Source organism: Camelina sativa, chromosome 20 (assembly GCF_030686135.1).
Source record: "Camelina sativa cultivar CO46 ecotype springtype chromosome 20, ASM3068613v1".
Taxonomy (NCBI): domain Eukaryota; kingdom Viridiplantae; phylum Streptophyta; class Magnoliopsida; order Brassicales; family Brassicaceae; genus Camelina; species Camelina sativa.
The window spans coordinates 27,102,190-27,219,490 of record NC_141899.1 but is presented as its reverse complement, the minus strand read 5'-3'; the positions used below and the strand labels follow the sequence as shown (position 1 = coordinate 27,219,490).

Below are 117,301 nucleotides of genomic sequence, written 5' to 3'. Positions count from 1 at the left end.
CAAAAAAAAAAAGCATGAAACTTACTTATGGTGAATGAATTGTTTTACTTTTATTGATTTTTATTTTTATTTTGTTAACTTATAAAATATGAAATTTGTTAACGAAAATTAAACCACTAAACTGAATTTCTCAATAATCACATATTTTTGTTTTACTATTGAACAAAATTTGTAAGAAAATAATCAAATTGTTAAATTTTTGCGTCAAAGCATTTAAATTCGTATTTTATTTGACAGAATCAATTAATTTCATGATTTTTTTGAGAAAATCATTAAAATTTTATGATTAATTAAGAAAATTAATAAAAATTATATTTTAATCGGCCACAAATAAAATTCATGTATTTTCATCACTTTGGTAAGTTGATGTTTTTTTTTTTCAACAACAACACCAAACACTTGGCATTAAAAATCGCACTACTTTTACCATCAGACCAAGAGAACTTTACCGGCTACTTTTACCATCAGACCAAGAGAACTTTACAGGTAAGTTGATGTTTTTACATTTTTTCTTTAGATTTTTGGTATGTTCATGCTTTTATTTCACTTTCACTTTTAGTATTAATATTTGTATTTGTTGGAGGTAATTCTAGTTTATTAGATGAGATCGAAGCAGAAGCAAATAATATCATTGGCAGGACGCCCTAATTTCTCTCCCAAAGCCCAGCCGCCGCGAAAAAAAAAAATTTCTTCAATCTGCCCTCTCCGGCTGCCGGGCTCCATGCCGGAGCTGTGGGAGGGTGTAGTTCTTCGTCTTGCTGCCTAGTCTTTGTTCTCTATGGTTTAGTTCTGTTGTTTTAGGTGTTGTAGTTGTTGTCAAAATCACCTTTGAAGAGAAGATTGATTGAAGAAGGGGAAGCCATCAGCGGCGAGATCTGGTTGTGGTAGAGACGGATCCGTGTTTTAACGGTTCAGTCTTGGTTGTGGCTTGGTTCTGGTGGTTCTCTTGCGGCTGGTGGTTTGAAGGAGACGAACGCTCGTTTCCTGCTCTGGTATGGTATCTCTTTCGATTCTCTCTTCTTTGGACTGCGGGTTTTGCAATTAGGCTGTGTTGTTGGTGTTAGTATGGCTTCAACCGATGGTTTCAAGTTGCAAAGAGAAGTTTGTTGGTTTGTGTCCTCTCTCAAACTTGCCTTCTCTGTTGGTTGGAACTCAATCCTTAGTTCTTCTGCTCTATTAGGTCTCCTGCTAGTCAGTGTTTGCGCTATAGGCTAGGTTTCGTTCTTTATGCTTGTCAACCGGATGGTATTTTGTTGCTAGCCATCTACTAGCTCATTTCAGCGGCTCTGTTGAGTTGTGGTTTTGGGTTTTAGGCATAGTAGTGGAATCGTCTTTCAGTTGTTCTCTTGCGAGGAGGTCACCAGTTTTGATTCTGTAGATGGTTAAAGCTGGGTCGACGAGGGTCCGCGGGTAAGAGCTGTTAGTCCTCTTTGGCTTGTCTCAGGTCGAATCTCAAGGTTTCTTCTTTGTCCCTAGTTTGGCTCGCCTTCTCTTGATTGGATTTGTGCGACTGAATGGTTGTGGCTTCTGTTTCTCTGATGTCGTTCGAGCTTGCTTTCGTTCCTGCCGGTGCTGATGATGGTTTGTCGACGGTGTGCTATCATGGTTTATGGCACTTCCGGTCTTATCGGTACTCTCTGGCGTTTACAGGTTCTATGGGAAAGCTTGTGAGTTTCTTTCTGATTCAGCTGGGCAGTTTTAGTACTTCGGTTTTTGTTTATTCCTTAGTGACCTGTTTTTCTAGGTTGTTTAGTCTTTGTATCTTGGTTTCCGGAAGTTTGTATCTTGTCGGCTTATGTCTCTGGAAGTGTGTTACTTGCCAGCTTAGCTTCCCTTGTTTGGGCTTAGTGTCTAAGTGATTTCTTTGTTTTCACTTTTTTGTATTCAACAGATGTAATCTGTTCAGTTATAATATAAAACCAGATGACAAAAAAAAAAAAGATGAGATTAGTATTTCTGAATGACAAAGTGGCCCCTATACATTTTTTGATGGGACGAGTCATACACTAGTCTTCTAAACGAATATAGAGCACACTAACTTTAGTAACCTAGCTTAGAAAGTTAGTAGCGCAAAACATAAATCAGGAAAATCGGTATTTTCATACCCCAACTAAGGGGCTATGTTGAATTCCTACTCCAGCTTTAACAATGAGCAAATTCATACATTAACTTAAATAAAACTCAAATTCACTACTCCGACTTGTAAAACGGTGTTGAATCATACACAAGCCGTAACGGTGTTAAGAGAACGTTAACGGTTGCGTACGTGGAAGCCACGTAAGAAACGACATAATTTTGAGAAACAAAAGAGACAACTTATGTTTCTCAAAACGACATTGTTTAATTCTTCCTCTTCCCCTTTCTTCTTTCCCGAATCGAGTTACTTTGCTCAATCTCCACAGACCCGTAATATAATACCACAAGAGCAATCGAATCTAAACACTTTGACGGAGAAAAGAGCGACCGTGAAGCTGCGATGCCGTCAACCTCTCACTCGATTCTGGCAACAATCTGCAAAACTCCTAAACTCGTCGGAACATCCTTCCGGCACACGCGGCGGTTCTCCGAAGCACACGGCGCACATCAACTTCGCTCAGTCAGATCTTTGTCCCCGAGGAAGTAACGGAAACTGTCTGACGATTGGTTTCTCGAAGATCCCGTGGCACCATACGATGTAAGGAGAATCAGTGCGGCGGAGGATCTCCATCTTGCGGGTTAGCTGTCTCGTGAAAGTCAGATTCATGTCGTCGTTGACTGTTTTCAGAGCGTAAAGCTCCGCCGTGGTTTTGTGTCAGACTTTGTATATGATTCCGCCGTTTCTGCTTCCGAGGACGTGGAATTTCTTGATATCTGAAGCAGAGATCCCGTTGGTGATAGCGGTGGATGCGACGGCGGCGGCGGTGGAGGAGGGAAAGGAGAAACAGAGGAGGCGATCTGGGAGAGGTGGAAGCGGTAAACGGAGGTTGATCTGACGGCGTTCACAAACAAGAACCATTGAATTAATTAAAAGTGATAATGATGATTTGAGAATTTTGAAGAAGAAGAGTGATGGAAACTGCAGATTCGGGAAAGAAGAAAAGGGGAAGAAGAAGCATTAAACGACGTCGTTTTGAGAAACATAAGTTGTTTCTTTTGTTTCTCAAAACGACGTTGTTTCTTAAGTGGCTTCCACGTACGCAATCGTTAACGTTCTCTTAACACCGTTATGGCTTGTGTATGATTTAACACCGTTTTATAAGTTGGAATAGTGAATTTGAATTTTATTTAAGTTAATGTATGAATTTACTCATTGTTAAGCTGGAGTAGGAATTCAACATAGGCCCTTAGTTGGAGTATGAAAATACCAATTTCATAAATCACATGTGATTCAAGTAGAAGATTGACAAATCGACAGTTAGTTGGTAAAAATAATTCCTATAATACTAACAACTATTTATCAAGATATTGAAATCTCAAAGACCCCAAATGCTAAAATATAACATTAAAATGACGTTAACCAGTGGAGGCTTATATATGATGTATTTTTACAGTAACGTTATATATGATATTTGTTAAAATGATGTTAACCAGTGGAGGCTTATATCTTCTAGACTTCTAGTGGTCATCTCCGAGAGATGTCATGGGGCAAGTGCAGAAAGACGCAACCCAATTTTTGGATGAACGCTTTGCTACCATAGAAAGGATAACTATTGTACAACGGATATTATCCAAACAAGGATCCTACAATTATTGGAACCTTTTACCACCAATAGAAGCTTCAAAGCAGGTAGCAACAGATCGACTGCCCCGGAGAGCAACTGAGCAAGGGAAGATCACGCGGAAGACAATGTGAAGGATTGAAGAAGCAAATTGGCAACCCTGTCTGATATGAACATCATCAGTTCCAGGGCGTGACAAGACCAACCAGAGTGATGAATTGCCAAGAAAACACTTACCAGAACCCAAGGAAGAAAGGATAATCTTGCACAACATCCAAATTCATTGAGTTATTGAGTATAAGGCCTATGATTGACTATTCCTCAAGAAATTGAACCTTTTGCAGTTAAATTACTCCAAAACTTCTCAATTCTGCTGAGCCAATTCAGCATTTTACCGATGAACGCTACCCTAAATAGAAAAAAAATAAAGGAATCAAGGAAGATACAGGACAAGGAAGGAATCCCTCCGTTCCATCAGAGACTTATCTTATCTTTACTGGTAAGCAGGTCCAGGAGTAGGACGAAAGGAGAAGGACTCTTGCTTATTACAACATTCACATGGAGTGACTCTTCACTGGTTTTTTTTTTGCCTTCGTGGTCGAAACTTCTCATGAGCTTTGTGTTCTTGTCACAAGTGGTGTGTTAAATAGATTCTCAATCTCATGCATGCACTTGGGAGTTGATCTTCTTTACTGCATCGATATGTCTATGTTAGCTTTTGTTTTCTTTTTTATGAACCTTTTGGTTGGGTTCGTAACGAGCTTTTGTGCATGTTGCTTCCAAAACACATGAGCGTGTATGTTATTCTATAAAGCAAAATCTTATTTTGTTTTGGACAAGCAAACCTACTTGTTTAATCCCACGTAAGGATTCGAACCTTATCCTTAATTACAAACACATTACATATACAATACAAATTATACAACCAAGGCTGGCGTGTCGGCGTGTCTAGTCATTGTATGCACAACTCTGGTTACTTTTTTAGGCAAACACATGTATGAGAAATCCTAACTACTGTATCTTTAAGCAACACGATATGTACTATACCATCCGATCCGACTAATTTAGTGTCTAACAGGGGAAGAAAAGATATGTATCTGAATACGTTCATAATCATAAAAACTCAATGTAGAAATAGCAAGTTGTTCTTCAAACAAGATACCTAGCTGACCTATAACAAACTCAAACTAGGGAATTGAAATTATTTAACTTACACCAACTATAGTGGATGCCTGCTTTGGCTACTTTAGGTAGCCTCTGGAAAGATACATATGTAATGATGGCTAAATCACATTTGTCTGAAATACAAGATGAGTATCAAAACTGTTTGGGTCTAACAAATTAACTTATCACATAAAGGCATTATCCGAATTTCTCCTTCCTTTGTTTTCAAGATCATATTTGATCATATTGTTGAAGATGATCGAGGAAGCGTTTTGGATCGAAGCTCAAGCGTGTTGGGAACCATTTGTGCCTTTTTGGCTATCTTTATTTTTTGCTGCTCTTTTCTCTTTCTCGTCTCTTCCACCATGCGTAGGTGTATTGCCCGCTTCTTCTGCTTCTTAGTGGGTTTAGTTTGAGGGATTTGGTTTTCCTTCTTCCCCCGAGGGTTTTTACTTTTCTTCATCTTCAGAGGGATTACACTCAGAGGGTTTTTCTTCTTCAAATCTTCTAGCCTCTTAGAGCTTCTCTTTTTCTTCCAAGTGTTTTGACTCTGAGGGCTTTTCATCTTCTTTGGAGTGATTTGACTCTGAGGGCTTACCCATTGGATCTTATTTTCTTGAAAGGCTGGGATTTTTTCTGACGCTCTTTGGTTCTGGAAAACAGTGTTTGGACACAATGCTGGTTCCGTATTAATGTGCGCATTATCAGGCTGGGCATTTATTGTTTGCAACACAAGTCTGTGTGCTGCCTTCCCAAGCCTATCCCCGGAAATAGATCCTTCTGGATTATACCTGCAGGATAAATAGAGAGAAAACAAGAATTGAGACATTTAAAACCAATCCGTATATAAAGAGGCCTTCCAAAACATTGCATATGACAGCAATTCATAATCTTCACCTTTTGGTTTTCATAATCCTTGCAGGAGCTCGTCTTTTGTCACCATCTTCATGCCATAGAAGACTTTCACCTTTCAAATCCACTAGATTTATAGTCTGTGAAGGCCAATAATTGAAGAACACTGTCTAATTAGTTCACTAAAAACAAGTGGACTATAACTTTGGTTGTAGTAAACCCCAACAAAGCAGTTTCTTTATTCTTGAGCACAACTTGAAACCAAAATCGGAAGCCTAGTAGAGCAAATGGTTAACTCAACAATACCTTTTTAGGGATTACCAAACTTGGAATTTGATGAGTGATCTCGCTGCCTCTGATATCTTCTGGAAGTTTATATATGGCACAACTGAGGAAAAACAAAAAAGAATGTTATTAATCTGATGAAGATCAGGTTCCAACAGGCATCTTCATCAAGCTCAAGCCTCAAGGGGATCGCAAATAAGTGATTACAACCAATCTTGCATTGAGGGCTTACATGACTTGATTGGCTAAAACATCTTCCATGCCCTCGACAGGGGAGCTGAAACATGGAGGCTGACTATCTCCACCACATGAAGCTACGTAACCATTCATCCCATCACTGCATACATCAAGAAACATGTAACCATTCATGACATACTGCATACAAAATATTCGATTGAGCCTTCCTCACTAAATTTTTCCCAAAAGAAATAGAAATGTGGTCCTTACTAAATTATCCCTTTTCTTATATATTCAAGAAGGAACAAATATAAATATAACTTTTAAAACTAGACAAAAAAACCTTAGTGAAGGAACACATCACCGTGAAACGACAACCATAACTACCTATTGAATCAACTATCAGACACAAACCTTAGTGCAGGGTCAATTTTCTCCATGATAGTTGCTCGTTCTTCACTGCTCAAGTTGTTGGTATGGCTATTAAGAGAACGGATGAGTTCAGCAAGAGGATGAGACGCAACCACAAAGAGCATGTCAAATAGCACACTGTTTCTTCGAATTTCTTCGGTCTGGAGAAAGCATATAGACGAAAACAAAGTTACATGTGATTGAACAATTTTGTCTTATAAATAAAACCATTACAAAAAAAAAAACTCTATCTAAAACATAGATAGGATGTACCGTCAGTGATTTCTCCACTAGTGCAATTGTCTCCAGAAGACGCCTTTCATCAACAAAAGGCAGTTTCGCTATACCCTATACAAGGAAAGATAAGAAATATGAGACGTAAAATATTACATCTAACTGATGAAATTATGCAGGTCATCAAAACAGTCAAGTCTGCCTTTATCAGTTTGAAATGACAATCACACCTGCCAAGAATAGCGTTTTCCATTCATGTCAATCTCAAAATCTGCACACCAAAAAGGTTAAAATAAGAGGCATGGATTGCACAATACGCAACGAAAGGGACCAATCTGTAACAACTTCATACCGGCAGGATAAAAATCAGCTATAGCGGACTCTGGATCTGTCATCAATGTCCTATAGCACTCTGGGAGAGCATGTGCACTGAGAACAAGAATCCAATAAGCAAGTCAGTGACAGCAGATAGACATTACGAATGCTCAAATATACAGATAGAATACCTTGCAGATGGAAGAACAGACAAAAGCTGATTGAAAGGTTTAAACGGGGAACCTAGTTCAAACTTGATATCTAGCCTATCAAGGCCCTTGAGATCTGATGCGAAAGGTGCATAATGATATGGATAAAACCTGCAAAATAAATCTGCAGTTAACCACAGAAAAAGTAATGGGAGAAACAAAAGTGTGAATCAATTTGTCCGTTTCAACTAAAACTAGGCTCTTTTGAAATTAAACCACAACAGGCATAAAAATCATAGCTTGATTGCTATAGGGTCTGTTTTACGTAGAAGACTGATTCGAATAAAAAAGATGCATAGCTCAATTATAATTGGAGTCTTGCACCGAAATTTGATTTTTAAATAGCTTTAAAAGTAGCATGTTGTGTAAGTAAACTCAGCGAGATACTGCTTCACAATATTAGTTGAATTGAACCACAAGAAAATAATAAATGTGAATAGTGTAACATATGTATTAGGATGACCAGAAACTGACCATTTCCAGGAACAAACACCATGATAATAATAATGCATTATCCAACAAAGACCTTCTGTATACTTCAAAACCTAGCAAAAAAAAATAGAAGAAAGAAACAGTAAATTGATGAATACAGAGTGACATAAACGTAATTTAATTCATCAAATTAAACACAATGGGAAACTCACAACATCTCTGCGTATTTGTTCCATTTCCTCAACAGACTTAGCTGTGAATTTCTCTTCGTAGTATCTCTCCCTCCATCCTGATACACCTAGCCTAACCTGATAATAGAACAGCCATGTGAACTTGTTAGCGTGAATAAATGATTAATTAGACGGAAATCAAAAGACAAACTCATGAGATTAAGCACTCATGATACCATTGACGGAAACACAGCTGAAAAAAATTATATATATGTATATATATATATATATATATGACCTTATCTTGTTCTCCATTTCCTGAGCTGAACACATCAGCTTTATTCCGCAACAGTTTCTTAAGCTTAAACTTTAAGTCTTCTCTGTTATCTAGTTCCTGGAAACCACTGTGTACTTTAGTGCACTTTAAATGAGAAAGAAAAGCTCAAATCCCAAAAGAACACCACGCAAAAAAATTCAGTCTTGACAGTTTTACCAAAATTTGAAATGGAGTAGAACAACAGTTTACACTAAACCATGAAAGTAAACAAAAGAACTGCAGCTGAGCTAATAATAATTTGTTAAAATTTCTCCTCAGATACAAGATGACTTACTTCTGTTTTGATGCTATTTTCTGTTTCAACATTCGTCACACCAGTGTTATCATCCAAAGACAGACGCAAATATTTTTTTGGTGGTGAGGAATGCAATAAATCAGACACTTCATCTACAGCATCTAATTGCACCAACTTGCCAGAGAATTGTCTGCTTGCTTGAGCACTGTCACGAGCTTTGTCACGACAAAACCTTTCTGATTGCCTCTGTAACAGAAAACATAACACTTGCACCAATGAAAAAGAACTCATAAAAATGAAACAGAATTTGTAGATTTGTATGTTTTCCGTGGACAGCTGTATCAGAGGGGTTTAAATTCGTTAGCTAGTGAAGAAAAAAAATTAACCCATGAGGCATAAGGCCATCTTAAAAAAAAAAAAAACCGCCACGTATATTATATTCTTATTAAAAATTACAGGGTTGTTACTCCAAAACATTCACTTCATTTAAACATTCCTTAATTTTACAATTTATCTCAAGTATCTCCCACTCAACTTGAAGTTATAACATTCCCTGGCCTAAAAATCCACTATGAGTTACTCATCACCTAGAGGATATACAGTTGTAAAATCAAACAACATTTTCTACATGTCAGAGTCTCAGAGAGAAGTGATTAAAGTCTGGTCAGACATGTAACAGATGAGCACATCCATAGCCTGATGTTATTTATAATCATGTCACCTTCAATAATTTTGGAGGCTAATGTTATTTATAATCTAGTCGCTTCACTTCTATCATAATATCTTAAAATGTACGTGAAATGCAGATAACTAAAGAAAACAAAATTACTGAAGGTGGACATTTACCTGATGTACTAGTGCTCTTTTCAGAAATATTTTATTTTCATACATCCCAACGGCCTGGATGAAACGCTCCACATTACTTAAGTTCAGCTGAAATTTAGTGGAAAAAAAAAGTTTAATATAATCCAACAGTTTTACGAACTAAGATAAAGTTATTCAATTTATGTACCTTGCTTGCATCGGTTAAGTATTTTTTTGCTGAACTGAAGTGACTCCTATACACAGACATCAGCAATTCTATAGCACCCTGCAAGACAACAAGAAACAAGATTTTCCAAGTACGTTCATAGACTTTCAATGACAAAAAGATGAGTTAATGTTTTTTTTTTATAAGAACACAAACTATGAGTATATATGTACTAAGTTATTAAATACCAAAGTAATACCAACTAGAAATGAAGATTTCTATGAAGTGATTTATGACTGCCGTAGAAAAGTATGATATAGGAACATCTCCTATTTCTAAGAAATGCCATTTTCAACAAACTAAAAAGAATTTAAGATAATGCTACATGAACATACAAATGTAAGGGCACACTGTACAGCATAAAACTACAAACCTCTCGTATATCAAGCGTAGGCATATGTGGCAGGAAATCATTCCCAACGAAAAAACAGATGAAGATGAAGTCATCAATCAAGCGGTCCAAATTTTTTTTCGATCGCTTGCTAGGTTTCTGCATGTCGTGTTCCAAATACTCTCGAAGTATCCAGATATTGACAAACTGCCAAAAGATAAGAGTACTTCATGATTCTGGTAAAGATATTAATGAGAACTTGACATACCATGCAATTTAGAATATATAGTATTGAAGTGTGTAACCCTGTAAAGTACCTCATATGGCTTCTTCACCGCAACATCTGGCTCGGTGTTATCAAGCATTTCTCCTGCCTTCCTCTTCATCTTGCCCTCACAATCTGCTGCTCGGTGCCCCATCTGACCACACAAGAAGCATTTGTCTTGCTCTCCAGGAAAGAAAACAACCTAGATAAAGTCACCAAGGAGAAAATACAGTTGAATTAGAGGCAAGGTAGATTGGTCAGTGCTTGGCTAGGAATAAAACCCAAAGGAACAATTGTACAAACCTCACGAAGGATTGAAAAATGAATTTCGTGGGTGGCCAAAGACAGCATGATCAAATCAGCGTCCTGTTATTAAGAATAATAAGTAGAATGGCCAAGCTTGCTCGATTAAGATCAGAACAATCTTGTTGCAAAATCAAACAAAAAGGCATGTAAATAATAAAAATTAAAGGGAGCTTATATACCAAACCATATAGACAATGATGAGTGTTTGGGTTATAACCAGGATGGTTTTTGTTACAACGTATGTATGACATGATCTTGTGTTCCCCCTCACCAGGAACATTAGCATCCGAGAGTATAACCTTCAGAATAAGGAAATCATGAGGATAAACTGAAGTATGTTGTAAACAGCCACAAGAAAAATATCAGAGACCATAATTGATACCTTAATATTTTTCCATCCAGGATCAGAATTTAGTCTAATGTGAATGTAGTATCGCAACGCAAATGACAGAGTAGACATGAACTCTGTTCCAGGAGTTATAACATTAGAGTCAAAAACTTGAGAATCCACTCTAGGAGGCAACTTCTTCCCTTCTCTCTCAAACTCTTGCCGTAGCTGCTCTTCTTCAGCTGCCTAAAACAGCAGGTATAAGATTAAAAATATTTCAAGGGTAAAAATACTGTTCTCAACTTAGTGACACAGCAATTGATTCATCATTCACTAGTAGAATATTATGTTCAATACAAGACTGAACTACAATACACTAACAGAATCGGTGCAACTATCATCAGAGATAATTTAGATAATGATATAACATAGAACGATACGATCAAAGGGACAACGCTAAACTCAGCAGACAACTTCTCTTGTACGATCTAGAAGTTATGGCATTCCTCGATAATAACAACTGTTCCCAACATAGTGACATAATGATTGATTCATCTTCCCCTAGTAACATGTAAATCAAACCCAACAACAGGATCGGTGCAACTATAACCAACGATACTTAGAGTGGTATATACGCTATCAAGTGATCGGTTAAAGCACACGATTGATACAAATTAAGTGAAATAGTGTATAAAAAAAGGAGATGGTACATACTGCTTCAGCTGCATCTTTTGCTGCTCTAAACCGTCTAGCTCTCTGCTGATTCATTTTAGCCCTTGGAGCAACACCATCTGCAAATTACACAACACCAAACACAATGAAACAAATTTCACAAACACAAGTAAAACTAAAACCCAACTCATACAATGTAATGCCATAGATAGAGACAAACCAACAAAAAAAAAAAAAAAAAAGAGACTCACCGATAGCCATGAATAAGAGCTTCCGAGGCCGAACCATCACGAAAAGCCTATCAATGTAATCGAACATACATTGAAACACTTGGGTAAACGTAGTAGGAGAAGGCTTGTCTTCAGGATGGAAACATGGATGAATGATTCCGTTCATGTCGAGATATAGATTGTCATACTCGTAACCATTAGGATTAGGTTTGCTTGTATCGATTGGGATCGTGACGCCGCCATTAACCTCGAGTGGTTCTTCTTCAATGACTTCTTGTAGAATCAACGGATACCTTTCGATTAACCATTTGTAGAATGACGGTACTCCCATCGGAACTAGGTAGAGATTGTGACCTTAAACCCCAACGTTGTAGCCACAAGACTTAGTGCTGCTGCGGCTGGAGTGAACGGGAACGACGCTCCTTTAGGTCAGTCAGGGGAAGGAATTAAACAACTTGCTATTTTGCAAACCGAACCGGATTCATTATTGGGTCGTGGTTCAAATTGGTTTTCAATAATTTCTCAATTTTAAAAACTACTATTAAACATAGAAATTATATAGTTTTGTGAAATATTTTTCTTTTTAACTTTACCTTCTAAACAATTTTTTATTACATTTTTTAATATATAAGATAACTAATCACGTGAAGTGACCTTAGTGTCGTGACCAATGGTAAATTCCGTAAACGCATATTTGTGGCTAAGTGTGTATGATCGACTTCGAGTTTGTATGAGCACAAAGTAAATAATGCACAAGCTTCTTTAACAGACTTCGGTTTTTCCTACTTTCTCGGGACCTAGTTCAGAATAAATTCACTAAAACAAGATAACAATTACAACTGCATATGATACCAGCAATATTATGCCTATCATTATTTTCAAGATGAATAAATCATCAAAAGATCTTTCTATTTTGTTGATGGGGTGACATCACACCTCTTGTGTGCATCTTTTGAGAATACTTTGAAGCGTCCTCTTGGTATTTATAATAATTGCACAACCCCTTGGCAACTTTCCTGATATATAACAATTAGGAATTGAAAAATTAATAATTGCACAACCAGGATTAGACAATTTTCCTATTATACAACAAATAGGAATTTCCAATTATACAACAAACAGAAAAATCTCTCTCCATGATCCCATCTTGAATCTTCCATTCAAGATATTCATCCAGCTCAGTAGCCACCACTTGGCTTGTCCAAGTCGACCTTTAAGCTTTTGTACTTAAACTTTCCAATTCATCATCTTGTACTATTTCATGTATTAAGGTCGGAACTAGTACAAGAACTGCTTTAGGCGTTTGATACATCCTCCATAACTCGGCTTGTCCAAGTCGGCCTTAAGCTTTTGTTCTCAAACTTTTCATTTCAGCTTCCTGTACTACTTCCTTTATTTCCTGTACTACAAGAACTGTTTCAAACGTTTGATACATCCTCTAATATATCTAATTGCAGTGTTCTTGACTCACCATCTTATCTTCTCTACTTTGTGTCAATCACTGTGTCAATTCTGTTCGTTGTCTTTGTCTGAACTGTACACCATCACTGAGGCAAGATTTCACGATATGTTTCAAACCTTATAAATCTTCAGTCAACACAATATCTCCAAGTTCAATTGCAGAAAACATCATCACAACATGGAACGAGTCTTGCTCTCTACGAATATAGGGATTTGACTAACCGGTCTATTATGGTCTAATAATTGAAAAATATAAAAAGATAACCCACCGCTGATGGGGAAAAGGGCCATTTCATACCCGTACACACTCCAAAAGTGCGAATTGCTACCTGTACAAACAAGAAGTGCCAATTTAAACATGTACCATAAGACATTTCACATTTCATACATGTACTCGCAAAATCGAGCCAACTGCACAGACCACGTTAACAGATTTAAGTCAACCGTTATAGAAGCTGACTCAGAATCCACGTGTTTTTTGACGCGGCAACGAAAATGCAAAACGACGCCGTTTTGATACGTTTTTCTCGCAAAAAATTGTGGAAATTCCACACTCCAGAGATTCGAACTCATGACCTCAAATGTGTTTAGCATAGGACGTAAACAGTTGATCCAACAACAATTCTAGACAATATGATACAAATTAATCCTCATAAACCTAACGTAATATCCATCGAAATCGAAAAATTTTTGGGAAATTCACACTCTCGTGGGTCGAACCCGCGATCTCTTTTCCCCACCGCGGATGTGTCAATTCAAGGGGAAACTCATTAGGTTCATTGTATTGATTTCTTTTTTTACTTACTTATGCATTCAACTCATTGAGGAACGTAGAGCATAACCGAAGAAAAAAGCACACACACAAAAAACAAAAGTTGCATAAATTGGTCTATTAGATTAGGCATATCATTAAATATTCGCAGTTACTTTTTTATTTTATTTTTATTTTTTTTAAGGGTGTTAAAAATCCCAAAACAAGAGCCGCACTTATGCCAAGATCGTGGGAGGAAGATTTACTTCAGAGCCAAGTTATTGTTTCCTTCAATATGCAATCGATAACTTCTTTATCCAAGATTCCACTTTGATCGAACTGATCAAACTGCTTTAGGTGTTTGATACATCCTCCATAACTCGGCTTGTCCAAGTCGGCCTTAAGCTTTTGTTCTCAAACTTTTCAATTCAGCTTCCTGTACTACTTCCTTTATTTCCTATACTAAAAGAACTGTTTCAAACGTTTGATACATCCTCTAATATATCGAATTGCAGTGTTCTTGACTCACCATCTTATCTTCTCTGCTTTGTGTCAATCACTGTGTCAATTCTGTTTGTTGTCTTTGTCTGAACTGTACACCATCACTGAGGCAAGATTTCACGATATGTTTCAAACCTTATAAATCTTCAGTCAACACAATATCTCCAAGTTCAATTGCAGAAAACATCATTACAACATGGAACGAGTCTTGCTCTCTACGAATATAGGGATTTGACTAACCGGTCTATTATGGTCTAATAATTGAAAAAAATAAAAAGATAACCCACCGCTGATGGGGAAAAGGGCCATTTCATACCCGTACACACTCCAAAAGTGCGAATTGCTACCTGTACAAACAAGAAGTGCCAATTTAAACATGTACCATAAGACATTTCACATTTCATACATGTACTCACAAAATCGAGCCAACTGCACAGTCCACGTTAACGGATTTAAGTCAACCGTTATAGAAGCTGACTCAGAATCCACGTGTTTTTGGACGCGGCAACGAAAATGCAAAACGATGCCGTTTTGATACGTTTTTCTTGCAAAAAAATTGTGGAAATTCCACACTCCAGAGATTCAAACTCATGACCTCAAATGTGTTTAGCATAGGACGTAAACAGTTGATCCAACAACAATTCTCGACAATATGATACAAATTAATCCTCATAAACCTAACGTAATATCCATCGAAATCGAAAAAATTTTGGGAAATTCACACTCTCGTGGGTCGAACCCGCGATCTCTTTTCCCCACCGCGGATGTGTCAATTCAAGGGGAAACTCGTTAGGTTCATTGTATTGATTTCTTTTTTTACTTAATTATGCATTCAACTCATTGAGGAACGTAGAGCATAACCGAAGGAAAAAGCACACACACAAAAAACAAAAGTTGCATAAATTGGTCTATTAGATTAGGCATATCATTAAATATTCGCAATATTCGCAGTTACTTTTTTATTTTATTTTTTATTTTTTTTAAAGGTGTTAAAAATCCCAAAACAAGAGCCGCACTTATGCCAAGATCGTGGGAGGAAGATTTACTTCAGAGCCAAGTTATTGTTTCCTTCAATATGCAATCGATAACTTCTTTATCCAAGATTCCACTTTGATCGAACTGATCGAACTGCTTTAGGCGTTTGATACATCCTCCATAACTCGGCTTGTCCAAGTCGGCCTTAAGCTTTTGTTCTCAAACTTTTCAATTCAGCTTCCTGTACTACTTCCTTTATTTCCTGACAAGAACTGTTTCAAACGTTTGATACATCCTCTAATATATCTAATTGCAGTGTTCTTGACTCACCATCTTATCTTCTCTGCTTTGTGTCAATCACTGTGTCAATTCTGTTCGTTGTCTTTGTCTGAACTGTACACCATCACTAAGCAAGATTTCACGATATGTTTCAAACCTTATAAATTTTCAGTCAACACAATATCTCCAAGTTCAATTGCAGAAAACATCATCACAACATGGAACGAGTCTTGCTCTCTACGAATATAGGGATTTGACTAACCGGTCTATTATGGTCTAATAATTGAAAAAAATAAAAAGATAACCCACCGCTGATGGGGAAAAGGGCCATTTCATACCCGTACACACTCCAAAAGTGAGAATTACTACCTGTACAAACAAGAAGTGCCAATTTAAACATGTACCATAAGACATTTCACATTTCATACATGTACTCACAAAATCGAGCCAACTGCACAGTCCACGTTAACGGATTTAAGTCAACCGTTATAGAAGCTGACTCAGAATCCACGTGTTTTTGACGTGGCAACAAAAATGCAAAACGACGCCGTTTTGATACGTTTTTCTCGCAAAAAAATTGTGGAAATTCCACACTCCAGAGATTCGAACTCATGACCTCAAATGTGTTTAGCATAGGACGTAAACAGTTGATCCAAAAACAATTCTCGACAATATGATACAAACTAATCCTCATAAACCTAACGTAATATCCATCAAAATCGAAAATTTTTTGGGAAATTCACACTCTCGTGGGTCAAACCCGCGATCTCTTTTTCCCACCGCGGATGTGTCAATTTAAGGGGAAACTCGTTAGGTTCATTGTATTGATTTCTTTTTTTACTTACTTATGCATTCAACTCATTGAGGAACGTAGAGCATAACCGAAAAAAAAAGCACACACACAAAAAACAAAAGTTGCATAAATTGGTCTATTAGATTAGGCATATCATTAAATATTCGCAGTTACTTTTTTACTTTTATTTTTATATTTTTTAAGAGTGTTAAAAATCCCAAAACAAGAGCCGCACTTATGCCAAGATCGTGGGAGGAAGATTTACTTCGGAGCCAAGTTATTGTTTCCTTCAATATGCAATCGATAACTTCTTTATCCAAGATTCCACTTTGATCGAACTGATTAGATCCATTTGGTTCAATTTGATCACACGAGTGCTGGGTAAATAAAACAGCTCACATGTCCATCAATCATCCATGATTCAATTTCAATGAATACAGTTAATTAGAAAAAGTGTGTTTAATTTCTGTTTGAAGATGTGAATAAAAAATAAATAAATTACGTTTTGTGATGTTGCTAATGATTTTCAAATTATATAATACAACATAACATCGGCTCCACATACAATTCCTTTTCCTGTCGAGTTTATTTGAATTTAGTACACGTGACTTAAAATCAGATAATGTCATAAGAACAACCCACACCTAAATGCACATATCATTTAATTGTGATGTAGCGGTTTGTACCGTGCTTTGCCCAGTGATCCTTCAGATCGACCGGATTTGAAAGATCATGATGCCCTTCTGCAGCAAGCCGGCTTAGAAGCTTGTTGAATGCGCTTCCGCTCATTTTCCGTCCACCAACTCGAGCATGCCTTTTGTTGGGCAGTGCTGGCAAAGGATACATTGATAGTGTGGTTGTGCAACACGATGATTGCCAACCTCCATTTCCCCATTTGTAGCATTGTCTGAGAACTCCTGTACATGAACATACCGGTGGTGGCATCGTTGTCTCGTCATAAACCACTTGGTTCAGCCCCACCATTTCTTGACTTTTCCAATCAGATTTCGATCCTATTAAGATATGCTTACTTGAATCTTCTTCTGTGTAGTCATGGGTCGTCTTCACAAACATTATCTTGGTTAAGTCGTCCTCGCTCTCTTTCTTAACCTTCCTCTGATTCTTTGGCCCTCTCTTATTAGCAGCGGTTTGTGTTGTCGCCTTTGGATCTTTCACTCTTTTACCTCGTTTTGGTTTGGCAGATTCCAAGGCGGAACCAGCAGGTGGTGATGTCGGGAGACCATCATTTGGCTCCATCTCTCTGGTTTCATATGCATTATCAGTCAACTGGGGTATGTGATGTTGTTGATGATGATGATGCATGTGCGGATGGTGCATGTGTTTTACACCACGTGACATTTGACATCCAGGTGGACCTGCTGACATATTGGCACCAGCGGCAGTAACCATGGAGTTCTCACGGTATTGGAGAGCTGTAAGAGCACTGTCTCTCTCCATTATCGCATTGTTGCGCTCAGCAATGGCCGTGTCTCGCTGAAGAAACGCCATATCCCTTTCAGCTATTGCTGCTTTTTTCTCTGATATCGCCAGATTTCTCTCCTGAATCGCTGCATCTCGTTCTGCTATTATTGACATAACTTGTTTCATCGATGGCTGATGCTGCATCATCCACTGTTTCATACCATGAACAGTAATACATTTCCATCAAAAACTATCTCAATGCTGAGGTATTCAGCAGCATGAGAAACAGTGTTAAACTGATAAGATGTACGCAACAGAGAAAAGTACGCAAAAAATGATTTCTGGAAAAAATATTGTCAAGGTACCTGGCCCTGAGCTGCTTTATGCCGACCATTCTCACGATGCCCACCATCATCCATTTGAGATATATAAAGTCCTCACGATATAGCTTCAACAATAACTGCTAATAGAAAATCAAAATAAAAGACTGATCCATCTTTAAACCTGCACATAGCCCAATCACCAAACAGTGTCAAAATACCATTTCATTCACCACCAAAGCATTCCTAGTATTAGTAACCAATACATGCATAAACTGAATATGAAGCAAAAAAAATTTTACATTTGAGTTCCAAAGTATATGATTCAGCAGATAAAAAGTAGCCAATTTTCAAAAACAAAACCCAGACTCAGATGACCAAAAATAGCAACATAAATATCAAAATTGTAAAAGAAAAGTTTCCTATATATAAATTGTGTCTGTTTCAGGAATTACAGCCAACTCACACAATATCCTATAGAGTCTCTTATAGAATTTGCTCACAGATTATTCCAAACTCAGCCAAAAGAAACACAGTAACATCAGTTTCAGTCAATGGTAGCAATCAGAATCACTAGCTAATTTGATTAAAAAAAACACAACTCAAAACTTTCCTACTCAAGATGATCAGCAACAACTCTAAAACCACATATTTAGATTTACACAATCTCCAGAAAAATAATAAATCCAAATTCTCCTCATCTAATAGCTAAAGAAAAAGGCAAAAACTCAACAAAATTAGCTTGAGACTACAAATGAATCAAATCGAGTAACTTGATTCATCAATTAGGATTCAGCCAAACCCTAATTACTTCAAATACACAACTTAATTGAACACAAACGAGCTTCGATTACTAGGAAATGAACTTCGAAACTTGCTAAAAGCTTCGGGAAACAAGTGAAATGAAAAGGGGCGGAGAGATATAGAGAAAGAGAAGATAGTGGAAGAGTAAGCAAAGCTTTACCGGAGGGAAGTAAAGAGAGGAACCGCCGGGAGATACAAAGAGACGACGGTGGTTTTGGTGATAACGAGCACAGCAGAGCAGAGAGAATGAAACCCTAATGAAAACTGCGAGATAGTAAAGAAAAATATCTTTGTGAAAGAAACAGATCGAGGAAGAGGAAGATGGATTTTTTTTCTTTCTTAAGTGTTTTTACTTGGTTGTTAAAAAAAAAAAACAAAGAAGAGTTTTCTTCCCGTTTGGTAAAACTTTTTTCTAAATCATTCACTTTTTTTTTACCCCCCATACAGCCATACGTAACTCAAACCAAACCAATCCAAACCAAACCAAAAGCTTCCTTCTCTCTAAACCTTTTTCCCTTCTCTCTGATACGGTTGTTTCTGCGGTCAGCTCTTCCGGCACCAGAGAGGACTCTTTTTTACTTTTTTTTCTGTTTCTTTTGTTCTTTTCGGTGTCGACTTCGCCTCTATAAAGCCGTCCTTCGACTTTAGTTGAGTTTCTCTAGATGGTGGTTTCCTGGAGCTTCTCGGCGCGTGAAGCAGAGTCTCTTGTAGTGGTGGTCGTTGGTGAAGGCTTGGTGAAAAGACTTGAGGACAGCGTCGAATCTAGGGCTAGATCTGGCGGATCTGGATTTGACGACTTCGTATGTCGATTTGTCTCTATAGTGGGTTCGTTGGCTTGGAGGAGAAGTGGGGGGGGGGGGGGGGGGGGGTTATCCTTAGAGATCTCCGGTGGTGGTTTGATGCACTTGCATCAGATTTGTCTTCTCTCACTCCATCTGAGCTGGTGCTTTGTGGTTGGTTTGTTGTCATTTGTTAGGTAAGGCGGGCGGCGCTTCATGTAGGTCTTGGAGTATTCAAGGAGGCAGGGGTGAGCAAAGATCCTTCCCCGGTAGCGGTGCTAAGGGATTCCTCCATTCGATGTGGTGTGGATTCTTTTGGATGGTGAGGAGAACCGAGGTGAATGCTCTTGGTATAAGACGCTAGAAGCTTTCCGAAGGTCAGTTCTAGATCCTTTGGATCTTAGTAGGCGGTTGCGGGTTCCGATCTTTTAGTCTGTCTCGCTTGAGCATCCAGGGAGCTTGAGATCATCGTATTTTGGATTTACTCCGGATTGGTTGGTTGGGTCTTTCCAGAGCCGGCCGAAAGGCCAGGCTGATGAAGCATCAGATTGTGGCCCTCTAAAATATAAAGAAAATTCGGCCTTTTCTTGTCAAATATATCTTTGGTCTGGTGGTATAAGTAGTGTTGAGGAGTCATATGTCATGAGTTCGAACCGTTTGAGTGTTCATTTTTCTCTTTTTTCCGTTTTTTAACACACTTAATAAGAAATTAAGCCCATTTTTTTTCTTTGATTGTGGCCTCCTACAAGTTAGCGACGGCTCTGGGTCTTTCCTCTGAGATAGTGAAGGTCCCTAGATATGGAAACGAAAGTTAGCTATGAGTGTTGTGTGGCTAGGCAAGGGACCATCACCGTAGAGCCTGCTATCGGGATAACTATTCTGATCGGTTGCTTCAGGCCACGTTTCATTCAACATAAGAAGAGTTCGTTTTTGTTAATGGACCGATTTTCGTTTTTCTCATTTTGTAACTGCTTTAATCTGTATGCTTCCAAGGCCTTACCTAATCTTGGGAAGACCCATTAATACAATTTGGTTTTTTTTTATTAAAAAAAAAAATTATAATAATAATAATAAAAAAATTTATTGAGTTGATAATTTGAATTTTAATGAGTAATGTATCATACATACATACAGGACACTCCATGTAAACTGAGAAAGGGAAATGATAAAGTAAATTTTGAATTGATTGGTTTACTGTAGACATAATTGTTGTTCAAATTTACCTAACTACTAACCTTTTTACCAATTGGAAAGCAAACAAAAATAATTAAAAATTATTGATACAAAGAGTTTTAACTTTTAACCCTCATATGGAAAAGAAAAAGAAAAAAAACCGTTTAGCTTAATTTTTGTTTTTTTGCACCAAATTCCTTAAATCAAACTACAAAGATACATGAATGATGATCACAATTTGGATATACCCAAATTACAATCTTGAAGATTAAAGCAAATTGAAACAAAGATCGAGACACAAGCTCGAAAAAGCTTGATAGAGCCCATGAGGAATATCGAACCTAACTATCACAAGCAGGCCCGTGATAAAAAAAGAATTCAACAAAAAATCATCAACCGAAGAGGAGATAGTCACCATACATTGTGACGTTAAAACGAGAACCCTCTCATACAATTCTCCCATGAAGGGGGAAAGATTTAATGTCGTTCTCTCAAATTCTGCTTGCTCTTGGGGAAATACGAACCAACAGAGGAGATGCTGAAGACCGGCTCTGCCTCAAACACAAACAAGAGATCACCGGAGAAGTATCCAGTGAGCAAACTCGGCCGGAAATGGTCGGCTTAAAATCTTATTTAATTGTCATTTTTATTTAATTTTTAGTTTAAGTTTAGATTGGTTTAAACTACAAAAGCGAATAGTTTATATGGTTTTTATGGAAATTTAGAATAATTATTAGACGATCCAACTAAAGTTATTATAACGAATCTAATACCTTAGTCAGTCCATTTGCGGGTATCGTTCCTCTCGAAGATGGACTAAAGCTTTTCAACCCGTATCATTTTAGCGAGTTGTGTTAGTCCGTACAAGACTAATATCAAACAGAACACAAGGCTTTTTAAGAAAACTCATTTTATTAATCTTAAAATACATACGCGTTTAGTTAGCCAAGGCCTAATGCCCAAATCGAGTCATATGATATACATTTTAAATATATCTTTACAAAGGCAACGAACTCTACACTAGTGTCTAGTGCTCGTGTTTTTCCCAAAGGTCTCCCAACTACGGTTACCTGTAAGACAAAAGTAGAATCTTGAGTAATCTAAGATTACTCTGTCAGTCTAGTTTTCTAACAAACAACCCTCCCAATCCCTAACAGGCAACAATGCACACAACACACAACAATGCTTAAACAAGCAATCATACTTGTAACATCCGCGAACCAAAATTGTGGATTTTGGGATGGGTGTCGATCGACACAAGGGTAGTGTCGATCAACACCAGCAATTTATGGTTTGACCAGATTGTTTTAATTGTCGAATTGGAGCGGTTTTGTTTAAGTGGAATCTCCAAACCAATGTATTTAAAGGCAGAACTCGACCTAGGTCGTGGAAAGAAGTGTTTTTTGTCATTTCTAGAGAGAAAAGAGAGAAGAGAGAGTGTTCTTGGGAGATTTTGGAGATTCTAAGCTGTTGGTGAGATCTGTTCCTGTGGAGAGGAGATCTTGTGCTAAGAACAAAGGAGAAGGCTTCTAAGGGTTGGATTTGTCGTTGTTGAGTCAGAATCTTCCTGCAAAAGAGGTGAGTGCATGACCATGGCTGATCTAAGCCTGAGATCTCTTATGTTTTGCTTGTTCTATAATGTTTGTGGTGTTGTTCTTGCTTGTGGTGGTTGTGTTATGGTTCTGATAGGTTTCTAAAGCTTTTGGGTGAGTTTGGGACGGATTGGAGATGGTTGGAGACGGAGATTTGATGATCGGCTTCGAGCAGAACGTATCTGCGGGGTCGGTGTAGATCGACACCAGGTGGGTGTCGGTCGACACCAAGTAGGAGTCAGTGTCGATCGACACCACTTTGGTGGAGTTCAACCGCAAGTATTTTCCTAAGGAGGCATTAGACCGGTTAGAGGTGCAGTTCCTTCAGTTATCTCAGGGGGCTCGGTCAGTGCGGAAGTTGGACTTAGAGTTCAGTCGACTTCAATCACATGGGGGTCGGGCGATGGAGTCCGAGGAGGCTCAGGTCAGGAGGTTTATGAGGGATCTTCGTGAGAATCTGAGGGTTCATTGTAGAGGATGGAGTTATGTCACGCGTTCAGATTTGGTTTAGACTGCAGAAGAGATTGAGGAGGATATCCGGGCATAGACAGTGACGTACTGTTAGTTCAGCAGTTCAGTCGAGTGAGATCAACCGAAGCAGGGACAAAAGAGGAAATTAGAGGGTACTTCAGGGGTGAGCCAGGGCGGTCGAGGATGCTTTGGATGTGGGAGCAGGGACCACAAGCTAGCAACTTGTCCCAAGAGGGATGGGCCGTAGAGGGATCTTCAAGTGTGCTTTCACTGTGGGGAGTGGGGCATGTAAAGTGTCATTGTCCTAAGCTGCAGCCGTTGGCGGTGGCAGTAGCTCAACCAGAGGTACAGCCGGGAGCGCAGACAGGAGGAACACCATGAATTTGCACGACTAGGATGACGAGAGGACCGAGTAAGAGATCCGGAGCTTGTTTTTATTTTGTCAGTTGTTTTGTTTTTCATTATTTTGGATACCACGAACGATTGTTGCACTTTGAGGTTTTATTAAGATGAGTTTTTTTCTGGAATTTTTGACTCGTGTGTCATGTGGAAAGTAATTAGCTCGGGAATTCTATAAATGGAAAGTTTCCATAAATAGAAGGTTTCTATAAATAGTAAGTTTCCATAAATAGAAGGTTTTTAAAAATGTAAAGTTTTTATGGGAGTAAGAACTTTACTATTTTTGGAAAGTGTATAGAAAATACCTTGAGGATAGGGTATTCTAGTGTGACCAGGTGGTGGTCATGGTGGTATCTGGAAAGAAGTATATGGTTGTTAGTACGGCATCGTGTTGCCTTACGTGGACCACGAGAGTGTCGGGAGGTGCTTAGAGACGTCAAGACTTGTTTTCTCTAGAGACGGTGGGTCCTGAACAACTCATAAGGAGATGGTGGTTCTCCTGAGGGGATGGTGGTTCCCCCATATACCAATGGCTTGAGGGATGGTGGGCCCCGAGAGCGGCAGAGGAGATGGTGGTTCTCCTGGGAAATGGTGGTTCTCCTGAGGGGATGGTGGTTCCCTTGATACCGAGATCTCAAGGGTGACGACCCAAGAGTGAGGCAGCATGGCTCGAGGACGGTTGTCTGAGAGTGAGATTGGTATGGTTTAAAGGTGTTTACCTAAGAGTGGATGAGTTGGGAGCAAATGATGTCTATGGCATGTGATTAAGCATAATGATTGAATGTGGATGTCGGGGTTGATGGTGGTTTAATCTCGGGTTTAATGTTGACCAGTGGGGTCAAGACCTTTTTTGACCGGTGGGGTCAGGATTGTGTGGACCAGTGGGGTCCAGATTATGTAGACCAACGGGGTCGGGAAGGTGTTGACCAGTGGGATCGGGATGGTGTTGACAGGTGGGGTCGGAATACATGCATAAACTGATTATGAAGCAAAAAAAATTCTGGTAGCGGTAGACTGGATGGTTGGGTGGTGCGAACCGTTGCGAAGGTGGTTGGATGACTTTTGCGGTCGAGTAGCGGTGTTTTACAGATTCGAGGACGAATCTTTTGTTGGTGGGGGAGAGTCATAACATCCGCGAACCAAAATTGTGGATTTTTGGGGATGGGTGTCGATCGACACCAGGGTAGTGTCGATCGACACCATCAATTTCTGGTTTGACCAGATTGTTTTAATTGTCGAATTGGAGCGGTTTGGCGTAAGTGGAATCTCCAAACCAAGGTATTTAAAGGCATAACTCGACCTAGGTCGTGGAAAGAATTGTTTTGCCGTTTCTAGAGAGAAGAGAGAGTGTTCTTGGGAGATTTTGGAGATTGTATGCTGGGTTGGTGAGATCTGTTCTTGTAGAGAGGAGATCTTGTGCTAGGAACAAAGGAGATGGCTTCTAAGGGTTGGATTCGTTGTTGTTGAGTCAAAATCTTCCTGCAAAAGAGGTGAGTGCATGACCATGGCTGATCTAAGCTTGAGATCTCTTATGTTTTGCTTGTTCTATGTTGTTTGTGGTGTTGTTCTTGCTTGTGGTGGTTGTGTTATGGTTCTCATAGGTTTCTGAAGCTTTTGGGTGAGTTTGGGATGGATTGGAGATGGTTGGAGACGGAGATTCGATGATCGGCTTTGAGTAGAACGTGTCTGAGGGATCGGTGTAGATCGACACCAAGTAGGAGTCAGTGTCGATCGACACCACTTTGGTGTCGGTCGACACCAACTTGTTTGTCGCTTGTTTTCCTGGTTTGTTGTGTTGTTTGTGTTGCTTAACATTTGAATCTCAGTTTTTTTTGTGTGTATAGCCTAGTAGATGGGAGGATTGCCTCACTAAGTATTTGTGATATACTTACGCATCTCAATTGTTGTGTGTGGTGTGCAGGTATGTGACGTGGAATCATGGCGATGAAGAGGAGGATGATCTAGGGTCTCGTTTGTGTGTTGTTGGTTATATTATTTATGTTGGAACCTTGGATAGAATTATGCTAGGTTGTTGGATAGAATGGTTAGGAATGTGTATTGTATTTATGATATGTTTGTTTGTATTGTTGGTATGTTTCCGCTGTGCATATTGGTTGTTGTTGGTTTAATGACGAATTGTGGTTTGGATTGGTTTAATTAAGTAGTATGGGATGCTTAATAATATATTGTATTTATTATAAATAAAAAATGGGTCGGGTTGTTTCAATACTCAATACAGATTACTCACAACAAAAGCTAACTAACACAAACGACATGGCACCACATCCATCACACCACTCAGTACCAAACTTTAAGGCCTTTACTAATAATGTGAGTCTTATTTCTCACAAGGCAATGTCTTCCGACCCTTAGCCACAAAGGCTAGAAGGATCACATCCCTTCCCCCCAAACCGTGTACAAGGGACTCACTCCTTTACGGTAAAATTTACTACTTTGTCAAGTGGTGCCCGGTGGTAACGAACCGCTCCGAGCTGTTGGGACAATCACGATCTCGCTGCACACTAGCCATATAAATGACTAACACCATTCTACTATTACGAGCCTAATGTAATACATTACTACTTGTAATACAATCTCCTCACACACAAGTTAATCGAGCAACAACAAGATTAACTAATAACAATCAACCATCAATCAGACAATCAAGATGCTTGCATAATTAAAAAAAACTATGCGGCAACCAACAACCACAGACTCAATGCTAGCTTATGATGCTAATAATTACCTATTACTAACCATGAACAAACAAGCAGCATATCGGCTATACTAACATTAAGCCTAACCTTAACAATTACCGCATTAGCAATTACAATAATTACATTCTCACATAAGACAATAGATATCAGAACCATACTAAGTATAGTTCCTAAACCTCAGGGCATCTTTATTGGGGGAACACTTTTTGGTGTTATTAGAGTAAAAATATTATGAAAATAATGTAAGATCATTAGTTTAGATTTTTTGTTAAGAAGTTTGTTATTGGGAGAACATGTTTAAGATCATAAGATTTAATAATACAATAATCTTAAACATATTACATTTATAAAAACTTTAAAAATAACATTTAAATTGCAAACTTATAAAACTTTTAATAAAATTCAAAATATAATACCAAAGTTTTATGAAACAAAAAAACATTAAAGATAAAAAAAAAACATATTACTTAATTAAAGCACACAAACATTTTATTTAATTAATACATAGTTTAATATCCAAATTTATTCCATATATTCTCAATCAAATCCTCTTTTAATTTATGAAAAATTGTCTGAAAAAAATTGTATCCTTTCACAGCTTGCCACGTCAGCTTAGAACTGGACCAAGATCAGTTCTACATCAAGAACTGATCTTGGTGTTTTTCTGCCACTATTCTTTATATTTATAATTTTAATGGGCTAAGAACACCCCTCATGTTCTCCCTATAAAGATGGCCTCACACAAACATCACAATCTCAAAATAAATCAAGCAAGAATGCAAGATCTAAACCAAACAATCAACATGATCTCACGTAGAAACACATATTTAACTTTTATGCATAATATACTCTACGTATAAACATGCAACCTCAAGCCTAAACTCATACACCAGATAAAAACTCATTCATGTGCTACTACACATGCTTTGGTACTCACCTTAGCCTTAATGTTAAGAGAATGACATTCTACCCTTGCCCGTCTATTGATCTCAATCTGACTAGCTCTCTCCAATGCATACCAACGATGGATCTAAGCTTCAGACAGAACCAAAAACTTAGAAAAATATTCTTAAAATAAAAAAGACTAAGGGCAGAACTTATTTACCGGCTGCCCGACCACGACTCTCGACTCGAGCAAATTCTACCCGACTCGTTCCCATTAGCTTCTCGAACTAACTAATGGTCTAACTAGTCTAAGGTGGGATTTTGGTGTGGAAAGCTAATGAATTAAGCTAGATTTTGTGGCCTTATATAGGGGGAGGATACTTAGCACCCAAGCTAAGGCAAGCAAGAGGTGGAAGATAAGCTTTATCCAAAAGCTTATCTAGTTTCAAGCTTATCCTTATCCAAACTCAAACTTGTGCCAACTTGCGCTCAGCACACACGACATTCTCAATCAAACGTGTTGCATCATAAGGACGACACACTCCAATCTGGTGGCACACCTACTTACACCACAAACATCTCCACGACAAAGCAGCTTCTCGGCCAAATCTGAACCGAGGGTTCTTCGACCAATTTTTACGACTAAACTCATGTAATGTAGTGTGTCATTAACCACTTACTTAACCTTGTTGTCTCCGTATCCAAGCCCATTCGATCATCGCTCGCTTGTCTCGGTCAAAACAACTCTTATTTGGTAAAGGTAGTTTTCTCTATAGAAACTAGTCACTTCTCTTAACCATAAACTCTGAATATTCATTCCTTGGTGAACTTGATCTTTCCCTCGATCAAAATGTACCTCTTGACTAAACTTGATAGCTCGTTGATACCACTCAATAATTTTTTGATTTTGTCCTTGATCAAACTAACGTCGATGCTCTCGATAGCCTATCAACCAAGTGTTGACTCTTCTGATAATTGTTTCGATCATGTCCTTTGACCGAATGCATATTATCTTCACATAACCTTACTGCCTATTGCCACTAATAGCCGGTCCTTCCTTTCTCCAGACTTGACAGTAACTCTCTCATGGTTTGATATAAAAATCAATCCAACCATTTTTCCTCGAGCAATACTTCGGGCAATGCATGATCTACCCATGGCTCCATCAAATTTTTTCTTTCGGAAAATTTTCCAAGTCTCGGTCGCACATCTCGACTTTTTGTTTGCACACTAGGTCAAACTCTGGGGTATTACACTTCCCCTCCTCGATATATTTAAACTCTGTATATTAGATTTATCTTTCAGTACTTCTTGTATATTAAACCCATCTGAAACTCTCGTACATATATAGCTAGATATCAATATATAATGATTCATATAAATATGATGTAACGACCCATTAGATACATCTTTAGATGCTTGCCGCCTTGCTGGCCATCAAACTCATTAAAAATCTAAATATTCTTGCATCCATAACATAGAAGTCTCATAATCAATTTCAGATCTTTGAAAAATTCTTTGAACCACGAGACAAGCATTATATCTCGTAATTTCATTTTTCTCATTTTGTTTTCTAACAAAAACCCACTTATACAACTAGTCTCACATCTTCATTCATGTGTGAGTACAATCGATTATTATTTTTTTATTTTTTATGGAATTTATGTAGAATGTCACAATGCAGAATCTTGTTTTTATTCTTATCTATCTTTGACTAAAACAAAAAAATTCTTATCTGTCTTTTTTTATTGCGGGAACGTTCTTATTTGCTTGTATATACCTTATTCTTTACATATTTTTATAATATCAAGATTTGTACAAGTGGAAGTATCTAGTTGTTTATAAATCGAACAACCTAGTTTACTTCCTCGTCAACGGACATGTTGTTGTCACCAATCTGGAAACGACATATACACAAATGTTATATAAACCCATAGTTGCGTACTGATCTTGTTTTGTGTATAAATAAATCACATTCCCATATACAACAGCCTCAAGTATCATATGTTTTTACCTTTGTAGATACAAAAAACGAACATGGCTAAACGTTTTCTACTTCTTCTTTCTCCCTTCTTAACTATTTTTCTTCTTGCCGTAACCGTTACAGAATCCGAAGCGTACGCGACAACGACGCCATATCAAGGCTATAAGCCGGAGAAATTCACCCACCTCCACTTTTATTTCCATGACGTCATCTCCGGTGACAAACCTACCGCGATCAGAGTGGCTGAAGCTCCCGGAACAAACTCCTCTGCCATCAAATTTGGCGTGATTATGATCGCTGATGATCCCTTGACTGAGGGACCCGACCCGAGCTCGAAGGAAGTGGGGAGAGCTCAGGGGATGTACGCATCGACGGCCTTGAAAGACTTAATCTTCACAATGGTATTTAACTTGGCTTTCACGGAAGGACAGTTCAACGGAAGCACCCTCGCGATGTATGGACGGAATGCAATAATGACGAAGTTGAGAGAGATGCCGATCATCGGCGGAACCGGCGCTTTCAGGTTTGCTAGAGGCTATGCACAGGCCCAGACTTATAAGCTTGTTGATCAAGATGCCGTGGTCGAGTATAATGTCTTCATTTGGCATTAGTTATATATTTGGGATCGGATATTTGCTGTTTACTGTATTTCGAAAATAATTTGTTTCACTTTGGTTTTCTTATATATATCGTTTTGGGTCTTTTTGATAACTTGTTCTGTCTTTGTTGTGTTGTTCCAAGTTTAAAAGGTGTAGTAGTTTGAATATGTCGAGAATTGAGATGTGTGTTTGAGTGTCTGGTAGTAATTGGAAATTTCTGTTCTTACTAAGGGTCCGTACGGGACATATAAGATGTAGATATTGGTGAATGAGTAAACGATTGGAAATTTTCTAAGTGAGTAAACGATTAGAAATATGACATATAATATAAGTGGTTACAATGTTTTGTTAGATATCAATTAAAATTTTTGAGTCTTGATGTCTATCACTAATATTAGATGAACATACGTCAAAAACTTAGGTACATTGGATCAAAATATAATTTGTTTTACAGAAACTTAAAAAATAGTCATTTTTTGAAACCACTTTTCAAAAATATTTCTCTTTAAAATTTTATCAAAAATACATGTGCGAATAAAACTCATACCGCTAATTTAACCAGAAAAATAAGATCAACCATAATAGACTCATACACAAAATACATTTATATGTGTGTAAAACCATAAATTCCTGATAAATATCTAATAAATAAAAACCTTATAAATATCTTATACCTTGTAAATATCTTATAGATACCTTAAAAATTTTATATAAATTTTGTTTGATGCAATTTTGATTTTCTATCTGGTTCACTTTGTAAATATCTTATACCTTGTAAATATCTTATAGATACCTTAAAATTTTATATAAATTTCAAATCAAAGAAAACAAAGAGGAAACGTTCCAATCCAATTTGAAATTGGAAAAGCCCATTCCACATTAACCCGGGTAAGTCTAGCTAGGGTTACATGCGTGTATATATATACAGATATGATCTCATGGATTCAGATACATAGAGAAAATATAAATAGACGAGAACAGAGAGTTCTAAAAGATAAAACTCATACCAGAGCCGTAATATTGTGAGCTCTATATGTTTCTTGTGTGACAAGTAAACACTTAAAACCCTAAATCTCCTGAAAGAGAGGGACACTGTGTGACGAATTACTACTTGTGTGCGTTGTGGATACCGGTATAAGTACAAAAATTAAAGGGCTAACATAACCTCGAATCGTTTTTGAATCGTTTCGCTGCAAAATATATATTCAGGTATACATTCGAAATCTTATCATCTAAATTTAATTCAGTATCTACACAACAGTTGCATTCGTAATTTTTGTATCTATATATAATATATCGTTATATACCGGTACGGATTTTAACATGAACATTCTGTTAACGTGTTATATAACTTATAGAGGTAATAATAATCGCACTTAGGGTATGCTTGTGGAATAATGTCAAACTATAAGTAGAAGAACAATAGAGAGATAGAATAATGATGACACCAACGTTTTCAGTTGTGTGTTTGACAAGGCCATGTTATAAGAATTGTTTTCAGTATTTTGACTGGATACAATTTTGTCTAATCTGTATTTTGATCTTCGTGGCGATTAATTTGTGTTAAGAGCTACGACAGGTCATAGATTTGTACCGTTAGCGGAAGAGTAAAAGGGTACAATCTGTAGACATTCTTATTTTAGGTTTTAGAGAATATATAGATGTTTGTTTGAGGAAGAAGAATCCCCAATAAAAGCCTTTTCACCTATTTTGGGATTTTACCTGACTCGTTTTTCTTCTAGTTACAGATTTTACCTGACTCTTGTTTTTCTTAAATCAAATTTTCTTCTCAATCTAAACCTTTTGTCTCTCTCCCTCTCAAGGAAGGGGTTCCAATTGTTGTTGCATTTTCCGGTAGGAATGTATTGAAGAAAGAGAGGGACGTTATAAAATGGCTAGTAGCGGAAAGGGGGAGAAGATATTGGTTTCGGTAAGGGTAAGGCCGCAGAATGAGAAGGAGAAGGCGAGGAATGATATATGTGATTGGGAATGTGTAAACAACACAACAATAATATGCAACAATAATTTGCCTGAGAGATCTCTCTTCCCCTCCACATATACATTTGGTAGGATGTTCAGAAATATTCAAAGCTAAATTAAGCATTGTGGAATAAATATAATGATGCTAAGAAAACAAGTTTTGGATTTTTTTTACAGATAAAGTGTTTGGATTCAGTTCCCCCACGAAACAAGTCTATGAAGATGGAGCCAAGGAGGTTGCTCTTTGTGTTCTCGATGGAATCAATTGTAATGAAACACAACCTTGAATATTTCAATCTAACTTTTCTTTGTAACAATGAATTTGGTTTGACGACACATTTGGTTTTGCAGCAAGCATTTTCGCATATGGACAGACAAGTAGTGGGAAGACATACACAATGAGTGGCATCACTGAATTTGCAATGGATGACATTTTTTGTTACATTCAAAAGGTTTGAACAAAAACCCTGCGGCATTGATATGATCTATATTTCTCTCCGTCTCGTAGTTCTTCCTACATAAGTACCATAAAACAAACACTCTTTTTTTTTTTTTTTTTCATTTTCTTCAGCATACAGAACGTGAATTCACTCTCAAATTCTCTGCAATCGAGATCTACAATGAAGCTGTAAGGGATCTCCTAAGTGGGGATAATAATCCACTGAGGCTTCTCGATGATCCAGAGGTACACATCACTTGTGTTTTGACTTTTGATACTATGCTACTCAATCTATCATATTTTGTTAGACTCACTCATCTCCATCCGCTTGCTTTACCAGAGAGGAACCGTCGTTGAGAAACTTATTGAGGAGACCATCCAAGACAGAACACATCTAGAGGAACTTCTTACAGTCTGTGAGAGTAAGTAACACGCCAGGCTTACTAATATTTCAATTAAGTTGAACGTTAACTAATGTACCAGTGTTGTTGCAGCTCAGAGGAAGATTGGAGAAACTTCTTTGAATGAAACAAGCTCAAGATCACATCAAATACTCCGGCTGGTACTCTTAATCAATCCATCCCTTTTCCTTTGGTTCCAACTTTTCATTCTCGCTATGCTAAACGATGCATTTCCTGCAGACAATAGAAAGCACTGGTCGAGAATATTCTCCTGACAACTCCAGCACTCTTGCAGCGTCTGTGGTATTGTACAATTATTGTTTTAGATTGACTGATATTTTAACCTTTTTCTTTCTCTGATGACAATATTTTTTTATTCTTTGCTTCTCAAGTGCTTCGTTGATCTGGCTGGAAGTGAACGTGCCTCTCAGACTTTATCTGCTGGTACAAGATTGAAAGAAGGTTGTCATATAAACAGGAGTTTACTTACTCTTGGAACAGTCATCCGCAAACTAAGGTTCGGTTATATGTCATTAGCAAAATCCTCTTCTACAAAAATAGTGGTATTTTAACAGACAGTGTAATTATTTCGAAGTGCAGTAAAGGTAAAAACGGGCACATACCGTTTCGAGACTCAAAGCTTACTCGGATCCTTCAGAACTCTTTGGGAGGAAATGCGAGAACAGCTATCATATGCACAATGAGCCCTGCACGTAGTCATGTTGAACAGTCGAGAAACACCCTTCTCTTTGCAATCTGCGCTAAAGAGGTGACAACAAATGCTCAGGTCAATCTAGTTGTATCTGAGAAGGCTTTGGTGAGGCAATTGCAAAAAGAACTGGCTCGAATGGAGAATGAGTTGAAGAATCTAGGATCTGCTTCTGGAGACTCTGACTTCTATTCTTTGCTGAAACAGAAAGAGGAAGTGATTGCAAAAGTGATTCCACTCTCTTTGAATGCTTCTTTAATATAATACATTGCTCTCCTTTTCCCACTAAGAAATCTATTTAATTCTTGAAACTTCTGACCATAAACTGCAGATGGAGGAACAAATGAAAGAATTAAAATGGCAACGTGATGTAGCTCAATCCCAGGTGGAGAATTTACTTAAATCATCAGCAGAAGAGCGGTCTTCTAGGATGGATGAACAATCCATGTTTAGCTCCATGGATTTTGATGCTGATCTCCGAAGAAGAAGCTATGATTTAACAGATCTTGGAGAACCTAGTATCATCAATAACTTAACCAAGAGGAACTTTGAGTTTTTGGAAAATACTGAAGATGATTTCCTGCTTGATGATAATACGCCTCAATTTCCGAGACATAACATGTACGATGGCTGGGAGGAGATGGTTCAAATAACTGACGAGAAACTGGAAGATGTGTGCAAAGAAGTTAGATGCATTGAACCTGAAGCTGAGCTGAGTAGTGGACAACCATCAGCAGTCAAAAGCCATGTCTCATTAGACGACATAGTTGATAAGAAAGCTATCTCTGAAGTTCTCTCACCTAGGAAGGAAGAAACATTACCAACTCTAGATTACGGAGAAAGCTATAACTCTATGGGTAATGAGAAAGCCGAGAATGAAGACGTGGAAAGTAGCACACCTACAGAAAAGGAAGAACCCTTATCAGCTCTGGAACAAAGCTATAACTCTTCTACGGGTAATGAGAAAGCTGAGAATGAAGACATGGATATAAGCACACCTCCAGAGAAGGAAGAAACTATATCAGCTCTGGGATACGAACAAAGCTATAACTCTTCTATGGGTAATGAGAAAGAAAAGAATGAAGACGTGGAAATTAGCACACCTACAGAAATGGAAGAACCTTTATCAGCTCTGGAATACGAACGAAGCTATAACTCTTCTATGGGTAATGAGAAAGCAGAGGATGAAGACATGAAAATTAGCACATCTGCAGGAAAGGAAAATGTTGACTTATCCTTGATAACTATAGATGTAGAGTTGTGTCTAGACGCTAAGCCTGAGACATATGAGTTAAATATAAAGAACTCGGATTTGGAGATGGACTCATCAGTTGAAGCTCAAGAATCACAAGAATTGGTAAAAGAAGACGAACAAATGAAGAAAGCAGAAAGGGAAATGAGTCCTTCCACAACGCAAGCTGAGCAGTGCTCAAATAAAGAAGAAAATGCTCTGTCAGAACAACAATCAAAGGAAGACTGTGAATTGAATTCACTCCCTACGAAGAAGCAATCAGAAGAGACAGTCGAAGTGGAGTTAACACCCGATGATGCTAAGTTAGATGAGGATGTGACATCTGGAGATAAGTGGGAGAGAGAACTGCATCAAGACACCAACAGAGATTACAACGAATCATCTGTCTGCAAAAATATTGGGACAGATGATATTGACAACAACACGTCTTATATGGCTTTGAAAGAAAAAGTTAAGGAGATGCAGAAGAAGATTGAATACCTTATGAGCATGCACACAGCAGAACAACAACAGTCACCATCCTTTAGAAGAGAACTTAGGAGTCCAGAATATTTTACTACCAAAAGAAGCCGAAGTTGCAGAGAGAATCTCTTGAGTGTTAGGTCTCCTCATTGGTTTGAGAATTTGGAAGTTAATAATAACACATCACCTACCTGGAGGATGATGGAGCTAAAAGCGTCTCCTGGAAGACCAATAAGCAAGACTTCCAACACTTCGAGCGTTTCCTTTGATTCAGGGAGTTCAACCTCCATTGATGCGCGTAGCCTGAAAGACTATGATCCTGAGACAGGCAATAGCTTCCATGAATTTGTAGCAGGGCTTGAAGAAATGGCAAAGCAGCACCACTCAATTGACTCAACACCGGATCTAGATTTTGGGATTTCATATGCCCCCACAAGAACCCAAAATATGGAGATCAGACCGGAAAGCCCTACATATAGCATTAGAGGAAACAAGAATGCATTGCCACATCCTCAGGATATAAATGAGGGAACCACAGATGCCACCAATAATCAATCAGAGAGAGAGCAGGCTGATGATTTGGTAAGTCAAAAAATTCTTTTCTAAGGGAGACAAAATTTTGTGTCGTTTCTCAACAGTTCGGATGATCACCAAATGCAGGTTGAAGAAGAAAAACCTAAGGAAACAGATTTTACAGCGGCTTCCCTGGAGAAACTACAGATAGCATCTAATGGACAACATTCAACCAATTCTTCAGACTTCGAGAGACAACGAAGGCAAATAATTGAGCTTTGGGGAGTGTGCAATGTACCATTGGTTCATAGAACCTACTTCTTCTTGCTCTTCAAAGGCGATCCTTCTGACTATGTTTATATGGAAGTTGAACTTAGAAGGCTCTCTTTTCTGAAGCAGACGATGTCTAATGACATGGAAGCATCAAGGTTTTTCCTGGAACATTTTTTCAACAAGTCTCATCAATATCAATCATTTAGCCATATTATGCTAACCAGTTCCTTTGGTTTCTAATCAGGATACAAACAGTGAAGGCGCTCACACGCGAAAAGGAATGGCTTTCCAAACAAATACCAAAGAAGTTTCCATGGAGCCAAAGAATAGAACTTTACCAAAAATGGGGTGTGGAGGTGAACTCAAAGCAGAGAAGCCTGCAGGTGGCGAACAAATTGTGGACCAACACCCAAGACATGGAACACATAAAAGAGAGTGCTTCTCTTGTGGCTAAGCTGCTTGGATTTGTTGAGCCAAGTCGAATGCCAAAGGAAATGTTTGGCCTCAGCTTGTTACCTAGAACCGAGAACGTAAAAACATCTGGCTGGAGATTTACCAAATCCTTCTCTAGAGCACGTTTGACCTGATGATAAGTAGCACACGTTTATTCTACATAAACCAGACAGGAGTCTCCAAACTGATCCTTATATTGTGAAAGGCTTGCATGTAAGATAAGTCAAAGTTCCGGACATAATTTGTACCTGATTGCGAAAGAATTCATATTTTATCACTCATGTTATAGAATAGATCAAGGATGAGGATGTGCCAATAACGTTACTTTTTTTGTGTTCATTTATAAACACTAACTTAGAGAGAAAATTTACAAAACAAAGAGAATATTGCAAGCTTAAGTATGCTATATAGCATATTATGATGCAAGAACAGAGCCCTCAGTGATTTTCCACCCTGACTTGGACCAGAAGACTTCGTATCTTGTTGTGTAGGTTCTGACATCTGTGGCATTGTTTTCTGGATGAACCAAATCAGATAGACAAGCAGACTCCTCCAGAGTTGCTTCCACCAGAGCACGGGTTCCATCTGCTGAGACTGTCACACTGTCAACAGACAGTTTCAACAGTGTATAATCATAAACCAACCCAAGCTGCGCAGTTTCAGCTGCTCTGTCAGTCCATATCTTCATCATTCGCCCATCCAAAACCTATAAATAACCAGAATCATAAAAGGCACCAGGCAAGTTCCAAACACTACAACCAGGTCAACAGCTTTCGCATCATCGATTGAATTGCGGATCTATTCCCTTACCTCTGGCAACATTTCTATGCGGTGATCATGCCCAAAAGCCTGAGACTTTATCTTCTGCCACTTGGAGACTATACTCTCTGCAGTCCTAGCATCCATTCTGGGAAGTGCTTCTGAATCCTCAGTTCTCGCTGCCCCTAAATTAGAAAAAAATTGTACAAAGCCACAGTAAGATATGTGATCCTACGTTATCCTAAACAGATATATTGATAGTGAAATAGACATTTCTGTAAACAGATATATTGATAGTGAAATAGACATTTCTGTCTACAGTTTCATCAAAAAATTCAAGCAGTAACTTGTTAATCTCGGTACTACATTTGGGACGTGTGTAAGTAAATGAATAACTTTCTTTCTTGTCAAGAAATTGGAATAGTTTTGAAAAACTCCAGGGGCAACTCAATTATCTTGGGAACTATGTTCTAAGCTCACAAAACATTATTATTTTGAGTAATGAACTTAAATGAAAACTGCATCGTCTAACCATACCTATGGTAGCAATGTCAGATTCCATAGAAGAAGCCATATCCTTGCGTTGAAAAGATGAGCTGCTTCTTAGAGGCAAATACTTCTGGGTGAATAGTAAAATCATTCCAATAGCCACACCAGCAGCTAGGATCTTCACACTTGCCTCTTTTACCATATCGGCAATGGACTTATCAACAGTAACTGCATCAGTGCTACTCTTTGAGACCCCACCTTGAACTACATAATCGTATGTATCAACGTTCTCAGAGGGTCTTTCGTTTTCTGTAATAAAGACAGCAGGCTCACCATCATGGCCTACGTTGTTGCCAACAAGATCTACACTATACACCGTCTCCTGCGCATCCTTGGGTTCATCTGAGGTTCTATCTGCATAGCGAGAAGGAAAAACTTTCTGCAGTGCCTGCAAAGCACTAGCTTTCACATGCTCGGCTCCCATCCTTGCCATTGCTGCAGCAGCAGCTAAAGGAGAACCCTGAACTACCTCCACTCTTTCCAAGTAACTCAAAACCATGGGATCATCATAATAGTCCCCAAGTTTAAAATTTTTATCTTTGGTGTCTCTGAACTTAGGAAAGACAACCCCTGCCAACCAGGTTTCCAACAATTTGCAGAGTCCAGGGAGATCATCATTGTCATCACGATTTGAATTTTCGAATACAAACTCCACAATAGCTGGATTCCTATATTGTGAATCCTCACTGTCTAAGCCCAACCAAGTACGGCATTCATCAACTTTGCCTAAAAGCAGCGCACAGAGTCCCCTTTCCAGACCAAAGTCTATCTCCCAATTATTCCGTGTATCATACAACATCGCAGGAATCTCCATAGCCATTACTTTAGCCTGCTGAAGTTGCTCGAATTGTCTATCAGCATCCTGTAACAGGCGTGGCTTCTTACCTATAAAAGCTTGAGCCACAAGCGCAAGTGCAACTTCATAAACTTCAAATGACTCGGCTGGAATATTGCTCGGAGTAGCTACAAAAAGATCAACCTACAACCCAAGGACATATATTAGAATGGGGAACTTAGTTGAGTCGTTATAAAGAAAGAAGAAAAGGTATCGAATTGTACACCTGCTCAACAGCTGTCATTCGTAAAAAAGCCTCATTCATAAACTTTTCACGGGTTAAACCCCCAACAAGTGCTGATGCTCCACCTCCTCCAACAGACCACAAAATATTGCGTACACCTCTTAAACCATTTACTCTTTTTTCTGCGTACTCATCACCAAGCGGTAAGCCAAGAAGCTCCAATACATAACGTGGAGTGATCTCTTCCAAAGTCTCATCAATTTGTGCACGTAAATCTGGTGCAAGGCTACTTGCTCCTTCCTCCTACACAAAACTCAAGAACAAAGCATCAATCAAAGTGAGTTCTTATAACTCCCCCGAAAACTAACGCACCCAAATTCATCACACTATCCAAAAACAAGTAAAATTACCTGTAAAAGCTTCAGAGCTTCCTCAACGAACTCATAACCAGTAATAAAATCAGGTGGATCCAATGCCATGGCCTCCCTAGAGATATCTAGAAACGCAAGCGCCATAACTAAAACAACATCTTGCTTAAACGACTTAGGCAACCTCTCCTTAAGCAGAGCTTCTCCTACTCGAAGAACAACCTCAGTCTCACCAGCTTCTTGCAATACACAGAGAGCACCAGGAACCTTCAGTAGATATCCAAAGAGAACATGATAAAGTTGTTTCCTTTATCCACTTAAGGAATCAAAACAGAGAAAGATTAATTCCAAATTGAATAGAAATTACCTTTTCCCAAGGAACCTCGGTGATGACTGTAGCTTCCTCATCATCAACAAGACCTTCATTGTACTCTCTTCTAGACCGAGGATTCGACAGAGTTTCACAAGCAGCTTGAAGAATCTGTCTCCGGCTGATCAAAGCGTCGTCACTAAAACCAAATTGAGGCGGTTTCGAAACCCTAGCTTCGAATGCCCTTCTGATTCCATCAGTTAAGAAATGCGTTTGAGCTCCCAATACCTGGTAGAAATCGATGGGAATGGGAACGTGTCGTTCGGGACGATCAATAGATGGTGGCGGAGAGACGAGAGTGGCGGTGGCGACGGAGGAGGAAGAATCGGAGGAGAAATTGAAGTCGGAGAGAAGACGGTCGGCCCATTTGCTGGCGGAACAGATAGTAGTAGTAGTAGTGGAGGTGTTATGGCTACGCCGGAGCTTCGTCGTCGCCGGTGGTAGTCTACATAATTGGAATGGGAAGAGGCCAATGCCGACGTGACTCAGAGCTTCCATGGGAGAGTCTTTTTGGGTCCTCTCTCTAATTACGAAATTTCATTTTCTTTGTTTGTTTGTTTTCATATACCGAAGAAAGAGGGGTCGGTCGTTTAGGGTTTATGGTACTTTTGTTTATGATTATTAATTTTTTTATAGGAAATGGTGAAATTTTAATTGTGGAGTCCGTATTAGACCTATTTTGAAAAGTAATTATAAAAGTAGACACTTTTAGGATTAGGCTAATGGACTGGCCTGCTCTGGCTCAATAGTTGAAAAAAAAAAAAGTAGACACTTTTGTTAAAAAATTTGAATAATATGCACTTTTTAACTTTTGTTGTATAGTAATTGGAAATGGCCAACTATACAATTTTGAACCAAAAAGAAAAAAAAAAAGGGGGAATAAAAATCAGTACTACAGTATTGCATTGTATAAATTATTTTCAAATTTACGATTAAATTTAATTTGTAATGATTTCTCGTGAAATATTTTCATAGTATTTCATGGTTGAAGAATGTCAACATATTCAAATTTAAAAAATTGTGAGGTACTCGGATTTTAAATTGTGATTTATGAATAATAATTTGCAAGATATTATAAATATGAAATAATAATTGTATATGTAGCATAATTATCAAATTTATATTAACAATATATTGAATATGATGGTTTTTCGTTTGGTAATATTTTAAATTCAAATTACATATTATAGTATGTTTTACACATTATTTTATGTTTTCTATATTGTGTTGTAGCAGATGTTTTATATAAATAATCATTTATTTTATTTTCTCATAAATAATAATTTAATATATTATTAAGAAATATTCAGGAAAAAAATCTAATTCCAAAAAACTATATATAAACATACAGAAAATGATAAATCCCTACTATTAATTAAAAAGTCGTTTATAAAATAAAAATTACTTTTCTAAAAAATTACATCACAATGTTATTGGAAACATGGCAAATTAATTGATTCTCAAAAGGGGTAAAAATGTTTACCCATATGTTATTCGGATAAACGTGCAGGTTACTAGGTCTGATCTTATATTTTCTCTCTTTTTTACTTATCTCTCAAAGATTTAAAGATAATTTAGTTCCGCCATCTATTCTGAGAACTAGAAATGGTCTGGTAGTTAAATAAAATGAGACTTGTGTCAAAGGTACCAAGATTGATTTCACTTGATGCCAAATTACTAAAAAAAAATTTGTTTTATTTGGTTCTCTATTTGTTTAATTGAAAAGTCGTTTATAAAAGAAACATTACTTTTCTAAAAAACTAGGTGCTTCCCTACGCAACGCGTGGGTTGTGGTGTAGTTGGCACTTTATTGTTTTTTTTTTTGTCTTTTTTCGTTTTCTCTTTTGTATTATTTCGTTTTAATCCCCCTTTTAATAAAAGGGAAGTACACAACTTCTTTTTGGTAGACTTTATAAAAAATATAAATGGTTACAAATGCATAAAAATAGGTTATATATAGGATATACATTGACCCTATACTCTTCATAAGATAATAAATGATAAGATAATAAATGATAAACAAGTTAGTAAAGGAGATAAAATATACTCAGTTATTTCAAACGATAAACAACTTAGTAAGGGAATAAAATATACTCAGTATCATAAAATGGAATAAAATCTTGCTAAACAATCTCAAACCGAAAAATGACAATACTTTCTCAGTTTACCATGCTAAACAATCTCAAACCCTACAAGAATTCATGGTGTATTAGAGCTAAAATACTGCATACTTGGACACACTATTCCAAGGATGTTGGTATGTCATTTGAAATGGTTCTCTCGGATGAAGATGTAAGTATTGTGTTTCAGCATGATCCTAATTATTTATTAGTATAACGTGATTCTTTGAGAGTAGTATGCAATATTATGAAAAAAAAAGCTTATATATTTGATACTTCTTACTATAGGGTAACAAGATTCAAGCAGCAGTGAAGAAAGAGGGTGTTTCAAAATTTAGGAAACATCTCACAAAAGGGGATTGGAAAGTGATTGAGGAATTTTCAGTCAGTAAAGTCACTGGACAATATCGGTCAACAAAAAATCCTTACAAAATTAATTTTTTGTATACAACAGAGGTTTCCCCTTCAGATCCTATGTCCAATAATATATGGCTTGATTTGGTTAACTTTAACAAAATTAACCACAATACCTTAGATCTAAATTATTTGGTCGGTAAGTAAACCTTACTTATTGTTTACTTAGCTATTATTCTAATGTTTTTATTTGATTTGTTTAAAAAGTAATATTCGATTTTGTAAATGTAGATGTTATTGGACAGTTGGTGAACGTGAGAGACGTAGAGCTTCTCGATGTCAATGGAACCCCAAGGAAAAAGCTTGATTTCCAATTACGAGATGTTGAGTAAGTCAATTCATTATTTTCTACTATAGCCATATTAAAAAATTACGTAAAGCTCTACATCACATTACAATGCAAATCTGTTTGAAATTCGAATACAGGAATAACATCCTCAACTGTACTGTTTGGGGAAAATGGACCGACCAAGTGAAAGAGATATCTAAAGAATTTGTTGGTGGGATGGTCATTTGTTTAATTCGATGGGGCAAAGTAGTAGAGTATAAAGGTTAGTAATACTTACATCTTTAAAGGTTAGTAATACACACATTAAATGTCCCTTCAATTGATCATACTCTTTTATGTGGATTTTGAAATAGGTGTGAGGAGTGTGGCTACTTCTTTTGATGCATTTGATGTATGGTTTAACCCTGACATACCAGAGGCAGTGGATTTCAAAAATATGTAAGCAATTTGAGACCCTTAAAATATCAGTTCGTTTCATTAGATAAGCAGAAACAGTAATGGAATATATCTCAGGTTACCTGCGGATGGTATTGCCTTATTCATGTTGGGACCTAAACCGAAATTTCATTCCCGGAAAATAACGGATGAAATGGCAAATCTGCTTCTATGGAGAACAATATCAGAGCTTCGTGACTCTTATGAGGTGAAGGGTAAATTGCATTAATCGTGTATTATAATAAAACATGTCTTTATAGATTCTAATGCAATAATGTCCTGGACAACAGCCTGATGCATATAATTTGGGTTTCTAAACATATCACCACACATGTTATAAAAAAAAAGACAAACAACAAACATGATCATTTTTACAAAATAAAATTTGAAAATACAACACTTTAAACAAAATTAAATTATAAACGAAAAGATTTCAATCCGTGCTGTAGCACGGGTCCAATTCTAGTTAGGCATATACGGGCTTTGCCGTCACTTTTATTTATACACTATATGTTTATACCATTTCGTTCAGATGTGTATAATTGTGGCGTTTATTTTTTATGAATTATGAAGATGTTGTTTCTTGCTTTTGAGGATCCAATCTTATCATTGACTGATATTGTTTCCAATACATTTATTGTATTATAGATTTTCTAATTAACTGCTTATGTAAACCCTTCATACGTTGATGTTGCAATAATAAGTTATTTTTTTAAAAATATCTTCCGTGTAAGTGATTACGTTTGTATGCCCATGTTTTGGTCTAATATCAATAAGATCGTTTCTGTTTTTCTTTAGTTGGCTTTGAAACCAATATTGAGTTAAGCGAATAATGGGTTAAAATATGGTGTTAATAAGTAATATAAATTCTTATGTATATATATTGTATATATGTGACTATAAATTTAGCTAACTAAAAAATTATGTAATATTTAAATACAATCTTGAACATATATATATATATATATTTTTTTTTTTTGTGGGAGGAATGTATGAAATTATTGGATAGAAGTTATTTTTGAGTTAAATGACCTTTAATATCTTTAAAGTGAGTTAAATATTAATAAATTTTTATATGTGTCTTGACTTTTTTTAAAAGGAATACCAAGTGTTTCCTTCCAAATTTGAAGTGATATAGTATTTTAGTTTTTTTATATGATTTTATGAACTTCAATGTAAAGTTTTTCAAAGTAATAAGTACACTCACTGATTGAATTATAAAATTTGGAGAAATATTTATTTCGTTTAATCATCTGCTCTTTTAAATAAATTAAATAAGTATGTTGTTATTCTTACAAATAGGACAACATATATTATAGTTTAACCATGGAGTTAAGCAATGGAAATGGAACTTGTGATTGCAAGACAAAATGTTTATATGTTACACATTGATCGTTTAAAAATGAATAGGAACATCTAATTCTCAAATAAAGTTGATTGTTTTGTTAAAACCAACATATGTGAATTTAAATTTAACTATGCAAATTTAAAAAATAAATATGAATAGATTAGAAAGGCAAAAAATATAAAAGAAATATTTTTTTATAGAAATAAAATAAAAATTGAAAACAATGTTAAATATATATAATACTTTCTACATTAAAATATAGAATCAAACTCTTACAAGTTACAACACATATGAGATATAACAACATTTGATATTGGTAGGAGAGGAGGAGAGAATGTTTACTATAAAATGCTAATCCAAATTAGATAATGGAGATGAATCTTTAAAAAATAGAACAATGTAATATCTATATATATATATATATATATATATATATATAATACTTTCTAAATTAAAATATAGAATCAAACTCTTACAACACATATGAGATATAACAACATTTGATATTGGTGGGAGAGGAAGAGGGAATGATTACTTATAAGATAATAATCCAAATTAGATAAAGGAGATAAATCTTTTAAAATAAGAACAATGTAAAATATATATCATGTAGTCTCTAAAATTAAAATTTAGCATTAACAATTTACAATGATATTTCATTTTTTTTTTACAACCCATACAACAAAAATAAGAAATCAAAAATAACAAAAAAAAAATGAAAAATGATTTGAGGTATTGTAGAAGAGAATGAGAGAATGTGAAAATGAGATAGTAAAAGAATGTCAATATGAGAGAATGATAGATTGAGAGAATGCTTATTTATATGATAAGAAATGATGGAAGTTACATTTAGAACTATGGAGTTACAATAGTAATTTATTGTGTTTGAATAAAATTGAGTGGTAGAATATGATTAATGCATAATTTATTTTATTTTCAGTTATAATTTTATTTTAATGTGTGAGTTAAATGTATTGTGTTTATTTGATCTTAAATATTATATAAAGCAATTAGAAAGCAAATAAAAAAAATAAAAAAAAATTAGAAAACATTAAATGAAAATCAACCAATAAAGAGAGACCAAAACCTTACTTTTATATATATGATATATTGCTTTAAACTTTGAAATGAGAAATATATTATAAAAAATAATTTTACATGAGAAATATATTAATTTAGCTAACCAAAATATGAATATAAGTTTAGCCAACCAAAATAAATAAAAAATATTAAAATTTAACCAAAAATAATTTCTCTTGAAAGATAATAAGTTAGTAGGAGGAATGAATTAATGTACAATTATTGGATAGGAGTTACATTTGAGTTAAATGGAGTTACATGTCTTTAATTATAAATAAATATTTTAATTTTTTATAACCTAAAATAAAAGGAATACCAAGTGGCTGAATCAAAATTCACATGATTTGGTTGTTTGTTGATATAAACTCAACACTTACACATAATATTTCAAAATAAAAAATATTACTTTTTAAGTGACAAACTAAATTAGTTTTCTTATAAAATTATATGAATTCTTCAATCTCAAAATTTTTAAAATCCCAAGGATAACTTATATTTTTTTGGTTTTCACTCATCAATTTAATTTATAATGCTAGATTTCATACTAATGGTTTCATCTTTAGAGAATTTAGTGAAATGATATTTTTAAAATTATATTTTATTTTTATATTTAAGTTCCAGTTGAATATGTTTTGTTTTTTGGATCATTTTTTATATTGATTAAAGACACAAAAAACTAATTATTTAATTATGTTCTTTTTGTTTTCAAAAACCTCAAATCATAAAAAAAATATATATATATATATATTATATTGATCTCTGCAGATTTAACAATTGGATCACAAAACAAAATAGTCTTTATAAATGGATAAATGGATAATTATATTGATCTTTAAATATTATATTGATCTTTATAAATTATTAAAAATGATACATGAATATGTGAGATAACCAGAGACATAATAGATAATTACATATGGATCATTTCAACTTTATGATCTTATTATGTGGTGAATATTGTAAGGAAGTAAGAAAATAATGACTTATAAGATGTTAATATAAAATAGAAAATGGAGATAAACATTTTAAATGATTAAAATAAATATATAAGATATACATATTATACAAACTCTAAAACTAAGCTTTTACAATGATATTTGATTTGATTTTTATAACCCATACAACAACAATAACAAAAAAAATTCAAAACAAAACAAAACAAAACAAAAAAGAGATTTGAGAGTAGTGGAAGAAGATGAGAGAATGAAAGAGTGATAGACTAAGAAAATAAGATATTGAGTATTTATAGGAAGATAAATGATGAAAAATTACATTTAGAAAAATAAGAGTTACAATTCTAATTTATTGTTTTGTTTTAATACAATTGATTAATACAACTTAGTAGAGAAATAAAGTTAATGCATAATTTATAGGGAGAAGCTATAAAGATTTCAGTTTTATATTATGTGAATTAAATGTGAAATTTAATTGTTTTAAATTTGTGTTTTAATATATTTTTTTTTTGTTAAAATTGCATTGCCAAGTGGACCAATAAGGAGAGACTGAAACTCTACTTTTATATATATGATTACATCACAATACCATTGGAAATAGGACAAATTAATTGATTCTTGAAAAGGGTAAAAACGTCAATTACCCATATCTTATTCAGATAAATGCGCGGGTTACCGGATCAGATCTTACATTTTTCTATTCTTTTACTTATCTCGCATAGCTTTAAGATAATTTAGTTCCATCATTTGTGGCAAAAAATACAAATGATCTGGTGGTTAAATATATTGAGGAATTGTGTCAAAGGTACCAAGATCGATTACACTTAGTGTCAGCTTAGTAGTTTTTTTGTTTTATTCGGTTCCCCATTTGTTTACTCTTTCTAAATTAACAAGCTTAATAGAATTTATTTTATTTTATTTTGTTACCCCATTCGCTGGCCTATTTATTATTTGTTCTTTATTTGTCTCTGTTTATTTAAAAGTAAATAAATTAGTTAAATACATGATAAATCAAAATAACCACTATAATAGTTTCCATAAATCTCAATAAAAACATCAGTTGTGATAATACGATAAATTTTTAAAAACTTGGTGTCAAATTTTGTTAAAATTATGAATATTGAAGTTTACATAAATCTCAAATATATAATCTAATTGATTTAATCGTCTATATTAATGTTTGTCTTGATAACCAAATATTCGAGATATAGATCCCGCAATTATCTCAAGTTCAGGATTTTTTTAGATTTGATTTCATGAGTTTTGAATATATCCAATCACTAATTTTGGAAAACAAATAAACTATTCATAAATTTCTTATTATCTAACCTACAAACTTAAGAATTTTTCTAGCCGACTAATTTCTGCATATTAGTACTGAACATAATTGTGATAACAATATTTTCAATCACCTAAATTTTTATGAGAATAATACGATTTTGAAAGTAACCATATTTAAAATTAAAACGGGATATTTGTGGTGAAAGAAATTGTATAAGTAAGGAATATTTGCTACCTAAGTAGTTATAATTATTAGGGAAATTATTTGATGCAATAGTAAAAGTACATAATATATTGCCCTATTTTATAACATCTTTATATTTTTTTTTTTTGTAACATCTGATTGTATGAATTATTAAACGTGTGCATTACAATGATCCTCATGGAGGAACCTTATTAGATTGTTCGGAACATAATAATGAAACTTGAAGGAATTATTATTGATTAGAGGGTCTCTTGCTAGTTGATTTGCTGCTTTGTTGCCCTCTCTTCCAATCCATGTGAACTTGATTTCTTCAAACTTTTCCTTCCAGTGTAATACTTCTCTGATCCAGTTATGCATTCCAAAATTGAAAGATTGTCTGTGTAGTAACTTTGTAAGCTCGAGACAGTCTCCTTCAAATATGACTTTGCGCAGACCTTTTATCCAACAATGTTGCATTGCTTGAATTAAGCTTTGACATTCACTCTCTAGAGCATTCTGAACTTTCTTCCCTTTTGCCTGACTTGCACCCATGTAAGTTCCACTAGATTATTTGAAATATAAACATCTTTATATTTATAGAACAAAATCTCTACTTTGGAATAATTATTTGAAAATTATAGGAAACATTTTTTTTAATCCTACTATATTAATTGAGAAGTACAAATATGAAACTAACCTTAAAAATTGTAAAAAATTACATTCAATTGCCATTAGAAAAAATTAATTAAACTTAATTAACTAATTTAAATAAATATAATTAAATAAAAAATAAAAAACATTCACATATCAAATATTAAAAAATCTGAAAAAATCTAAAAAAATATTTTCTCTCTCTAATAAATTATGGACGAAATTACGTATTTTTTTAAAAAATATATATAAACCAATCATAATTTTAAAAATTAAGATTTTATATCTAAGTATACAATATAATTATTTTTAATAACTAAATTCGAAGATTTTGTTAAGATTTCAAATTATGATTCTCCTATCATCTTTATTTTATTTTATTTACAAATTGTTTAGAACTTTCATATAATACATTTAATTAATAAAATGCATATTTTCTGCATATGTTGTGATTTGAATTTTTTAAAACGAAGATATATTACTCAATGTATGAAAATGTGTGTTTTAATTTCCACATTGGCGGGTTGGTAAAACTAAATTTATATAGATGATAAATTAATAATTTTTATTTACTCACAATTATAATATTAAAATTACTATTTTATATTTCACAAAATATGATGCAAATACAACAAATAAACAATATAAAAATGTGATAATTCCTCAAAAATAAAATACTATAATATTCTAAAATAATTAGTATTCAAATAGATTAATAGATTTACATAATAATTAAAAATAAATACTATCTCAAATAAAATAATTAAAAAAAAAACAATAAATTTTGTTATTATATTCAAAAAAATTTTAAAAATGTTCACCCGTGCTTTAAGCACGGGATATATTCTAGTAACATGTAAATGATGTCATTTATAAAAAAGAAAATATGATTTTGTAAAAAAAGAATGTGTAACAAACGGGAACGGGTAATTCAAACAATAAAAGTAATTATCTAAAATATTTTCAATCAAAAAACAAGATAAGATCATAAAATTTGGATGATTAAATTTAATTCCAACTTTCAAATATAAATGGATACGATACAGGAACATTTTTGAAAACAATTAAATATTTTTTTTGGATACTTTCAACTAACTAAATAAAAGTAAGAATTTAACGGGAAATTTGGGTATCCCGTCTAAATTTTTTACCCAATCTCTATTAATAAATATTGTCTAACGAGTAATCATTTAAATGATAGAATGAAACGGTACATGGAACAAGACGGAATGGGACGTATTTCTCGTTCTAAAGTAGATACATCTTATGCACAATAATCCAAACAAAAACTAAACTGAAATCTGATAATTGGATTTAATACCAATATTGTATAAACACATAATTTTTGTATTTAAAATAATAAAATTCTAATCTACTTTTACAAATTTATATTTTATATAAAAAATATTTTGTTCGTACTGTAGCACGGGTTACTACCTAGTTACTAAATCCCCTCTTTAATAAAACGGAAGTACACAACTTCAAATTAGTAGACTATATAATATTAATATAAGTTATAACTAAGATTAATTATTTGATAGGTTATATGGATTAATTATTTGATAGGTTATATAGATTTAGGATTGGGATCTTCTTAAAAAGGATATTCCAAAGAATAAAATAAAATCTCCAAATAATATTTAATTTATCACATATAAACAAAAAAATCTTAGAAATTAATCACTTTTCCGCAGATTACTAGTGATTTTCGATTATACTAAAAAATAAAATCTAATCTAACTTTATCAGAAAATTTTGACCGAGTAACGGGTCAAAATTTGAATATTTCTTTTGTTGAATTGTATAGTTTTATATACTATAATAAACTTTTAAATAATTTAATTTAGAATCTTTAAAAATAGTTTAATTTGATATTTTTTAAGAATATCATAAATATATGATAGATAAATATATGATAGATCAAAAAGTTAAAAATTATAAATACTCTAATTTGATTTGTTATAGCACAGATCAATAATATGTCACTATAATATGAAAAAATTTCAAGAAATATAATTTTTTGCTATAGCACGGATTAAAATTTCAAAAATATGGTCTTTGATTAAATTTAAGTTTGGAATAATGTTGTTTGGTAAGCTTTTTCGGTCACGATAATTTTGATAAACATACGTTACATATTTGATCCTAAAATTAATATGCGCTATAATATATGTTAAGTCATATAATTAACAATCAAAATGCAATTTATAATTTTAAACACTAAACAAATCAAATAAAATTAACAAAAAAAATTAATTTTTTATCACACAACTTAATCCGCGTTATACCGCGGGCCAAAGTCTAGATATACTCGAATATATTTTACAAAATAGATGTTATTTTCATAAGTTATATTCAGTATATGATTTCATGACATAGTGTTCTATCCAAAAAACTTTTAAACCAAATAAAATAATCACGGATGTTTTAAATAAAAATTATTAAATAAACATGAAGAAGGAATTTCAACCCGTGCTAGAGCACGGGTTTATATTCTAGTAAATTTAAAAGACAGTTGTATATTTTTTAATTCAATATCTTTAATTATTAGTACTTTCCAATAGCATCTCATATAATTAAATATATATAATAATCTATTCAGAAAAGGGAAAAAAAAAACATATTTAGCAATTAGCATACTGGAGATTGTAACATCTGGGAAAAGATCGAGATAGTGAATCAAAATCTCGTCTTAAAAAGGAATGTAAGAACAAATGACTTGGTAGAGATTATGTAGCTCCGATAAGATGATCTCGTAGACACTTATCTGTGAGTCAAGTAATGAAACATTATGTTGTGTATCCTTCACTAGACATGTCAGGTCGATCCGTCATCGATATCTCAATTACCTTCTTAACCGGTAGTTCAACTATTACTTTCTCTTAATCGATGGAAAACCAAAGACTTAATTCTAGAAACTTCAAACTCTTCCGAACCACAAGCCCCTCTCGGTCCCTTATTTCTCTTTTCTAATATCCAACTGAAGTCTCTAAATTCAAAACTTTTATGAATGGAAAAAGGAAACAGAGCTAATCGAGAAACCGTTGAAATCAAGGAAAAAAGCTTTTAACTGTCATTCAGTATTTCCCTTGAAACAGAAATGTACTCCATTTGAGTTAACATAGCGGAAGTGTGACAAAGATATTTAAGACAAACTCACTTTAGCAACAAGTACTCTAATGTTGGAGCACCACTTCGTTACAATATTTTTTGAAGTTCACAGCCTCATCGGTCAAGAAATCGCTGCAAAAAGTAAGCTTTTGAATGTTAGGATGGAGAATTAGTTAACGAGACTATCTAAGAAAGAGTCCAAAGAGACTAACCACAGTCGCTCAGCCATTCGACCCACTTCCCATCTTGGACTCCACGGATACTCACTGAGGAGGTTTGATTTTACAGGTACACTCGATTGGTTTAAATGCTGCAAAGCAAAAGCTTGCAATTCTTAAAACCTAAAGAAATAAAGAGAAGCCCAAAGCCTTTTGTTTGATTCGTTTACAAATAGTTTGATACCTGACAACTCTGAAGCATTAGAGTTGGTTGCTGCTTTGGAAATTGAGTTGAAAAGAAGAAATGAACCTAAAACAAAGCCGAAACCCCAGATTATCCACTGCTACATATTTACTTTGAAACTTCGAGTTCTCAAGAAGACATGTTTGAAACATGAATAAATGCAAAAGTGAATTTTGGAAAGCTTGAGTTTAATTTGTTTTTGAAAAATTAAGGCCTGAATAGTGATTGAATTACCATGAAAGTAAACTGTCCAGAGGCAGTAAGGAATGTAGCCTGACGGCAAAAGGTCTAGCAAAAAAAAAAAACAAATAAGAAAGTTAAGCAGCTCGGAAATATCTCTAAACATATGCCAAGGCGCACCAAGAAATGCTTACAGGATTAGCTTCAAGAGGTCTTCCAAGAAAAATAGTCAATGCCTCAATAAAACTCCTCCTTAAATCAATTGCAGAAACAGCTTCCTGGATCTAGAAACTAAGCTTGATAAGGCCCTTTGAAATAGAAATTTAGTTCGTGTGGGAAGATTTAGTTCAACTTACTTGTCTCTCAAGGGTTTCTTCAAGATGGGGAAGATATTCAGCCAAGCACCTTTTGAAATAGAAATTTAAGAGGTGGTTAAACATAGCGATTAGAACAAGCACTGTTTGAAGGCATCGTAAATACGTGTAACTTACATCCCGTCCATCCATGGAGGAAGTTTAACATCCTCAACAGAGAATAGCGCTTTTAATTCAGAAGATGAGACTAATCTCAAACGAGGTGCTGAAGGTGTTGATTCAAATTTCCGAAGAATCGGGTACACTACCTGCATCCGTAACCAGTGTATCAAGAAGATGCTAGCAAATTTTAAAAGAGTGAAGAATAGATAAAAGCGACTTATATAGGAAGGAGGAGAAAACCTGAAGATAAATTTTCTGCTGATGCTTCCAAGGGCACCCAACCACCATTTTGTTTATGTTCATATCCATCACAAGAGGTACTGCAAACTTGACTTCCTCTGGCTACACTAAAGGTAATAGAAAGTCAAAATGCATACAATGCGTCTTACTTCACAAAGAATCTTGAGAGCAATATATACCTTGTCAACTCCTGAAGCCATTTGCATTTCAATTCCCTGAGAATGGGGGAACGAGATTACAATGGAAGTTCTAACTAAAAATGGTGGTTACAGTGACAAGCCTAAACATTAATCGGAAACAATATGCTTGGAGAAACCATAACCATTCAAACAATATAACACCAAACATTTGATATGAAGATGTAAATGCCTGCAGGATACCTTGCGAGTTAACACGGTACTAATTTCAAACTTGACGCGATCATCATCAACTTGGCCGACGCGCCTTCTTTGGTAGGCCACATATTGATCCCTAAACAATACATCGTTCAAAGAGAAACATTGATTACTCAAACGCAAAAAAAAAAAGGGTTAGATTTGAAGGAAACAACCTCAATCCTTGAATGAGAACAAGCAACCGCGTAGAATCCTCGTTATCCCACTCAGACAAAGCCTTCTTCAGCAAGGATATTTGATCATCATCATCAGGAGTAATAGTGCTACTACACGGCATAAAATCTTCATCGTCGGGTCCAAATACAAAATCAGGAGGGTCAAACGCATACTCTGAATTGTAAATAACATCCCCTGCCAACGATATGAACACGAATTTTTAAAAAGATCTGCAGCTTCGATTTAACCAAAAAAATCGCCCAAGAGAAACAACAACTTACATTTAATCGTTTCAAGACAGTAAGGTATCACCAAGGTAAAGCGATCGAGGATCTTGGGATTAATCTTGTTACCAGACCAGACATTTTCAATCTACATGTAAACAAAATCAGACTATTACGACTTATGAAACCCTAATTCACAAATTCAGGAGATGATTCGAAGCTTGAATCTGGTTTGAAATTTGGGCCATCTTATTATTACCTTGATGGAATCAGGCGAGTGATTGAGTAAGTGGTGGAGCTGGTCGGCGATTAGAGGTGGGAATCCTTCGAACGCCATGTGAGGGATCCGGCGGTGGTACTACACGCGCTACCGGGTGGTGGAAACTGGAAAGTTCTTGGAGGTACGGTTAGGGCGCGACGGACGGATCACCGTGGCCAGGTTGGGGTAGACGAGAGAGATTGAAAAGGGCTCACACGATTCATCCACCGAAATTTTTTACATGGGAAAAAGGTTACCAATGTGGTTTCAAAATCTTTTTAATAAACCATGTTTTTTACCTTTATTTTTTTTTATTTTTTATCTTAATTATAATTTTTGAAACAAGGCATCTGTACTTGATTTTTATAGGCACTGTCCAAAGGCTTTTGTACTACTTGAAACAGTGACTTTCAAACTCTTTTTCTGATGTATGGAACAAAAACATTTAAGTGTACTCTTGAGTAGTGTTAAGGTTGGGCAAACACGTCAATGGAGTTTCAAAATTGTTCCACTTTTCTCTTTCACCCTTTAAATTAATGAGACCCAACAAAAATCACATTTTGTTACGCGTTTTTCTTTTCTTAGCATTAGCAAAGAGATAGAGAGAGATAGGGAGATACACATTCTTGTTTAATTGTTTGTTTGAAGTAATTTCTATGCAATTCACTCTTATAAGAGAATCTATTAATATAACTTACACTAATAACAGAATTATTACGAGATCGGCATAGAAGCCCTCAAGGAGATTGTGTTACACATGTTAAGAGTTGCATTCGCAATTTTTAACCACATTCATCTTCCTCTAAGATGTTGTGTAATAAGTCTCAACATCCTATACACTTCACCCTTGAGTTCGTTCTTCTTGTCAGCATTCACAAAGACACGACCTTGGTCTCTAACTTCAATCCAACTACATCCTGTGACACGCTTTAAACCCATTTCCTTCATCTTCCTCCTTATCTCGGACACATTCTGCCACTTTCCCGCAGCAGAGTAAGCATTTGAAAGCATTACGTATGATGAAACATCTCTGGGATCCATCTCCAAGATCTTAGACGCTACTAACTTAGCCAGACGCTTGTTTGAGTGAATCTGGCATCCCCCAAGCAACGCCTTCCAAAACCCAATTCCTGGGTCAAGAGGCATACTTTTGATAAGCTCCTCTGCTTCTTTGAAATGACCTGACCTCGAGAGCATATCCACCATACAAGCATAATGTTCTGGTTGTAGCAGGTTTGGATCATCATATCCATTCACTGCTTTGTTAAAATACATGTACCCTTCTTGGATTAGGCCCGAGTGGTTACATGCAAATAACAGTCCAAGAAGTGTCACATTGTTTGGTTTCAGGTTTGTGTCGCTGACCATTTTCTCCAACATGGCTATAGCTTCTTCTCCTCTTCCATTATGCGCATAACCCCATATTATAGAGTTCCAAGATACAATGTTCCGTTCTTCTTCTTGGAGCTTGCTGAAAGCCAGAAGACTATCTTCCATGTTTCCACATTTTGAGTAAAAACTTATCAGAGAGTTGCCAATATAAACATTACTAAATTGCTGACCCAAGAACTTGATAACACAGGCGTGTATACTTTTACCAGCACCATGAGATGCTATATTGGACACGGCTGTTATAGCACAAGGGAAGGTTGATTCGTTAGGCATCACCACTCCTTCCCTTAACATATCCACAAATGTATTCACAGCTTCCTCGTTCTGCCCTGTCTGGCTAAACCCTCCTATAACGGCGTTCCAAGTAACAACACTTTTCTCCGGCATTGTTCTAAACAACAAAAGGGCTTCCTCAAACTCATGTTTCTTAAGATACCCACTTATCAAATTAGTAATAGAAACTACGTTTGGGTCTCTGGTATCATCAAAACTCTTACGAGCATCTACCAGCGTACTCAGCTTCACATAACAGTTTAAAACAGCACTACCCACAAACACATTCGACGAAAGCCCCACCTTTAATGCATAACAATGTAGCTGCTTACCCCATTTGACATCTCTGAAAGATGTAGAAGCCCCAATGACGGTGCCAAACGTGAACTCGTTTGGCCTTATGCCCAAACACAACAATCTTTTGAAGGCATGACTTGCCTCTACATGCCTGTTTTGCTTCACAAAGCGACCAATCACCGCTGTAGCAGAAATGACATTTAAGTCAGGAATTTCGTCGAACGCGTGGTGTGCGTTACAGAGCAGATCCGATTCAAGATGTTTAACCGGGTTGGGGATATAATTATGAGATTTGGTAACATGGGCACTTGCAAAAGAGTGAGATTTTCGTAAAAGGAACAGTGTTTGAGATAAAACCATAAGCAAAGAGCAATTAATACTCGTCGTGAACCCAGGAATTGGGAGAGAGCATTAACAAGCAAGAGAAGTTGCACTTGTTGTCGCACACGTTATAAGAGCATTATGTTTATGTTTAAACCATTCCAATTCAGTCTTGGTTTAGTTTGTGTTTTCTGATACCAATTTCTTGGTTAGTTCTTTGACTCAATTTGTTTGTTTTATATGCAATTTACGGGTTGGACATTTTGGTTAATTTATCTTTTTATTTTATTTTTTTTAACTGGGAATTCGGTTTCTTAAATTTAGTTTAGTAAACAAAATTCCAATCAAAATTAATACGATCTTTTTTTTTTGTGGGCAAGAAATATTAATTGGTTTGTGTTTTATTCAATTTAGTTTGGTTTGGTTTCAATTCCATTTCGTTTTAGTACTACACGTTTTTTGTTTATTTTGGATTAAGTAGAGTTTAGTCTTGTAAAAGAGTTCATGTGTTTTCCTCAAACTATTTTTCCTAAACCCAAATTATAAAATACCAATAAATAGTAAAAGAAAATATTTATGAGAAACTAGATTAGGACCCTATCGAGATCTGCTATGTTCAAAATTTCTACAATTGGTCGTGGTATTCAAATGCACCACTTCTGAAAGATCAGTGAAATTGGGGTTTGTTTAATTGTATAGTGTCTTTTTTGTCAAACTAGAAGTCTAGGGTTCAATCAGTTTGAGAGGTACCATAGCTTCGCTATAGTAGGTTTTGTTAGTTGTTTTATGGACTTGTTATGTCCTTTGTGGGTTGGCTTTGTTCTTCGTGGACTTAGATGATGGGAATGAGTTTTATCTTAAATTTTATGGATGATTAGATAAGACTCACTTTAGTATAAAAATATATTTAGAAATTTTGTTGATGATTTTTAAATTTTAAGTGGTATTTCACGCTTTTTCTAAAAAATATTTTGATACCTTTATTTTTCTTTTACTAAACCATATTTGAATCTTACACATTACATTTTAAAAATACAATTTAACTATCTATTCGATAATAATGTGGACTCCAATTCTACACAATTTATCTCTTTTTTAATAAAGAGAAATATACAACATAGTTTTTGTAGACTTTATATTTTTAATAAATGGTTATAAAAAGGTTGTAGATAGATTATAGATTAATTTATATATTAATATTAATGGTTACACCTAAATATTATAGATATTCCAAATTGATATATTAATAGTAACAAATAAAATCATGGATATTCCAAACTGTATTTTTGGAAGATTTTAGTTTTATATCACGTTGTTTCCAAAGATCTTTAAACACAATATTACAAATTTATTTTCCACAGATTTTATCGATAGACCACAACGTTAACCAAAGATAGATTACGAAATTGATAGATTGATTGGTTACAAGTTAAATAGTGGGTTACAATATAGATTACGAAATAAAATTTAACCAGTGTTATAGCACGAATACTTATCTAGAATTATTAACAATATAAAACTTACAAAATAGGTGTTTTTTAAGCTTTCATATTTAATATATGATTTTATTGCATAATATTTTTAAAAAAAAACTTTTAAAAACAATAACATAAATTATATTTTATATAAAAAATACAATATAAATAAAATAAATTTCAACACGTGCTCTAGCACGGATCTTAATCTAGTATTATAGTTATATTATAAACGATATGTGCATCAATATCAAATCAATATATTCATTATTATTGAAAGTGACTTAATAATTTAACAATACTAAATAAGCATAAAATGTTAAATTTTGGATATCAAAAATAATAATCTTCTTTAATTAATTTGTACATGTATATGTTAGAAATAGATTTGATTATTGGACTAAATTAACCAAACCGATCAAAAGGATAATGTTAAAATTAAGGAAACGAGCATGCATAGGCTTCCCTTTCATAAAAATCAAACAAGTCATGGATTTGCTGCAAAATAATGTAAGCTATCTTTATACTCAGAATCCGATTCAGAATAATTAAATGAAAAGAAAATTCGAGAAAGAAAAGTTCAAATTCACCAAATAACTAAAAAACACAAAACTGCCACAGATCATTCAAAAGAATATCTTATCAAGACTTTCAAAGAAGAAGAAGAGCTAATAAGAAAGACAACTTGTTTAAGCCTTGGTTGCTGCACGACCATAAAACCTGGCCTTTTCCTGGTAGGTCTGGAAGTGACCATGTCCCATCTTGGAGGAGGTATCAATAAACTTGAGATTAATCACCTCCATGGCAAGACGAGATGTCTGGGTAAGCAGCGACTGGCGCAAAGTCACAACTCTCTTCTTTGGACCCATGCAGCAACCCTTAATCATCAAGAAGTCTTCCTTCACCACACCGTAGTGTGCGAATCCTCCCATTGGAGTCACTTCCTTCTCAGTCCTATATCATAGGACCACAACATCACAATCAGTTGAGGTGGCAATACAAAACAAAACAGAAGTAAGAGAGAGATAAAGAGTAAATTCTACTGACCTGTCGTATTCAGTCATGGCTGAATGAGTCTCTGAACCAACTTTGCCCAACCTGTAAATCTTCTTGTTCAGCTCAGTTCGGTGATGGTAACCGTTCTGACCAGCCCTAGCTACGGTGTAGGACACTCTAGCTGGATGCCACGCACCGATACAAGCCACCTTACGTAGACCCCTGTGAGTCTTACGTGGAAGCCTTGTCACACCCCAACGGGTAACAACACCTTCATAACCCTTACCCTTGGTCACACCAATCACATCAATCATTTCATCCTTTTGGAAAACAGCATCAATTGGGATCTGCTTCTCAAAGAAACTGTAGGCAAAGTCAACTTTCTGGGCAATGGTACCACCATTGATCTGGATTTCCATCATGTGAGCTTTCTTCTGCTTCAGTCCCTTCATTTTCCTGATCTGTAACATAGAATTGTCAGCAAGCACGCAATGTAAAAGATGTTTAACATGAACGGTAAACATGCAGTAACCAATATTACCTGAGTGTGGGCCAAAACACGGATAACTGTTCCGTATTTCTTCATCTTCTCAAGCTGAGCCTGGATACCTTTCTTGCCATCCTCAGATTCATACTGCTTGGCGTAGCCAGTGAAAGCCTTCTTCTTAGACTTAGCCCAGTTCTTGTAGAACCTTCTCCTAACCTCCTCACTCAAATGCTGTGCCCAGACAGTGTTCAAAGACCTCAAACCTCTCGGGGTCTTCACATAAGCAACAACACCAACAACAACCATAGCAGGTGTCTCAATGATGGTAACAGCCTCACATGTCTCCTTCTTGTGAAGCTCTACACACAAATAAAAATACAGTTAAAGACTTTAAAACTCAAGAAGCTCTGTAAAAAAAAACAAATCAGAATGAAACACAAATTCACTTACTGGATCCAGGCTTCTCGACATCTCTGACAATGTGGGTCATACCAGCTTTGTAACCCATGAAAGCTGTGAACTTGCATGGCTTGGTTTGATCATCCTTGGGGAAAGCCTTCACTGATGATCCAACAATAACGTGTAAGCAAAGCAAACCAAAAAAAAATCCATAAAAGAGTAAACTTTTTGGTGTATAAGCAACTTTAATATAAAAAAAAAGACTCACCCTTTCCTCTGTGACGGTTAGCTCTCTTCCTTGGTAAGAAACCAAGAGAACCATGTCTTGGGTGCTCAAACTTCCTGTGAGACATTCTTCTCTCCTCCTAATGTATCAGAAATCAAAAATCCAATCAAATAACTCTATAACCAGTTCTCTAGACTAAATTCTAATCAAACGATTCATATGGATTATAATAAACGTTTCAAAGAGACGAATAGTAAGATTCTAACAAAGTATATGAATAATAGATATTCAAAAATGGAGTGGAAGAAGAGGGACGAACCTGAAAACTCCGATGAGTCCTGCGGCGAAAGAGAAGTGTAACTAACTATATATAAAAAAATAAAAACCTAATTTCGTTCCATTTATATAACCTTTAAACGTTTTTGGGCATTTTAAATTCTGAACCCATTTTCATATTGGGCCCGAAAGCCCAATAAAATCAAAATTAGGGTAAATACTTGGTGTCCTATATAATAAAGTCATCTTCTTCTCTCTGCCTCTTCTGTCTTCTACTTCAAATCTCATCGCATGTGTTCTGTTCTTATAATGAAATCTGCTTCTTTTTTATTTTCTTCAGAGGTTTGGTTTTTACGATTTGATATTAGTTATGGAGGAGAGTGATGAAATCAAATTATATTTCGATCGCTAGTGTCTTTGAAGACGCCATGAGCGTCGATTTTCCACACGAGATTTCTGACTCTTCATTTAAAATTATTTCTGACTTTTTAAATATTTTGAATTCGTTTTTTTTTTTTTTAAACAAAAGCTGTTTATTGAGGCTCTTATATTTAGATTTTTACGAATTTGGATAGGTCCAGTGCGCAAGCTTGATGAAACCATCCCAACGTTCGATGTGTAATATTTAATGGATGGGTTTGGTTCGGATTACATACTACCTACTCATAGTCAGTTTTGAGGATAACTTTGTGTCGGATATGATTCTCACTTGCTGGAATTTGTTAACTCAGTGGCAGGAAAAAAAATAGTTTTCAATATGGAACTGCAGATTTTTACGAACTTGCAAACTGGTGATTCCGATCAAATCGTTAATACTTGAAATTATTACGATTAAAAATAATTATTACGAAAAAAGGATTAAATGGTTAGAAAAAAGGATTAAAAATTGAAATATTTCATTGCGAAATAAAAGACGTTCAAAAAACATAAATTGTTTACACAAAAACATTGATATATTTAACGCTTCTAAAGTTCTAATATTAAGGAAAATTTGCAGAAAATTTAATTGGCTATTTGGTTTTCAAAAGTAACTGAATTTTTGGTTTGTTATTTGATCCATCCGTCCAAAATAAGTAGTTGCTATTTATTTATTCCTCCAAATTTTGATTATTTTCTAGTTATATTTGATTTTATTTGTCAATTAATATCAAAAATAAAATGGTGAGTTTTTAACATTTAGATTTTCAAATAAAAGTTTTAAAATTTAGAAATTATTTTTAAAAATTAACAACAACAAGTACTGGAAAAGAAAACCAACACACCTCGCCTTAGATTTAAAATTGTTTTAACATGAGCTAATGGTAATAAAGTCTTAAGCGGGCACCATAAGCGGGCAGTGCACCATGCAGTGATGTGTCGGTGATATATGATATCTCTTCTCAACATCAATCTTGAGATCTCCCTCATGAATCTAAATTGTTTATGATGTTTATGATGACTTTCATGAAATATTATCTGAAGAAAATAAATTGTAAACTAAAAAAAGGACATGACTTAAAACTATATATTATCAAATATCGAAAAAATAAAATATAATTAGATTTATAAAATTGTGAACATATGTTTGAGATGTTCGAGTGTGCACTAATGTTCTTTATTTGTTAACATTTTATGAATTTTGTTTCTTCTAATTCAGTTATCCAAAAAAGAATTTGTATGTACTAAAAGACTAAGGGGGTGTTATTCAACACCGTATTTTAAAGGAATCTGATGTATTTTGAAATCAAGCGTTACTCAATTAAGTATTTAAAAAAGTCCATTAAAATCTAGTGTTATTGAATTATGTATTTATTTGATGGATTTTATAATACACAAAAAACTCTGTTATTCAATGTCCATTTGATTTGGTGTCATTTTAGATTTTAATGGACTTCACTTAGAAAATATGAACATACACAATCCAACATATTTCTTAAGTATTTCAATGTCTTTCTCTCTCTCTTCAGAATTGATTCAGCAGATTAGTGAAAGAATTAAGATGTCCTTCCACATACGGCGGTTCCGTTCGTGATCAGTTATTGCTTCATAGTCAAAATCTCTCAGATGGCCTTCTCTCACGGCGTTTTTGCGATTCCGGTGAAGTTTCTCCCTTCAAATGATTCTTTTTCCTCCTTTGATTCTTAAGGTCTTATCTTCCACTCCCGACGTATTCGGTCACTTCCTTCGTCTTGAGGCCTCTTCCAGCACTGCCATCAGAACCTCCTTCTCCGTGGCTCCACCTGACTCTCCTCCTCAAATCCGCTCCCTCTCCAGTTTCTCTTATTCTCCGCTGTTGCCGTCCTCTTCCTCTCTTCCAGCAAGCGCTAGCTGTGACGGCTTCCCATTGGTAAATTTAGCAGATCCACCTAGCTTCTCCCTCATTATTGTTGCAAAACCAATGTAACATATTCATTATTGATAATATTAGTTTAATTTATTTTTGTCTTGATTTTTGCCTTGATTTTTGGTTAACAACTCAATTAAATTTATTTTATTTAAGTTAAATCATAAAGTCCAGTTAATAATGACTTTTAAATCCATTAATGTCTTTCAAATCCACTGTTAATGACAACAAATCCATGTTAAATGCATTAGAAAACTATTGAATTTTAAAATCCACAGATAACTGTAATCAATTAAAATGCTTCCTCCAATAACACCCCCTAAATTAAATTAAGATCTATAATGAGTAAACTAATTTTTTTTATTGGACAAAAACGTAAATAGTGTTTAATCGCAAAAAACCTGAATAAAGTAATTAAACTAAGGGGGTGTATTGGATATAACATTTTGGATGATTTTGTGGGATTTAGGAAATTTTAGATTTTGAGAGATTTGAATGAGTTTTTAGAATATTTGGTAGAATTTGAAAAAGTTTATATAAATAATTTGTGATTCGGTGAGATTTAAAAAAAAAATTGGGTGATTTTAGAAGATTGTTAGACAAAAAATTGAAAAATTGGGTTTGACTGTTCTAACACTTTCTCCGACGAAACAATAGAGAGTTCAACACACAGGTCTAACTCTCTTTTTTACCCAGAAGTGAAGATCAGCTAGTGGAGATGTCAAGAATGTTGTGAAGCTCAAGGCAACACTTGTCATCATCCTTTATTGATCTTTGACTTGATGAAATTTGAATAAATAAACGAGGACGAAAGAAAAAAAACACCTATGACTTAAACGATAATGATGTTGTTGTTGTTTTATTTTTATTTTGTTGGATTCCTTTGCCTTTGAAAAAACTATATGGCAACCAGCAAGTGTTCTCCTCTCACTCTCAGGTCTGAGCAATGTCATAATTCTATGGAATCTTAAAAGAAACATAAACGTCGAAGACAACTCCAACAAAACAACACAAACAGAATGGATAATCAACAGCAAGAGAGCTTATGCTACTCCAAACTTTTATTGTAAAAAGAAATCCTACGATGATAAGAAATTAAACGAACATGAATCTTAAGATCATGAATAAAATAAGCTCTACTTCCTAATTCTTTTTGTTTTGGTCTATCTCTCTCCTCTTCATATTTCTTCCCCTCGCCAAAAACCCGACTCGGTAGTTCGGAAGCTTCCTCCAATTCATTCCAGTGTTGCGCATGGCGTGAAATTTCCGAGCATCCGACCAAACATCAAAGACAACTCCAACAAAGAAACATGGAGACGAGCAGAAACGAAATGGATAAGAACAAAAGACGATAGAATCTTGTATCAGAACCGTTATCTTTCTCACAATCGAATATGTGTTCTAATCCAAAATCTGTTGAATGTTTTGTGTTTCGAGATTGATGAACAGGTGAAGACCGATGATGAAGGAGTATGCTCCAATGTTTTATCCTCTTTGTTTTTAATCCATCAAAATCACATCTATAATAGTGGGATTGTTTTATCGGTATTTTCAACTAGAAAATGAATTGAAAATCACCCAAAATCACCCAAAATCAGTATCAAGAGGATTTTTAAAAGAATTGTTAATTTTTGAATAACAGTGAATTTGATAAGACTTTTAAAAATTATCAATTGAATAACATGGAATTGTAAATGATTTTGAATAATTTTACCAAATATCAAATTCAATAACATAGGATTTGAGAAAACATTTAAAAATATCAAGTTGAATAACATGAGATTTTAATAAAAATCCAAATCCTCTAAAATCTCTCACTGAATACACCCCCTAAATATAAAAGTCAAAAGAGAATTATATATATATATATATATATATATTTGGTTTGTAGAATTAGCTTAATAAAGGGTTTTGTCAACCATGCAACTCATCCACGTTCTGAGGTACATATATCATATTGTAATTTCATTGTTTTTAATGTGATTTTTTTTGTTCTCGTTAATGTTAATTTAATATCATCTACCACTTGATGCCCACAATTCCACAAACGATGGTGAAGTGCATATATTTTACCATATTTAAGCATAGTTTATTCTTCTCTTTTACATAGTTTATTAGCTAGTTTTAGCATTTTTATGCAGTTTAGCCTTGTGTATGCATTAGAGTAGAAATTGCATGACATTTGCATGTTTGCTTGCACAAACATGTGATTTAAGTCTTTTGTAGCATGGAAGTAAGCTGTGAAGAAAGAGAGGATAACCAGTGAAGCGGATCAAGTCTAAAATGGAGGAAAGACAGAGTTTCAAAGTCACTCGACCATACAAACGACCGAGCATGGAGAGGAACTCGACCAAGGGCCAACAAGCTTCAGAAGGCACTTGACCGAGCATATGGTCGAGCATTTGGCTAGCCAATTTAGTTTTTTGTCTCCTAGCTAATCAGGGCTTCCCTCACTTACTATATATACCCCTTGTACCTGCAGCCGCTCACGAAGTCAGAAAATATCTGAGGAGTCATAAAAATCTAGTTTTTCTCCTTTTGGATACTTTTTACATTATTACAACATTATCCACTTTTTCTTATATTTACCCAAATTTTCAAAGTCTTGTAATCTACATACTTTTGATGTGTTTGGATTTTGATCTTGCTTCTTTGTATTAAGTTGTAGATCTCATCATTATCAATCTATTCATGTTTGTTTTACCATTTTCTGGGTTTATGTTCTTCATCATCATGTGTAGATCTGAGTAATGAACTAGGAGCTTAGAGATGGGTTAGGATGGTTAAGAGTTATGATTATCTAGACTGTTCAAGCTTATTTGTTTATAAATCCTTTCCAGATTAAGTGTTCTCTATGCTATCTTTGTTCTGAGAAGTTAAAGATAGATCTCAGGTTTCCTTTCATTCAAAAGATGTTTAGGATGCTAGAATAGACTAATACTAGAGATTACAGTGTCTAGCCTAAGAGATTAGTTGTCTAGGGTGGTTTTTGACAAAGAATGATCTGGATCTTTACTGTCTGTTTATTCATGTCTTAGCTAGTGCGAACTAGGTCTAGGAGTGTTTAAACCTGATTACTATTTTCATGAGAATGGATTAGTAAGTATTGGAGATCATTGTCTAAGGATATCTCTTATTGATTGAGTTTTGTTGATCAGTCTAGGTAGTTATAGCTTGATACCAGCCCATGAATCCCATCTCTAGGACCTGTTTTGTTTATTGATTGTCTGTTTTATTGCTCATATTTGTTTTCTGTCTTGTTTAATTGCATTATGGGTTGTTTAGTAGTTTATGTTCATTGTTTTAAGCCACTTGACCACACTCTTGCTGAGCTCGGTAGAGTGCTTGATCGAGCACCATCTCATTTGCTTTGTTTATGGTTTGCATCTATGTAGTTTCATTTCCTTGCACTTGTTTAGTTCTTGTTTCTATTTAAGTGTAGTCTTTGCATTGTTCATCTCAGTTCTTATTGCATTTAGTACTGTTTAAGTTGTTAGTTCATTGCATTTACATTTCTGTCATTAGGATTGTTAGTAACCAAACCATATTAATATATGGCTTAACTTGAGTAAGTGTTCATATCTTGAGTGTTTGCATATCACCCTTTATGGATTGACATCTCTTAGGGGGCCCCTTATATTACAACAACATAAGGGATGAAAGCAGCGATTGACATCTCTTTTCTTGTCTGCGCGCTAAAATCAGTAATAACATTGAATGTTTTAGTCTGAATCAATGAGTCGTTTCAATGAACAAAAAGGAATAAGCCATGGGATAACATACAAAAACATGGATCTGCGTCCACATCTAATGACTGTTTTGTTATTTCTGTGTGTCTTTCTTCCTAATAAGTAATAACATTGAGACAAATAGTGATCTTATTATATCCAAGATTGGAGTCGCAACAAGTGCAGATTTATCAATCGGAAATTCGGCTGTAAAGGCAAAGGTGACAAAACGTCGGGTAGCTGAGCCTGAAGATAGAATGAGCATCGAAGTGATTAAGACCTTCGACATCAACCTCCTTGCAACAATACCACTTGACCCAAGTGGAAATTTTGAGAGGAGCACATACTCCATAAAGGAGAAATCAACCAGATTCACCAATAAGATGGACAATAATAAGTTAGTTAATCCAATCTGCCACAAAGGAGTTAACACGGACTTCATAGTACCAAGATTCAAAGTGAAATTTTGAAAGAGCCTGCATACTGCAGTAAGGGGACGCCCAAAGGCGAAAGAGTTGCCTCTTAAGGACATACAAATAAAATCCACGGCAAAGGATAGTTCTATCGGGCTCAAATAATAGAATAAATGCATAACCTGGCAACAAGGAAGAGGAGGAGAGCTTGAGGTGATGAAAACCGAGAAAGCAGCTCCAAACTCTACAACACGGGCAGCAACTTGCAGAGCACACGACAGAGAGGCAAGCGGAGGACTGGGAAGATCCGGTTTCAGAGATTCTTGGGGAGGAGAACTGACAAAGGGAACATTCAAGTATCGCAAAGAGAGTTTTGGGAAGGTAGTCGTTGGTCAGCAGGAACTAACGCCGAAGAAGGATCGTCGGAGAGGGAACACCATCTTGAGGAAACAAAGATCATCGGCGGCTCCTCGGGGAGTGTGCCTGGGAGAATTAGGGCATTCTTCTCATCCTTACATGTGAGGTTGTTTCTATATCTAACCAAATCTCCGCTTGAAAGGTCAGAATTCATTATTCAAAATTTGCACTAACAATTCTTTCACATTCTTGTTAAATCATGCTGCTTTAAAAAATTATACAACATCGAATAACACTAAAATTTAACATAAATGAAAAATTAACAACTTAAATAACACTAGAATCTTAAGGAATTTAAAAGAATGATTAAAAGTATTAATCCAATAACACCTGAATTTAAAAGAATTTATAAAACTTGTAAACAAATAACACTGGAATTGAACATTCTAATAAATTCCTTCACATTCCACTGTCCAATACCCACTATCCAATTCCTTCACATTCTAATAAATTCCTTAGCCTAAGTCTGTTTGTTTGTTATCATCCATTCATTAACCTAGAAAAATACATGTATGATTATTCCAACAAAACAAACATATTCTTCTAGCTAAATTGCACATAACTTGCATTTACACAATTCCAAAGTATATTGTAAATTCACAGATAAAAAAATCTACTCTATAAACTTATTCCAACAAAACTGTTTAAAACCATATTTTCTCTTAATATTGTCTATGTATGAAATTCAGTCTGTTTGGAACTCAATATCTTAATCAAGAACATCTTAACTCTGTAATGAGACTCTATGGTGCTATTTTCCAGTTTTTTTTTTTTTTAATTCTTTTTCAATTTCTATATCTCTTGTTCAATAGAGTTTTTTTTCCATTGTCCTCATAGGAAGATGGCTTTTACAAGTGGCTTTTGTAGACTTATATTGAAAATATTATTAACTGTCATACAAAAAAATACTCTAACTAAAATAAATATTTATCAGAAACAGGCTAGAAATGTATTTTTTCAATACAATAACAATATTTATTTTAAAATGTAAATTTATAATATCTAATCTTTAAAAAAGAAGTTCATATTGTACCACGAATCGTAATATAGTATACATGATTTTTGTATCTTTGGAATACTTCAAACAAAATTATTATTCTTGAAAACTATCTATATTATTTACTACAAAAAATGTTTCATATATATATATATTAAAATTTATTAAACAAATTGAATATATATATATATATATATATTTAATTACGAACTATGTATATTTCGTTATGTTTATTTTAAAATTAAAGGAGATTCTTAAAAATAGCACCAATTTTAAGTTTTTGTTCCAAAACTAGCATACTTTCTTAATTGTTCCAAATTTAGCACAATTTTAATTTTTGGAAGAAATTATCTAAATAAAATAAAAATATTAAATAAAACAAAAAGGGAAAAATGCAGCGTAGTCACAAAACCTAAAAAATTTCAAATGAATTTGAGAGACTCAGGGGAGGAGAGATTGAGCAACGGAGTGTACGTACGGGGAAGAAGCGAGGATAGAGAGGGAAAGTGAGGATAAAGGAGGAAACAGTGATGAATTTTGAATGAAGCAGCGAATGAAGTCGGAGATTATGCCACCACTGACGCCATTAATCACAGATGGGAGTAAGAGTGAAAGAGAGAAGGGTATTCGATGGGGTTTTATGATGGGGTTTATCTCAATGTTTTAACTCATCACTCGCTGTAACGCTTCTTCAATTCGGAGTTTAAATTCACGGTAAGATCAATTTTTTGGATTTCTCGATGTGAAGATTAATTCTAGATTTGATTCTTAAGTCTCATTGATTTGTCCGATTGAAACCTATTTTGTGATTAACTTGCTTTTCTCATTTTCAAAAGTTTCAGCTTTTCAGTAGATAGGATGATTTGTGATTTGGGTCTCCCAATTTCCAAACTGGCGAGCCTACAACGTGTTTAATTATCTGGTAAGCTTCTCTTCTACCTTTTCTATGTTTATTAGATTTATTAATTTAATGAGTACTAGATTTTGGTTAGGTTTAGTTTAATTTTTGTAACTTGTACTTAGTGCAATCTGATTGATTTTATTACTTGCTCATGCTTCATTATGTGTCGATCTTAAAGTAGATAGATGGCTTAACATAATTTCATGGTACTTTTACAGGTTCTGATTTCTTAAAATTGACTGTGTTTGAACTCAAATGACTTTTTTTAGATTCTGATTTCAAGAAAAACATGTTTATTACCTTTGTTTGTTAGATTATATTAAATGTAGTTACCTTTGTTTGTTTATACAGGAGATAAGCTTATACATATCATAGTTATTAGACTTAATTTATACATTAAGCTTATGTTTCGTTTATACATTAAGATTGGTTTACTGATTTGGTTAAATGTTTATCATGACTCATATTGCATTTATTTCTCTACTTTTGTTCTTCTAGAATCATAACTAGAGTTGTTCTTAGGTTTATTCCATGTTAATTTATAGATACATGAGATGAATGGTTGTGTCATTCTTATTGACTTTACTAGTTTGAAAATTCAGGAAGAATTTCATAAAATTGTCTGAAGACAATAGTGTAATCTTCTAGCTTATTGTTTGTAGTATCTCTATTGTTCATAGCATTAAATTTGTTTGAAGTGCTTTTAACAAGGATCTTAAACACGAACTTCAAGAATTCAGGAAATTCAGGAAAGCATGTGAACTTCACGATGACCTTCATAAAAAGGTTTTTTTTTTCTTTTTTTCTTTTTGCTTCTCTTTGATGTTTAGGGTTTGATTCGTTGTTGTATAGTATTTGTTTTCTCATTACGATTTTATGATAAGTATATTTTGGATGGTGTGTTTTGTAAAATAATTTGAATTGATGTTAAATGAAGCAAATGGTAGTTTCTTTAGATTCATGAAGGTTCCTTGAAATTCAGGTAAGATACCTTCAGAGCTCATGATGACATTCCTAAAAAATATGTTTTAGGATTCTTGTAAATTCGGGAATGATTGAATAATGAGAAGGATTCTTTCAAATTTAGGTGAGCTTTTGAACTTCTAACATCCAGGACGAATTTCATTATAATTCATGAAGACTTTCCTGAACATATTTACTGATTTCAATTTTACCACAGGACATGGGAGATTCTTTCATACAACTGTCCCATTGCCTAAGCTCCAGTTCAAGATAGGGAAGAGCCTTAACCAGATATTCTTTGGCTTTTATTTAAGAAGACAGCTCCATCAAGAAGAATATTTTTTTTTCTTTTTTATATTAAGATGTAAAGATTTTATGTTAAAATTCTTTTTGGATGATGTATTTTGTAAAATAATTTGATTTTGATGTTCATAAAATCATATGGTATTTTTCCTCTCTATAGTGTCCCTCTTTGATATCCACATGCTTATGTTTTTCAAAACACATTTATTTTAGGAAAGATTCAATAATTTTCAGGAAGAATTCTTTGAAATTCAAGATGACCTTCCTCAACTAAAAAGTATCTCCACAAAACTTGTTTTACAACATTTTCATGAAGGTTTTGTATTAAAGATTTGGATATTTTGATAGGTCTGGTACAAATATAAGAAGGGTCTGAATCAAACATTTCAGGAAGAATTCCTAGATATCTAGAAAGGATTTCTAGAATTTCAAGAAAGTCTTCATAACAAAATACTACACCATTGTTAAAACAAGTTCAGCAAATCAAACTCATTCTCTGGCAGCTCTTTGATCTCTTCTTTCACTTTTCTCTCGACAATCATGTTGATTCTCCACAACACAGTCTTACTTTTCCATTTCATGACTTTGATTGCATAGAGTCTCAAAAGCAGACCCTTAAGGAATCTGTACGCTTGTACCGTACCATTCCAACTGTTTCTCCACAATGGTTTCAACATCTCTGAAAGCTCTCCTTACAAGCCCAACTTCCATTTCTCTTTCAACAAGCTTTCCTACAGAATATATCATCTTAAGTGCACTATCCTTAACGGCGTGATTGTAATCATCTATCAAGTGCATTGCTACACAAAAGGCACCGGAAAACGCAAAGACCCAGCAACTGTTATCTACCAACAACTCTCCTGGTGGCTCTAGCCTTTTGATTATATCAAAAGAAGTTTATTCATCACTTGAATCAAAAAATCTTCATCAGCAAGCAACATTGTTAAGCATTGGAAGATAGAAATCGCTCGCTGTAACCCTGTTTCACTCGATGCAATATACAATCTTCGCTCACTGTAATCCGCCGAAGAAGCCTTCGATGTAGAGATCTCCGTTGGGATTTGGGAAGCGGCTTCTCAACATCAACTAAGACGTGAGAGTCACACGCCTAGTCGTTTCTTGAGATCTCGATCTCACCATTGGAGTAGAAGACTAAGCTAACAACACCAAACCGTTTCGTCTCTTTACTTTGTCGTTGTTTAAAATCACCAACACCAAACAGAACTTGAATATGAATCTGATTGATAATGGACTTGATGAATCTCTGCTTAAATCACTTCACTGGAGCTTCTATCGATTGATTTAGCACTTAATTGAAAGATCTGACATCAAAAATAAAGATCTCAGATTGGAAGATTCATCACAAGCTTCACATGAGAAAGCTAAAAAGAATCGTGAGTTTGATTTTTTTTTTTTCTCTTTTTTAAAATGAATTTTATTTTCTAATATAAATACTAAAACCTTAAGTCCATCGAACTGATATGTGTTTTGTCCATCGCACAGGTCCGAAGACGTTTAGCCTAACATTGATGAACTTTCGGAGGACAACAATGATACACATAGAAGGTATGTCTGTGTTGGTGAACCATAATAGGCTTACTTTTGTCTTTCCAACCCATATTGTTATAATATGTTTGTTAACTATCGCGCATGCCTGAAACTGATGAATTCCCCGAGGAGAACCATGTTACTGACCTGGAGAACTCCACCAACTTCAGTCTCTTTTATTTTCAGATGTGTTTAGTTTTTAATTAAAGAAGAAACAGTCATATCATTACTATTTTCGTCAGTCTCAAAATACTTGCCTGAAAATTAATAATTTCTTTTAATTTACTTTCCTTCTTTAATTTAAAAGGTATTATAGTCTTTTGATCATATGACACAAAAACAATACATGGCATTATTAAAAAGGAAAAACGAAAGTGACATTTCTTACGACTTTAATTTTAAAAATGACATTTATGACAAAATTCCCATAAGTTAATCTCTTGATCACGAAATCACTAGATTTTTATTCTATGTCAGGAAAAGTTCATATTCGGTACGTAAAAAATGACTTTAGATTTGTTTTGTTAATCCACTTAACACGTTTTAAAATTATTCTAATTGTATTTTTTTTTATTTGAGCACCAAAGAATATTCAAAATCAAAACAGAAAAATTTCATGCATTTTACACTAATCGCATAACCGCCAATATCAACCGGACACGTGCTAACTGCGTAGACTTGTCCAGCAAAAACCGTTGACTCGCCTTATCTACGACTCAATCAAACCACCTTACTCTTCCTTCTCCGTCACTATCAATCAACGAAGGATCATCTCTGACGCTCTCTTTCTCTATCTCCCTCTCTCTCTCTCTCAATCTCACGCTAATCCAAAACAGTATCCATGGATTACAAAACCACAGCGATCCTAGTCGCAGCCTCAAGCTCTACCATCATGTTGATAATCTTGTTCATATTAGTCATTACGTTCGTATGTCGTCGCCGTCCTGCAACCAAAGACCAACCTCCCCGGAATCATAACTTTCCCGATCCGGTTCTTACCTCCTCCGACATGGTAACGGAAAGCGCAAGCTTCGATCCTTCAATCTGTGAAATATCTATGGCGGAACTTATTAAAGCAACCAAAAACTTCTCATCGGATCTTATCGTCGGCGACGGAAGTTTCGGTCTCGTTTACAGAGCTCAGCTCTTAAACGGCGTCGTAGTGGCGGTCAAAAAGCTCGATCACGACGCTTTACAAGGATTCCGAGAATTCGCCGCAGAAATGGAGACTCTTGGTCGTCTCAACCACCCGAACATCGTTAGGATTCTCGGTTATTGTATCTCGGGATCAGATCGGATTCTCATCTATGAGTTCTTAGAGAACGGTAGTCTGGATTATTGGCTGCACGAGACTCATGAAGAGAACAGTCCGCTGACTTGGTCAACGCGCGTGACTATCACTCGCGATGTGGCCAAGGGTTTAGCGTATTTACATGGACTACCGAAGCCGATTATACATAGAGATATTAAATCGAGTAACGTCTTGTTGGATTCGAATTTCGTGGCTCATATAGCCGATTTCGGATTGGCGCGTAGGATGGATGCGTCGAGGTCACATGTCTCGACGCAAGTGGCGGGAACGATGGGGTACATGCCACCGGAGTATTGGGAAGGGAATACCGCGGCCACGGTTAAAGCTGATGTTTATAGTTTCGGTGTTTTGATGTTGGAATTGGCTACGCGGAGACGGCCGAATTTGCCGGTTATTGTTGATCATGATAAGGAGGTTGGGTTGGCTCAATGGGCTGTCATCATGGTGGAGCAAAATAGGTTTTATGAAATGTTGGATTTTGGATGTGTTGTTGGTAGCAGCGACAAGGGAGTGGAAGAGTATTTTAGGATTGCTTGTCTTTGTATAAAAGAGTCGACTAGAGAAAGGCCTACTATGAATCAAGTTGTGGAGCTGTTGGAAGATTTGTGTCGGTTTATCTATGTATAGCCGTTACTTCATAGGTAGTTCGAACAAAAATTTAAGTTCGTTAGAAATTGTAATAACAGGGTAAATTATTCTCACTGTAAAAGTTACTACAAATTAAGGTCGCGTTTTCTATTTATTTATGTTTTAGAAACTAGAGCTTACTTAATAAAGGAGAAGCGTGGGACTCTCTGTTGTATCATGTTCCAATTTAGACGTGTTAAAAACTCTGCTCTATACTCAGATGAGGTCGTAACCCCATATCCTTATCAAGCTGCGGGGGTGGTAATGCTTGCAGCGTAGAAGAGAAGAGACTATGATTGCTAAAGCTGTACAAGTGAATATTTAATGTAAATTTTGTGGTTATTTTTAATAAATCATGATTTTGGCTACATAGTCGTTCTGATTGGTTTTACTATTTGACTAAACCAATAATTTTATAAATCAATAAATGTTTAATATATATATATATATATATATATATATATATATCTTATTATATAAAGTTTGATGTCAAAATTACTCATTAACAAGATCGTAACGTATGTCAATTGAATCATTCAGATGTTGACACATGTCAATTTTAAATTTATTAAAATTATAAAAAATAAAAATGTAAAAATTCAAAACTTACCGTAAAAAGGTTTTATATAAAAGTAAAATAGAGAAAAGAAAACCTAATTTTATTTAAAATATTTAAACAGTTTTAAAATTTAGAAAAAATCATTATAAGGAAATTATATATATATATATATATCATAAAATTCAAAATTATAATATTGTTTACTTATTTTAATTTTAAGTTGCTAATTTTATGAGAAAATATATTACTTTTTATATAAGAAAAAAATGATTGTGAAAATTATACAATTAATTACTGTTTCTAAAAAAATGTAAATACTCACCTTTACACAAAAAAAAATATTGTTGAAACAAAAAACATAAAAAAAATTAGATTGTCTCATATTTTTTTCACCAATCAAATAATTTATTCAAAAAGACTGCTATTGTAATATATAAGATAGGAGTATGTAAGATTAACATATCCGTTTTTGTAACTACACAAATGTTAAAGTAAAGAGACATATAATATATTCTTTAATGTGTTCATAAAGACAATTTGTTGGTAGTAGTAAAGACTCAAGAGTATATTTTAACAATAAAATATATTTGTGTGTACAAATACACTTTTAGTGGTGATGTAGATAGTAGATTTGTAAATAGATATACAATTGTGTATTATAGCAAAAAAAAAAAACAACTATTTTCTATAATTAAAAGTTTATCTCTTTACTTTTATATATTGTTTTTACTTACAAAAAGAACTAAATATATATTCTTTGTTAAATATAATTTTATTTTAATAACTTTGAACTCATCTACATCTATTTTCTTTAACTAAAAGTGTATCTATTTACTGTTTTTTTTCAATCAAACAATTAAAAGGAAATTTCTCGGTTAGCTGCCCAAACCAGAGGGAAATAATTTACAAAAGAAACTTCAGAGATAAAAGAACACAAAGCAAGGGCAAGAAAATCCGCCTTTGTATTTGAAGCACGCGGGATCCAAGAGATGGAGAATAGTGGGAAAGATTCCAGCGAGTTAAACTCATCGAGCAAGTTGGAGAAAGACGACCAATATTCAGAAGACTGCACCATAGTGAGTAACTCAGCACAATCAGTCTCAAAACATTGACAAGCGATCCCTTCAACACGTATCTACTCAATGGCCCACAACAACGTTTTTAATTCCGAATGCAGGGGGAGGGGCTCTGTTTTAGACACTTGGCCCCCAACAACAAGGTTCGCTCCTCACCAATGCAACACTACCAGCCCAATCATGAATACACATTGGTTGCTTTCCAAGAACCATCAATCTGACAACGAGGTGAAGAAACCTGGACATCTAAATACGAAGATGGAGCTGACATGACTACCGTAAAAAAGAGCGCCTATTCCCAGGCTAAATTATCGCCCAAAATCTGAGTAGTTATATAATTCGTCTCTATCTCTTAACCTTGATTTTTTATGGCCTTCCAGATTGCCCATAAAATTCATGGTAATTGAAGAAGTTGATCAGGATCACCCTCTTGAGAGGCATCCCTTCAGAAAACAAAATTCGAATTCGAGTACACCGACTCATATGATAAACCCTCTGACAAGACCAGAGTCAGAGATAAATCCCAAACTTCACACGAACGAGGACATTCAAAATAAAAACGTGATTTATTGTTTCAACCGTAGAGTCGTATCTTTTACATCAAATATCACATTGGACACCTTCGTGTATCTATTTACTTACTAAAAAATTTATTTTATATTTTTTGATAAATTTTATTTTATTTTAAAAATTATAAACCCACACATCAGACGAGTCCTAATCTAGTATATATATAATCATTGTTCATCAAGAGAATCATTCATTAGTAACATGTGTAACGGTTCCTCTTTTGTGAAACACTGAGGTAATCAACTCGACACAGAGAACAACCAGATCAAAGAAACATAGTTGACTCTTGGCAGGACTTGATCTATTCACAATCAACAATGCGATCCTCCTTCGAACTTAATGCAACTGTCGCTAGAATGAGGATTTTACTCATGTCTTTTTCACTTTTCAGTTTATAATTTATTTTTTGGTAAGATAGCAAGGTCAAGGTAATGATATTTACATGCAGAGCCGTGCCTACGTGAGGCAAAAAGAAACTCTCGCCTACAGCCAAAATTTTTGAAAAAATTATAGAGGCTAGTATACTTCTAATCTATTGTAATTAATTAGCTAGAATCTCACTTTTATATTGAAAAAACATGGTATTTTTATTTTTTGGGTAACATAGTTAATAATTAATAAGGTATTTTAAATTAAAACTGATTAAACCAAAAATCAAACATTGAAATTACAAATTGTGATAACTAATATATTTACATTCTTAGATTAATATAGTGGACTAGGTAGTATCCCGTGCTATAGCACGGGCAAAATATATTTATATAATTATATTATTTTAAATATATAATTTAAGTATTTGTACACTATTGCTATGAAATCAAAAAAACAGATTTCATTTTGGTCTTATTTTGGATTATTACGCGTATATAACCTAGACGTATCTACTTTGGAATGGGAAACATGTTTTTTCCCGTCTTATTTTATCATGTCCCGTTTCGTCTTCTCTCGTCCCATATCCATCAGAATTTTTCTGTCTTATTGTAACGCTTCGACCGTCACCTTGCTTAGTGGACTCATGTCCACTCCCGCCATATGTCCATTTCGCTTAATGGGCTCATGTCCACTCCCGCCCCGTGTGCCCACCCATATCGAACGGCCGATTTGTTACGTTCAGGAGGTTTTAAAATTTTGTTTTCCGTCCCCACAAATCACCACATAATATTTTCCTATGTTTTGTCTTCACTCGTACAGTTCCGACAATTACTTCCGGAAGGTCACCCATCATGAATCTACTACAGCTCAAACATGCTTTACTCTAGAGTATTCTCAGGAACCTTGACAAAAGATAACTGCACTTTGGTGACATATGTGGTCAAATCAATTTTTTAAAATCTCTCCGCAAACCGGGATGTCATACTTATGATCGTTTTCTTTTAAATAATCACTTATTATGCTATATTTTTAATAGAGATTGGGTGTAGACGAAATACTTGAATTCTTCTTAAATATTTATTTTTTATTTAGTTAATTAGAATTACCAAAAAGAATTACAATTTTAATAAACTATCTAAGTTATTATAAAGTGGCTAATTACTTCACAAAATCTATAAAGTATCCAATTGAATATTTAATTTTTATAGTTAGTGGAAATTATACTTCTTAAAACATCAAAAAATATTTTCAAAAATATCCAAAATTCTCAAAATATCCATCTCATATTATTTCTTTATATGTCACATAGTGAATTTTTAAAAAAAAAAATTGTTTAAGTGCAATTTTTTTTTGTTATACGAATTATCCGTTTCTGTCGCACATCCTCTATTTCTCATTATAATACCATAAATAGCCGGACATAGTCATAATTTCATTTACATAATACTTCAATTTTTTAGTTTTATATGTTTTCTGTTTAATTGCACACAAAAAATAAGTTTTTTCTTTATTAGGTGTTTACAATAATGATTTCTCATGAAATTTAATTTATTGCATATTGGAGGATTTCAACAAAGACAGTGATGATGAATCATAAAATAAATTGTTGCATGGACTTCTGATGGTAGAACAATAAGATATTTATATTCTCAAATTTTTCTTGTTTGGGTCATCTGATAGAACCAAAAATAGTTTAAGAACCGAAAGTAACCAAGAACAACAATAAACACCAAGAACATTATTCCTCGGCATGCACTTGATCATGAAGCCAAGATAACCCTCTGAGTGCTAAATATGACTGAAACCTACTGTTCCTCGTAATACTATTCACGATAGTAATTGCCACCTTATTTGCCGGAACAGCCACCTGATGATAGTCCCAAAAGTTGGAGCGATCCAGCCACCTTATTCTCATATTTATTTTTGATTTTTGATTTTTAAAATTTTTGATAAACATTAATAACATGATGTTGTGGTTTTGTTTAATTTAAACTTTTTCATATAAATTAACTTAATATTAATTTTCTTTCTCATATAAAATTTAAATTCGAAAAATGAGTTAGAATCGTATTATTTTAAATGTATAAAATAACTATTTGTATAAAATTGATATTAAATCTAAATATTGGATTTCAATTAAGTTTTAGTTTGAATTATTGTACATATATAACCTAGACATATCTACTTTACAACATGAAATATTTCCTGTCTCGTCCCATCCTATCCCGTCTTATCACGTCTTGTCCTGTCCCGTCTTCTCTCTTATCCATCATAATTTTTTTTGTCCTATGATCGTTCTCTTTAAATTATTACTCATTAGCCAATATTTATTAATAGGTACTCGGTAAAAAATTTAGACAGGATACTTGAGTTCTCCAATGAATATTTAACTTTTAGTTAGTTGAAATTATCTAAAAACAAATAATAATACTCAAAAACTATCTAATTATTTTTAAAAATACCCAAAAACTATCAACTCGTTCCAAATTGGATTGTGAATTTTAAATTAAATACTCTGTTTCTTTCCTAAATCCTTAGAACCTGGTCTTTCTCGAACCCGGTCTTTTTCGAAGAGAGGTATAATTTGTAACGTCGTCAAAAAAATAAACAAAAAAAATACAATGTGGCATAACTACATAATTTAACTTACATAAGGAATTTGTAACTAATTAATTTAACTTACATAAGGCATTTTAAATTAGAAAATGCAGATCGTAACTTACATAAGGCATTTATTTTGTTTTAAGTTTTCGGAGTTCTATTTTCGTGTTTTTTCTCAGTACTTGATTTGGTTAGTGAGAAAAAACACGAAAATAGAACTCCGAAAATTTAAAGCAAAATAAATGAAATAAAATACTGTTTTGGTAAAGTGGAGTAAAGCAAAGTTATTATCTTATTTCATCAGCATAAAGATTTGGGCCTTAACCAAAAAAAAAGATTTGAGACTAATACAAATAGGCTTTTTAAACCTTTGATGCTAAAACATCAGCTTCTTCAATTGTGGCCATAATTCCGTCATTTGCCTGACAAATGATACATGAGTCATACTGCATATAAGGGGCCATTGAGGTTAAAATAGGTTTGGATTTTTTTTGCTTATGATAGTTTTCAATTGTGGTGTAGCGAGTGCTTATTGATTGTGTGAATGACACATTTATATAGTGTTTGAGATGATGGTAGAATGGTAGGGTTTTTTTCATCGTGAGTTAATACAATCTTGATGAGAAAGTTTAATTTGAAGATATTGAAATAACTTACTCACCGGATTTGGCAAGTTTATAAGATATTGTAAGATCCGATTTGTTTTGATTTAGAGAAGATTCATTAGGTATATATGTCAAATATGCTCGGTTATAGTAAATTTAGTTTGATTATGAAGCGAATGAAATGTACATTTCCATTTGCGATATGTGAATCGAAAATGTATTATAGGAAGGTTGTATGTTGGATTTCAATTTATATATTAAATGATTGCGAGATCTTAGGAGTATTAACACATTCTTTCTATGTTGACTATTATGTTGCTATATTTTAGGATGTAAATGTAAAACAACCTTATTTGGTAAGATTCTGTTTGATTTGATTAAATGCATATTAGCATACGACTTTCGGTAGATATATTCCTTTCACGTTTATTTTGGCATTAATGTGGTGTGAGTTAATAATCGGGTTTTCTGTAGATATATTCTTTTTTTTGTTGTTGCTAAATATGTGGAAAAAAAATGTTAATGCAAAAATATGAATATAGATTTTGAAGGCCAAGATAAAAGTGAAGCAATGGTCCAGATTAAAGAAGAAGATCCGAAATATCATAACCGGATCGTTAGGATCCGCGCGTTTATCCGTTTACCCTGTTTAGATAATGACGGTTTTATCCTTTTCATAAAATAATTAATTGGTCATAACTTCAATGGCATTGTATTGTAAATTTTTACAAAACAAAAGTTTTTTTCAGGCAACGTTTTTCTTTTAATAGTAGAGATGTTTCAATATATTTAATTTTTATTGCTGTTTTTCCTCCATTATTTATGTATGATATTAATTGTTATTTTAGAAACTTTTGTTTCATATGGATTATTGAAGAAAAAATTTCAACACTGCCTCCGGCCTCCACATCTCTAGGCACGGCTCTGTTTACATGTTTATATAAAAAAAAAGAAACATCGTTGATAAACTCCTCTGTTCTACTGCAGATGATACTAATGTGACTTTGGGTTCATAATAGTGGCGTCTGTAGCTTTAGCCTTTAAATAATTGTGGTTTTGGTTTGTAACACAGTTAAGGACGGTTGGAGATTCGACGAGTGGTTGGAATATGTGGTTAAGAGGTTTGTAACTGTTTTTAATTATATAATATTTTTATTTTTTTAAAATGTATTTGTATATTTATATATATGATTTTCTTAAAGATTATAAAAATTAAGTTAATTTTTTTTAAGAATTATTTAAATTTTAACTTATTTTTTTTTGTTTTTTTATAATAATGTTTTTTTTTCATTTCAACTGCTTGTTACCAATTATAGCTATTATTCAATTATTTTCATTAATACTTTGAGACAAAGATGTACGGTAGTAATAGCCATCACTAGTCATAACATATTGGTGTACGCATACAGCATACTCCTCTTTGTACTAGTTGATTATGTTGCATGGGGTAAGAAACAACATGATCAAATGAAGCAAAACAATAGTCAGTATCAGAAATGAAAAACTTAATCCAAAGACCTATGAAGCAATTTAAGCCAAATGCGAATTCTTTCATCCCAAAATTTTGAGTATAAAAAAAATCATAAATCATGCACAATGTACCAGCTTGCAACACTTGCAGAAGAATCGATCATAAAATTTATATTTATTTAGATGTTTTAAGTCTTCGTGATTTGTATTCATATTTGGAGTCTCTTGCTCTACGCCCAATTAATAAGCAGATACAGTGAATATAGATAGGTGAGAAAAATCAGATTATTTCTGAATTAAATTATAAAATTCTTAGGACGAAATCATATAACATGTTCTCATCTTGGGCATGAAGAGATGTACAGATCTAGGTATAAAACGGTCTTAGTGATCAAAAAAAAAAAATTTGTAAACTAGAAAAGTCTTACATTCTATGTTACTGATGAAACCCTAAACGACTATCATTAACATAGAAACGCGATCAAAAATACAGATCTGTATTTTGGTTTGTTGAAATGAAAGCTTTTGATCAAAAACAATATTAGAAACGCGATGTAATCTATTGTGAATTTGAAGCGATCAATCAATGTAATTAAAATATCGTCTCATAGGTAGCCTAAGCTAATGAAAGTTGACAAACGTTAGTAAAATTTTGCGAATGATGGGTTATAAACTTTACACGACTTTGAGATACACATGTTATTTTTGAACAATTACCGCGTTGTTTGATGACTATAAAATACACGTACATGTCATTTTGACATTTTCTTTAAGAAAAAGAATGCACCCTCATGAAGTGGCCATTCATAAACGTTCATTGCATGAATTAGAATGCCAAACTATGAAGCAATTTAAGCCATTCCTAAACGACTCATGTATGCGTCTGATCCATTTCTCTCCGTTCATTGCATAAATTAGAATGCCAAACTATGAAGCAATTTAGCTAACATGTATTCTTTACAAAATTACTATAATGCAACTATTTGGAACTTGTGATGCTATTAAGACGGTCTCAGATTCGATCTGACTAATAAAACGACCGATCTGTTTGGTCTAAAATAAACTTACCAGACCTCGATCGAACCACTTATTTTGCAATTTCAAACTCATTTGTTAGTTGCAATTAGTTCTACTTCAACTTCTGAGTAACCAGATTCCCCTATTATTGGCTTCGACAATTTACAACAATTCAAATTACAAAAACCGGATATAATGAAATCCAACACTTGGAAAACCTCGGTGAGTAACAAATACATTGAGAATATGTGACCAAATGGAATAATACTCTTTCGTTTGCTGTCATATAAATTCTATAAGATGAGCTAAAAAAAATAATAAAGGAATATACTCTTTGAGTTCTCTGTAAAACAAAAACATATGGTCATTGAAGTTATTTTCCATGGAATTGAGTAGAGATATAAATAACACAAAACATTTGTATAACCAAGTAAACTTTAGATCGAAGCCTAGACTAATCTCTGCGGATCCGATCTCTTGGTTTAGATAACACAACACATACACATATTATAACAGAACAAATTGTACCTGAAGACTATGTTTCTCTATCCATCTTCCTAACCTTTTGTGTAGCCAAGTTCAACATCTTTCGATTGTGTAGTTTCTACACCTTCCTTCAAAAGTCCAAACTCTTCTTCTGATAAGCTGTGTTTCACACTGTTCAAAGCCTTTGCTGCAGCAATATTAGACTGCTTCTCCAATTCCATAGCCCAACTATAGATTACCATTCCAACAATCGCAACAATCATGCCCGCTACGTTTTTGAAAGTCATTGCAGAATCAAATAGGACCCAACCTAGTGTGAGGATGCACACGGTTTTCATGTGACCTATAATCTGGAAAGAAACCGCTGAAAACCGCCCGATACAAAGGTACTGGCTTATGTTGCAGAAGACAGCTAGAGCACACGAGAGAAGGATGAATAGCTGCAAATGACAGAACATTAGAGACAACAATAATAACATAACAATACTAGCAGAGACAAAGAGAGAGAGAGAGAGATGCTTACAAAGCAACCGGAAGACATACTGTAGTTCATAATGAACTTCCCACTAAGGAGATAATCAACCAAAGGACCAACAACAAGGAGCGAAAGAGCTTGAATCGGCGCTGTTTTACTCAAAAGCTCAAAAGAACCAATTGAATATTTCTTCTGCAGGGAACCTATTAACTAGCAACAACAAAGAAAAGAAAACACCCAAACAAATAGATCAGATCTGATTCCAACCTTCCAAAAACCAATTTCACAAACAAAAAAAAAAAACTTACAATTTGCTGCAAAGATGAGGAGAAAATAGCAACACAAGCACAAATAAAACCCTTGGCATTAACCTTAACATCAGTCACAGTACAAATACCAACACCTACAACAACAACCACAACAGCTATTTTCACTTCTCTTGAGTATCTCTTGCTGTGTAGTATCCATTCCATGACACACACCACAGGGATCATGCTCAGCTTCGAGATCTATCAACACAAGAACCACCCATTCATTCAGAAAAAAAAAAAAAAAAACAACATATGCAAATCCAGTACTTCAAATCAAAGCTATTTGATTCTAAATATGAATCCAATACTCCAAAATCAAAGGTACTTGGATCGAGATCGAAAAGGGGGAAGAACCTGGTAAAAGCCAACGGAATTGAGCATGAGACTAAAATTCATAGCAGCGATAGAGACATTAGCAACAATGGAGAACCAAATAAGCTCCCACATAGGTACATGCTTCGATGCAGAGAGTCCAGTAGCGTTCGATACCATACCGACCAATGCGGTTAACGCGAAGTGGAATCCGGTGAGAGTCGTAGCTGCAAAAACAATCTCAGAAATCATTCAGATCTCAAAGCAAAATTGATAAAACAAGGTGAGATCGGAGAAGAAGAAGAAGAAGAAGACGAACCGAAACTAAATGCGAAACCAGAAGAAGACATTAGCTGTTTATTCGCCATGATAATCCCAACGGAGCTGATCACATTCATTGCCCAAGCTCCCATATCGGAGACTGCTGAAGAAGATTTTTTCTCATTCTCCGCCGCCATCTCTGGTCAAACTGTCACCACCGCCGCCGCCGCGAGATCTTCCCGGTGATGCGAGAGAGAAAGACAGAGAGAGAGAGAGAGAGAGAGAGAGAGAGATTCACGCTTTATAGGAGGCTCAACTTCTCAAGATTCTACTTCTTCTCTCTCTCTCTGTCTTTGTCTTTGTAGTAGTAGTAGTTTGCACAAATGCTTCTCTTCACGTTAAGAAAATATCTGACAAATCTCACATCTCAAAATAATAAACAGTTTTTTTAAAAAAGGAAGTATTCAAAGTAGATTTAATATTTTACTCTTTACTCGCATCAAAAAATTCATCATTACTATTTGTTATTATTATATACTGAAAATGAAAAAGTTAAAAGATGTTAAATAAATAAGCTAAGTAATGTATGTAGTCCAAAGATAAGTAGTATATGTAAAATATAATTATAGAGTCAATCGAATCATTCTTTTTAATAATTGTTGTTTTTGCCGTAAGGTTTTCTTTTACTTATTTTTTAAATTAAGATTCGATAGTTACTATAGATTAAAATTATGACTTATTAAGACACTAGATTAGAAAATCCATAAAAAAAAAATATAATTAGTTATTTAAAAATAAGAAATTATCATAAAATAGAACTAGAATAAGTTTTATAGTAGCTAAAAAAACATCCAATATTAGACAAATAACTCTTTAACTTTGGACTGAATTGACTCGATTTGTCCAGACCTTATTAGTCACTATTAGCAATTAACTTTTTTATTTACCTTCTATACAATTTATAGATAACAGAAACGTACAAAAATGGTTGAAGAAACAATAATATAGTAAATATCTGAAATGATCTTACATTTTTAAAATATATGTATTTATATGGCGAAAATAATGTAAAGAGATTCTCAAATGTATAAATCATTAGATTGTGGAATGTATATAATATGGTTTACAGTTCTTAATAGTCATTTTAAAATTTCGTATAAATTATATAACTAGTTTTGAAGTAAACCAACTATGTAAGAGTTTTTTCATGAATAATTTGAATAAAACTGTTCTAAGTTTTTCTGAAATCCATCTTTTTACAAAGCATGGTTTCTAAGGAAAGTCGGATTAATTAATATGTTTATAATTTATTTTGTATAAAAAAATATGTTGACCGGAAAATGACACAAATAGAGTAGTGCTTGTTGACCGGCAACTTAGGCATATTGAGAGGCGGAGGGAGAGAACCTCTTTTCATGGTGCCGTTATTTTTGCATTACGCAAAGTCAAAGTGTCTTGGTAACTTTTCGTTTAAGCAGCCAAGAAAAGCATGGGAAAATTGGAAATAAAGGACGTTCTTTTCAAAAAATGTCTATATGTAATTTTATTTGTAGGTTTGGTGAAATAGGTTTTATAATAATAAAAAGGGAAATTACCTAGAATATTGCATAAAAGTAGGTTTATTACTAGACTAACACGTTGAGATTTCTGTTTTACTAGAATAACACATAAAAGTTTGCAAATTACTTCTATACCTGAGTTGTGTGTTTTATTACGTTTTATGCTATTTCTAATTAAATTTGGTTGTAAAAAAAACCAGAATAATTCTTTCTAATTGATTCATCTTCTTCGACAAAATCATAGCATCCAAACATAAGAAATCATATTTTTGTTACAGATCTAGAGGTGAATTTTTTAAAAATTCCAAAATACTCATCTCTGCTTAAATTGATTCATTAGGTGTTTTTGGAGAGATTTGTTCAATATTCCTCCTATTTTTCTTCTTTCCTCTTTTTCTCTCTCAACTGTTTGCCCTAGCCGTCACAAAAAAGTTTGCCCGATGACCGGCGATGGGTGGCTTCCAGAGCACCATCGTCGGTCCATTTCCTTTGTAGTTAAGTAGTTTCTCTTCTTGGTAGTTTGCTTTTGTTTTTCCTTTTATCAATCTCAACCTTTAGCTTTGTCGTCTCCGTCTTGTGGCGGATTGGGGTTGTTCTTAGATGGATCTATTCCCGGTGGCTCCGTCTTGCTTTTCCGATCTAGCTTTAGAGGATCTGGTTCCCGATCTGGTTTTTTTTGTCTCGACATTCAGGTCTCTCGACTCTGTTCTCGTTGGATTGGGAGTGGTGGTGACCTGTTTGTTTTTCCGGCTGCTCTCAAGGTGGACCTGAAAAGTTTTGCTCTTGGATTCTGTTGGCTATTCGGTGGTGCTGCTTCGTCTGAGGTTTGTATTTAGTCAGCTTCTTGTTTCTTCGAGTTGGCTTTGATAATCCATTTGTTCTGCAATTACGGTTGTTTTGTCTTCGGGTTCTTCCTCTGTGTTGGTGTTGAGTGACATCTAGGGTTTGTGTCCAAAGCCCAGCTTTTTCTGTTGAAGTGTTTCGGGTTTTCTCTAGGCCTTGGTTCAGTTACGGTGTGAAGCTGTCTCGATGGGAGAACAGAAAAGGTTTTCATCATCTCTTTGAAGAAGCTGTTCTCGGGGCACTGTAACCTCGCCCAGCAAATGAAGATTCCATCCTCCCCGCATCTTAAATAAATTCTTCAACTGGAGTATATCAACAGCTATAGCTCAGTGTCTTCCCGTGTAAAGGCTGAAGCACTTCAAGGAGTTATTGGGTTATGGATCATCTGAGAATGAATGGTGCATACTGGGGACTCACCATTCTGGACTTACTTGACAAGCTGGGCACTGTTTCTGAAGATGAAGTCGTTTCATGGATCATGACTTGCCAACATGAATCTGGTGTGTACTAGAGTACCATATCTGATCACCTTTCTATATTAGAAATTTGAAGAATCATTGAGGGATAAGAAAGATATGGAAATTGATGATGAGTTTTTGATCTTGTTTGGAAAAAATTAGGTTGGTGATGATGAGTTTGGACGTATGTTAGCTGATATTCTAAGGCTGAACAATGTCGACAATTCTGGAATGAGATTTGATCACAATGCACGGACAGCTCTGGCCTTTGTCACTTTAATAGCTGATGGAGAGAGGGAGTTTTTGTTCTTCAGGCACCCTAGTGCTGATATGCTTCTCTCGGAATCTGAGCTTGACAAGAACCTCATCCAAAAGGTAGATTAGATTTTTTAGTTACTTTGAACCACAAACCAAGATGAGAGACTTAAGTCCACTGGTTGTTTTGTTTGATTACAGGCCAAGATCTTTCATTACGGTTCCATCAGTTTGATTGAGGAGCCTTGCCGTTCGACTCAGCTTGCAGCTATGAAAATCGCTAAAGCTTCAGGGAGTCTCTTATCTTATGACCCGAATTTGAGATTGCCGTTGTGGCCATCAGAAGATGCTGCAAGGAAAGAGATCCTGAGTATTTGGAACTTAGCAGATGTGATAAAGGTATATATGATATTTTTTACTCCAAGTTAAGGTAGAAAATCAGATCATCATCCCTAGTAGTACTTGAACTGACACAAGTTTTGTCTGAGAGTTTCTCAGATCAGTGAGGACGAGATCACATTCTTGACTGGTGGAGATGATCCTTATGATGATGATGTGGTGTTGCAAAAGCTCTTTCATCCCAATCTCAAGCTTCTCGTTGTTTCAGAAGGACCTAAGGGCTGTAGATACTACACTCAGGTTTGCTTCTCTTTTAGAATAAACTTCTTCTTCCGTATCAAATCGATATTAGATTACTTATTCTTGTAGCTGTATATTTTCTTGCAGGAGTTTAAAGGTAGAGTTGGTGGAGTAAGTGAAGCCTGTTGATACAACCGGCGCAGGAGATGCATTCGTGAGCGGTCTGTTGAACAGCTTAGCTTCTGATCTCACTCTTCTCAAGGTACTTTTACTTACTCTATCTCTATCATTTTAACCTTCTGTGGTTTATAAACTAGACTGAATCTGACTCATTGTGAATTTGCAGGATGAGAAGAAACTAAGAGAGGCACTTCTATTCGCAAACGCTTGTGGAGCCATTACAGTAACAGAGAGAGGAGCTATTCCTAGCATGGATGCTGTTCAAAACCTTCTATCATCTTCTTCTTCTCCTTCTCCTCGCTCCTAAAATGCTTCACGAGTCTCTCTCTCTTTTGAATGTATCAATTCATTACCTTTTTACTGTATTTTTGTCCTTTTTTCCCCAGTTTGTAGGAACTCAAAAATATTGTGTGTGTGTTTTTTAGTTTGTTGATCTCCCGGAGTTTTAGTATTGGGGTGGTTTTATGTTGAAGTTAGTTTCTAACTCTACAACTATAAGGAACAAACAATTCATATTTCTCATATTGTAAACTGCACACCATTTTTATGAACTGAGAACGACACACGACAAATCTCGTGAACCATTAATTTAAATTGTTAGTAAGTAATGGGTTAAGTACATTGGCGGAAGTAAAGATAGCTTAATACCAAGACTATGATGTCTCATAGCTTAATCAATGCAGCTATAGACATGTGATTAGATGCATAAGTTTGGTTAAAGGAAACCATACGTAATAATTCGGGAGCATGGGTTTGATCCAGAGACTGTTTTAGTGAATTCTCTAATGGTGCAAATCATTTATGCTGTCAATCTTCTCTAGTTCGGTTCAGTACCTATCTCCGAAACCCATGTAACTCACAAAGGAGTTGAACGTTTCCTTCTCCAAATTAAGCATTTGAGAACCGGTCTTTTAGTTCCGAGGTTGGAAGTTGATGGAGTTGTTAGCTTGGCATGGGCTTTAAATGGAGTCACCTTGTTTTATACTGTTGCAGATGAAAACCAAAGACCTCACAGGCAAATACATTAACTTATAATAGTAGTAGATTGATAGATTTTTGTCTTTATGAAACTTGGGGTTGTTTGTTCAACTGTGACATGTTTTTGCAGGGTTGTTGTTACAAATGTTGAATCAGATAGGAGGGATGATACCGTAGTGTTTACCGAAAAGGATTCCAGTTGCTGTGTAGACATAACGACCACAAAAGATGGCAAGTTTGTTACTATCAATTCGAACTCAAGGACTTCATCCGAGGAATGAAACCTGTTTTGAACTTTCAATTGCATTTGATTATATAGTCTCTATCATCCATATACTTTATGCTCAAGTTGATTTATCTAAATATTACCCTCTATAGTTAAAATGTAATTTTGTGTGGTTATTATTCATTAGCTCTCGGAAATATAATAAATAAATAAACAATTAAGAATTACATAGGTTGTTCTAGTAACATCTCTTACTTTTTCTAGTAACATCTCTTACTTGTTCCATTTCCGGTGAACAACAACGACAATATTAGCTAGGGTTGCAGAAGAAGATATGTTGAAGATGACTACAAAATTACAATAATATTGTTCATTAAAGCGGATTTATGGACCTACACTAAGCAAAAGAACGTTATGTACGTACACTAATCTCAAGAACATTATGTATGTATAAGTTCATATGTACGTAGACGTTTATATGTACGTACACGTTCGATTTTAGGTTTAATGAACCCGAAATTACCATAATATCCTCGTCTTCTACCTCTAACATACGACTGAAAACCCTAATTTCCCCTGCCTCACTTTATTTTTTCACGACTTATGTCTATTTTTTTGGTTTCACTTGTGGGGTTTTTACTCAACTATTATAGATTTTCGTCTCAACATCTGATTTCTAAATTAAAAACCTATAAAAAGTGAGTTATATAGATTTCCTAAACGATATCTTGCTCTTCCATGGATGAACCCAGAGGAAAGATTTAGGGAAGAACAACAAACCTGTTTAGATCTTCCTCCAATAAGTCTATCGCAACGCTAGACTGTCTTTGCCAGCTCAAACAAATTCGTGTTATTCTGGTAAGACTTTACAGCTGTCAATCTTACTTACTAAATCTACCACGGACATGAAGCCTACCACAACACTACGAAAACTATTTCAAAAAACAAACAAAGTATACCAAAAATATCTATAAGGAGAGAAGGCTGTCGCAAAAATCTGTCGCAACATGCCATTAGTCTATCATAAATATCTTCCCACCCTTTTACGTTTCCCGCTACACGCTCTAAAAACAAAAGTCTATCATCAAAGGGAAATTCCTCTACCAACTTAATCTACCGAATGGATTTCATGTACGTCCACCGATAAGTGTACCAACACTACAACTAAGTGTACCATCTACAGTGACCGATAAGTGTACCAAGACTACAACTAAGTGTACCAAAAATATCTGACGTACACCTTTAATCAGTCCACGTGTATAAATCTACCATCAAAGGATCGGTAGACTTAGTCCCAACTTCCAATGTTTTTTTTTTTTTTTCTAATGGCATTAGCCGTAATTACGTTTTTTCTCAACACTAGTTTCAGGGGTAGTATAGGTACAAGGTGTTAGTCTAGTCATTACAAACAATTGTATGTTGCTTTTGTAATAAGGAAGCTTTTATGCAATATTCTAGTAACTCACCCTAATAAAAATTCAGTTTTACTCTTAACTTTTAAAATAAACTAAATATGAAAATACAGTAAATAATAATTAACAAAATTTAAAAAGAAAAATATTAAGTGATGGAAATCTTTAATCGATTTAGAGGTTTCTACACCCCAAAGAATGAAAACCCGAAAACCCTTTTATACTTAGCTTTCACTTTTACCAAATCGTAACAAGAAAAATTGACATCAACGACGGCTTTGACGGACGGTGAATTACTGCCACTTGTTCTTTCGATTAATTGACAGCGGTGAGTTTCTTTTTCCATCATTTTCTCATTTGGGTGAAGTTTCGTCCTTGATTTGTCCCTCTCCTGATTTGGTTTCATCTTATTAATGCGATTCATGGTTTTTTTTGCTCCCATGGTTTTTTTTGCTCCCATCGCTCAATGTCGTTTGCTTCTCTTCATATCATTTGAAATTCGGTTTGATATTACAGTGTAAATCACTCTAGATTTTTCATTTTGTATAGATTTGGAAGTTGCATGTAGATTTTGTTAATCGCTTTCGAATTCCTATTACTAAATTGAGCTATCAACAATGAGAGTAACGAGCAAGGCTTGTCTTGGTTCATCTTCATCTAATTGTTTCATAGTTTGTCTCAAGAGTTTTGAAATCCCGATGGCTTGAGTTGGTGATCGCTAAGTTTTGTATTAAATTGGCAATAGTGTTAAATTTAAAAGTTGGTATTATAAACTGTTCTTGGTTTCATTTTTTGTTTGATAGTTATTTGATTGTAATATGTTTTATGTTTCACATGTTAGGTGTACATGAGCAATATTAGCTTGTTGAACATGGATGACAAAGATGGATCAAGCGGACTGATATCAGGTACTTTTATAAATTTTGAATATTTGTTTTTTCCCTAATGAGAGTGTTTTTTCCCTAATGAGAGTGTTTTTTCCCTTATTTCTAACAACTCTTATTGCTTTGTTTGATTTTATTTTTGTTAATCTTTTGTTCAGGCGTTGAAAAGGAGTATCCTAAACGCCTTTTCAGATATGGTGATGAACCACAAGTGAAGCAGATAAACAATAGCTGCAAAATGTCTATCTTGACAAGAATCAAAGATGCTTTGCCAACCGAGTATGAGAAAGTGAAGAGTGATCCTGTCTTTGCAAATGTGTTTTCCATCTACGAAAATGGTTTAGGGTACTCTGCTCGTTTGATACACAACATCATGTGTAGACAGTTGATCACAGATAAGAAACATGAACTCTGGTTTGTGTTTGGAAGGAAGCCACTGAGATTTTCGATGCAAGAATATTATGCAGTCACTGGACTTAAATTCGAGGATGGTTTCAGCTTAGATTTGAATACTTGGAAAGAAGACAATTGGAAAGAGGATAAAGGTTTTTGTGCTAGATTATTGAAGAGAGATGGGGAGATTAGTATTAAAAGGCTGATAGATGTGCACCTACTAGAAGCTCCCAAGTGGGAACCTCAAGACAAGATAAGATTTGTATATGTGTGTGTCATAGCTGGTTTGGTGATGGCTAAGGACGAGAAGAAAAAGATCCCTCTCTCATACATCAAATTGGTGATGGATCTGGATAAGTTGAGAGCTTATCCTTGGGGTTTACATTCTTTTGACTCTCTTGTGACTTCGATCATGGACACAAGAAAGGATTTGAAGAAGACCAACAGTTATATCCTTAATGGTTTCTCATTCGCACTTCAAGTATGGGTTATGGAAACAATTCCAGTGATTGGAGAATTGTTGGGAGAGAAGATTAACAAGGAATTGACAAACGTTCCTAGATGTTCTAACTGGAAGGACGCAGCAAAAGTTTCTTATCAAGACATTATCTTCATAGAGCAATCATTTGGACCAAAGGTTAGTAATTTCCTTTCACTAATCTTCTTTAATTGGTATGGTCGTAATCTGGTTATGTTTTTTTTTCAAAATGTTGGCTAAAGAAACATTTTTGTAAATGTGTTTTTTTGTAGGGTTTCGTTTATCCATACATTTCCATCTTAGGAAATTATGACATATTTGACTCTAGCATATTTTCTTAGGCGTGATGAGATCAATGATGTGCATGTTAAAAACTTAAATGATTTGGTCCGATCTGGTTTTGATTTTAGAGACCATGTGTGGGGACATGTTGAGACTGATGATGTGGATGAAGAGAAGATAGAGGAGGTTGTAAACGAAGATGATCATGTTGAAAAAGAAGCGAGATGAGAAAGAAGACCCTAAGCTTAGTGATGGAGATAATCAATTTTCTGGGGTGGAGAGTAGTGAAAAGAAGCAAGATGTAAATGTGGGAGCATCAAGCACAAAGAAGAGAAAGACGAAGCACATTGATCACGGTGCAGAGAGTCGAAAAATGCAACTCCTATGTCAGCGAGCCGCAACCACTCATGATTTGATGAAGAAATGAAGTCATTCATTAAAGGTATGTTTGAAGCTTCTTTCCATCTACGAAAATGGTTTAGGGTACTCTGCTCGTTTGATACACAACATCATGTGTAGACAGTTGATCACAGATAAGAAACATGAACTCTGGTTTGTGTTTGGAAGGAAGCCACTGAGATTTTCGATGAAAGAATATTATGCAGTCACTGGACTTAAATTCGAGGATGGTTTCAGCTTAGATTTGAATACTTGGAAAGAAGACAATTGGAAAGAGGACAAAGGTTTTTGTGCTAGATTATTGAAGAGAGATGGGGAGATTAGTATTAAAAGGCTGATAGATGTGCACCTACTAGAAGCTCCCAAGTGGGAACCTCAAGACAAGATAAGATTTGTATATGTGTGTGTCATAGCTGGTTTGGTGATGGCTAAGGACGAGAAGAAAAAGATCCCTCTCTCATACATCAAATTGGTGATGGATCTTGATAAGTTGAGAGCTTATCCTTGGGGTTTACATTCTTTTGACTCTCTTGTGACTTCGATCATGGACACAAGAAAGGATTTGAAGAAGACCAACAGTTATATCCTTAATGGTTTCTCATTCGCACTTCAAGTATGGGTTATGGAAACAATTCCAGTGATTGGAGAATTGTTGGGAGAGAAGATTAACAAGGAATTGACAAACGTTCCTAGATGTTCTAACTGGAAGGACGCAGCAAAAGTTTCTTATCAAGACATTATCTTCATAGAGCAATCATTTGGACCAAACGTTAGTAATTTCCTTTCACTAATCTTCTTTAATTGGTATGGTCGTAATCTGGTTATGTTTTTTTTTTCAAAATGTTGGCTAAAGAAACATTTTTGTAAATGTGTTTTTTTGTAGGGTTTCGTTTATCCATACATTTCCATCTCAGGAAATTATGACATATTTGACTCAGCATATTTTCTTAGGCGTGATGAGATCAATGATGTGCATGTTAAAAACTTAAATGATTTGGTCCGATCTGGTTTTGATTTTAGAGACCATGTGTGGGGACATGTTGAGACTGATGATGTGGATGAAGAGAAGATAGAGGAGGTTGTAAACGAAGATGATCATGTTGAAAAAGAAGCGAGATGAGAAAGAAGACCCTAAGCTTAGTGATGGAGATAATCAATTTTCTGGGGTGGAGAGTAGCGAGAAGAAGCAAGATGTAAATGTGGGAGCATCAAGCACAAAGAAGAGAAAGACGAAGCACATTGATCACGGTGCAGAGAGTCGAAAAATGCAACTCCTATGTCAGCGAGCCGCAACCACTCATGATTTGATGAAGCAATGAAGTCATTCATTAAAGGTATGTTTGAAGCTTCTTTCAAACCTTTTAAAGAAGAAATAGGCCAGCGATTGAAGAAGATGGAGGAGGATGTATCAGAAGTGAAGAAGATACTATCGACTCTAGCATCAACTTCGACACAAGCCACACCACCATCCTTTAAACCAAAAGATGTGGTAAGTCAATAAATAATTTATATGCTTTGGTAGAAGGATTTATAATGATTTTGTAAAACTTATGGACTCTTATTTTTGACTCAGGAGAAATCACCATCCGTTAAACCAAATTCTTTGGTACGTAAAAAGTAACTTGATAAAACTTGTTTTGGTTTTAATGTTTTGGAAAAATCGGCTATGTATTTTTTTTTTAAACATTCGGCTATGTAATTTTTTGAAATGATGTGTTGGTGAACTTATGTATTGTAAACTTATGTATTGGGCTAATTGTGAACTTATGTATTGTAATGATGTGTTGGTGAACTTATGTATTGTAATGTAAAATTTAAACTTTGTTTTTGTATTTCTTTGTTAATTTGAAACTTTGATCTTTTCATTGACAGGAAGACAACTTTGTTTTCGATGAATTGTTCACTAAATCGGGTGCCATAGACTTTAATATTGACAGTCAAGATTTCTTAAGCACTCAGGATTTCTTAGACAAAACAGTAGGACATCTTTCGCAAAAACCATGTGTGCCCGATGTAGACCCTACACAAAATGCGGGAAAAATTATGAGGATGCTGCTTTGGTTTTCGTATCTGATGTTAGATGGAGTGCTTTGGAAGCATGGCAAAGGAATTTGGGTCGCGAGCAACTTAAGTTGGGTCCATCGGTAATAAGTGTTGAATTACTTGATCGAGTCATTACTCACACCAAGTGGCTGCACAATCAAGTAAGTATAAACTTGATTTGACTCAGCACTTAAATTGTTCATTATTTTACCATGGTTAAATTTAAATTTAACTTTTATTTGTTTTCAAGGAAATGGATGCGATGATGTATTTATTCCGAGAGAAAACATCTTTAGGGCGAATGAAGTCAGACCGTGTGAGTTTTATGAATTGCATGTTCAGCGAGAGAATCAAAGTGGAATACACCAAGTACTTGAAAACAAAGAGTGGCAACAAATGGGATAGTAGACTTCTCGCTTACTCTAACAGTGAGTTCCCTACTCATGGAAAGACAGGTAAACAATGGGGTACAGACTTTGATAGGATCTACTCTCCGATTTGGGTCAACGACAACCACTGGATTTCTGTTTGCGTTAACTTCGTCTTAAGAACTGTTGAAGTCTTCGGCTGTGCTGGACATAGGAATAGAAGGCATGTGGAGTCATTCGCAACTTGCATCCCAAGGATTTTGAAAGAAATTAATGCAAAGGTAAATGGAAAAGCATCTCTGTTGACACAATATGAAATCATAGACGTGAAGGTGCTGCCCGACTTGAATAGGTCGCAGAGCGATTGCGGGGTCTATGCATTGAAATACATCGAGTGTCATATGCTATCTCTAAGTTTGGATTTGATAACCGATGAGAACATCAAAAAAGCGCGTTTGAAGATTGCTGTCGGTCTATGGGAAGCTGCAAATGATCCACTATTACTTGAGCAAATGAAGAACTATGTCCCTCCAAAGTTGTCGTCTCATAGTATCGAAATTGACTGATTTTTTTCATCTTATTAGTATGTCTTTATTGACACATTGTATGACTTTTGTCCCTTTGATTTTTAACTTAATCTATGGTATGACTTTTGATTCATTTTAACATAAAAAAGTCTACCAATGACCACTTTGTCTTCAATGATTTGTTCACCAAGTCTATCAAACCAAGAAACCGACTTTTAATTTGGTTTAATACCAAAACGACTTTTTTAATTTGGTTTAAAGCTAATCCCAAATTAATAACTTAACCAATTCTGTATCTTGCACCAAACCCGATCCTTTACAATGAAACACATAAATCCCCAAATTTAAGAAACCTAAAATCGACCTAGTTCTCGTTCGATTGTGAGAAGAAGATGAGCAATGTATCGACAAATTCGACTGGAAGGAATTGTAGCACTTATATCGAAGTCTGATCCCAATCCTTACCGGAGATACTATCGTTGTGGATTTGCTGTATCAAACAAGGTAAATTGGTATGTTTACACGTTTGAATTTTTTTTATTTATTGATTATAACAGTTGGGGCTTCTTGTAGCTAGTCTGCACTAACTGCAAAGAATGTTGGATTTGAGAAGCATCTGAAAGAGTTCAGAACAGAGAGATTGGAGTTTGAGAAACTAGTTTACGAGAAGATGAAAAAGGAGATATTTGAGAAGATAGAGGATGCTTTGTCTGAAGCAATAAGAAGATGATGGTGATCTTAGTGATATTGTGCATGACCATGATTGGATGCAACAAATTACTAGGTTGAGATTGATGATGATGTTGTTGTGGAATCTGAACCATCGAAGCAAAAACCTATTGAGCATGTCTTTTTTTTTTTGTTCTAAGCATATTTTTCCCTTTGGACCTTCACCGTTCAGTGTTGTTGTTAATTTGGTTTGTTGTTCTTAAGTAAGAAACCAGAAAAAGTAAAATATTAAAATGTTGAAACCAGACTTGACAACTCAAGAGTACAGTTTAAACAAAAACTAGAAATGAATAATTCAACCATAGACTGGGAATGGTTTAAAATCCTAACAAAGAATAAAACATAACCTTACCTATATTGGGACATCACATGTTGATATATTGTGTCCTTCTTTACCACAACGGCTACACTTGTGTCTCTTTGACGATTGTGATTGTTGAGACGCTCTTATCTTGTCTTCAACCGTTTCATGTCTTCGTTTTCTTCGTCTACCCGAGTGTCTTCTTGTTTCAGGTGGTAAAACGTTTGCAGCCTCAACGTGGTCAGGGACCCCCCCCCCCCCCATTCGTTCTCTGGAATACCTATTAGATTAACAGTCTCCTCATAGTACTCTCTCCAACTGGTAGTGCTATACATATCATCAGCATATGGATATCGATCATTGCATATATCAAAAGCTCCTTTGATGGCGTGTTTGCAAGGGATTTTGCCCATTTGGAACTTCCCACATGAACATGTTCTTCTTTCCAAGTCACAAAGTCTACCCCATTCGCTTTAACCTGTAATATGTTTCTTCCAATAGGATAACTTTTAAAGTATTTACCTTTCATTATTCTTCTTGAAATCTTATTCTCCACCTTAACAGTTAAAGGATTTTCTGCTTTGCACTTAGTACTCTTCACTCAAAAAACCAACGTGTTAACATCTCTCTGATGCTGTCTAATAAAGGGATTACTGGATACTCTCTAGGTGATCTCAAAGCTGAATTGATCGATTCTGCAGCATTGTTTGTGTTCAAGTCGTATCTGTATCCAAGGAAATGGCATCGAGCCCATTTTTTAACCTGAGCATCCTCTAGGTACTCTCCAATCGCATGACTAATGTTGCAAATTTCTTCAAAATGTTTTTCAAACTCAGCAACTCTATAAGCTTTAGACGCTCTTGAAACCAAATCAGCCACACCCCTTCCCTTGTGATATGTAATAACACTACCAATCAAGTGGTGGATGCAAATACCATGAGTAGACAATGGATAGATTTTTTCAAGTGATTTGCTAATTGACACATGCCTATCTGATATGAAAGATAAATCTTTATCATCTCCAATAACAACCTTAAGTTGCTAAAAAAACCACTCCCATGAAGAATCATTCTCAGAATCAGCAATTCCAAATGCCATTGGATACAAATTAGAGTTCCTATCTACGGTTGTAGCAACTAGTAGAACTCCTTTGTATTTGTTCTTCAGAAATGTTCCATCAACCACAATAACTTTCGTCATTCCCTTGTAAAATCCTCTTATTGACTGACCAAAAGAAATAAACAGATATTTGAATCTACTGTCACAATCAACTTCATAATTTGTAAACGTACCCAGATTCACTTCTTGTATCATGTACAAGTATTTTGGTATTTTACCATACCTCTTCTCAGGAATTCCTCTAACTTCATTCACTGCATACTCGCGAGACTCCCATGCCTGAGAGTAAGTTAAATCACAATCATACTCTGTACGAATAATATTAATGATATCATTCGGTTTAGGCTCTTCCAATACACCCTCATAATTCTGCATAATGAGATGTTCAATTGTTTTAGCTGAAGGTGTCCTAGAAATTTTCTTATTCTTTGAAGGAGCACAAGTATGGTCCCCCACAAACTTGTTGATCTTGAAATACGTAGACCCATTTAAACACTCAGCACGAAGACTCCATTTGCAAATATCCTCTATGCAGCGTATACACCAGAATTTTGTATCAGATTTTGTAACCCTGTAGTCACAGTTTTACCTCATCGCATACAATTCCATAGTTGCTTGTAACACTTCTTTGCTTTTGAAATATTGACCCTTCCTTACGCTCACACCTTTCAACAACGTTCCAACACCATAACCGGCGTTTACATCGGAAGTTTTTTTCCCTAAAACATCCTTCCATTTGGCATCATCAGTAACCACAAATAAAGCTAGGTTTTCATTCGGTCTACCATCACCATCTTCATAACTTGAAACCACTGGTTCTTTATTCAAATCCAATTTGACTTTGCTCCCAACATCCTCAACACCACTTTTGAATGTCACACACAAATTTATTGTTTTCTTCTTTTTATAGTATGAAAGAAAATTTGTGACCTGACTATTATCCATCATAATGACAGGAGGACAATCAGCAGTGAGATCTGTGGGTAAAAAAACTTAGCTCCATATCAACCATACTTGGCTCTATTCCATAGGCTTCTGAAATCATAATCTTCAATTCTTCATGTGTTGTACTCGATTCCAAAGTTAGTAATCTTCCACGATTTTCTTCATCAATAATAAATCTCCACTAATGATTGTCAAACAATCTCCACACAACACTCTTAACATAGATGTGCATTGCCATCGAAAACATACGAGAACAGTGAAAAGAAACCAGAGAGAACGGTTTTACGGATGATCAACTAGTGCACACTAATCGATTAGGGTTTGTTTTAACACTTTTAAAATTTTCTATAACACTTAGACAACGTTTTCTAAATTACGTAGAACGTAATCCTAACAATCAATTACGATCATAACTAAATATTAGATAAATATTTAGTTTCCTTTATTAAAGATTCACTTTCTATATTTAGTTGTCTCTAAAAGTTTCAGTGTATACATTCTTCTTTTCCGTAGTAGACATCTACTAATTTTCTCAGAGATAGAGTAATAGGAATAAAATATATTCTAATATTTTCAGAGCATAGAGTTAATCATAGAAGGATTGTACTAAAACGTTTAGAACAGAAAGTAAACCGTAGAAAACACACTCTGAATTTTGTAGAATTCTGAATTTCGGGCGACTAAACTATTTAGAACATAAACTATTCCTGAATTTAGTATAGCATGTACAAAATGTTAGAACACATCATCTTAAATTTTCAGAACAGAAAACGTTTTCTAAATTTTTTATATTAAATTTTATCCATAAAAAAAACAACTTATATATTTTTTGTAAAAAATTATATTACCTCTATTATTGTATATCTACTTATTTTCCTATATTTCACATTTTAAAACTTGTTAAATTTGGGTATTTTAATTTGTATGGGTATTTTACGTAAAAATGACCATTTTCAAAAAAAGGTGTAGATGGACAAATTTTTTTAGTGATACTTTATTTCCAATTTTTATATACATTTTTAAGTACATTTTGGGTTTTACATTTTATTTGTACTTATTAAAAAACTTATTTATAAAATTAATCTTTAACAAATTTCTAAAAGTAGCATTAGTTCAGATTTTGTTTCCTTAATATTTTACATTCCATTCAAACTAAAAAAAATAATAGCAATCAATATAGAAATAGAAACTATGATATATTTAACCACACATTCTATTGTGTTTTGAATATATTGTGTTTCCGAATCCTTTGCAAACAAATAAAACAACAATTTGATTTCCATTTTGTTTTCTAAAACATGTGAGCTTTGATTCTTAACGTAGGAAGAACTTCGATTCACATTTATTTAAATATTATAATTAATATATATAAACTTAATAAAATTTCAAAGATATTATGAATATGTAAAATTAAAAAAAAAATTAAATACTATATATATAATATGATTATATAATAGATGGGTTATAAAGAGAACATGTTAGAATTAATAAAATATTATTAAATTTGTGCTAACACGGGTTAAATCCTCATTTTATTATTTGTCCATTACTAATATTATAATATTTTGACATATAAAATCAAGTTGGTTTAACTAAGCTTGTGTAAAATAATTAAATTATTAGAAAAATATAACTTAATCACAGCGTATAAATTACTTATTATGTATTTTGATCCCTTATTTTTGTTATAGTAATTAAAGATCAAAATAGAATCTCTAACACTAAACAAAAAAAAACTAAATATAACAACCAAATAGTCATGAAGTGTTGCGGGTTAAAAAATTAATATAAACATTTAGCCGCAAAAACGGCTGGAAAATTTAATTATTATTCCATTTACAAAACATCTAATATTTAACAAAAAAATAGAACATAATATAAAAACAATAATAAAATTAATATAAACATAAAATATAAATAATAATAATAATTATTTGCACACGGTGTACCGCATGTTAAAATCTAGTAACTCTGCATTTCCCTTCTCTCAAATAAACAAAACTAATGGAGAATTGGTGTAAGTCGATAGCCCAAATGAAACAAAAAATCTTTATAGCCTGAACGGACTGAGCCTAAAAAGCCTAATTTTTTGGATATATATATTTGAGTTTAAGACCGGTGTTAATTAGGATCGGACCAAACTAGCCACTTGCTTTAGCCTAATTGATGTACTTAAGCAAACGTCACGCATTTGTCTCAATACTTAAAACGTTTACAAATTCTAAAAATCTTCCACTCAAGGGAAAAGAGAGAAGTCGTCTTGTTCATCATCTTCCTCTTTGTTTTCTTACTTACTCTTGTAAATTTTAATTTTTGTAACATCCGCGAACCGAAATCCCGGTTTAGGGGATTGCATCGGTCGATGCAAGGTCGATTCTCTGCGGACGAGTTAAGTTAAAAGCTGCGTTTTGGGTTAAGAAAACCCTTAATACGAGTTTTTGTCTCATTAGGCAAGTTTAGCCATTTTTGAGAGAAAAGAAGAGAGGAAAAGAGTTCTTAAGCGTTTTGGGAGATTCCTCGAGGTTTGTGGCGTTTCCTGGTGAGATATGAGGCTTAGAACATAGTAGGAGCTTGCTAGGAGTGTTTTCTTGCTTGCTTGAGGTTCAGAATCGTCTTGGCAAAGGTAAGTGCATGACCATGGCTTATCTAAGCTAGAGATCTCTCTGATTTGCTAGCTATGTGTTGTTAGGCTTGTTAGATTGTTATTTGGGATGTTAGGAGGCTTTCTTATGGCTTGGGATTGAGTTTTGTGGTTGTAGGAACAAAGATCCGGCGAGAAGCTTCGGGGAAACACGATGCTCGGCATTGCATCGGTCGATGCAGTTTGTGCGTCGGTCGATGCAAGTGCGAGGACGGCGCGTAAAACCTAGAGTTTTCGTGCTATGTCGAGCATGCGTTGGTCGATGCAATGGGAGCACCGGCCGATGCAAGTTAATCTTGCATCGGTCGATGCATATCATGCGTTGGTCGATGCATATCATGCGTTGGTCGATGCAACCCCAACTGTTGTCGGTCGATGCATGCTTGGTGTCGGTCGATGCAGTGTCCTGTTTTGTTATTGTTGACTATTGGTTGATGATTTGAGATGTCTCTATTGCTTGTGTGTATAGCCCAGTAGATGGGAGGATTGCCTTACCGAGTGTTTATAAAATACTCATGCATTGCAATTTGTGTTTGTAGTGCAGGTAAAGGCAAAGTGTTATCGTGGAATCAAGACAATGAAGAGGAGGATAATCTAGGGACTCGATTGGTTGTTGTCTGGCATTGCTAGGTTGCTAGAGTTGGGTCATTAGAAACATTGCTAGGTTGCTGGTTCTATGATTCCTATTGTTTGGTATTTGGATATTGCTTATGTTATAATTGTTGGATTATTATTATTGGTTATTTATGGAATATTGGTATTGATTATTTCCGCTGTTGATTGTGATTGTGATTAGATGGCTAGTGGGTATGAGACCACTAGTTGTAGTTTATTAATTATTATTATTTATTTGTTAATAAAAAAAAAGTCGGGTCCTTTCATTTTTTTTTAAAAGTTACTTATTATTTTTGGTAATCTAGTATTAATATAAATACATCACATGTTATTTTTGTATAATTTAGCTTTTATCTATTAAGATGACATACGTAGAATAAGGGTCAGTTCTTTTTAGTGTCGTTCGATGAGCAATAACGACAAAAAAAATAGACAAAAACAACATATTAATTAATTAAATAGTCGCTGAAACTGGGAAATGAGTCACCATTACTGTTGAGATGAACGACGGTAACTGTCGCTTGAAATTCCAGCGATTCCGCTTTCATCTCCGTGACACTTTTCTCTCACTCTAGCGACTAGTCCATCATCGTCGTTTTGCTTTTGCCGTGTCGCTTTGCTTTGTTGATTATCGTTATCATCGTCGTTCCTCTTTTAAATTTTTGATCGTTGTCGCTAATCCAGCAATTAGTATAAAAACAGGCCATAAATAACTGATTATATTGTACTGAAAAGTAGAGTACATGAGGTTTAACCTGGTTTTTTAAAAGTTGCCAAATAATTATTAAAAAGTGTGAGGGAAACAATTGTTTTGTGTGCAGGTTATAACATCGAATTCAAAAATAAAATTCAATATTTATTTCTTTTACTCGTGTATTTATGTAGGTCCTAATCTAGTAAAATCATAATATGCAGGTCCTAATCTCTTATTAAGCATTTCGAGGAACTACATAACACAAAAGTAATAAAAGTAGTCAGTAAAGTGTTTTTTAAAAGACCTTACTTGAAATTTGTCTCTTACGACAAAAATGTTCTAAAAAGCATTTTAGGTGATCGTTTTAGGCCCGTCTAGGTGTTAGGCGCTCATTTACGCTTAGACGACTGCATCAGCCACCTTAAATCATATGAATCTTGTTTAATGTATTTTGTATTCAATTTTCAACTATATTTTTGCAAATTTATATGTTGTTTGATATATATATTAATATTTTTTCTAATTTCTGTTTATGATTTAATATTCTTATTTTCTTAATATATAGTTATATAATTTATTTTTATCTGTAATATCATATTTATAATAGTTTATTATATAATGCTTTAACCGCCTAAATTTGCTTAAGCCCTGACTAAGCGTTCTAGGTACTGGATTACCGCCTACCTCTTTTTTGAACATTAATATATTTTGCTTTTATTAGAAGAATTAAATCCTAGGGATTTCACTTGAACGATCACTTGAAACAATCCAAATTTTAAATTTAAGTATTGGTCAAGATTGAGTACTGAAAATGGGTAGTGTTCCATAGCTGATACTACTGATGAGCTTATTTGGCTTAAGCAATTGCTATTGGATCTTGGAGTCAAGACTACTCAGCTTACACTACAAGAAAACATAGATTTGCCGACTACAAAAACAGTCACTAAACAGTCGCAAACTACTTAGTTACGACTGATTGGCGACTGACTTACGTAGTCGCTAAACAGTGCGTCGCTAAAATATTTAGTCGCCAAATAGTCGACACGGAGCTACTAATTGGCGACTGATAATTGTGGTCGTTCTTCCCTCGCCGCTAAAGTTGCGACTGAATTTGCAACTCTTTAGCGAATGATCTGGTTACTCATTTGCAACTGTTTTGGTTACTATTTTGTGTACGTTTCGGTGACTGTTTTACGACTGTTTAATTATCATGCTTTTTAAAAAATCTGGTAAATACAAATTATTTGATTTTTTTAATAACAAAACTGATTATGAAAGCTATAATTAAAACATAACAAACATGAAATTAAACAAACACATAAGTTTAATTTTACATCCAAACATAACAAGAGTACAAGTCACAAATATTACAAAAGTTTTCATAATCATAAAGGAAGGAGGGATAGTGAAGGAACCTAACTTTGAACATCAAAAAGGTTTGGGTCATTGGTTTGAGACTCAAGGAAGACGACATAGTTTGGGTTAGTCTTGAGGAAGCTCACCAAGCGTGAGATCTCTGCTTGTTGCTCAGATGCAACCCGTGAAGCCTCTGCATCACACTCTGCTTGTAGAGCTGCTTGTTTTTCTATTTTGCGGTTAGATTCTTCAAGCTGTTGTTGCAGGCTTGTGAAAGTAGAAGACATTTCAGGGAACTTCCACTTGCCGTTGATGAAACTCCCTAGGCTTCCAACCCCAAAGTATGTTCCTCTATCGTTTATGAAAGTAGACTGCATAACAAAACAGAGAAAAAGTTAACATCATTACTTACCAATGAAAAACTTAAGTAATGATGCATATTAGAAAGAAGCAACATTACCTGAAGAAAGAGCTCATCATCCTCCTCGTGAGATAGCTCCGATCGACATGATGTACCATCAGCTTGGTCGTCATTGTCCAGAGCAGCCAACTTAGCTTCCCTTTTTTGCTTATATGCCTCATGAACTGCTTGCGTCTTCTTATCCACAAAAGTCCCATCTTTTTTGGTATGAGTCCTGATGAAAACTTCAGGAATAGTTGGCGGTCTTTCCAATTCCACTTCCTGAAAAGTTAGACAATGAAAAGGTTAGATAATGAACCATCTGATGTAACTTATTAAACAATGAAAAGGATAACTCACCATCTCTTGTTCGATTTGTAAGTAAGACTTCGGCCCTGATACATGCTTGTGAGGGCCAAGACCATTACGGGCAGACATTCGAGCTGCTGAAGTGGTTGCACTCTTTGCCAGGGCTTCTTCTGTGCTCCAATAGTCACACATTTCTTTCCAAAGAGTTTTCTCAATCCAACTCGGTTTTGCTTGATCTCACTGAGCTGCTGCCTTGGAAACCATGTCTTTCATACGGTTTTGACAAATGGTATAGAACTTTTCTTGAACGACACCGGTTAGTGAGGGATCCCAGGTGTGTGTTTTCTACAAAAGATGACTAGTGTTAGTGATACAAACAATCCAAAAAAACAAACTATAAATATAGAAATCAAATTGAAAGGAGTAGAAGTTTACTGCGAATTCCAAGAAGTAGTTTTCTCTTCTTGCAGTAGGAACACAACCCCAACTGTAATATGACCCATCAAACTTGTTTGTAAACACTTTTGTTATCTTTCGGGTAATCTTACCGTTGTCCTTACCAAACCTTATAACACAAACAAATCGAAAGTTAAATTATAATCAACAACAAACCTACTAATCTAATCAACAACAAACCTACTAATCTACTTAACAACAGACCTACAAATCTAATCAACAACAAATCAACAACAAATCAACAACAACAAACCTTCTCAACAAACCTTCTAATCCAATGAAACAAACCTACTAAAACAATCCTTACCAAGTAGTTCCACGCTCTAATGTGGGAGAGAGGACAGTGGTGTACAACTCACGGCCTGGCTGGACGAGCATGGCATGTAAAGAAGCGAGTACATCAGCTGGGAGATGTGATTCCCTTGCACCGTCATCCTCAGAATCAGCTTGGTCTTCTTCTTCCTGATGTAAGTTCTGCGCTTGAGAACTGTGGTGCGATCCAGAGCCAGCTCGAGGTTGAGAAGACGATGGACGATGATTTGAGACGTGAGGAGACTGTCGAGGTAGCGGAGACTGACGAGGTAGAGTCGAGACCTGAGGAGACTGTCGAGGATGATTCGTGACTGAAGGTTGAGGAGACTGTCAAAGTGGACTCGAGAATTCTGGTGGCTCCGTCGCAGAGGCGAGAGGCTGAGGAAAAGGACGCCTTATTGGAGCTTCGCGGGAAGGGGATGCTCCTGGAAAGCTCCTCGAGTTTTGGAAAAGGTTTGTCGGAGGTGGATAGTCTCCGTAATGACTAATGAGGCATCGGTCTCGCTGGAGGCTGGAGGATTGGGACAGGAATTCCCTGAGAATCAGTCTCTGGGTCTCGCTGGTTCGCCCGCGTGAAGGGATACTGGCTGGGAAGATTCGCGGGTCTTCGATTCGCCGGTTGTGAGGTTCCAGCGGTTGGATTTGAGGGGTTTCTTCTTCCTCCTCCTCTTTTCTTTACTCCGGCCATCAACAACAAAAGAGAAACAAGAACGGGATGAAGATTTGGGGTTCTCGATTGAGAGCAATTGAGATCTAGGGTTTTCTCGGGGAAGAAGAGAAATGAGGGATTAGGGTTTTCTCGGGATGAATATGAGATCGAGTTGGGTTTGGGCCGTTTTCTTACGGGCCAAATTTGGTTTAAGGCCCAAATTAAATAAATCGGTCGCTAAATAGTAGCTGCGTAGTTGCAACTTTTGGCGACTGCAAAACCGGTCGCCAAATTAGTCGCAAATTGGCGACTAAAATGCAACATTATAAGTTAGTATCCAATTAGCGTCTATTTGGCTACTGTTTTGTTTGTAGCTATTAAGTAGCAAAACAATAGCAATGCAGTCGCTAAATTTAGCGTCTGGGTTTTAAGTCGCAAATTGCAGTAGGCAAATCCATGTTTTCTTGTAGTGTTATTATCATGCATTGTGACAATCAGACTGCTACGACAAATTTTGGAGATTGCGCCCAAAACTATATTATCTTCAAAAAGCCATAAACAAGACCGGTGAAGATGTTGAAATTGCTACAATTGCGGTGAAAAGAACGGTTAGGAACAACATCACAAGGGCTATCTAATATGCTACATCTATGGGCTTTTCCAAGGTTATATATCTACAAGTAGATTCACTTGTTCTAAGACCATCTCCAATGTATATCTCTATTTTTTTCCTCTAAAATAGAGTAACTCAAAAATAGAGCATTGTTTTCCTCCAATGTATTACTCTATTTTCAACTCTAAAATAGAGTTAGTGTAAAAAAATAGAGGTGGCAATAGAGTTGCTCTATATATAGAGTAATCCTATCATTTTCTCTATTTTAGAGTAAATTATAGAGTAGGGTTGGAACAAATGTTGTTTTATAATAAAGATTTGATTCTAAAATAGAGTGGGGTTGGAGATGCCCTAAACAACGTTTTACATGGCAAATAAGAAAATTAAACATCACCAAAATCTGCAAGAATCTTCTCTATTGGACAACAAAAAAACTACACTGTCATCAGTTCAAGCATGTAAAACGAGATTCTAGTCCCGCAGCACATTTATTAACAAAAGATCCATTTACCCAACTTTCCATTTGCTTCGAATTGTATTGCAATTCCTATTTGGTTAACTGATATATATATTGCATCGGGACAATGTAAGTGCACATCAGATCAATATATTCAGCTTTGCTAGAAAAACCAAAAAATATCAATTACTATGTTTTAGTGAAGTCATTACTAGTACAAATGCCATTGGCTTTAAACTCCAAAAAATAAATAAATAAAGGAATGAACTTTGTCCATTTTTTCTTCCGTTTAGAAATAAAGAATTATGAAAAGAAAAAAATGTATAAAAGCTACGATAATTTAGTGGAATTATTGGTAAAGCAAAGGGAAGGGTTATGATGATTAGTTGTTTTGTGTAGATTGATAAGTTTGATGAAGACATCAATCTCGCAGGCAATCCTTAAGGCTCCTTCGTACGAGTGTCCAAATTCTTCCTCAGACAACCTTAATAGATCCTCAAACATTGGGTGGTTTAGCAAATTAGCCTCAACCTCTAGCTTGCATTGACTCTCTTCATCTTTACCTACGTAAACCCGAACTCTCCCTTCCTCTGGTAATGCCGATGTTCTCGAAGAAGCATAGTTCTTGGCTCCGCACCACAGTAGCTTCTTCACCAAGCTTCTCATTCTCTTCTGACTGGTTGGTATTAAACTTCTGACTTTGGTTTTTTTATTTCTTTCCTCTCTTAGAAGTTGTTAATGTGTGTTTTTCGTTTGCAATTTTAAGATAACAATATTGTGGATATACACATTTATATATGTATACACAAGTGTTGTTGGGTTTACGTAGTGAACAAGAAAAAAGGAGAAAGGTCTAACGTTTTTATGAAGAAGCTGCGGAGAATCAGATCATTTGTCGCACCGACTCTAATTTACTCGGCTTGCAGCTGAATAAGCTAAACCAAACCGATGGTTTAGTATTGGCATATATTTACCAATTTGCACAATTCAAACCACGACGCAACAGATCAAAATACAAATCAATACTAATAGAGTAACAATATTATGTTAAAGTAACGAGATCTTCATGAATAAAGAGTTTTAAATACCAATTTGATCGACTAAGAATTTGGTTAACTGGTCGAACCATTGATCCTGAGCCGATCCGACTCGAGTCGAGAATAGAAAGATTCTGAAAGCCAGCGATTTGGCAGATAGGAATGGAGGTGACTAGACGTGGTTCTTTCTTTAATAATATGATCATTTTTTATATGCCATCTCTAGAATGGGTTTCTATTTTAGTCTATTATAATTATCATCCCAACTTGTTCGGACAAATTTTACAATATTTTTTTATATCATAGCTGGATTATTATATGTATTTTCGCTATATCTTATATAATGATTGCACCATGTTATACCCTTTTTTTTGGTCATATGATAATATTATAGAACATAAAAAGATACATTGTGAATTACAACATATGCCGGCGGAAAACAAAGATATCCCCGGAATTTACAGCCCAAAAGAGGGAAACTAAGCCGGCAAACAAAGAAAAGTTCCCGGAAACTAAACCTTATCCAAAGGAGACAAAGAAAACTACAAATGCAAGCAGATAATACCAAGACCAAAATCGAAAGAGGACAATTCCTAAACATAAAAGCAGAAGTTTTAGGCAGACCTTAAAAGAGGTTAGCACCAAAAGAAAAGAGAGACTTCTTCTCCTGAAACACCAGCAAATGCGATTTATCACGAAAGCCCACGGCCAAATCGTAGATAACATCTACCTCCTCCTATCACAAAGAGAGCCAATCTCTCAAGAACAAGAACAACATAACCCGGCAAGTAAAGAGCCTCATAGAAGGACATAGAGCCTCGAACACACTTCCAGATGCGACGACGACGACTGATACGTCTCTTAACGTCTGACTAGAGTCCGCCAAAAAGCTAACTGATCTACACCGATCACGAAAGCAGAGACAAGGAGCAAGGAACAACTTCTCGAAAAAACACCAATCACAAGATCGAGACTGACGAAGGATCAAGCTAGCTAACACACACCGTGAATGCCAAGGAGAAGAATCTCTCTAATCTTTGAAGACTACCACAACCAATCACTTAAACACGAAACTTCTGCTAAGAAAGAAATCGAACCTGCAAGGAGCATAAGCTGAACCGAAGAGACAATGAATGGGAGGAAAGACAACGGCAGGACGGAACTGACGAAGATCCATTACACAACCAAACCACAACTACAGCTTCGAACGAAGATAAGAACAAGAGTAACTACAACATCTGAGACAGGAACAAACAAACGACAATGGCATTTATTCTTCAAACCAACCGTTGATCTATAATCCGGCATCATCATCTTTGCTTGTAATCAGAGACCTTCCCAGATAAGGCTGCTCAAACTGCTTCCTCAACACAATCACAAAGTCTCAACACGAAACAAACAAATACTCCCCAATCGAAGGCCAACATCACTGCAACCAAAACTAAACACCTAAACCAAGCTAAGAGACGGAGGAGAAAGATGGGAGGATTAGCTTACACAATCAGAAGACCACAAAAGCCCATGGTCACAGAAACGAGAAGCACCAAAGGAGACTTCTCCTGAAAGCACTGGGGGAGGCAGGGCAACACTCCAACGAACGCCTACCAAACCTCACCGTGAAGACCAAACTAAGGATTGACTCACTAACATCTCCATCAAACTACCAGATCTCACCGATGCGAAACAAAAACAGTAATAAACGAAACACAGAGGCCCTCCCACGGTTACGGCGAAGATCGCCGGTCACCGGAGAGGGCAAACGGAGATCTGAAAATTTGGGCGACGGTTAGGGCGAACTCTCTCTCTTTTCTATTTTTTTTTTTTTTTTTTTTTTTTTTTGTGCAAAAACAAAAGTGTTATTGCACCATGTTATACCCATCAATTGATTTAGTTTGCAAAATAATTTGATATTGGTTCGTGTATTTTTTAAAAATTTGTAATTTTATTTTTCTGTAGCTTTAGAAAAAGTAGTTATTTATATTTTTTGTCCTATAAAAAGAAAAATGTTTCTGTTTTTTGGACATCTCTTGAAATTGAAAAGTTTAAATCTGAACACCCTATGAACAAAGATGTTGGGTTTGATTGGTAAACACAAACAAAACTTTACAAATGGTACAGCTTTGATTTTTACCAATTACAAAAACTTTACCAAAAATTTTATTAAAAGTTTTACTCTCAGTTTTTTTGTACAGCTTTCATATACAGCTTTGCACTATTCCGTAAAAGTTTACAGTTTCAGCTTACAGCTTTTCTGTACAGTTTTGACTATGTTACCAAACAGACCGTTATAATTAATTAGAAAGTTAAGAACATAAATTCTGGATTAGATGTTTAGCCAGCAGATTTAGGGCTAAATGTAAGGTGTTGTTTGAGCACAAGTCAACAATAATGATATCATAACTTGGTAATCTTATTCGTAGTCTTCCTATAAGAAAGTCAAGAGAGGAGAGATGTCTTTCTATTTGGATCTTGTAAAGAAAACGATCAAGCCTCTAGTTTAGGGTTAATTTGCTTTTTTTGGTGGATCTCATGGGGAAAAGAAACAAAGGACAAGTTTTTTCACCTTTTTACAACAATAATAATAATACTTTTGATAGTAAAATATTAAATCCTGAAAATTAAGAGTTACAAAAAGACGAATCTTGGAGCATCAGATTCGTCTCCCCTTCCTGTGTCTATGAAAAAGAATGGGAGTGTTTGAAGATGCTTGCATACGTTAGTCAACGTGGAACCGCGTCTTACGCGGACAATTCGTTTTTTTTTTTGTTGACTCGAATAATAGTGTAATTATTATTTTATATCCATATTTGCTTATAATCTAATACAAATATATAGCATTTATTTCGATGATGAAGCAAGTGTCAGAGACCAATCACCGATTCCATGTGGTTTCTACTTACTTTTTTCTGCCAATTTGGAACTTTAACGGTTGTCTATCTCTCCTGGACTGAACCACCACCAGCGTGGGATATGATTCTATTTCTAGTGATGGTTTATTGTTATAAGACTATCAATAATGGTTTTAAGATTCAACACTCTCCAAATTATCTCTCTTCCGCATACTTTTATTTCTTTTCCATCTAATTATTTAATATCTATTAAAATTTTATATTCTATAATGGTTTGTTTAATAAAATTTAACACTCTACCCTACATTTTTTTATTTTATTTATTTTATTTTTTTTATGTTTTAGTTTTTTCGATTACGTATTAATAACGACTATCATTTAAAATATAATTAACATAGTTAAGAGTTAAATAATTTTTTATTTTTAGTTTCATTTAAATTTTATATTCTTAATTAAAAAATGTAAATAGTAAAAACGAAAATAGAGAGAGTCATTATTAAAACAAATAAAATTACGAAAAACTTAAAATGCAATACAATACAATAAGAAGAACACAATACAATACAATAAGAAGCACACAATACAACCAATAAAACACACATAACTAGTACAATAGACTCAACTCAAAAACTTTAAAATCATTTTAATCACGAGACATTCTGAACTTTGCCCATATGTGTCTGACTAGATCTGCTTGCAATTCGTGATGCACACTTGAATCATGCAATTCAGATCTAGCACGTACATGATTTGCAAATGCAGGTAGCACCTCAGTTGAGAATGGATGCGGTGTATTAGACCCACTTGCCTCAAATTGATCATAATCGTTCCATCGTTGAAAATATATATCACGTTCATCCTCATCAATCATATTACGCAATATGATACATGACCTCATAATGATAGACAAGTCGTCTATGTCCCACAAAGGGGCAGTTGCCACCAGTAAAATTAAAATATAAAAAAAAATTTACACTATGCACAAAAAGCTAAGTAGCAAAATAGTTTGAGAATAAGGTGAAATATGCTCAAGGTTGAGGGTTAGATACCACCTAGCAGTAAGCTGCCACCACTAATAATTTTTGCTGGGTCTGCCCCTGGTCCCACATGCGAGCTGGATATGACATCCCCGAACCTTGAGATGGATATGATATCCCCGAACCATAGTATGGATGATAGTTTGGAACAGCCGATGGCATGAAGAAACTTGGTTGAAAACCATAATTTGGCATATTTGGAGGTTAGTTGGAATATTGATTTTGATATGGATAATTGTTGGGATTTGGGTAGTTAAAAGGGTAATTAGAAGAATTTTGGGTGTTATAAGGGTTATTGTTTGGATCCATTTTTTCAGAGAAGACTGAAAATGATAAAACCAAGAATTTATGAGAGGTAAATAGAAAATTATTGTGAAGAAGATGGTTTTTTTTTCTGTGACCAAACCTAATGAAACAAGTCTCTATTTATAGAATATGAAAAATGATGAATTTTGGTATAATTTTTTTATTTTTTTAAAAGTAATATCATAACAATAATTATTTTCAATAATATAGATGTAAAAAAACCCAATAAATACACTCCATTATTCTCGGATGTATCTATTCATATGTTGTTGTGCATATTTTTTTGAGTCCAGTAAACACATGACACGTGTAAAGATTGCACCCTCTTTTCTCTTTAACCTGTTAAAATGATTCAACACTTGTGAATCCAAGTCATTTTTTTTCATTTCTCAACATCCCTATTATATCAATTAAGCAGCTAAATTTTATTTTCAACAACCCCATTGTAAATAGTCTAAGAGGAAGAAGTGCTGCATGTCTATATTATTGAGAATCAATCGTAACATATAATGATATTATAATTGTATTGATGAATGCCACTTAGCTTATATTTATACTATTATTTTATAGAAGAACAAATACAACAAAAATGGATTTTATCAAGGTAAGTGAGATGCTAGTTTTTTTCCCCATTATGGATATTATGGACTTTGTCTTGGACGTTAATTGCATCTTCCGGTTGGTTGTCGGTTGGGTCCGCTCCTCTTCCGTTACTTGGGGTTGAGGATAGCCGTGCTTCAAGAGACAAAAACAGCAGAGGATAGCCGTGTTCCAAGAGAGAAAAACATTTTCTGCAGTCAAACAATTCAGACGAGTAGACTCTACAACGTTGTTATCGCTAAGGGTTATCTAGGCAGTCCTTGTAGAAGCAAATTATTCTTTTACTGTGGTAAATTTTGCAGATAGACCGGTACAAGTGGCGCTTAAAATGATATGTACTATAAATTCAATAAAAGAAGATAAATTTAAATAAAAGTAAACAAATACGTTTTGCTTTATTTTATTATAACTGTTTAGAAAATAATTACAATCCAACACCAATACTCTTAATAGAGCAATGACAAATAAATGATTGACATTCACCAATAACCCGTTTTCTTCTCAAACAATAATGTTCACATTCTTGGCAGAAACCAATTAAGTTTTTAGCAGCTGAAACACCAATATGTTTATCTGATGGAAGTTTATCTATTTTAAAATTAATTTGAGGGCTTGCTGCTGAATACAAAAAAATCAGTTTTTTCTTCCAAATACGTTTTTGCCTTGATATTTGATACACCTATATTATTTTCAAAATAGAATTTATGTTATAAAATTAGCATTTCATAAGAATTAAAACAAATTTATATAGTATTGTCGTTAACAAAGATTAAACTTACATGATAAAACAATAACTAGAAAAGTTGAAAACAAGACACCTTTCTTCATTTTATGTAACAGAGTTCTAAAAGAAAGATTGTTGAATTGTTTCTTTTGCCAATATTTTGAATTTTTGTTGTGTAGTTCTTAAAAGTAGATAATATCATATATATATCCGATTTTACTTACATTACATCTGAGTTAATATGTTAATTAGTAACGTTTTGTTATAAATGAAGGTTAAAGAGAGTATTCAATTAAATTATAGTTTTGTTTGAACTTATTCGTAGAGATGCATTTATTATAAATGTTAATTATCTCATATCTTTTAAGTGAAAGTTTTATTAGAATTAAATTGCAAATTGTTACAAAAAATATAGCACGGTATATAAGAATGCAACTATTATAAGATAAGAAAAAATGGTTGTTCCGAAAATTTTATGATATTTTTTTGGAAAAAACTAGATTGACCCAAATTAAGAAATTAATTACTAAACTAACTTATAAAATAACATCCATGAACCGAATTTTGAGAATTTGGTGAGGGTGTTGATTGACACTGGTGGTGGTGTCGATCGACACCTTAAGTGGTCGGGGATTTTAGGATTCTCGGTTCAAGTTAATTCGGTTTGAGAGTCGTATTTAAGGTGTGAAATCGACGTGTTAGGTTTAGAAAAGTTGTTTGATACCTCCTTTGTGTGGAAAAAGAGAGAAAACGATTCCCAAAAGATCTTGAGAGTTCCTGAAGGTTTTTACTGAAGCTTTTTGTCCCTGTACTGATGAGTTTGGTTTTGTGGTTGGAGATCTCAGTCTGACATGTTCAGACCCTGCAACATGGCCTTCTTGAGGTACACTTTGTCTCCAACCTGAAACTCAAGATCTAGTCTCCTCTTATCAGCATAACTCCTCTGACGATTCTGAGCCTTCTTCATGTTCAGCTTTAGAACCCGAATCCTCCCCGAGATCTCGTGAACAAAACTCGCACCATATATGCTCCTCTCTCCCACCTGAGTCCAGCATAACGGTGTACGTGATGGCCTCCTATACAACGCATCCACAACCACTTAAGCGTCCCGCAACAGCACCACCTCTAACCTTTTGCACTACTATGTACAGAAGGCTAAGAAAGAAATCTAAACCATACACAAAAACACAACTTACCGTGGAATCACATTGAAGACTCGAAGAGGATGTTCTAAGACTCCATATCACACACAGTTTACTAACTCACATAATCAATCAAAGCATGTAAATCCACAACATCAACAACACAAGGCCTAGTGAACCCATATCTAGAACCGTAATGGCTCTGATACCAAACTGAAACGATCCGATCTATACTCATTAACATTATAACCCCAATCAATTGAACAACATAAATAAAACATCATTAAACCAATATCATCAGCCCAAAATATCCAATAACCATTACCAATAATAAATCCATAACAGTTAAACCAATAATCATTCCAACATAAACTAAGGAACCAGCAATCCTAGACAACATTCTAAAGACTCAACTCTTGCAACCTAACAGAAGCCAAACAACAACCAATCAAGCCACTAGAACATCCTCCTCTTCATTGTGTTAATTCCACGATCACATTTTGCCTTTACCTGCATCACAAACACAAATGAGATGCGTGAGTATTATCATAAATAAGCTGTCAGGTGATCCTCCCATCTACTGGACTATACACACAAGTGAAAGACAAACACAATCAATACACGGAACAAGCAAACCATGCAAATTATGAACACATTCATAACTCCACGACCTTGCGTCCACTAACGCACACCATGAGTCGACCGATGCACTCCTTGCATCGACCGATGCAACATCCATCATCTCCATTGAATTCTAACAGCATCGACCGATGCAGTCGTGCGACGCATCACCGAACGCGATCTCCTCCGTCTCCTCTTGGCTCCAAAATGCCAAAAATGACTCCAAAGTTCACAAAAACTCACAACAACACTCACACACGAGCACATAAGCATTCAACAACCAAAAATCACAGAAAACAAGCATCAAATCACTTAAATCAGCCATAGTCACGCACTCACCTTTGTGAATGCCGAAAATTGATTCTAAACTCGCGAAAATAACATCCTAGCAAGCTCCTAACACTTCCCCAGCCCAGATCGTCACTCGACAGGAACATATCTCACAAGCAATGGCCAAAACTCTCAAGAACTCTTACAGAACCTTTCTCTCTTTTCTAAGCTTTCTAGAAAATGACCAAAAGAGGCCAAACTCGTCGAGCTTCCCCTTACATACCCGACCTTAGGGTTTTCTCAAACCAAAACGCAACAAAACGAGCGTTTAACTTAAGTCGTCCCGCACAACCCGAACCGGGAATCCGGTTCACGGGCGTTACATGACTTTAGAAGACTCCTAAAAGAGCCGTTGGTGCAATTAGAATCAAGAAGACAAATATGTCTCATCCTCTCTTTCTCTTTTCTTGTCCATATGCATATTGTATAGCATATTCACTTTCCTTTCTATTCCCTGTTAGTCGATTCTAGGTTGTAAATGAAGAATTATTGAATGAGAAGTTCTTTCTTTCTCTTCTAATCTATTCTGCAAACTCTCTCTTTTTCCTTTGATTCAATTTTCATTATTTCTTCATCAGTCTCACTAAAGCACTCTATGTTCCCTATTCAAAACTAACTCTCCATCTGACCGAGAAAACAAGCTACGGGTCATCCTAGAGAAGCTTGGAATTGAGAATGTCTGAGTAAACTTCAATCCAATCAATGAACCAACCATGTCACAGAAGGACTCAACCAGGTTAGAATCATCAAAACCAACTGGTCATGTTCCTGAATTAAAAGAAATTCCTAGGGAAGATCATATTCAACATGACCAAGAGGGAGACTAGTTAAGGAGAAGATGGTTTAAACTCACTTGAAATGGGAAACGCCTCCGGAGAAGAAGGCCATGTCCCTACGGATCAAAAAGAGGATAATGATACTCAAGAGGGGGTTATTCAACTCAGAAGAAGTGAGAGACTAACGAACAAAACTATAATCTACTACAATAGTTTGGTCGTTGCTTACCCAACTCAAGCCGTATGCACTCTTGCACACTTTCCCTTAGAGCATAAGGTTTTCCTCGCAAAGTGGATTAACATTGGATTCAACAAATTCATGAAGAAGCCAAAGAACAAAAAGTATGGAGAGATGTTGTTGGGGAATAAACTAAAGCGAAGGTGATAAACAACACATGGGATGAGGCTGATCTACCCAAGGGAAAGAAAGCCGTGACATCTTGGTGGATCTTCACTATGAAGTACAAGAGTGATGGGTAGATAGAACACTATAAAGCTCGAATTTTAGCAAGAGGGTTCACTCAAACCTATGGAGAAGACTATCTTGATACTTTTGCACCAGTCTCCAAGCTCCATATGGTAAGTGTAACACCTCATACTAAACCTAAAAATATACGGGAAGAACGCGAACATGACCATATGACCAACGAGGGAAATAAACCAAATGAGGGGAAGATTGGTTAAAAACCATAGGAACAACGTTGACTAAAGCTCAGTAGAAGGGATCCAGAAGACTTGCCTCGAGAGATTATTACTCAGAAAAATAATTTGAAGATGAAAGACGCAGTAAGATAACCGAACGACCATACCGAGAAGAAAACGTTGAAGAAGAGAATTTCTAAGAAAGACTAGAGTCAATCAATATCTAAGAGGACTGACATCAAAAGCTCTGCAAAGAATATTTAAGGATCGATGCTAACGTTCAACATGAGCCGATAGCCGTCAAGTGAGAGTCGTTTTTTTATGGTAATTAGTCCAGTTGGGAAGGAAGAAAATGAAGAATTCAGTGGGCTAAGGCATAATCAGATAAGAAGCTTGAAAAGTTTTAGTTAAGAAGAATCAGTCAGTTTTCAGAGTTTCAGATAATTGACCCAAAAGCTAACCAGAAGAGTGCTAATTAGGAGCAGAATTAAAATTTTGTGCTAAGGACAAGCATGAAATAACTTAAAAAGACCTTGGAGATTTTAGGGAGGCTAAAGGAAGATAAATTAGGAAATTTTATCTTGAAAAATCAGATTATTCATGGTGGAATTATTTTTGGGCGCAATGGCACATAAAATTGGTCGAAACAGGATATTT

At 34.9% G+C, this 117,301-nt stretch overlaps 14 protein-coding genes, 1 long non-coding RNA gene and 4 pseudogenes across 19 annotated transcripts; 8 read left to right on the top strand and 11 right to left on the bottom strand.

Annotated features, from left to right (window-relative positions):
- Positions 1 to 4,790: 4,790 nt before the first annotated feature.
- On the bottom strand, positions 4,791 to 12,182 carry LOC104771372 (5'-3' exoribonuclease 2). Its single transcript, XM_010495887.3, has 22 exons — positions 11,703 to 12,182; positions 11,494 to 11,570; positions 10,834 to 11,025; positions 10,631 to 10,750; positions 10,449 to 10,511; positions 10,198 to 10,347; positions 9,923 to 10,087; positions 9,532 to 9,609; positions 9,366 to 9,452; positions 8,559 to 8,765; positions 8,246 to 8,341; positions 7,990 to 8,085; positions 7,820 to 7,890; positions 7,328 to 7,456; positions 7,174 to 7,250; positions 7,052 to 7,092; positions 6,861 to 6,935; positions 6,591 to 6,748; positions 6,232 to 6,336; positions 6,021 to 6,102; positions 5,760 to 5,854; positions 4,791 to 5,653 (listed from the first exon to the last, which is right to left on the bottom strand). The coding sequence occupies exons 1-22, from the start codon at positions 12,010 to 12,012 to the stop codon at positions 5,104 to 5,106; spliced, it is 3,024 nt and encodes a 1,007-aa protein (XP_010494189.1). The 5' UTR covers positions 12,013 to 12,182; the 3' UTR covers positions 4,791 to 5,103.
- A 4,770-nt stretch (positions 12,183 to 16,952) lies between these two features.
- On the bottom strand, positions 16,953 to 20,378 carry LOC104771371 (protein BASIC PENTACYSTEINE6). Its single transcript, XM_010495886.2, has 3 exons — positions 19,148 to 20,378; positions 18,229 to 18,367; positions 16,953 to 18,073 (listed from the first exon to the last, which is right to left on the bottom strand). The coding sequence occupies exons 2-3, from the start codon at positions 18,280 to 18,282 to the stop codon at positions 17,099 to 17,101; spliced, it is 1,029 nt and encodes a 342-aa protein (XP_010494188.1). The 5' UTR covers positions 18,283 to 18,367; positions 19,148 to 20,378; the 3' UTR covers positions 16,953 to 17,098.
- An 8,611-nt stretch (positions 20,379 to 28,989) lies between these two features.
- On the top strand, positions 28,990 to 29,816 carry LOC104771369 (dirigent protein 2-like). Its single transcript, XM_010495885.2, has one exon. The coding sequence runs from the start codon at positions 29,041 to 29,043 to the stop codon at positions 29,596 to 29,598; it is 558 nt and encodes a 185-aa protein (XP_010494187.1). The 5' UTR covers positions 28,990 to 29,040; the 3' UTR covers positions 29,599 to 29,816.
- A 1,490-nt stretch (positions 29,817 to 31,306) lies between these two features.
- Positions 31,307 to 36,447, top strand: LOC104771367 (kinesin-like protein KIN-7J). The gene is made up of 12 exons (XM_010495883.2): positions 31,307 to 31,652; positions 31,744 to 31,833; positions 31,918 to 32,018; positions 32,138 to 32,251; positions 32,346 to 32,427; positions 32,500 to 32,567; positions 32,647 to 32,709; positions 32,799 to 32,923; positions 33,007 to 33,343; positions 33,447 to 35,411; positions 35,490 to 35,770; positions 35,860 to 36,447. Exons 1-12 carry the CDS (start codon positions 31,478 to 31,480, stop codon positions 36,200 to 36,202), a joined length of 3,744 nt encoding a protein of 1,247 aa, XP_010494185.1. The 5' UTR covers positions 31,307 to 31,477; the 3' UTR covers positions 36,203 to 36,447.
- On the bottom strand, positions 32,486 to 33,157 carry LOC147919444 (uncharacterized). Its single transcript, XR_015592346.1, has 3 exons — positions 33,030 to 33,157; positions 32,751 to 32,847; positions 32,486 to 32,640 (listed from the first exon to the last, which is right to left on the bottom strand). It is a non-coding gene; the product is annotated as an uncharacterized LOC147919444 (long non-coding RNA).
- On the bottom strand, positions 36,321 to 39,854 carry LOC109124771 (protein ACCUMULATION AND REPLICATION OF CHLOROPLASTS 6, chloroplastic). The gene is made up of 6 exons (XM_010495884.3): positions 39,131 to 39,854; positions 38,806 to 39,030; positions 38,438 to 38,698; positions 37,365 to 38,355; positions 36,879 to 37,012; positions 36,321 to 36,774 (listed from the first exon to the last, which is right to left on the bottom strand). The coding sequence occupies exons 1-6, from the start codon at positions 39,629 to 39,631 to the stop codon at positions 36,484 to 36,486; spliced, it is 2,403 nt and encodes an 800-aa protein (XP_010494186.1). The 5' UTR covers positions 39,632 to 39,854; the 3' UTR covers positions 36,321 to 36,483.
- Positions 39,855 to 41,278: 1,424 nt separating this feature from the next.
- Positions 41,279 to 42,620, top strand: LOC147919443 (uncharacterized). The gene is made up of 6 exons (XM_087503969.1): positions 41,279 to 41,425; positions 41,542 to 41,641; positions 41,899 to 41,995; positions 42,094 to 42,218; positions 42,310 to 42,394; positions 42,470 to 42,620. Exons 1-6 carry the CDS (start codon positions 41,279 to 41,281, stop codon positions 42,618 to 42,620), a joined length of 705 nt encoding a protein of 234 aa, XP_087360095.1.
- Positions 42,621 to 50,938: 8,318 nt separating this feature from the next.
- On the bottom strand, positions 50,939 to 53,749 carry LOC104771365 (uncharacterized). Of its 2 annotated transcripts, XM_010495882.3 has the most exons (13): positions 53,332 to 53,749; positions 53,130 to 53,220; positions 52,848 to 53,043; positions 52,678 to 52,768; positions 52,477 to 52,512; positions 52,298 to 52,399; positions 52,073 to 52,203; positions 51,938 to 51,986; positions 51,776 to 51,865; positions 51,636 to 51,689; positions 51,402 to 51,467; positions 51,212 to 51,309; positions 50,939 to 51,131 (listed from the first exon to the last, which is right to left on the bottom strand). In XM_010495882.3, the coding sequence occupies exons 1-13, from the start codon at positions 53,407 to 53,409 to the stop codon at positions 51,065 to 51,067; spliced, it is 1,149 nt and encodes a 382-aa protein (XP_010494184.1). In that variant the 5' UTR covers positions 53,410 to 53,749; the 3' UTR covers positions 50,939 to 51,064. The 2 variants fall into 2 exon arrangements, with proteins under 2 accessions (XP_010494184.1, XP_087361157.1); XM_087505031.1 differs by lacking the exons at positions 52,848 to 53,043; positions 53,130 to 53,220; positions 53,332 to 53,749 and having other exon boundaries at positions 52,298 to 52,404; positions 52,678 to 52,817.
- Positions 53,750 to 53,957: 208 nt separating this feature from the next.
- On the bottom strand, positions 53,958 to 55,806 carry LOC104771364 (pentatricopeptide repeat-containing protein At5g42450, mitochondrial pseudogene; annotated as a pseudogene). Its single transcript, XR_015592472.1, has one exon. The product of XR_015592472.1 is annotated as a pentatricopeptide repeat-containing protein At5g42450, mitochondrial pseudogene (transcript).
- A 1,777-nt stretch (positions 55,807 to 57,583) lies between these two features.
- Positions 57,584 to 59,858, bottom strand: LOC104771363 (large ribosomal subunit protein uL3z). Its single transcript, XM_010495878.3, has 6 exons — positions 59,517 to 59,858; positions 59,240 to 59,336; positions 59,023 to 59,133; positions 58,627 to 58,931; positions 58,137 to 58,546; positions 57,584 to 58,043 (listed from the first exon to the last, which is right to left on the bottom strand). Exons 2-6 carry the CDS (start codon positions 59,322 to 59,324, stop codon positions 57,779 to 57,781), a joined length of 1,176 nt encoding a protein of 391 aa, XP_010494180.2. The 5' UTR covers positions 59,325 to 59,336; positions 59,517 to 59,858; the 3' UTR covers positions 57,584 to 57,778.
- Positions 59,859 to 71,736: 11,878 nt separating this feature from the next.
- Positions 71,737 to 73,188, top strand: LOC104771362 (phytosulfokine receptor 1 pseudogene; annotated as a pseudogene). The gene has a single exon (XR_015592345.1). The product of XR_015592345.1 is annotated as a phytosulfokine receptor 1 pseudogene (transcript).
- Positions 73,189 to 81,590: 8,402 nt separating this feature from the next.
- Positions 81,591 to 83,621, bottom strand: LOC104771361 (UDP-rhamnose/UDP-galactose transporter 3). Its single transcript, XM_010495876.3, has 5 exons — positions 83,179 to 83,621; positions 82,902 to 83,086; positions 82,545 to 82,745; positions 82,285 to 82,446; positions 81,591 to 82,201 (listed from the first exon to the last, which is right to left on the bottom strand). Exons 1-5 carry the CDS (start codon positions 83,315 to 83,317, stop codon positions 81,833 to 81,835), a joined length of 1,056 nt encoding a protein of 351 aa, XP_010494178.1. The 5' UTR covers positions 83,318 to 83,621; the 3' UTR covers positions 81,591 to 81,832.
- Positions 83,622 to 85,786: 2,165 nt separating this feature from the next.
- LOC147919442 (putative fructokinase-7) lies at positions 85,787 to 87,466 on the top strand (annotated as a pseudogene). The gene is made up of 6 exons (XR_015592361.1): positions 85,787 to 86,022; positions 86,143 to 86,355; positions 86,437 to 86,634; positions 86,734 to 86,874; positions 86,962 to 87,076; positions 87,161 to 87,466. The product of XR_015592361.1 is annotated as a putative fructokinase-7 (transcript).
- A 275-nt stretch (positions 87,467 to 87,741) lies between these two features.
- On the top strand, positions 87,742 to 91,875 carry LOC147919441 (uncharacterized). The gene is made up of 6 exons (XM_087503968.1): positions 87,742 to 87,745; positions 87,826 to 88,009; positions 88,103 to 88,178; positions 90,452 to 90,518; positions 90,653 to 91,524; positions 91,669 to 91,875. Exons 1-6 carry the CDS (start codon positions 87,742 to 87,744, stop codon positions 91,873 to 91,875), a joined length of 1,410 nt encoding a protein of 469 aa, XP_087360094.1.
- A 283-nt stretch (positions 91,876 to 92,158) lies between these two features.
- LOC147919440 (uncharacterized) lies at positions 92,159 to 93,166 on the top strand. Its single transcript, XM_087503967.1, has 2 exons — positions 92,159 to 92,815; positions 92,930 to 93,166. The coding sequence occupies exons 1-2, from the start codon at positions 92,159 to 92,161 to the stop codon at positions 93,164 to 93,166; spliced, it is 894 nt and encodes a 297-aa protein (XP_087360093.1).
- A 1,233-nt stretch (positions 93,167 to 94,399) lies between these two features.
- LOC147919439 (uncharacterized) lies at positions 94,400 to 95,023 on the top strand. The gene has a single exon (XM_087504232.1). It carries the CDS (start codon positions 94,415 to 94,417, stop codon positions 95,021 to 95,023), a length of 609 nt encoding a protein of 202 aa, XP_087360358.1. The 5' UTR covers positions 94,400 to 94,414.
- Positions 95,024 to 101,823: 6,800 nt separating this feature from the next.
- On the bottom strand, positions 101,824 to 104,285 carry LOC147919438 (uncharacterized). Its single transcript, XM_087503966.1, has 4 exons — positions 104,145 to 104,285; positions 103,845 to 104,066; positions 103,531 to 103,755; positions 101,824 to 101,985 (listed from the first exon to the last, which is right to left on the bottom strand). Exons 1-4 carry the CDS (start codon positions 104,283 to 104,285, stop codon positions 101,824 to 101,826), a joined length of 750 nt encoding a protein of 249 aa, XP_087360092.1.
- A 2,459-nt stretch (positions 104,286 to 106,744) lies between these two features.
- Positions 106,745 to 107,326, bottom strand: LOC109131225 (auxin-responsive protein SAUR26-like). The gene has a single exon (XM_019241918.2). It carries the CDS (start codon positions 107,244 to 107,246, stop codon positions 106,911 to 106,913), a length of 336 nt encoding a protein of 111 aa, XP_019097463.1. The 5' UTR covers positions 107,247 to 107,326; the 3' UTR covers positions 106,745 to 106,910.
- Positions 107,327 to 112,833: 5,507 nt separating this feature from the next.
- Positions 112,834 to 113,237, bottom strand: LOC104771359 (defensin-like protein 222; annotated as a pseudogene).
- Positions 113,238 to 117,301: the final 4,064 nt, after the last annotated feature.

What these genes read in the sequence shown, in the direction of transcription:
- LOC147919443 (XM_087503969.1), top strand. Translation starts at nt 41,279, where the DNA reads ATGACAATACTTTCTCAGTTTACCATGCTAAACAATCTCAAACCCTAC. An exon ending in TTCCAATTACGAGATGTTGA is followed by an intron (nt 41,996 to 42,093) that starts GTAAGTCAATTC and finishes ATTCGAATACAG; the next exon opens with GAATAACATCCTCAACTGTA. An exon ending in GCAGTGGATTTCAAAAATAT is followed by an intron (nt 42,395 to 42,469) that starts GTAAGCAATTTG and finishes AATATATCTCAG; the next exon opens with GTTACCTGCGGATGGTATTG.
- LOC104771369 (XM_010495885.2), top strand. Translation starts at nt 29,041, where the DNA reads ATGGCTAAACGTTTTCTACTTCTTCTTTCTCCCTTCTTAACTATTTTT.
- LOC147919440 (XM_087503967.1), top strand. Translation starts at nt 92,159, where the DNA reads ATGTGTAGACAGTTGATCACAGATAAGAAACATGAACTCTGGTTTGTG. An exon ending in AGCAATCATTTGGACCAAAC is followed by an intron (nt 92,816 to 92,929) that starts GTTAGTAATTTC and finishes GTTTTTTTGTAG; the next exon opens with GGTTTCGTTTATCCATACAT.
- LOC104771367 (XM_010495883.2), top strand. Translation starts at nt 31,478, where the DNA reads ATGGCTAGTAGCGGAAAGGGGGAGAAGATATTGGTTTCGGTAAGGGTA. An exon ending in CCCCTCCACATATACATTTG is followed by an intron (nt 31,653 to 31,743) that starts GTAGGATGTTCA and finishes TTTTTTTTACAG; the next exon opens with ATAAAGTGTTTGGATTCAGT. An exon ending in GCACTCTTGCAGCGTCTGTG is followed by an intron (nt 32,710 to 32,798) that starts GTATTGTACAAT and finishes TTGCTTCTCAAG; the next exon opens with TGCTTCGTTGATCTGGCTGG.
- LOC104771371 (XM_010495886.2), bottom strand. Translation starts at nt 18,282, where the DNA reads ATGGATGATGGTGGGCATCGTGAGAATGGTCGGCATAAAGCAGCTCAG. An exon ending in ATAAAGCAGCTCAGGGCCAG is followed by an intron (nt 18,074 to 18,228) that starts GTACCTTGACAA and finishes GGTATGAAACAG; the next exon opens with TGGATGATGCAGCATCAGCC.
- LOC147919439 (XM_087504232.1), top strand. Translation starts at nt 94,415, where the DNA reads ATGAATTGCATGTTCAGCGAGAGAATCAAAGTGGAATACACCAAGTAC.
- LOC104771372 (XM_010495887.3), bottom strand. Translation starts at nt 12,012, where the DNA reads ATGGGAGTACCGTCATTCTACAAATGGTTAATCGAAAGGTATCCGTTG. An exon ending in GAAATGGAGAACAAGATAAG is followed by an intron (nt 8,086 to 8,245) that starts GTCATATATATA and finishes TTCTATTATCAG; the next exon opens with GTTAGGCTAGGTGTATCAGG. An exon ending in GAAAACGCTATTCTTGGCAG is followed by an intron (nt 6,936 to 7,051) that starts GTGTGATTGTCA and finishes TTCCTTGTATAG; the next exon opens with GGTATAGCGAAACTGCCTTT.
- LOC109131225 (XM_019241918.2), bottom strand. Translation starts at nt 107,246, where the DNA reads ATGAGAAGCTTGGTGAAGAAGCTACTGTGGTGCGGAGCCAAGAACTAT.
- LOC147919441 (XM_087503968.1), top strand. An exon ending in ATCAAGCGGACTGATATCAG is followed by an intron (nt 90,519 to 90,652) that starts GTACTTTTATAA and finishes TCTTTTGTTCAG; the next exon opens with GCGTTGAAAAGGAGTATCCT. An exon ending in AGCAATCATTTGGACCAAAG is followed by an intron (nt 91,525 to 91,668) that starts GTTAGTAATTTC and finishes TTTCCATCTTAG; the next exon opens with GAAATTATGACATATTTGAC.
- LOC104771365 (XM_010495882.3), bottom strand. Translation starts at nt 53,409, where the DNA reads ATGGCGTTCGAAGGATTCCCACCTCTAATCGCCGACCAGCTCCACCAC. An exon ending in GTTCTCATTCAAGGATTGAG is followed by an intron (nt 52,769 to 52,847) that starts GTTGTTTCCTTC and finishes TGTATTGTTTAG; the next exon opens with GGATCAATATGTGGCCTACC. An exon ending in AAGAAACCCTTGAGAGACAA is followed by an intron (nt 51,866 to 51,937) that starts GTAAGTTGAACT and finishes CTTAGTTTCTAG; the next exon opens with ATCCAGGAAGCTGTTTCTGC.
- LOC104771363 (XM_010495878.3), bottom strand. Translation starts at nt 59,324, where the DNA reads ATGTCTCACAGGAAGTTTGAGCACCCAAGACATGGTTCTCTTGGTTTC. An exon ending in GTGTTTTGGCCCACACTCAG is followed by an intron (nt 58,547 to 58,626) that starts GTAATATTGGTT and finishes TCTATGTTACAG; the next exon opens with ATCAGGAAAATGAAGGGACT. An exon ending in GCCATGACTGAATACGACAG is followed by an intron (nt 58,044 to 58,136) that starts GTCAGTAGAATT and finishes CCTATGATATAG; the next exon opens with GACTGAGAAGGAAGTGACTC.
- LOC147919438 (XM_087503966.1), bottom strand. Translation starts at nt 104,285, where the DNA reads ATGTGTGACTATTGGAGCACAGAAGAAGCCCTGGCAAAGAGTGCAACC. An exon ending in TACAAATCGAACAAGAGATG is followed by an intron (nt 104,067 to 104,144) that starts GTGAGTTATCCT and finishes CTAACTTTTCAG; the next exon opens with GAAGTGGAATTGGAAAGACC. An exon ending in ATGATGAGCTCTTTCTTCAG is followed by an intron (nt 103,756 to 103,844) that starts GTAATGTTGCTT and finishes TTTGTTATGCAG; the next exon opens with TCTACTTTCATAAACGATAG.
- LOC104771361 (XM_010495876.3), bottom strand. Translation starts at nt 83,317, where the DNA reads ATGGCGGCGGAGAATGAGAAAAAATCTTCTTCAGCAGTCTCCGATATG. An exon ending in TGGTTTCGCATTTAGTTTCG is followed by an intron (nt 83,087 to 83,178) that starts GTTCGTCTTCTT and finishes TTGTTTTTGCAG; the next exon opens with CTACGACTCTCACCGGATTC. An exon ending in CCTCATCTTTGCAGCAAATT is followed by an intron (nt 82,447 to 82,544) that starts GTAAGTTTTTTT and finishes TGTTGTTGCTAG; the next exon opens with TTAATAGGTTCCCTGCAGAA.
- LOC109124771 (XM_010495884.3), bottom strand. Translation starts at nt 39,631, where the DNA reads ATGGAAGCTCTGAGTCACGTCGGCATTGGCCTCTTCCCATTCCAATTA. An exon ending in CCGAGGTTCCTTGGGAAAAG is followed by an intron (nt 39,031 to 39,130) that starts GTAATTTCTATT and finishes TATCTACTGAAG; the next exon opens with GTTCCTGGTGCTCTCTGTGT. An exon ending in AAGCTCTGAAGCTTTTACAG is followed by an intron (nt 38,699 to 38,805) that starts GTAATTTTACTT and finishes AGTTTTGTGTAG; the next exon opens with GAGGAAGGAGCAAGTAGCCT.